Here is a 144,179-nt window from a genome sequence, read left to right on the forward strand (position 1 = left end):
TTTCATGAAAACTCTGTGAAAGACAAATTGCATTCAATGGCGAATGTTGTTTGGAGAGGTTAAACACCTTCGATAAGGTTCAAAGAAAATGTTCAAGATGGTCCTTGAATCCAAGTTATTATTTAGCTTACCTGGTATTCAGGATTCCTTGGTCTACTTGGTTGAAAAGGAATGTTTAAATTTTCACAGAGAAGGAACAATGCTTTGACCGATCTATGGAATGAATCAATTGTTTTGGCTCACGGGCTGTAAATTGTCTCCACCATTTTGTAACTATAGTCTATAGCTCACCATCCGAACCCCCCCCAATTTAAATTTAATGAAGTGTTTTTTTATCCAAAAATTGCTATTTATTAATTTGGGGAGGATGCTCATCACTTGCTGGGAAGGATTTTCATGACTTGTTTAACGGCAAGAATTATTGGGAAGCTCTGTGTCTGAAGTTTGGATGCACGGGGCTTAACGATCTCATTGTTAAAAAACATCTGTTGTCTACTTTGTGATCATGGTAGGAAGCAAGAGTTTTGTGGAGTGCATTATTAAGTCTGATTAGAAAGACCATTGTGGCTTTTCAAGAATAAGAAGTTTGTTGAAGGAAAGGTTTAATATGGCAAAAGTTCCATGCATTGTTGGAGTCCTTTCCTAGAGGGGGAGGTGTTTTTTATGGGCTGGATTTTTTGTTTGCCTGTGTATTCCTTCATTTTTTCGTAATTGAAAGCCGCTGTTTTTATCCAAAAAAAAAAAAAAAAAAAGAAAAGAAAAGAAAAGAAAAAAAGGGAAGGAAAAAAGAAAAGAAAAAGATAAGAGTTCCATGCTGTTTCTTGAGTTCTCATGCTAAAGACTTCTGCAATACTTGTGTCCTGAGGTTTATTTTTGTTGCCTTGCTTTCTATAAAAAATAATAAAGATCCTATGAGAAAATTATTGTTGTGCTTCGTCGTATTCATTTTTTAGACTGAGTTTAGTCTCTGATGCTATTTTCCTACCATAGGAAGTTTTTAGAAGTCCCCCTAAGTAGGGGTGTTCATGGGTTGGGTTCAGGCACTTTTTAGACCCAACCTAATTGTTTGGGTTGTATATTTCTTCAACCCAAATAACTTTTATTGAATAATGAACCCAACCAACCCAACCACAAAGCAATTGGGTTTGGTTGGTTGGGGTTAGTTGGATCACTTAATTAAACTTTTGTCCTAATATTAAATTAAATTATTTTCATATATTGAATTAAGATTGACAACTTAATCTCAATTTACTTTATATTATGAAAATTTTCTTTCCATGGTCTAAAAAATTGTTTTGAGGAGTTGTTAGAGTATAAATTACCTAAAAAAATCATTAAATTAAATTAAGATAAGTATATGTATATACAATAGTATCATAAGAAGAAAAAGTCATATTTTTTAAAATTAATAATAAGTTAGGTTGGGTTGGGTTGATCAGGTTTTTTGGGTCATCGGGTTTTTTGGACACACCTACTCCTAATAATGAGTTCTTAGTTTGTAATGTCCAAAATATCATTTTTTTTGGAAGAAAATGTATATTCAGTTATTTTTTTGGATAAGAAGCATTTCGATGATGAATGAAATTACAAAACAAAAAACAATGCCTAAAAAGAGAGAATGATGCATCCAAAGGTGATCAAATGAAGGAAATATGTATTTTAAAGAATTATGTATATATTTTTAAACATCTCTTCGTAGTTCTATACCAAATAAAAGAAATGTACCTGAGGTTTTCCATTCTGATAACTTCCAGATTGTTTTTGTTTAGTATGGAATTTTACCTATTTTAGTTGTTAAATATATTCACTTTGTCATCAATTTTCAAAGTTGTATTTTATATTCTTGCTTAATTTGTTGATGTCATTAGGTATAAAAATTGCTGTAGTAATGCTGAAGAATCTCTCTTTCTTTCTCTCTTTCATATTCTTCTTATGCTAAGGTCTTTTACGTGCCTTGAAAATGCTCTTAGACATGGACACTTGCTTGTCTTTGATTTTTTCATTTGCCAATTCTTTAGACATATTTGATGATTGCTTTGCAGGTAGCAAATTGGAGTAGCCATAATGCCAAGGTCAACTTGTTGCTATTGTTTGGAGATCATATCCTAAGTGTTGACATTAATGGAAATATGTTCATGTGGGCTTTCAAAGGGATTGAAGATAGTCAGTCTCCAGTTGGACAAGTCATCTTAGACAGAAAATTTAGTCCTAGCTGTATAATGCATCCGGACACATATCTAAACAAAGTAATTGCTTTCTTTTCCATATGATATTTCATGGCAATTATTCTTAAACACTTCATTGCTTAGCAGTTTCAAACTTGAGGAACTTGTTTGATAAAATTGTGAACCTTTTTCATGCAATAAAGTTTTATGAGATTCCCTCCCCATAAAATAGGAGAAGAATCTAGAACAATACGTCGTTTAACAATGAAATTTAGTGGGACTATTTTTCTCTGTTGTTTTCTGTCAGAGCAGTTATAGAAAGCCAAGTGCATGTGGCATAAACAGTGTTAACAGTCTTTTGGGGCTTAAGCACAAGGAGCAAAAAAATGTCTAGGCTTTTTTTTCATGCGCATTATATATGAAAGTACTTCATTAAGAAAGGAGAGAATATTCGAAGTGGAAATGTGAAGAAAAACCCCCTAAACACAGTATATTTTGCATTTAAGCTTAGTAAATTTTATTTTTTTAGTTAATAAAGAAGAAAAACCCCTAATTATTACTTTTTTTCTTTAAATAATGAAAAAGCCCCAAGGCGTGGTGCTTTGAACCTTGGGGCTTCACCAAAGGCGTGCCTTATTTTGTGAGCCTTGCCTTTTCAAAACGAGATGCTAAACCTAGGCCTTGAGTCTAGGCATGCGTCCAGGAGGGCTTTTTGGAACACTGGATATAAATAGTGCAGTACTCATTATTACATTGAAATCAAGGAACCTCAAGGATAACTGTTTGAACAGGTTATACTTGGAAGCTTGGAAGGTTCTTTGGAGCTTTGGAACATCAGCTCAAAGAAGAAACTCTTTGAGTTCAAGGGATGGAATTCATCTGTTTGCTGCTGTGTTTCATCACCTGCTCTAGATGTTGTTGCCATTGGCTGTGCTGATGGGAAGGTTCATGTTCATAACATTCGTTATGATCAAGAATTGTTTTCATTCACCCACTCTACGCGAGGATCTGTTACTGCCCTGTCTTTCAGCTCAGGTAATCACTTTATCAAATAAAAAGGATAAACTTTATCATTGTCATTGGTCAAGTATCCTATTTTGTACTGTCAATGAATATGAATATTTAGAAGAGTCCATTTGTTTTGTTTTTCTTTTTTGTATAACTCAATGACTTGTAATTCTCTTTTTACAAAATGATTCTTTGTGAATGAAGGTTTTCTGACTTTAATTAATATGTTCTATAAGATGGACAGCCTCTTCTTGCATCTGGAGGTTCATCAGGTGTTATAAGCATATGGAATCTTGAGAAGAGAAGACTTCAATCGGTCATTAGAGAAGCACATGATAGCTCAATAGTTTCACTTCACTTTTTTGCTAATGAACCAGTACTTATGAGTTCATCAGCAGATAATTCCATCAAAGTAAGAGAATACTATAGCCTTCCCTGGGTTTCTTTTTACAATTCTTACATAATTGCAGTGAGTGACTTGCAATTGCAGGACCTTGTATCTTATCGTGATATATGTAAGAAGGAAAATAATGCTAGATCCTATATAGTAGAAACTATTATGATAACCAACCTGGATGGACCTAGTAGTCAATAAGAGGCATGTTAACTATAAATGGCTTAGTGAAATGGGCATGGTGGCCTGACCACTTGCTTAGAATGTACTATTTTACAAGTTCCCTTAGCGACCAAATATAGAAGGGTTAAGAAGTTGTCCATTGAGAATAGTTGAGGTTGAGGGAGGGGCAAATTGGCTCAAACACTCACGGGAAAAAACATATCTGTCTAATGTTACTTTTTATTTATTACAAAAATTACTTTATTTAGAATTAAAATTATACGGTATAGAATAGGGACCTTAGGCATGGGGGTTTCTTTTCCTTCTTTTTCGTTATTCATCTCATTAGTGAAACATTTCTTTTGCATGCCCACACACACACATATATAAAGAAATGAAAAAACGACTTTTTTCTAAATATTCGTGTGCGTCTGAGTCAAGTTACTTGTACCTTAGTTATTCTCATTGGACCATTGCCTCAACACTATTGCATTTAGTTACAAAGGAAAGTAGTGGGACATTAAATATGAAATAGGTAAAAAGATGCGACATGCTTTTATCTATGCGAAAATATAACATTACAGAAAGGAACATGAGCTGCTTTTGAAGCCAACCAGGAAATGTTTTTTTACCATCTTTTGCCTGATAATCAAATTGCTTTCATCTGGTCTAAAAGATTTCATTTAGCTTTCTTTTGAGTTGAAAGCCCTATGTTTCATTCCAACTAAACCTGCCAGAAGAATTCCATCTATGGTCCTTCTCCCCTCCTGTTGTACTTCTTAGTAAACACTCTTGTTCTTCTTTTTCTAATGAAGTTTGATTTAAAAACTTTCTTTTCATCATTCTCATTTTTATGCCATACAACCCCCTCTACTCTTCTTTTTATAGAGATTTGTCTCTGTACTTTATCGTTTTTGGAAAATCATTCCTTGTTACATTTTTGGTAGATGTGGATATTTGATACAACAGATGGAGATCCCCGTTTATTACGCTTTCGCAGTGGGCACAGTGCCCCTCCTCTTTGCATTAGGTGAGATGCCTTTTGTACCACACTCATTTCCTTATGTAAAGTGGGTTTCCCTTGCTTTATATTGTTTGCATGTTGTTCTCACCTAAGATTCTATTTGTTATTCATTGAGAATGTATATTTATATTTTAAACACACCAGTAAATTTCTTAGGTTGAGAAAATAGCAGGCTACGTATTCAACTGATGAAAAATGAACATTTCTTGATATTTTATAATTAAAATAACAAGTTTGAATTACATAAACTAGATGTTAATTTGTTGAAAAATGCCATGGCACTTCAATTTTTTATTATTAATTTTCTACAATTCTTGCTTATTTTGTTTACGTGCTTTTAGATCTTACTTGGGCTTTCCTTTTAAGTTTTAAGTGCTACAATTTATGTGATATCTCCTCGACTCTCATTTTTCTTATTTATCATAGGTTTTATGCGAATGGGAGACACATCTTATCTGCCGGTCAGGATCGTGCCTTCAGGCTTTTCTCTGTAATCCAGGTTAGTTCTTTTAACAATGGAAAGAGGACAAATATGGTTGTTGTGATGGATTTAGCCTCTGTGCCAGTAAGAAATTTTGTTTAACAGTGGATATGTTTACTTTTGCATCCTTTATGTCATTATTTTTATCTGTCATTCAGGTAAGTTCTTAATTTGTGGTGAGTTGGACGTGATATCTTTCATTTGTAGTCTACAAGTCTCATTTATGATATAAGGACTGCAATTTGGGAGGAATTGAAGGATACTTTTCTACTGACGTTTTTGATTTCAAAACTTCAACTGAATTTCTTCTATCATCCTCCAAAAAGAGACTTTTGAATGTTTTTTTAATTGTCTTTGATGGAAAGTTCATCGATCTCTATATCAACTAAATTCTTCAGATATCTAGCTGTTCATACTAACATTAGATGCTTCATCAAGTTCGACATCAGGAATAAATGGACAGGATATAGGATCCTTAGTAGTGGTAGAGCTTATGATACTTTTGGTTAAAGTGGCATTTGACCTTAGAGTAGTGATCACTGAATGAGTCTATTAGTTGGTAGGTTGTGAAGGTGGCTATTGTAACTTTGGTGAGGCAGTGAGGAGCCGAGCACATGTTTCTTTCAAAATTTCTGAATCAATCATTGAATTTTCTTGGACACGAGTAGATTTTCTTTGGAGTACAATGGAGAAGGTAGCCTTCAATAAGTATTTCTCTTTCTAGAGACGGGAGTTGTAGATTTAGAAACCTGAATAGACAACCGAAAAGAGTGAGCATTACTAGAAGAATGTTGCATAGCTTGCAGGAAGGAAACCAATTAGTCTTCATGGACAAGGATAGGCCCTTTGATACTTTTTTTTGACTTTGTCATTTATTATGCTAAATCTTGGAATAAAAGTTCAAATCTTTTTGCTTCATACTCATAGACATCCCTTCTTTAGAACTGGGGTAACTTATTGTAATACCATTAATTGTAAATCTGTTTTGCAATTTCTTAGATCAATGAAATTGTTTCTTATGTAAAGAAAAAGTCATGGGGTTGTGAACGTGGATTTTATTTGCAGAGTAATTAACTATAATTTTTAAAAGTAGTTTTAAAGAGAAAAGGAAGTCTCATTTTTGAAATCTTACTTGAGCTACTTCAGATCTTGGGATTTATTTAATTTCAGCCTCTGAACTCTTCTTACCGATTTCTGCTTGCTCAATTTACACTCTATAGACTTCAATTTTCATCCTCTTGCTGTAAATTCTGATTAGGATCAGCAAAGCAGGGAACTTTCTCAACGGCACGTGTCTAAACGTGCGAAGAAGCTAAAACTGAAGGTATGATTCAAATGAAATTGTTGTAGTCTCTATGCAATTGTATTTGTTGGTAGGCTTAGCAAATAACATTAATTGATCTGCCTTTGTCAGTGTTTCTTCTTTTTTGTTTACTTGGTGGTCCTGGTATGCCTTTCATAAATAATTGGATTGAACCACTAGCCACTAGTAATTTATGCTTTACAAATTATCTTTTATGATTACCTCTTGGTTAAAATTGTTGTGGTTTGAAACGTTATTATATTCTGTATTCTAAAATTATTTACGAGAACTTTATTTATGATGTGGGAAAGATAGAGGAATAAGAAAGGCTATTCTTAAGAAGTGCCCTAGTGATTAAGGGGTTGTTAGGGTATGTTTTTGAGAACTATTTCATAATTGTTTATTAGATTGATCTTTGTAACCTATTTCTATAAATTGCTTTTAATTTTATATCTCTTTTTTTTTGTTTTCTTTTGAAACGGAAACAAGCTTCTTTATTAATAACAAACTCAAGGTACAAAAGAATTATACAATGAGGGTAATAGAGAAGCCTAGAGAGTGAGAGAAAAGAGAGGATCGGTAGGCGCATCCAGAAATCTCAACTAAGTTGACACCCCCTTAGCACTATCATCATATCCTAAAGAGAAAAACAATGGTCATATAACGACCAGTATCCTCTCTTAAGCTGAATGGTGGATGAAGGCAGTCCAGTTGAGACAAATATCTTGAATTGAATAATCTATGACTTCAGCTCTCATGGAACACCATGATGCTGCATTCCTTTTTGACATATCCAAGATGTCAAACCAACTCCTTTCTTTGTCGTAAAAATTGCACTAATTGCGCTCAAACCAAATCTCAGCCAGCAGCGCTTTAGCCATATTAACTCCAAATTAGGGACGGTTTCTTTGATAACAAGGGCCCTCTCAGCAGCTGAAGCACATTGGAGCTTAGGGATCCATCAAATACCCATACAATTTTGAACAAAGAAAAAATGCTATTCCAGCGTTCAGAGGAGTAGGGGCTAAAAATGAACATGTGTAATAAATCCTCATTGTCCTTTAAACAGAGAGGACAAACCGACGGCAGCAAGCATTCTATATCTTTTTTTTTGGGAAAATATCTTAAATTCGTTTCTGTCCGTTTGTGTTCTTGTTTTGATTTTTTTGAAAAAATTATTTATTGATTTGATGAAATAGAATATAAAAGAAATTTGTATATGTAGATAATTACAAAAAGTACTTTAGGTAGTCAAGTTGTAATTGCAAAATGAGAAGATAATTTACTACCACAACAAAGCTGATAAGGAAGTAGATTCGATAAACTTATAGATGATTTGGTGCTTATCAGAGAATGCTTCATATTACACCCATAAGGTCCAAAAATAAGAATCTGTTGCAAAGTTTCGCCAAAGAACCATATCTTCTTTAATGGATGACCAGGGAGGGAGAAGGAGAGAACTGTGATGATATCCCTTGGTCTTTAAAGGATTTTTTTCACTAAGTTTTTTGTGTTTACCTATTTATTTTCAATAAATAAATCAAAAGGGGTTACTAACCCTTGTTAGTTTTATTTATGCTATTTCAGGAAGAAGAAATAAAGTTGAAGCCCGTCATAGCTTTTGATTGTGGTAAGTTCCTTCTTCCAAGTGTTATTTTTCTTCCTAGTGGTCATTAATGTGTCATACTGATCCTCCACTTCGTAAACGTTCATTAAATTATCATGATACAGATGCTTCAAACAAAGTCTGGTTGTTTATTCACTTTTTCTCCAACCTTTAATTTTGCTTCTACGGATAATGATATTAGCCGACTCATGATGATTTTTATTTTCTCATTAAAATTTAGCTTCGACATTCATTTTTTTACTTTCATCATGTCATTTGATGCTCCTCTTATCCTGTCACAGGAAGCCGCATTCTAATGGATTATTTTTTGATAGAACATGCTTTGTTATAACTTCTAAATTTAGTCTAGTCTTTTCTTCTTCTTCTTTTTTTTTTTTATAAGAAACATGTATATTCATATAAGAAAAGAGTACAACCTAAGGGCAAGGGACAAGAGGGGCCCTCCCCAAAAGAAATTAAAAAATGATGGCCTTCCAATTGTTGGATATCATAGAAAGACTATAATTACAAAAGTGTTTGGTGTAATTCGTACTCCACTAAGAAGCTGTGTGTTGCAACACAGTCTTTCTTTTTTTAATAATAATCATTTAAATTGTTGCAATCCACGTACAATACACATGGGTACTTGCTTAGAAAAAAAAAAGGAGCTCTTTATTCACTATAATAATAGGCTAGGAAGCATAGATGCTGACACGGTGACACGACGACACTAAATGGCGATGCCATTTTTCAAAAAAGTAGGACATGACACGTCGGGGACACATCAACTTTTTTAGTAAAACAAGTTAAGTATATGTCATGCATATAAACATATTGTGAAATATTCCATTTAAAAACATTAAAATAACAAGTTTAGAGCCATAAAACATAACAAGTTTTAGTAGAGTAGTTTGTTCAACACAACAAAAGCCAAAAGGTGAAAAACTACAAAATAGAATCAATAACATGTCTTCATTCTTCTCCAATGGCCTCTTGAGAATCCTGAACTTGAGCCTCACCACCAGCATCGGTAAAAACTATAGCTTTTAATGCTCTTCGTCCAAATATAAACTAGCCATCTCAAGCATTATGGCATTTTCAAATGAATCAAATGGATCCCCTGCAATGTCCCACATTTTTGTCTCTCTTTTGAGATATTTAGGAGTTCTTCTTGATAAAAGATGTAGATTGCTATGGATGTACACCAAGTCTTCTCACATTGTGGTGTTATCTTGTTTCTTCTCATGGAGTGCACAAATGAATATGTAGTCCAATTTCACTCACAATACGAGGAGGATAAAGGTTGAATAAGTAACTTCATAGCTAGTGACTGCAAAGTTGGAGTAACGGCACCATGGATGGCCTGCCAACTCTTCGGAGGCATATCGTATCTATTACGAACGGATTTATGATCAACAAATTGTTCATACGTTGTAAAGAAATCGACAAATTTAATGTTCACTTTTATGTGCTCATCTTCTAAATTAAAATATTTCTTAATACACTTCATCCTCTCTCTTGCTACTTCTAAGTCTTAGACGTGGTGGGACTTGAGACTTGTCTTCTTGAAGCCATTGTGCGCTATAATACCTAAATAAAATTTTAAAGTAGATCAAACTTTAGAGTGTGTTTAGGAATTGAAAAAATAAAAATATCTAAGATCACTTCTAAACCTTGGATTTAAAGAATGTGCCAAACAATGGAGAGGGGTGTTATTTTAATTCCATCAATCAGTCAAAATTTGACGCACCACGTCATAAGAGGATGAAATAAGTTCAAATCTTTTAAGCATAACGATGGTAGGTGCGAATCGTGTTTTTGCTACTGCAAGTATTTTCAAAGACAAACTCATTGAACATAGCTAGTCTCATCGAATGATTCATGATGAAGTATTTGATAAACATATTACTATCAGAAATTTCAGAAATCCAGCTACACTTTGCAAACACATATTGATTACTGTCAATGTTTCTTGCCGCACATCTGTTCCTTAAGGCAAGATTGAGGATATGAACTAGACATGGTGTCCAAACTATGTTGGGAAACTGTGATTCAATAATTTGTCCTGCACCGTTACAATTTGCAGCATTGTTGGTGATTATTTGAATCGCATTCTCGTGTCCCACCTCATTGATGAATTCTTTCATCAAATTTGCTACGAAATATTTATTCTTTCTCACCTGAACAATCTACAGCTTTAAGAAACATTGGTCCTCCTTCTGTAACTGCCATAAAGTTAATCAATGTCCTCCCCTGCAAATCACTCCATTTGTCGCTGATAATACTTACTCCCTTTGTAGACCATGTAGTTTTAATAGGTTGCAACAATCTCTCGACATTTTCTTTTTCTCTTTGAGTCTTGTTCTTAATTTATTCTACCTAGAGGTAAATAACTTGACGAAGGATTATTCGCAAGCAAAGCAAAGACATTCCCATAATGTGGATTTCTAGCCAAATGGAAAGGCAAACCTGAAGGATAAAACATTCTAGCTATCTCCGAATCTACTTAATCATGAAGTGCCAAGTTAAATGACTTCTCAAGAGCACTAACATCTCCTTTTCTTTTCTTTTGTTCCATTGGTGAAAAGGAACATGAATAGCTACCCATGCTTCTCGTTCCAAAAAATTGAGATTTAGTTTGCATATGTCGTGAAGGTGGTAATGGAACTTGCTTAGGAGCATTGTTTACGACACGAACTTTAGACTCCTCTTATAACCTTTGCATGTCAGCAAGATCTTTAGGAGTGACCTTCTTACTTACCCCAATCCCAAATCCGACCATCTTTAGTAGGTGTGCCGTAACTCTTATGTAAGAACCTTTTCTCCTTGCCAAGAAAAATTCCCTCCTCCACCACTCAACCTTTCATGTTTCAACACATATTGCCACAACAGTTTTGTTTCATCTTCGGTAGACATTCTTAAATTAATTTTGTTATAATTTGAAGATGATTCTGCCAGACTAAATTTAAAATAAAAATAGAAAAAGAACCAAATAAGATCTGATGGAAAAAAGAATTATACGATAAACACAACTACACAACAATGTCTGGCCATACTAAATTGATAGATAGATATCAAATTGTCTATTGTTCGGACTCTGGCCATAAAGCAAGAAAAAAAAAAAAGAGGTAGAAAGAAAGCAGCAAGATTGGGGAAAATGGATAGAAATCGGCGAGTCGACGACTAGGTCGGCAAGTTGGCGGCTACTGGCGAGAGAGATGGGCGGTGACGGTGACCGGCAAGAAGGTTAGGGCAGAGATGGTTGGTGATCTGGTGGGGAGAATCAGAGAAGGAGCGTGAACGTGAAGAAACCTAAAAATTAAAAAGAAAAAAGAAACGTAATAATAAGAGAAGAGTGTGAACATGAAGAAACCCATTGGGTCGGATAATGGGCCATTTTATGGGTTTTTTTCTCCAGGCGTGTCCGGGTTATGTCTTGGCCGTGTTGGATGTCCGAAAAAAAAATTCGACACGCTAGTTGGCGTGTTGGAGATGTGTTGGCGACGTGTCGGTAACGTGTCCAATATCGACACTTCGCCATCTAAGGAGTGTCGGTGCTTGGTGCTTCTTAGCTCCTACCTTTCCCTCTATCATCTAAGAAGCATCGACACTCCTGAGATGGCCAAGTGTCAGTGTTAGACACGTTTCCCACATTAACATTCCCTAACATGTCAGCTGGCGCATTGACTTCTTTTTTCTTTTTGAACTTCGGATGCTGCTGAAAAAAAAACACAAAGAAAACCCTTAAAGAAGCCCATTAGTCCAACCCAATAATTATTAGGTTTTCTTTTATAAATTTTTTATTTTCAAATTGTTTTCACGCATTTCTCTCCAACTTCACCCTCTCTTGATTTTTCCAAACCTCCCCACCGACCCTCTTTGCCCTAACCCTCTCGCTGGTCCCCGCAAACCCTCTCACCGATTTGTGTCCAGTTTCCCCATAGTTTGGCTGCCGACCCTCTCACCAGTCGTCGGTTTCTTTTTGTCTCTCTTCTTTTATTCATTTATTTATTTTTAATTTTTCATTTTTTGTGGCCAGACAATGAACACTATGATATCAAACCAATTATCATAGAATTTCTTTTTTCATTAAATCTTATTTGGTTCTTTTTCTGTTTTTATTTTAAATTTAGCATGACAGAATCATCTTCAAGTCACACCGAAATTAATCAAGGATGACTACTGAAGATGAAACAAAACTGTTATGGCAATATGTGACGAACGATGAAAGGTTGAGTGGTGGAGGAGGAATTTTGCTTGGCAATGTAATTTTTGTGAAGAAAGGAGGAAATGTTCTGACACTAGAGTTACGACACACCTACTAAAGATAGTCGGTTTTGGAATTTGGGTATGTAAGAAGATCACTCCTAAAGATCTTGTTAGACATACAAAGGTTAGAAGAGGAATCTAAAGTTTGTGTGGCAAACAATGCTCCTAAGCAAGTTCCATTACCACCTTGATGACTGAATTTCAATTTTTTTGGAACGGGAAGCATGGGTAGCTATTCGTGTTCCTTTTCGCCAAAGGAACAAAAGAAAAGAAAAGGAGATGTTAGTGCTTGAGAAGTCATTTAACTTGGCACTTCGTGATTAAGTAGATTCAAAAATAGCTAGAGTGTTTTATTCTTCAGGTTTTCCTTTCCATTTGGCTAGAAATCCATATTATGTGAATGCCTTTGCTTTGCTTGCGAATAATTCTTTGTTAGGTTATTTACCTCCGGGTATAATAAATTAAGAATAAGTCTTTTTCAAAGAGAAAAAGCAAATGTCGAGAGATTGTTGCAACCTATTAAAACTACATGGTCTACAAAAGGAGTAAGTATTATCAGCGATGGATGGAGTGATTCGCAGAGAAGGCCATTGATTAACTTTATGGCAGTTACAGAAGGAGGACCAATGTTTCTTAAAGCTGTAGATTGCTCAGATGAGACAAAGAATAAATATTTCATAGCAAATTTGATGAAAGAATTCATTAATGAGGTGGGACACGAGAATGCGATTCAAATAATCACCGACAATGCTGCAAATTGTAAGGGTGCAGGACAAATTATTGAATCACAGTTTTCCAACATAGTTTGGACACCATGTCTAGTTCATACCCTCAATCTTGCCTTGAAGAACAAATGTGCTACAAGAAACGTTGATAGTAATCAACATGTATTTGTAAAGTGTAGTTGGATTTCTGATAGTGTTATGTTTATCAAACACTTCATCATGAATCATTCGATGAGACTAGCTATGTTCAATGAGTTTGTTTTTGAACTTGCAATAGCAGAAACATGATTCGCACCTATTATCGTTATGCTTAAAAGATTTAAACTTTTAAGGGTGGTTTGCAAACAATGGTTATCAGTGATAAGTGGGGATGCTACAGAGAAGATGATATGGTGAAAGCAAGACGTGTAAGGTGTTGGTGCTTGGTGGGATAAGGTTAATTATATCCTTTCTTTTAGTGGTCCTATTTATGATAGGATCAGAGATTGTGATATGGACAAACCTCGCCTCCATTTGGTATATGATATGTGGGACACCATGATAGAAAAAGTGAAATTGGCAATCAATTAAGCATAGTCGGACTGGTTAAGGTATGTACCATCGATTAATCAATTAAGAAATCAAAGGCGTGAATCCCCTTCTCCACACGTTAAATTAAATTAAAATGTTATCATAACTACAAAATGTTTGCGAGGTAGAATGAACATCAATGAAATTCCCAAGTGAAATATTCAAATATCCCTTCACCTACAATTTTGTAAAATATTTAATCCAATTTCAAGCTGTATCAATATTCTAAGCTTTATCTTCACTTGTAATTGTGTATTCAATTTTTATTTGGTGTCATTTAGATGATGTTAAATTTAATAATGCACTTCTCTTTAATTTGTTTCAGCTGAAATTAGAGAACGGGACTGGTGCAATGTGGTTACATGCCATGTTGATACTCCACAAGCATATGTATGGAAACTTCAAAACTTTGTTCTTGGTGAGCATATCTTGAAACCATGCCCAGAAAACCCGACTCCTGTTAAGGTATGTTTCAAAATGATGTTCCTTTCACCCTGTTTTTAGGCAGCTAGATGTTATTTCAAATATAGTTTAGGAGTTAAATAATGATATATCCTTCAGATTTTCTGATTTATTCATGTTTTATCTTTTCTATAATGGTTGAAAGTGTAACTAATAATTTTGTTAACCCAACTGTTCCGTGATATGAAAAATGATCCATGATAATTTAAAGATGAAAACTGGGAATGATGAGTTGAGGAAGGGCGTATTCTCATATTTGGTGGTAAATTGTTTATTGGGCTTATCTGATGTTTGGGTGGATCTGTAAGCTGCAAAGAGATGTGTGCTTGTTCCCTGATTCCAAATGCATGTACTTGCTTACTCTTTATTTTAAATTGTCAGATGAAATCCCTAAAACTTGATATATTCCTTGTGTATGATTACTTCATAATGAGAGGATATTTATTTCTGAACATTTTTAGTCCCTTTGATGTCATATGAATGTAGTATTCATTTCTGTTGACAAAAAAACCCTATATGATGTACTTCATCTTGTAACAGGCTTGTGCAATCAGTGCATGTGGAAATTTTGCCTTCTTAGGGACAGAAGGTGGTTGGATTGAGCGATTCAATCTGCAATCAGGTGCTAGTAGAGGTAGTTACCTGGACAAAATGGAAGGAGGAAGCTTTGCACATGTTGGAGAAGTTGTTGGTCTTGCTTGTGACTCTACAAACACCCACGTTATAAGTGCTGGAGTTCATGGAGATATAAAGGTTTCTATTGCATGCTGTTTAACTTAGCAACCAATTGAAACTTGGGGTATCTCAGAGGATAGTTTGGATTTATCAAAATATATGAAAGTCTCATCTTTTTAATGTCTTATGTTACAGGTTTGGAATTTCAAGGAGCGTGATCTAAAATCCAGATGGGAAATTGGTAGTTCTGTTGTCAAGATTGTCTATCATCGAGTAAATGGTAACTTCCATCTCTTTAAGATTCAAGTTTGATCTTGGTCCTTGATGATACAGTTTCCTTGTGGTTGTATCATGTTTTTAAGCAGTTTTTAAAATTAAATTTCAGGACTTTTGGCAGTTGTAACTGATGATTTGGTTATCCGTCTGTTTGACGTTGTGACTTTAAGGCTGGTTCGGAAATTTGAAGGTCATACCGATCGTATTACAGATTTGTCTTTCAGTGAGGATGGAAAATGGCTTTTATCATCTAGTATGGATGGAAGTCTTAGAATTTGGGACGTCATTTTAGCAAGGCAAATAGATGCGCTACATGTTGATGCTTCAATTACTGCGTTTTCCATTTCTCCAAATATGGATATTTTGGCAACTACGCATGTAGATCAAAATGGAGTGTACCTTTGGTAAGTTATCTTGATGGTTATAGACATACCAATTTAGTCGGTAGGTAAACAAGGAACAGTGTAAATGGGGAGAAATTTTTCTAGTATTATTGTTTGGTATGAAACGGACTTATTTTATTTTATGATTGATACTTTAATCACTGTTTTTTGTTTTGTTAATTTTGAAATTCATATGTTATCCTTTTGGAACTGTTTTTTTTCCCCTAATTTAACTAAAGTTGACTTCTTTCTTTATGATCGTCTTTTATCAGAAACCTGAGTTAATAAGTTGAAAGATGGTAAAGGGAAAAGTTTGTTGAAACAGACTTAAAGTGAGCCCTACATATGAAAATAAGCTCCAACACCATACCTTGAGCGAAATTGATTTGATGATACATGATAAATTAGAAGTTAGTCGCACATTCTAGTTAATATTTACTATTTAGTTACATAGATATAACGAAGACATGCTTAAAGATTAGAACTTCTCAATGTTTTGTTGAGGTGTACTCGATGGTTGGTTAGAAGAGCTCACCAGAGAGAAAAAAAGTGATAGAGAGCTAGAATGTATTTCCACTGGCTTCTCTTTCTGTAAGACTGCTCAAAATTTATGATTCTGTTTTTTGTTAACATTTTAGGGTGAATCAATTAATGTTCACTGGTTCATCAAACGTGGATACCCTTGCAAGTGGAATGGAGTCTGAAGATCGTGATGAAAATCCTTCAAATCTACCTGAATCTAAAGATTTATCATGCTTAAGCATCTCCACCCAGCAAATCCCAGATTTAATTACGCTTTCACTGTTGCCCAGAAGCCAGTGGCAGAGCTTGATCAATTTGGACATAATAAAGGTATCATTTTCACCACACAGGCCACAGCAGCAAAGAAAGAAAGAAAATTCATTTATGTGCTAATGCCTTTCTATGCTCTTGAATTTTCTACTTACAGGTCCGTAATAAACCAATTGAACCTCCAAAGAAACCTGAAAAGGCTCCTTTCTTCCTGCCATCTCTTCCTTCTCTCTCTGGAGAAATATTATTCAAGCCTTCGGAGTCAGCAAACAAAGAGGGAGAGGAAAAAAGAGTTGATAGTGAACAACAAAAGAAATCCGATATAACATCATCTCAATTCTTGCAGCTTCTTGAATCTTCTTCTGAAACAAAGAACTGTACGTCAATAGAATGTTTGCATTTCTTTTCCTATAATTCATTTGAGATTGTTTATGCTCTAGCTGTAAACTGGGAAGTGTTACTGATTTTGTTCCTATTTTTCTCAGTCTCAGCCTTTACTGATTACATAAAAGGTTTATCTCCATCGACATTGGATTTGGAACTTAGAATGCTTCAGATTATAGATGACGATGATCATCAAGAACCTGCAAACAGACCTGAACTTATTTCAATTGAACTGCTTCTTGATTATTTTATACACGAAATTACTTACCGCAACAACTTTGAGTTCGTACAAGCCTTGATCAGATTGTTCCTGAAGGTATAGACTTTATTAAGGAACTGATGGGAAGGTTTTTGTTAATGAAAATACATCTTACTTAATAATGGCTGCATATTCCTTTTGGCTAGATACATGGCGAAACAGTTCGATGCCAGTTGACATTGCAAGAGAAGGCTAAGAAACTCCTAGATGTTCAGACCTCAGTATGGCAAGGTTTGGACAAATTATTCCAATCCTCTAGATGTATGATTACTTTTCTTAGCAATTCACAGTTTTAGGCAGGGGTAGTGGGTTGGGTCCGATCTTCTAAAAAACAGACCTAACCCGGGTCGAAAACCCCTAGTTCTAGGTGCTGTGACCTTGGCTCACATAGAATCATGAAAGATCATTATTTATTGCTGTTGTAGATTAGTTTTTCTTTTCTTTTCTTGGGGGGGAATATATAGTGCCTTAAAAACTAGAGAGAGGGATTTTCGTTTTAGCTTAATTAATATCTCTAAATTAGATGAGTTAATGAGAGGATGAGTATAAGGTGTAAATTGTATAACATTATTCAATTTTGTCCAACTTTGGTAGGGTTCATCGAAATTCTTTTTCCATTAATTGTGTGCTTCTACATTTTTGGAGAAACTTCTTCCAACATTATTCATCTATCATTATTCTTTCTCTCTGCCTTCTGTGTCTAAAATACTTACTTTTAACCATAATATTTGGTACGATGACTGCTTTTCATAAAGCTTAAAGAAAAGAATCATGAACATATTACATCTGGGCTTTATTCTAACTTTATTTGAACAGTGAACAAGATCTTACTCTATTGGTTGTACAATTATGAACTCGAGTTTTCACTAAGGTCATGTTTGCACATAATAATGAAAATTTGATCAAATTGTTATGAAAATTATTCATAATTGAACAAATGGGAAAGGGAGTGAGATTCCTTTGATGATGTTTACTCTAAATTAAGTTCATCAGAGAATCTTCTTTCTTCTAATTAATAGTAAATGTCCGACTAAATAAGGAATAACTGTTATATTTTGTTTATCGAAGATAGCACAATTTCAAAGTAACGTTTCTTTCAAAATAGGATAATCCTACGTAATATTGCAAATTTGTAGATAATAGATATGACACCTGGTCCATGTTAAAGATATTAAAGAGCTCAAAATATCATATGGATATACACAAGTCAGATCGGAGGAAAATTATGGACCAATCTAAGGTATTTGGTTGACAAACAAATTATGAGTTCATTATGCAAAGGTTAACTCACCTAGCCTAATCAAAAGATTTAGGTTGGGTTGAGTTTGATTGTTGGGTTAGTTTTTTTTATTGAGTTGATGGGTTAGTTTTTTTTTTTTTTTTTTTTTTTTTTTTTTTTTTTTTGTTTCTCCATAATTTAGTTAAATTTTCATATTGTTTTTTTAACATGCAAGATTGACAAAATTACCATTTATGCAAGATGACATATATGTTGTACATTCAAATTCTAAGTGTACAATATACATAACCAGATTGGTTGTGTCAACCTGACACCTTATTGCACAATTTGGCTATATGGATTAATATTTTTTTTAGGAAACCGTGTAAATAGCAAAATCCTGGATATAAAAAAGAAAAATAACAAATCTCAAAATTATTTTGATTTATGGCAAAACCGTCGATCAAATTAATTTTTCCAATTTTTTTGGCTCAAGTTCACCCTTCACGAATGATAATTGCTCACGTATAAACGGTGTATTTGTTGAGATCAAAAAATCAAACAAAAAAAATATTCTATTGGTGCAGAAGGTTGAACCAACATCCTCGAGATATATTTTTAGTTTCAACAGCTCATAATTATTAGGATACAAAATTAAGTAATTAACGAATTTTTATATTTCATATTATTTATAAAAAAATATATCAAATAATATATATTGCAAAATTTTAATAACACTTTCAATCTACATCATCCTCTAATATCATCAATTTGAATTCAAATTTTACCTCGTTTTCCTAAAATAATTTCAAAAATAAATTCAACTATTTTGTATTTTTTATTCTTTAAATTATTTATGGAAAAATACACATAAATAACACATAATACATATTTGATATTTTAATATTATTTTTAACATTATATTCCACCTTATTTTAACCCTTAGTTTTAATTCAAAATTTTAACACTATTTTAAAATCCAAATTATACACATTAATTTTAATTTATTAGTTTGAATTCTTAAAATTATGCCAACAATAATGGAGAATCCCTTAATTTTAGATTTCTTAACGTCACTTTGATCCAAACTTGGAACACACTACTAAATGTCAAGTGATGATCTCGATTGTTGTATTCCCGGATTGCCCATTTTGCTATTTATTTCACAAGTGCTTCTCCAGGATTCTCCAATGGATGCCAATCACCATCAGTAGGAGGACCCTCCAACGAGCATATATATATTGTTATTCAACTCCAAAGATAAATTTAACTATTTAACATTTTTATTGTTCAAATTATTCATAAAAAAATAGACATACATAATACATATTTTATATTTTAACATTATTTTCCACTCTAAACAATTAGTTTAAATCAAAATTTTAACACTATTTTAAAATACAAATTTTACACATTAATTTTAGATTATTAGTTTAAATACCTAAAATTATGCCAAAATAATGTTTGATATATATTCCACCCTAATTTTGCACGTTAGGCCACGATTTTCTCTAGTTTTAATTAAAAAATCTATTATTTTTAACTTAAAATTTTACACCTTAATTTTAGATTGTTTGTTTGAATCCCTAAAATTATGTCAAAGATAGTATTTGTTATATATTTTAGCATATATCTCTTCACTTAATTATTTGGGAAACTTTCCTAAATATAACAAACTACTGAAATGTTTAGGGCCCGTGTAACAAAGCTCATAAGTTTAGCCATTTTTTAAATATTCCAGATTTGTCCTTTCATCATTTTCTCCTCTCTACGATTTTTTATCGTTTTTTTCCTCTATACTCATGCAATCATCTTTCTCTTTTTTATATTTGGGTAACCAAATCTATTTCTCTTTATTCTTGTTTCTTCTTTTTTTTTTCATTGTATATTTTTTCTTCTTTTCTTTTTTAAACAGACAATGTATAAAGAATCTTCAAAAAATTGGTTAGGCATTTAAATTAGAGTAACCAAAAACTAAAAAGATTGTGTATAAAGAATATTAAAAAAAATTGTCTTTCTTCTTTTCTTTTCTATGAGATGGTGTATAAAAAATCTTGAAAAAATTGGTTAGTGATTTAAATTATAGTAACCAAAATTAAAAGATAGTGTATAAAGAATATTGAAAAAAATCGTTTATACCAAATTTTGAAAAAAAAAATCGTTTAGATTTGGGTAGCGGAAAATCTAAACGATCGTGTAGCCAAATCTAAACGATCGTATACCAAATTTTGAAAAAAAATTTAGATTTGGAACCCCAAATCTAAACAATTGTGTAGCCAAATATAAACGATTGTATACCAAATTTTGATTTTTTTTTTAGATTTGAAACCTCAAATCTAAACGATTGTGTAGCCAAATCTAAACGATCGTATACCAAATTTTGAAAAAAAATGGTTCCAAATCTAAAGGATCGTGTAGATTTGTCTACACGATCGTGTACTCAATTAATTAAACGATCGTGTACCAAATCGCGTTCCAAATATATTATACGTATTGTTGACGAGACATTTTTGGTAATTTACACGGTGGGCCTATGGGCTTTTTCCATTTTCGGAATTGTTCTATACAATATAAATACTTTGCTGCTTTTTTATATTTTTGAAAAGACCCCTAATTATTTTCCCACATATTTTAAATGATGTTGCCAATTTAAAAATATATTGGACAATAATTTAAGATATATCCGTCATATGGTATGTTAAAGTTGAAAATCAAATCTTTACAATTTAATAATATTTTAGCATATATCTCTTTACTTAATTATTTTCACACATTTTAAATAATTTTGCCAATCTAAAAATATACTCGACTACTCAGTAAACGTATTCTTTCTGTAGACTGTAACAGACGATGTGCCGGACGAAGAAGATGTTATGATGCGAAGCCTAAAGATTGAAGATGCGAAGGGACAATTGAAGATGAAGATGTGGCGAACGAATTTGAAGATTGGAGATAAAAGTGGAACAGACGATTGAAGTTGCAAATAAGATTGAAGTTGAAGATTGAAGTGAAACGGACGAAGTTGAAGATTGGAGATGCAAAATGAACGATGGATTCTCTTCTGATGTGAAGGAGATGCAAAATGGATGATACGGAGGATGAGATGCGAATGAAGTTTGGATTTTTCAATTTGAAGCGGATGAAGTTAGGGTTTTCAAAGTAAGGGAAGGAAATGCCAAATAAAGAAAAAAATGCCTGAAGATTCCAAATTCCAAATAATGGAAGATCTGAAACGGTGGCCTACATAAATTGAATGAGATCTGATAACTTGGAGAATTTTGAGAATGTGATTTGATAGATTCTTTTCTGTTTTAGGAGAAAATAGAGAAAGTAAATTATTCAATTGTGGGTGCAAAATTTTATTTAATTATAGGGTATTTGGAGATTAGTAAATAAATGTATTTAGGAATCACATTTGTCACTTAGTTAGGGGTATTTAAGGCATTGTCCCCCCAATTTTTATTTAAAATTCTTATATTTTGTTATTTTGTCAATTTAAAAATAAATTTTCCATTTATACAAAGTAAACCTCTAATTTTATCATTCTTCTTATCAACCCATTTTTTTCTCCAATTTTCTCATTCAATCCAACCCAACAGAAAATTTAGTCGAACCCAACCTTTACGGTTTGAGTTGGATAATCCGAGTTGGTTGGGCTATTGGTTTTTTTGAACAACTCTACATGTTAACAAGTTAAAAAAAAAAAAAAAAAGACCATTGGAATAGTTGGCATTTACTAATAGTTTATCGGTCATAAGTCTATTATCTATCAATAATAGTCTACGGTGTCTACATTCTTAGACTAATTGTATTCTTATATTCAAGGGCAGATTTATCAAGGGGTCGGGGCATGTGTCCCCCCTCACATTATCGGTTTTTGTATTTTAATATTAATTTTGAAGTGTAATATAAAATATATATTAAATAAAGCTTTAATTAATTAAATTTTAATTATGCTGTATTAGCTGTGTTCTAAATTATAACTTCAAGGTTAAAAGTTCAATTCTTACTTTTTGCAACGAAAATAGTTTTAATCATGTGAAAATTTCCGATCTTTCTTTATTGGAGCATCAGTGAAACATCAAAATATTTTTTAAACATTTTTAGTGTGTTTATTATATAGTGTCCAGTACCCTTTATAAAATTTATGTATCCGCCACTGCTTAATTGTCACACTTTTTGCTTTATTTTTCTTTTCTTCAACAAACTTTACAAAGTTTATTAGTAATTAGATAAACTCATATTAGACTTTTATTATCGATAGAACTATGACTATCGAAGTTTATAAGTGACTAAATTTCTATACAAAAAGAGTCGATCAGAAAACTAATTAATAATTTTGAAACCCTCAGTGTTTTTCTCCTAGAACTTTGAAACCCTCATTTATGCAATTCAATTCTTTAAGAAAAAGTTCTTGGATAGGTAGTAAGAGTGAGGGAATTTGGGTTGTGTTCCAAATAATAAAAAATTGGGGAGTTCGAATGATGTTAAGTTTCCACCATTGGATAACCTATCTTAGCTCTTAGGATATACGAGCTGCCCAATTATCCATTAAACCCTAATAAGAAATCCAGGTCAATTTAAGAACCACTTAGGAGCAGGAAATCAACAAAATACAAACTAATTTTAACACTAAAATCAAATCTATCAGTTGACTTCAAAGCATCCTCCATCCATCCAAAATGACACGTAAACATGCAGTAATTTATTTCAACTACTATAACGTATAGGAGATAACTCTTTTAAAGAGGTGGGAATAAAAAACATAGGAAAATCGTTTCAATTATAATAAAATGTGAAAATCCATCGATGATAAACAATGATAGTTACTAATAGACAATTGTAGTTTATGAATGTCTATAAAAGAAGATAGTTTTTTTTTTTTAAGAATATGCTTTTGTTGTCTAAATTTTGTTAAGAATTTAACTCTTCTAACTAAAGAGAGATGAAATTCATTTGAAATTAAATTGGTTATTAAATTAAATGATCCTTACTTTTTCGTTTTTTAAAAAATAAATATATTTGTCGTAATGTCAGATTATGCCTATTACTAAAAAGAAAAAAAAGAAAGTAATAGAGGGATCAAATGCTTATTAAAAAAACACCAAATCCAAAAGATTTTTCTCTTTTAAATATGATCTTATTTATTTGGTTGAATAATTTATTTGTAGATGACAAAGTAAGTGAAGAATTATTCACCACAAAACTTTGTCTTTATTTTTATATTATTTTTCCAATTAAACTGCCTTTAATAATAATATTGGTTAGCTTTTGTCATTGATTTTGAAATGTTAAAATACTGAAAAGTTCCATAGATTTTTCTCTTTATTTTATATCTATATGATCTGTTTTTCTTTTTCTTTATTCAATAATTTATTGATGATAAGGAAATGTGTGAATTATTGACCACAAACTTTCATTATTTTATTCCCTACTCATTTTGGATTTTTGGGGATGTTGGGAATTAGTTGTTTGCCAAAACCTTATTCCCTACGTTACAAAATCTTGAATTTAAGAACAAAAACACATTGACTTTAAATCATTTTCAAACCCTTGTTGGATTTTGTATTCATAAGACAATACATGACTATGAGAGCATATAGTTGAAAGGGTTCAAAATATGCATTAATTTTCCATTTTATATGTCCTTTAAATTTTTTTATTATATTGACCAAGTTACACATACCCAACTAATTTCAATTTCACGAGATAATCTCTTGAGCCTACAATATTTGAATGCCAAAGAAGCTCGAAAGATATAAAAGAAGTCTGCTTATTTTTTAGTACAATGATCGCCAACACACGTATTATATGCTAGTTGAGCTTTAACTTTTGAGAAGAGTTTGAACATTCTCATATACCAAGTCAGCACGTGGTTTAGTCGTTCAAGTACTTCTACCGACTTTTACATTATCAACCGTTTTTTAGCCCTAAATTTAACTAGGATTGTTAGAGACATGAATTTTGGCTCCATAGAATCACTTTGACCTTTAATTTGCAAAGATGTCTTCAAGGATTAATAATCTCCATACCTTGAGAAAAAAATCCATAAAAATCATTAAGAAACTCTTCAAGAACGAAGTTCTTTGGGAGAACGAGTAGTTCTTTAGGTCATTCTTACCTGTGAGAGGAAATGTTTGTGAGAATTCACCTTGAAAAATGTTGAATAATTCATCCTAAAGAGTATACCCTTAGTAGTTGGGTTTGATTCCAGGACTTTTATATACTGATTTTTCCAACATTCTTTATTTCTTTATTTATTTTTTGTTTTCTTGTCCTCATTTTGATCTTAAGCATTCTTTCAATTGATACTTTGTAATTTATGGCATTTAAATTAATCAGGTTAATTTGTTCACTCTTATCCATTTATTTATGAACTAATTTCTTTTGCAGAATTCGATATCCATTTACTTATGAACTAATTTCTTCGGGCCGGAATTCGATTTTGTGGATATCTTAGAAATAATATGGCTTTAAGTCAATACAACAACATCACATTGCATCTACTTTTCTGTTTTTTTTTTTTTTTTTGGAAGAATGGTATCTTTTTAAGTTGAGTTGACCGTATATATTTAATTAAGTTAACATGTTAGTGGAATATAATCTTAATGGTATAAAAGTTAGAAAACATAAGCCTAGATATACCTAGGTTGTCATGTTTAAGGTAAGGTACACCATAAGACTTAGAGAATGCATCAACTAACCTAAGATCCGTTAGCTACGGAGATACAAGAGTAGTTGTTTAGCCTCCTAATTAAAAAAAATTTGTAAGGTCAAGATAAAATATAGAAGTTGTTGTCTATTCATAATTGTGTTTGATGTGATTGTGATGAAAATTGCATAACTTAAAGTAAATTGTCTATGGGTTGAAACTCGACCTCTAACTCTATTGTCCTATATTATTTGTTTATTTTTATTATCACCGATCAACCAAAACGTCACCTATTCTTACAAAGTTACCCTTAGGTTGTATTAAGAGTGTTGTTCCGAGAAGAATTGAATTGCTCACTAATCTTGTGGGTTATGATTGGAACCTTGTGAAAGTGTACATGTTTGAATTAGACTTTCCAAATTTATTACTTTAAAATTGGTCCTCACCATCAAGCATACTATTTTGAAATTTGAAAGACCAAACATAATTTTTTAAACTCAAATGATCACACACGCATTTGAAAGAACAAACATAATAAATTTTTAAATTCCAATTGGACCAAACTCATTCTCTAAACAAAATAAGTCATTTAATTAAGTATGGAAAAACGACCATACTATCAACTATAAGGGAAAAAGAAATCAACTCATAATATGAATCAAATAATGAATAAGGCACCATGAAGATCGATACATAGAGTCGTCAATGAAAGTGTAAAGAGTAAATAAAGTTATAAAGGTCAATCCATGTAATGGACAAGATATGCTTTATTAAGTGTTTAAACAAAACTTCATAGCTTTGGTGCGCTCATTCATAATAATTAAGTTAAATAAAAAAAAAAAAAATTAGCCAAGTGATCAATTGTTAAGAAGTCATTTTTCTATATAACGAGGAAGGTATTAGGTCATTTGAGGTACATATGTTTAAAACACTCCAAATTATCCCTTCTCTCAGCTCTCAGTAGTATTACCAACTTGATCGTCACTATACTACTATCACATGAATAAGGAAAAAATAATTGAAAAATAATAAAAGGAAAAAACAATTAGAAAACAAAAATATAAAGTAGAAAACTCCGATAAACCAAAGACAAACTATGACCCACTAGAAAAAAGAATGTACTACTTAAAAAATTATTACAATTACATAGAATTTTCTTTGATCTCAATTATAAAGCCCTATTTTAAAGTTTTTGTATCACCCAAACTCTCTAATTTCACAGTCTAAAATTAGAGAATACAAAAAAGAAATTTAACTAGAAATATTAATATACCAAAACTTAAAATGTTTTCTAGTTGGTATATTTTGAAACCAAAGTCATAAACTTTTTTAATAGAGGATTAGAACCCAACATTAGAAAGTTTGACATGAAATGACTACTCGTTCTAACAATTAACTATAATAAATTTTTAGAAGTAACATTTCAATGACGTATATGTTTAAATAGTAATGACATGGTAATATAAGCAATATATATGACTATAAGCCATAGAGGTTGGGGACTTGAAATGGTTATTTCAATCATAATTAGGTTATGGACTAAAATTAACATGTTCTTATACTTAAATTAAATGTTTAAAGATCAAAATAAAATAAAATAAAATAATTTGAGATAAAAACATTTTAAAATTTAAGAGATAAAAAAAAAATAGAATAATATTATTAAAATTAGATTTGAAGTTTGTACTTTTTTACAATATTGTCTCTTAATTAATTGTGAATGGGATGTCTCCATCTTGTGATTAGTGAGTGAAAGCTGCATATCATTACTTCTTTTTGGTATAAAATATCTTTAACTAAACCTAAGTTTATAACTAAGCATAACAAGTAATCGTATATAACTTTAATTAAGTAGTCATACGTTTAAATTTTCATCTTAAACTATTAGAATCTTTTAAACTTTTAAAATGTTTGTTTAAATTTAAAGAATAAAAAAAAAATGCTTCTAAAATTATGTCAAATTATTTGTTTGATATTCTCTAAATCAAATATATACTCATTATTGTTTAAGTCCTAATATTTCTAATTAAACAACTTAGTAATACGTATTAATCGTTAAATACTTAGATAAGACTAAATGAAATATAGTTGATTATACAAACAAATAACAAATAGTATGGTAGTATTAGATAAATTGTTTCATTAAAAAAGGAGTAAATAAATTAAATTCACAACAAAAATATATATTCAAATATGCCAAATTGTATTCAGATGGACATGAACAAGATTTTCGTTTTTCTAAAAGTGAAACTAAAGTAGAAAAAAATAAAATATGTAGGGATGAATATATAGGAAATTTGAAAGTTGAGTGAAAAAATGGGATAATTTTGAAGATTTAGTGGAAATATAATAAATATTAATAATTACATTCCCAAACAAACTGTATATTAGAAATCCTTCATTTTCAATACCAAAATGTAATGGCAAAGAAATTAATTAACAAAAAGAAAAAAAAGAAAAAAATAATTAACAAAAGAAATTGCTGAAAACCCATCTGGCCAAAAATATGCCATTAATAATAATGAGTGAAAATGTTTCTTTTAAGTGGCAATGATGCTATAAAAATAAATAAATAAATAATAATAATAAAAAAAAAAAAAAACAAAAAGAGGAGGACCCACTTGTAATTATGATGAAAAGAATATCAATTAACAACAACTTTATGAAGCACCAATAGAAAGAATTATACTTTTGAGTTTGGGTAGAACCTTAAATAACTACAAACCTTTGGACATGAAAGTAAATATCAAAAAGATGGGGTCATCTTTTGAAAAAGAAAAAGTTTAAGAGGAGCTCACCATGATCTCAGATTCAAACTTTTTAATGGATGGGTGTAACACTTAGACGCTTCGAATGATTAAGTACGAAAATCTCTTTGAATTTGTATTTGACATATTTATATTATTTATGATTTTGAATTTAGAGTTTAAAGAAGTGTGTTATATAACTTCTCTAAACTCTTTCTATGATTTTGAAAATTAGGAACCTAATGATTAAATCCTTAATATCAAATTCTAAAGCCCTCAATTCAAAGAGACGAGTTAGATTTGGATTACCTTTTGATCAAAGAACAAGAAATAAGGCTAAAGGTGTTTTGAACACTTCAAAAACAAAATAATCAAACTTACCTGAATGTTCAAACATGCAACCTAGATCAAGAATTGCAAAGGTTGGTGATTACCCTTCGTCATCAACAAAGGGAAAAGTTTCATTCCAAATACAATATGCCAAAAAAGATTCCTTGTACAACCTAAAGAATAGGTTTTATATAAAACCTCCGAATAAAAATCCTAATGCAACATAGTAAAAGATAAAATTACCCCTACGAATTGAAAGATACTAAAATTACATCACAATTATTGAATACAATTTAATTAATAGTTTTGGTGTTTGGTCGGTGCATACTTTCAAGAGGCATTGCTGCCTTGTAATTGTGTATTATTGTCTCCAATGGTAAATTTTTCTTGTCATCCTCGTAGATGTAGCTAACACACTATTAGTGTACTACGTAAATCTCTATGTCGATTATCTATTGTTTTATGTTTTCATTTTTCTTTATTGATTGATTCTTTAATATTAACATTATTATATATTAGCCCACTTCATGTTTGGGACCCGAATTATAGAAAACATAGGATTAGGTTTTCCATAATCCTTCATTCCTCTCTTCAATCCTTGCAGATATATCCACTAAACCCTTCCCCTCTACTACTCGACACTCCCACGTCTACTGTTCCTCACTCCTTCCCCTTACTCTTCCTCACTCCACGTAATCCTTCTCCCTTCTTTGTTCCCATCCCTCTCCAAATCACATCTCTCTTTTCCTGTCTACTGTAGATCTAGGCTTTGATTTTAACTATGATGAGATTTCGTAACTCTGTAACACTCTATCGGCTTTGGAGCTCTATTACTCCATGAGCCAGCATGGACGATCACCAGATGTCGCTGGAGAGTTCGCCGGCTTCGGCAATTCCCACGGACTCTCGCTCGTCTGTGTTGAGTCTGATTGCAAATTGGAAGATCTCTAGTTTTGGTGAGTGGCCGTTTTTCTCTAGGATCTTGATTTTGGAATTGTATTTGTTTGCACATTGTACATTTTTTTATTGGAAAATTGAATAGATGACAAAAAAAAAAAAAAAAAAAAAGACAGCTCCTAACACATCTTTTTTGCATATGCATATTGCAAATATAAGTAATTAGATATATCAAATGACTATTAAAGGATTATTTGCTTTTAAATTTGCTACTTTTACGATCTAGAAAATGTAGTGACATAAATCCTATTATCACAATTTTTTTTTTGATATTTTTGAAACACTCCTTTTTTTGTTTTATCTCAATTGTGTAGATCAGTTTTTTGCCCTCTTTCCTTCAAAAGGAGTTTGAATTGTGAGAATGAGCTGATTTTGTTTCTTAGTTGACTGCACTTTTTGTCTCTAAACTTGTATGGATAATTACTTGAAATCAGCTGGATGGTCTATATCTATATGTTTGTGTTGATTATTGAAACTTACGGACTAAAACAAATTTTCCTTTCAGAAAAGAAAGTTTGAAGGTTAAAACAGAATGGTCAATTTGAAATTTCAGAGATCTAAAGACTTAAAGCTTTCATGTTTCCCCTACTTCTCTTAAGAACATGTGTCTGGTTTTTTCCCCCTCAATGAGAATGTGGTTTTTTTCTACTTCAAGCTGATTGGATGTTTGTTCTGTAGCGGTGGGTGAAGCCCAAAAGTCTCGAATTTGTCTTCACTCTTTCTTGTGCTCATCGCTACGAACTCTTGCGGTCCCAATTTTACAAGCTGGTCATCTACCATGTTTTATGTGTAAGCTTATCTAGAATATATGTAGAAACAAATTGTTTTCCTTAAAAAAAGTATTGAAAATAAATATTGATAGATGAGGGATTTTGCAATCTAGTATTTTTTTCTGATTCTTTTAAACTATCTTGGGCTTGTGGCAGGACATTCTTCTCACCTTTTGAGACTGTTTTGCTCATACAGATGATCATCGAGAAGATGTTAAAGCAAGCTTCAAATTTTGGGCTAAGGCAGTGGCATGTACTCTATTAGACTATGCAACTAAGAAGACCATGGAATGGAAGAAGATTTAACAATATCAATTTCAATTAACTATAATATTAATTGGAAATATATTTTTGTCTTGTTTTCTTACCCAAGTAACTACATAGGCAAATTGTAGCATTGTATACGTAAACCAATTTCAAATACAATAACTTAAAAGGTATGAGTAAATTACTTCGTGGAGATTAACCATAAATTCTTCAAATCAACATCATAATTAAAAAGATTTAATAATATCAATTTAGAATTTATGTGTTTTTTGGGAGAAAAGAGCAGTGAAAACGTAGAGTAAAGCTAAGTTTATAAAGATGAAAGTTAACCATATTTAGTGAAATCAATTTAAGAAAAAATGTGTATTTTAGGTACCATATATATGTATGGCAAAAGAGAGTAGTGAAAAACTAAGATTCAAACTAAATTCATGAAATGAACATCCTAGTTAACAAGATTTAATAAAATCAATTGAAGAAAAATGTATATTTCATGTACCATATATATGTATGACAAAGAAGAGTAGCGAAAAACCAAGTTTGAAGCTAAATTTATTAAATGAACATCATAATTAATAAGATTTAATAAAATCAATTGAAAAAAAAAATGTGCATTTTATGTATAGTATATATGTAAAAGAAAAAAAAATAGCGAAAACCTTATATTATAATAGTCCCCACCCCAAACACAGCTTATAATAACACAAGTTATAATATTTTGCATCCCAAACACAGACTATAATAACAATACTATAATAGTTTACACTTCAAAAGCAAATTATTATAATCCTAAATTATTATAATATATAGATTATTATAATCCACAAATTATTATGAGTCATTCTTTGCCCTAAACGTTCGTTTAGAATTTCAAAATGTTAACTAGATTAATGTTTCTTAACGATAGAAAGAGAAAGAGTCGAACCTTTGATATCATCTAAATAGGAAGTAGATTGTATTTATTTTTTATCGATTGAGTTATAGTCGTCTTGTGTTAATAATGTTGATTTGAACCATCTAGCTAAACTACGTAGGCTACCTAAGTTGAATATTAGTCCGCGCTCATTTTTTTTTTTTTAAATTTTATTATTTTATAATTTTATATTTGTTAAGGAATAGTCATATCATATTTGTAATCTACCATTATAGTCTTTCACTTAAACTAAGTGTTAGATAGGAGCAAGTCTAAAGAGAAACACACAATTGGAGATTTTATGTCAAAACTAACTCCACAATCTAAGATTCTCAATTTGTTCACAATTCTTAGATTATATTCTATCTTTTTTTTTTTTTACCAAGTATATGTATGAATTTAATGGCTTTAATATCTTATTAAGTAAACATGAATTTGACAATGAAAAAAAAATAGAAAAAACGTGAGGTCTTATAGTCTCTTCAACGTGAGATTCGAAATAAGATTCTATTTGAATTGATTAGAGGGAAAAGTAGTTTTTAAAAAAAGATATTTTTTCGTTTAAATTCTTTTGATAAAAATAGTATTTCAAATAAACTTTAAAAGGTTATTCAAAAGTTATTAAGAATATTTAGGTTAAAACAAGATGATAAATAAGATGAAATCAGAAAGGAATAGTGTGAAAAATATGTAGAGTGAGAGTTAGAAAGGGTAAGATTATAATAGAATGCAAATGCATAATGCTTGAACCTAACTAGTAATGCTCAACAAGTTCAGTACATTTGCAATAATATTAATACTATTTATTGGTCTCACTCAATATATATATATATTTGTTTTCAAGTTTAACACCTATGTTAATGACACCCTCTCAAGATTGTTGACTTCAAAATATGTTACTCTAGATATCATTCTTTGCATCATCCTTCCTACCTAGGTTGTGTTTAGATTATATTTTTAAATATTTAATTTAAAAATAAGTTATTTTTTTAAGAAAAATAGAATATTTGTAAGTCACTTAAAAATATTTTTTTAGTGTATTTTAAACAAATTTTCACAGAAATGAGCTTAAACAAAAATGAGTTTCTTAAAAATCATTTTATTCTTAACGCAATTCAAACGAGCCTTTAGTTTCTTTTTTAAAGACTTATATTGTTCTTCTCTAAAAATATATATACACAAAATAATAAAAATGTAATCTCTATGGTTTCTAATAATAATTTAGTCACTATATTTTGATAAAAGCTCTCCTAAATAGTCCATACAATAGGAACAAATATTTTATCATACCATATGAATTAAAAGATCATCAAGCTATAAGAAAGGATTGAATTCTAACTTGCTCTAAATTATAAAGATCAAAATTTGTAACTAAATTCGAATTTAAACCATGCTTGAAATTCAAGTTCAAATGTAGTGGACTATCAAAAGATGAAAATACATCGTTTATTACCTAAACTAACAAGATAAACTTCTATTCTCAACCACTCGCTCATAAAAACTTCATAGTTAATCATACTTAATGTTTTTAAAGTCATCAAATGTCCAATCGGAATCCGGGATAGACTTGAACACATTAGTCCAACAACCCGTTACAAAGTTCACGACAACCCAAATGTTTTTCTTTTATATATATATATATATATATATATATATATATTTTGAAAGTAAAGAAGTAAAATAAAGTGAAAAAGAAAAACAGAAAATGGAGGAAAAAAGAAAAGGGAAAGAGCAGAAAGTGACAGTCCAGAAATTATTGAAGACTGTTGAAGAGAATAATTATTATTTTCTTCAAACTGTTTATATTCCTCTGCTCCTAAACCCATAGCCCTTCAGAAGAGAACAGAGAGGCCTTAAACTTCCTCTCTCTCTCTCTCTCTCTCTCTCTCTCTGAAGCTTTTTTTGGTTTCTCCAACCCTTCTTTCAAGTTTTAATTTAGTGGGTTTCAAGAAACTCTTTGTTTTGCTGCTTCTTTCGTACTCATCGGAGATCTTATTTCCAGAGGATTTTCCGGGGCTTTCTCTCTCTTACTCACAATCTGTGCGCTAATTCTTCCAATTTACTCCATTCTGAATGTCATTTACACTTCACAAGAGTTATTTCTTCTCTTCCATAGTTTGTTTTTTTGTTTGATGTTGTATCCTCTGCAATCCATCCGATTCTAGTGAGGATTGTGAAAAAACAAAAAAAAGGACAGGAATTCAATCAAAGTTTCGTCTAAAAAATGGAGAATTTCATCGGAAAAAGAAAACCCACCATCGGTATTTCACTCTTCACCGCTTTGTCTGGTTCGTTCTCTTCTGATAAAACGAAATCCCCTCGTGATTTCGAAAAGGGTGTTGTTGGATTGGGTATAGTAGCTGCCATGACTGATTCTGACAAAATTCATGAAGCTTTTGTATCTTCGAAGGCGGTTTCTCCCAGGTCTTGCTCGATTCCTATTGTTTCTTCTGCTAAACCAGCGGCTAATTTCAGAGGTGGGTTTAACCTAGAAAAGGAAACTCTACCTGAGGTCGTTGATGAACTTTCTGAAAGTTACACTTGCGTAACTTCACATTTTGGCAATCGTTTGTTTGAAAAGCGTGTTTACTTTAATGGTGAGCTCGATTTGGTCAATGGACGTTCTTCCAATGTAGTGAGATCTGGGGTTTTTTCCACTTCCCCAATGAGTTTTGGTGTAGCGGAGAGAGGGTTTTGTGCTGCTGAGTTTTTGAGCTCTTGCTATCTCTGCAGCAAGCATCTTCATGGACTTGACATCTTCATGTACAGGTAAATTTCAGTTCTATTCCCTTTTCTCCTTTGTCTTGGTTTTAGTTGGTTGTTTGTTTTGCAAAGCAATTTTGATTTGATCAGCTTTTATTAGTAAATCTCTGGACCATTGAAACATGAAATTTTCTATATATATGGGAAGAAAAATTCAAACCCACTTCTTTGATTCCTGTACATGGTTGAGTGATGGTAACTTGGAATGGAATCTTATATTGTTGAATGATTTCTTCCAAGTTTTCTGGTTGATTAATTGATGAACATAGTTAGAATTGATGATTTTTTTTCTCAGTGAAGTTTATTGGACGAGTGATTCTGATTTGATTATTCTATTTGTTTATGAGATGGCTCTTTAGGAGCTCCACGTTTCAGATTTTGGGTTTTTATCATCTGTTTCCATCTTTTTGAGGATTTGTTTTTCAAAGTGGAAACATTTGTTGAATTACACAATCTGTTTAAGATTCGATAAAGGCTTGGAGCGGGGCCCCGTTTCTGGTATTTGTCAGCATGATTGTATTTTTTGCCTTGATTGATATGGTTGAGTTTGGTTACTGTCTCCCTTAGAACTTATTACCTTGATGGACACTTGAGTGATTCTATTCATCTATTCCATCATCAAATATTGGCAAAACGTTACTTCAGCTTGGGTTGGCACGGCTTGATTTCCTTTGTTATCTGCACAAATAGGACCGTTCTTCTCTTATGTCTGGATTTCAGCTTATTATATGTTTCATTTTTTTTTCCTTTTTGGGTAATTAATTGATCTTTCGTGGGGAGAAATGAAAGAATATACTAGGCATACATAAAACATCCGTGGAACTAACTTCAGAAAAGGACTCCATCCCAATAAAAAGCTTAGATGTTTTATAAAAAGATGACATATCTTACATGATAAAGAAGAGTTCCCTTCTTCTTGTATTGTTAAGCTATTAGGTTAAAAGGGTTATTCTAAAACGTTGTTTTGTTCTCACAAGAAATATATAACTTGCAGTTTGATGGTTGCGATTGATGGAGTAATTTTCAGGTCAGTTTATAAATACTCTAAGATAATTGTGTTAATAGATCACTTTAAGCAGCAGCCATTAAATGGTTATGAGTAGGATGTAAATCAAAATGAATTTGCCTTCCTTTGGATCCTTTGTCAACAAATTACTAGCCCAAAGTTGAAATCTGTCAAACTAATAATATCCCAACTATTTCTTCTTCAAGAGAAGAGTTTTTTAGTTTTTATCTTCAGATATAACTTTTGGTCCAGAGGAGAGTTTAGTTTTCATTTTCAGATATTTTTTTAGTGTCTCTAAGCTTCAACTCTAAATAATTAAGCTGTTTCTTTCCTTCCTTAACGAGGACTTAAGTGTTCATTTTAAGTTAGCTCGGCAGACAGCTATTATTCCCTTGTCTGGACATTATATTAATCTCTGAATAGTATATGACTTAATCGTGGGACAATTATATTGGCTTGTTTCTTGGCTAATACTTTGAAGCCACCTCATTGATTATTGTCACTTGCACGGGTTTGTTTGATATTTTGACTTTTATGCTTTTCAACTATCATTTAATTGTAGGCTTGTTATAGAGAAAATCTTCCTCATTTTATGGTTGTGAAATTAGTTGGACTCTCTGAAATATGTCGAAATTGTTATTCTGATGATACCGGTAATCGGAGTAGAGAAGTCCGAATCCTGAATAACAGTTCTTTTTGTTATCTGATTCAAATCATCACCATGTAAATGAAAATCATTGTGACCGGTGATTGAATTGAGATATTATTGACCAGCTAGTTATTAAATGGTGTTCTTGTCCTGTACTTTCATGTGGTTGAAATGAGATGACATGTGATTGGATATGAAACTTTAGCAATTTGGTTGGCATTCATTCAAGATTCTCATGAACTTGGAATCTTTTTCTTTTCTTTTCTTTTCTTTTTTTTTTCCCTTTGAGAATGACTTTGCTGTTATTTCATTTATGCAGAGGGGAAAAGGCATTTTGCAGTGTTGAGTGTCGCGACAAACACATCAGAGGCGACGATTGCAGGGATTGCAGGGACAAGTGTGGATCGAAAGCCATGAAAGACTACTCGGCATCGCCTTGCTCTGTGGCTGGTCCCCCTGCTTTGGCTTCAGGTGTTGTTGCAGCTTAGTAGGTAATCACATGAGAAATAAATATATAAATATAGCTGATTGATATAAGTAAAGTGTATCAAATAAACTGGTGGTAGCAAAGACTTTGTAGGAATGAATATCTGTGGGAAAGAAGTATTACAAATAAGATGGTTTGTATGATAATTGTTTCATTAGTGATATTAAAATGTTTGAATTATGGGTAATATCAAATATGATATGATATAATAGCTTAGGCGGGCCATGCCTAACAATACCAAACTATAAAATGTAATGTTTTCTTCCCTCCAAAATTACATTTTATGAATAAGATGTAAAATCATATTCCATGTTTTAAAAATGATTCATCCTTGACTAATTGTGTTATGTGTAACCCATCTTATGAACTATGTCCACGTAGATTAGCCAAGAAGATGATCGTTTGTATATGAGTGAGAACAATTATCTCAATTAGAATGGAACTGTTTTAGATAAAATCTAAAATGAGATTACAAGGGTTTAATGTTCGGTGTACAACATTATATATCACTATAGAGATATTTAAAGAGTTTAACGTTTGTGTAATTTTTCATTTTTTATATAAAATTAAACGTTTCAAAGAATTTCTTGAAATCAAAGTTTAAGATGATCGTTTGTACATGAGTGAGAACAATTGTCCAACGATCTCATGTCGAACTTGACTCGACAAACTATTTAAGTCGAATATTGGGTCATGGTTTGGGCCGGATGTTGATGTGGATCCAGCCCATAAAGACATCTTGATCAACAGTTTTAGGCTGCCCACAGTTTTTTCGATACGTCGGCTCAACCACCCATTCAAATTTTAAACTAAACGTCCCTGTCGCTACAGTAATTTAATTATATAAATATCTCCCAATATATTTTTTAAATCCAACTTTTAAGTTTTGTACATCTTCAATAAATATCAATGCTCATGGACTTAGTTTAATGTTTCATATAAATATTCAAATTTCAATAAAAATTTCTAAATCACATTAATTTTCAATTTTATCTCTAACTTATTCCTTAAATTCTAAAAATATCTAATAAATTTCTATTTTTTTTTTAATTTCTGTCTCTTATGTGTTCTTTCATGTACAAGATTTTATTTTTTTTTAATAAAGAAATAGTTGATCTATTAGATATATAATTGCATGTATCTAATGAAATTTAAAATTTCAATTTCTGTCTGATATAGATCATGAATTATATATATAAATGTAATACCTAGGGGAGTTTGAGCTCCTAAATGTAATTAGGTAAATTCGTCCATAGTTTTTCATGCCACTTGATCTTAATTAAGATAATATTTTTTAATTATTTGTTTTGTTTTATAATAAAATAGATCAGACTTTTTTTTTTTTTTTTTTTTTTTATTGAAAACGAGATTAGTAAAATTAATATACGTTCTAAGTATACAATAAGGTTTTTATATATAAAAATGTTATATTGGTATAAAAAAATATATGTCACCACATTTATAAAATTGGAGCCAAACTCTACAAATATTTTGAGGAGTTGATTTTTGACCAAACCTTTTTTTTCTTTTTTTTGCTTTGAGAAAAGCAATGCATTTGAACACTTTGACCTCTCTCACACACAAGGGTCAAGGAAAGTGCTTCTCTCTCATTCACTTGAATATTATAATATCAAAACCATGTTGGAGATGATCAAAGTTGACAAAGAAATATACTTTTTGTTCTCTTTGTAAGTGCTTTTACCTAACACAAATACATTATATTTTTCTCTTTAAACTAAAATCTCCCACCAACCTCAAAAGTATTTCTTCTATATAAAGTCTCTTATCAAACTACATTCATCAATCAAGCCTCTCTATTTCTAAAAAATGGCTTTCTCTGCTACAAAATCTAGTTCTACCTTTTCTCTATTTTCAATGCTTCTTGCTTCTATTGTTACTAAGTTCATATTTCCAATGTCTCCACTTGCTTTTGGAGTAACTATCTTCCTTGTACCTCTCCTCACTTATATTATCTCTTCCATGGCCTTCCCCTCTAAGCTTCCTCCTGGCCCTCTCTCCATTCCCATTTTTGGCAATTGGCTCCAAGTTGGTAACGATCTCAACCATCGTTTACTTGCTTCCTTGTGCAAGAGATTTGGCTCCATATTCCTCTTGAAGCTTGGCTCCAAGAACCTTGTAGTTGTGTCTGATGCTGAGCTTGCTAGCCAAGTTCTCCATGCTCAGGGTGTCGAGTTTGGCTCTCGTCCTCGTAATGTTGTGTTTGATATCTTCACTGGGAATGGTCAGGATATGGTGTTTACGGTTTATGGAGACCATTGGCGTAAGATGCGTAGAATCATGACGTTACCGTTTTTTACAAATAAAGTGGTGCATAATTATAGTGGCATGTGGGAGGATGAGATGGACTTTGTGGTTCGTGACCTTAAGAGTAACAAGAAGTTTCAATCAGAAGGGATAGTGATCCGAAAGCGTTTGCAGTTAATGTTGTACAATATCATGTATAGAATGATGTTTGATGCAAAGTTTGAGTCTCAAGATGATCCTTTGTTCATCGAAGCAACTCGATTCAACTCAGAAAGGAGTCGATTGGCACAAAGCTTCGAGTACAACTATGGAGATTTTATTCCTCTTCTCAGACCCTTTTTGAGAGGCTACTTGAACAAGTGTAGGGATTTGCAAAGCAGACGGTTGGACTTTTTCAACAAAAACTATGTTGAAAAAAGAAGGTAATCAAAAAGTTATTATATTTTCTGTACCTTTTGTTTTCACTTCAAATTCAAGAGTATGTAGCTGATATGATTGGTTTAATCGAATTTTAACAGAAAGATAATGGCTGCTAATGGAGATAAACACAAGATAACTTGTGCCATGGATCATATCATAGATGCTCAATTGAAAGGTGAGATAAGTGAAGAGAATGTGATTTACATCGTAGAGAACATCAACGTGGCTGCGATAGAAACAACACTATGGTCAATGGAATGGGCAATAGCCGAGCTAGTGAATCATCCCGAAATCCAACACAAGATCCGAGAGGAGATTGCTAATGTCCTAAAAGGAAAGGAAGTGACTGAATCAAACCTTCATGAATTGCCATACTTACAAGCAACAGTGAAAGAAACACTTAGGTTGCACACTCCAATACCGTTGTTAGTGCCACATATGAACTTGGAAGAGGCGAAACTTGGAGGATACACCATTCCAAAGGAATCCAAGGTGGTGGTGAATGCATGGTGGCTAGCTAATAACCCCGAGTGGTGGAAAACTCCAGAGGAGTTTAGGCCAGAGAGGTTCTTCGAAGAAGAAAATGGAACTGAAGCTGTTGCTGCAGGAAAAGTGGATTATCGATTCTTACCCTTTGGAGTTGGAAGGAGAAGTTGTCCTGGAATTGTTTTGGCAATGCCAATCTTAGGACTCATTGTTGCCAAGTTGGTTTCAAAGTTTGAAATGAAGCCTCCCGGTGGGATGGATAAGATTGATGTCACAGAAAAAGGAGGACAATTCAGTCTGCATATCGCCAACCATTCAACTGTTGTTTTTAACCCCATTAATACTTAATTTTTCTTCAACATACTTCAAATATTATTTTTATAATCTTCTTGAATTGAACTGCATTATTTTTTTTTCCTATCTTGTATTGTAATGAAAATGAGATTCAATACAAATTTATTCTTACCAAAATATAGATGGTAATGTAGGATAACAAAAATAATAAAAATAATAATAAGTACAACTCATATAAGTAGAATGTCAATGCTTCAAAATGACAATGATCAAAATCTTGAAGGCAAAACGACTTTTTGAATTCTCCTATAAAAATCAATTTTTCAAATGGCCTCTAATTAAATATTAAAACCTTAGTTTTTAAAGAATGATCAATTTATTTGATACTCTAGTCATCGCCGTATAGAATTCACCACATCTTTCCATCCAAGAATTAACAAAGTCCTATGGTAGTGATCAAAATATACTTTTAAAAGTTCAAAAACTAAAACAGATGATTTTAAAAGTTTAGGGACCGAAATAAAACAAGATACAAAGTTTAGAAACCAAAATATATGATTTAAATCTTAAATTAAATAATTTAACATTTTGAAAATATCTGGAAAACAAAAAACATTCAACATTAATAAATCTGTTAAATAAAACCTAATATTGTATTAAAACTACATAAAATCAATTGAAAAGAATTTTAAATATAACAAAATGAACTAAAATATTCCGAAATAGATCAAACTTTCAAATATATCATTAATGGACTTTTATTAGTGATAGATATAGGGGAGGAATTTGAGGAAGAGACCATAGCGTTATGAGTGAACGAGTCACTGAAGGAAAGGACGTTAATAAAAGTCTATCATATAGGACATAAAATTTTAATATATTTTATAAATATTTTTGTACTAGTTTTAATATATTTATCGATTAAAATAAACTAAAATATTTACAATATATGACTAAAAATTTTGGATTTTATAGATATTAATAGACTTCTATTATTGCCTGTCGACATAACTAATAGAAGAATATCAATGTCTATTAATATCTATAATCGATAAAATCTAATATTTCAATGTATACAAATATTTTGTGAAGTTTGTTATTATTATTTTTTTTAATGATTATCCGTATTTGTCATTGTGGTTTTTAAGGGCTACATACCATCTTTCTCTACTTTTCTTTTCTTTCTTTTCTTTTCTTTTTTTTTTTTTTTTTTTGAATTTGATTATTTGGTAAAATTAGAATGTGTGTTATTGTATAATACAAATGACACATTTGTGGTCAAATGCTCTTATTTTCAATAATGGGTTGTTGTACGGTCGTACTTAAAAGAAAACTATTGACCTAATTTTTCCCCCTAATTAAAATTACATTTTATGGAAACATTCCTAAAAAGTCTCTGTCTTAAAGAATACATTAAATTTTAAAACACATTTTTCACAACAATAATAATGATAAATAAATAAATGTTTAAATATAAAGGTTCTTTTTCTTATGGTAGCAAAATGTACCAAAATATTTACGAATATATAACAAAATATCATTGTCTATCAATGATAGCTAGACATTAATAAATACCTTATAGACTACTATAACTTATCATTGATAAACACTGATACATTGATATGACATTTTGTTATTTTTTAAAAATATTTATAACCATTTTTCTCATTTAAAATAATTACCTTAAATATAAACTTCAAGACTTTAAAAATGTCCATGGAGTGCTTTTCACCTTTTGTTATGTATTGAATATATAAATTTATAATTTGAGTCAATTAAACTCATAATTTTCATAAGTTAATCAAAATAAGTCTATTATTAAGATTGCCTCTGAAAACCATTCATGCATCAATTCTTAGATGTGAATGTATACTTTTTAAAATATCAAGTTAATAAAATAGACTATTAAAATTGATACATAGACAATGAGAAAAATCCTAATAGAGTCTAGATTAGTTCACTTGAGAAGACTCAATGTTTATCTAAAGAAATTTGTGATGGAAGGGTATAAGTTAGGATACTTTTAAAGGTTTAAATTAACACAATTATCAGTTGAAAGACTTAATTGATTATACAATCACGAAGGTTTAGGGTGTGACTTGATACTTTTCCCTAAAAAAAAGTGTTTATACATTAATGTTTGAATCACCCCACCACCCTTAATAGTACTTAAGTATTTGTATGATGTACTTGAGTCACAATTATAGTACCACACTATCTAAAACCTAACTTTAATTTTTTTTCTTTTTTAATTTTAACAAAACAAAAGAAGCTTAGTTAAAATAAATGAAACATTCTAAATAGTGTAAAATATGTATTATTAATCTAAAAGTTAAAATTTTGAATTAAATATATCTTCAATTGAACCTACCAAAAGTGTGTTTAGTTCAACTAAAAATACTATAAAATATGATCTCACCATAATACCTTTTTTTTTTTTTTTGGATAAAAAGCACTTTGTTCCTATACAATCATGAAAACAGTCGTTTTAGCTCCAAATGTTACTTTGTAAACAAATTTAGTTTCTATAATTTCATTTTTTAACCTTTTATAATTATGTTTGTAATAATTTAATCCAAACATTAAAAATTTCCATAAAAATTGAGTGTTTAAGATATATTTAGAGTTTATTTCATGTGTAACACCCATTTGCTTTTTAATATGCAATCTTAACAATAGTTATAGTCTAAATTGTGAGAAAAATTCAGAAGGATGAAATAGTTATGAACTAAATTATTGTTCTTTCTCATAGGAGTAAAGGAACTAAACATGTGTTTTTCCCCCATTATTGTATAATAGCTTAAGGAAAGATGCCAAAAGACAAGGTATCGTAAAAGCAGCCATACAACTAAACCAATCATTATAAAAGAAAAGCAAACTCTCTTTCATTGAGATATAAAATATGCAAACAAAGCTGCGCTTTGAGTCAAGGGCCAAAGTTGAATATGGTCAAAATTGACACATTATTTATTGCTTGTAGTTGCCAAAGGCAGCTTCTTCACCAACCCATTACTAACCCCAAATTTTGACCTTTTCATTAAAATATTTCTCACCAAAAACCACTTCTGTTTTTCATTTATAATATATACCAAAGAGCACACAGATTTGCCTCTTACCCACAAAATCAATAGCTATATAAACCATTTCCCCATCTTTCATTCTCTCATTCGCCTGTCTTTGGATCTTTCTCTCTAAGACAATGGCTTCCAATGCCTTATTTTCTCTATTTTCACTGCTTCTTGTTTCTGTTGTTACTAAATTCATATTTCCCATATCTCCACTTGCTTTTGGAATAACTATTTTCCTTGTACCTCTCCTCACTTATATCATCTCTTCCATGGCCATCTCCTCCAAGCTTCCTCCTGGCCCACTCTCGATTCCCATTTTTGGCAATTGGCTCCAAGTTGGTAACGATCTCAACCATCGTTTACTTGCTTCCTTTTGCAAGAGATTTGGCTCCATATTCCTCTTGAAGCTTGGCTCCAAGAACCTTGTAGTTGTGTCTGATGCCGAGCTTGCTAGCCAAGTTCTCCATGCTCAGGGTGTCGAGTTTGGCTCTCGTCCTCGTAACGTTGTGTTTGATATCTTCACTGGGAATGGTCAGGATATGGTGTTTACGGTTTATGGAGACCATTGGCGTAAGATGCGTAGAATCATGACGTTACCGTTTTTTACAAATAAAGTGGTGCATAATTATAGTGGCATGTGGGAGGATGAGATGGATTTTGTGGTTCGTGACCTTAAGAGTAATAAGAAGTTTCAATCAGAAGGGATAGTGATCAGAAAGCGTTTGCAGTTGATGTTGTACAATATCATGTATAGAATGATGTTTGATACAAAGTTTGAGTCTCAGGATGATCCTTTGTTCATCGAAGCTACTCGATTCAACTCAGAAAGGAGTCGGTTGGCACAAAGCTTTGAGTACAACTATGGAGATTTTATTCCTCTTCTCAGACCATTTTTGAGAGGTTACTTGAACAAGTGTAGAGATTTGCAAAGTAGGCGGTTGGACTTTTTCAACAAAAACTATGTTGAGAAAAGAAGGTAATTAAAAAATTATTATATTTTCTCTATTTTTTGTTTTCACTTCAAATTCAAGAGTATGTAACTGATATGACTGATTTAATCAAATTTTAACAGAAAGATAATGGCTACTAATGGAGATAAACACAAGATAACTTGTGCCATGGATCATATCATAGACGCTCAATTGAAAGGTGAGATAAGTGAAGAGAATGTGATTTACATCGTAGAGAACATCAACGTGGCTGCGATAGAAACAACACTATGGTCAATGGAATGGGCAATAGCCGAGCTAGTGAATCATCCCGAAATCCAACACAAGATCCGAGAGGAGATTGCTAATGTCCTAAAAGGAAAGGAAGTGACTGAATCAAACCTTCATGAATTGCCATACTTACAAGCAACAGTGAAAGAAACACTTAGGTTGCACACTCCAATACCGTTGTTAGTGCCACATATGAACTTGGAAGAGGCGAAACTTGGAGGATACACCATTCCAAAGGAATCCAAGGTGGTGGTGAATGCATGGTGGCTAGCTAATAACCCCGAGTGGTGGAAAACTCCAGAGGAGTTTAGGCCAGAGAGGTTCTTCGAAGAAGAAAATGGAACTGAAGCTGTTGCTGCAGGAAAAGTGGATTATCGATTCTTACCCTTTGGAGTTGGAAGGAGAAGTTGTCCTGGAATTGTTTTGGCAATGCCAATCTTAGGACTCATTGTTGCCAAGTTGGTTTCAAAGTTTGAAATGAAGCCTCCTAGTGGGATGAATAAGATTGATGTCACAGAAAAAGGAGGACAATTCAGTCTGCATATCGCCAACCATTCAACCGTTGTTTTTAACCCCATTAGTACTTAATTTTTCTTCAACATACTTTACATAATATTTTTATAATCTTCTTGAATATAATTGCATTATTTTTTTTCCTATCTTGTATTCTAATGAAAATCAAATCCAATACAAATTTATTCTTACCTAAATATATAATTCATCCTTCATTCATTCATCTTTTTTCCATCTTACACTCTTGACCCAACTAGTATATCACATGTATTTTTAACTAAAAAAAAATTAAATGTTTAAATACGTCACTTCACATTATTGAACTCCTAATAAAAGAAACAACTCAATTGTTATATGTCAATTTTGGTCAAACAAAATAATACCAAAATTCAAGTTAAAATAAAATAAGATCTATCTTGTTAGCATTAGAAAAATCTCATATCCTAATCTCCTAATAAGATTAGATTAACCCGAGATCAAAATCCTCTATAAATACATCATTGAAGCTTGATACGAAGTAACTTAAATTTTTGACTCTTTTATTCTACCATTTTGATCTCTAACTTTGGCATTACAATCAATTTTCTTTGTTTTACGGGTCTCATTTTTCTCAAAGTAAAAATTTTCGGTTGTTGCCACATGAAAGTTAGTTAGGTGGATATTTCTCCATCCAAATCTAAAATTTGACATCAATTATTGGCGTACATGTGGGACGATCGAGGATGCTCTACCTAGGCAATTGAGATTTTCACAAAATTAAGAAAATCAAGCTACGATGTCTTAGATCACTTGATTTTCATAAAGGCATTGGGGGATTGGTTTAAGAGAGAAGAAATCGACAAGATGCTTGAAACCTGAAGGTCTTCCAACTTTTTCACTTCTGACTTTTCATAGCGTAGAGGACCTTCCTCTCCTCAAGTTTCCACATTATCGTTGAAAATCACTAATCAATCAATGTTCATCAACATCTATAAGCATTAGAATATGTATAAAGGTTATTTAGTGTACTTATGTCGATCAACGTTTATTGACGACATTAGAATATGATTAGTTTTTATCACTAATAGTATAAGTACAATCTTTTATCAACGTCTATCGGCTATAGAATATGCAGAAAAAAATGTATTTTTTTGTCAACTTCTTTAAATTAGTCTCCGATTCATAATAGTAGTCTTCTATTATTGTCTACAAATAATAGAAAATGGTAGCCATTTATCAATTGGAGTAGTCTTCTATCATTCTCTATCTATGATAAAAAAACACAAAAATTGTATTTTTTTTATCACTTTAAATTCATTTACTTCTTTAAATAATTCTACCATTAATAATTAGTAACAACCTTCTAACACTGCTAATTAGTGTAAAAAGTAATATACTCTTATCATTGACAGTTAGTGATATTCTTTTATTATTGTGTATTAATCTATCATAAAAGTAAGGTATACTTTTATCACGAAGGTATTTGAATCTTGACTAAAGTTATGATTGGTTTCTTTGGTTTCAAGAAATAGTTTTAAAAAATAAAATAACAAAGAAAAGGTTTAAGAACCATACCGTTGCTAACACGTGACCCCAATGAAATCTCTTCTAGAATCTTGCTGTCTCCTTTTTTAATTCTTCAATTCCACAAAGTCTTCTTTGCTATGACTTTCAGAAGAATAATTTTTTTGACACTTTTCTTGAGAAAATTAGAGTAATCTTAAAGGACATTTGGGGGTAAGAAGTAAGTTTTTATAGTCCTAGGTTATTATAGTTGAGTTATAATAGTTTGTATTTCAATGTATATTATTTTAGTTTGAGTTATTATAATATGTGTTTGCAATGTAAACTAATTTAGTTTGAGAAGAAATTAGTAACCAAGGTAGCAAAGAATAAAAAATTATGAATTTAAGATAGTAAAACTATAATAAAGAGTAAATAATGTAGTAAAATGAGAGTTTTGAAATAATATTTATCGTAGGTAATGGAGAACTTTATAGCAAAAAAGTGGTGATTATAATCTTATATACTCTTAGTACTACAAATAAGGTACTTTATTGGATTACTTCTAATCTTATTAGGGTAACCCTTTGCAAAGATTTTTAAATTAATTCTTTAATTGTTTCCTTGCAGAATCTTTTAATTTGAATCTTATCCCATTTAAATAATTAATTCTATGAGTCCAAATTAATTAAATAACCATCTCTCTAATTATCTAATTCAGATATTATTTAAATTAAATAAATAAATTATATAGATCTCATCCAAATAATTTATCTAAATCTTTACTCAAATAAATTAATCATTCATATTATAAAGTTTCTATTTGAATCTCATCCAAATAAACTTGATAATCGATCATATATTCAATTGTCTCCAATACAATGAATTAATATTTTCTTTCAAAATTTGAATATTTAGATTTCTCTTTCATCGATTGATTCTATAGTTGGTTTGCGGTAAGCTAACAAAGGAACCTTATGAATGTACAATTTATAAGCTCCAATGATCTAAGATTAATCAATTAAACTTTTTAATTAAATTAACTTTAATTCATTAACTAAAGAGCAAACCATTATAGACCAAAAGTTGAACTCTTATGCACCGTAGGACAAGTGGTGTCCATGGATATAATCAAAGTAAGCAAGTTCATCATTCACAAATTGTTCATATTATAGCTAGGTTAAAAAGCTCGTTTTCAATTGTATCTTTTCCTTAAGTTTCGTCCATTAATTATTTTTCTAAAGAATAGTTGGTCTATGGTCTAACCATAAACAAAGTCTCTCTCGAGCCAGTGAGATGACAAGATCCCTTTGAAAGATTTCGAATGTATTTTGTATTGCCTTACTTTTCATTGATGATAAAGGTACCTATTTATACAAATTACAAATGAGTGAATATGGTAAAATTACAATAGAATCAATTTACAATAAATGCCTAAATAATAGGAGAGGATTGTGGATTTTGAAATATCAAATCAATTTACAATAAATGTCTAAATAATGGGAGAGGATTGTGGATCTTGAAATATCTCCTAATATCCTCCCTCAAACGAATGACTCAGGTTGAGTCAGTAGTTTGTCTCGAAGGTGAGAATATCAGCAAGTTCATTGTTGGAAGAGATGTAACGGATGGAGATGTCTTTTCGAAGAACTTTTTTCCGAACAAAGTGATAATCAATTTCAATGTGTTTGGTGCGAGCATGAAAAACTGGATTATGAGTCAGAGATATAGCGAAAACATTATCACACCATAATGTTGGTGATGTCTTAAGGGGAACATGGAGATCACATAGAAGCTGTCAGATCCAGTAAGATCGGATGTAGTAGTGGCAAGGGAACGATATTCTGCTTCTGTGGAGGAATGAGAGACTGTAGATTGCTTTTTAGAAGACCAAGATATTGGATTAGAATCGAGGAAGGCGATGAAGCCGGCGATAGAACACCGATTAGATGTATCACCTGTCCAATCAGAATCACAAAAGGTTTGTGGAGAGAACGAACCTTTTCGAAATTTTATTCCAAGGGTTGGAGTACCACGAAGATATTTGAGGATGCGTTTGACGACTGAAAAGTGAATGGCAGTGGGTTTATGCATAAACTGACTGACACGATTTACGGAGAATATAATATCAGGACGAGTGAAGGTAAGATATTGTAAAGAACCAACTAGTCTACAATAGAGTGATGGATCATTAAATGGTGGTGCAATTGTATAAAGATCAAGAGAAGTAGACATTGGTGTGATACAAGATTTGGCAGAGGTCATTCCTGATGTGTGGAGAAGATCATTGAGATATTTAGCTTGGTTAACAAATATGCCATCAATGGAGGACTAGATTTCGAGACCAAGAAAGTACTTTAAAGGACTAAGGTCGGATATTTTGAATTCTAGGGCCAATTGATTTTTAAGAAGAGAAATGTATGAATAGACAGGTCCAGTGACAATGATGTCATCTACATACAAAAATAAGTAAGTGAGAGAAGATCCGACTGATCGAATGAATAATGAGGGATCAGTGGTAGACGCAATAAAACCCAAAGTGAATAAATAAGACGTAAAGCATTCAAACCAAGCGCGATGGGCCTGTTTGAGACCATAAAGACTCTTGTGTAGGAGACACACATGATTGAGACATGTTTTGTCTTGGAAGCCACTAGGTTGAGACATGTACACTGTTTCCTGAAGAATACTATGAAGAAAGACATTTTTGACATTTAACTGGGTTAAGGACCAATTGTATTGAGCAGTAAGAGCAAGAATGATGCCTATGGTAGGTTTCTTAACAACAGGACTAAATGTTTCATCAAAATCAAAACCTTGTACCTGATGATAACCTTTAGCAACCAGTTGCGCCTTGTAACGAGCAATAGTGCCATCAGAATTATATTTTATTCAAAAAACCCATTTACAACCAACAACATTCATAGATGGAAGTCCGGGTACTAGGAACCAGGTACCTTGTGCTTGAAGAGCATTGAATTCCTCATGCATTGCAGTTCGCCATTCTGGATACTTCTGTGTATGATGTGGGAGTTGGGAGAGCAGTTGTAATGTGAAAGGCCTTTGGCTTAAAAATACCTGATTTTTCTCGAGTTTGCATAACATGAGTATTTCAAGGAGGAGGTGGATCAGGTAAGTTAGTTACAGTAGCATTTATCTCATTTTCTATATCGACTGTCGATGAAACATGCAAAGACTGACAAGTGGCATTGGTATCCATAAAAGATGAGCAAGTAATGTCAAACAGTGGGAGGGTGAATAGGTGGGGATTGGATATTGGGAATGGGAACAGAATTTAAGGGTGTATGTTGTGGAATGTTTAGTAAGGTAAGTAGTATGCTTGGATCAGAGATGGATAGGGATTGAGATGGAGAAGAGGTGGTGGAATTTGCATAGGGAAAGATTGTTTAATGAAAGATAACATGTCGTGAAACTATAGTTTGTTTGGTTAATGGATTGTAACAAATATAGCCTTTGAAGTTATGAGGATAGCCTAAAAATACATGTTGGGTGGTTTTTGGTTCAAGTTAGTGTTGGGTGTAAAACTTGAGAAGGGGGTAACATGCACATCCAAAAACTTTTAAATGATGCAAATCAAGAGTATAACAAAAAAGCATTTCAAATGGTGATAACATTTTAAGTGAGGAAGAGGACATTCGATTAATAAGAAAGACCACAGTGGAGAAGGCGTAAGGCCAAAATTTAAGAGGAACAGAGGAATGGAAAATTAGAGACATTGCAGTTTCAACTATGTGACGATGTTTACGTTCGGCTATACTGTTTTGTTCAGGAGTGTAAGGACATGCTTTTTGGTGAAAAATACCTTTGGAGTCAAAAAAGGATTGTAAAGTGGTGTTGCAAAATTCACCACCACCATCTGATCGAAAATTTTTAAATGTTTGAGATATTTGATTTTTAATGAGAGGAACAAATTTTTGAACAATAGATGGAACATCAGATTTGTAAGCAATAGGAAAAAGCCAAGTAAATTTGCTAAAGTTGTCAATAAAGCTAACATAATATCGATTTCCATTAGAAGATATTATTGGAGAAGGTCCTCATACATCACTGTGAACAAGTTCAAGTGGTAAACATAGGAAAAGGTAATTTTGTCATTTTTGCTTTTAAACAACTTATGCAACTGTAAATAGAAATAGAAGAAAGACATAGACAGACCAATGCGAGATAAAATAGAACTAAGAATTTTAGGAGCAGGATGACCAAAACGAAAAATACCATAATGATGAATCCTCCTGTTTTGCATGAAAATTAAAAGATTTGGAATGCATGGTAGATGTGGATAGAGTAGAAGTACTAGAAATAGGATAGAAACCATTGATGCTTTCACCGGTATAGAGAGTTCAGCCAGAGACTTTATCCTGACATCCTGAATGAGGAACTAGTCAGTATAAAAAATAAAAATACAATTATTGTCAAGACATAATTTATGAAAAGATAATAGATTTGTAGCAAGTTGAGGAGCGTGGAGTATTTTGGAAAGATTAAAGGTATGAGAGGGAGTTGAGAGTTCACCACTGCCGATATTTTCAATATTTAAAGGTTGGTTGACCATTTCCCACTGTTACAGTTTCTTCACCATTATAATTATTGGATAGGTTGAGATTTTTCAACTCATTTGTCATGTGAACGTTGCATCCACTGTCAAATAACCAAAAATTGTTAGTATTTTCACCAAAGATTTGAGAATTCATAGAGTTTACCGTCATTGCCGCTAATTGGGAGGGTGGGTGTCGGCCTTGATATGAGAAATTCATGCGATTATAGCAATCGAGAGCCCCATGTCATTGTTTTTGACATATTTGACAAAAGATGTGGCCATTAGATCCAGAATTTGTTTCAGGCCCAAAGTTGCGCCTATGTGAAGGAGAAGACCCAATAATACCACACCGATTGGGATGAACTGGGTTGAAGTGGGATGGTGGGCGAATGGGTCATGGTTATTGTAATTGGGCCGAAAGTGATTGGGTCGTGTACCGAAATTATTATTGCTTCCTAAACCATGCGATCCTGAAGCAAAATTTGTCCCACGATTAGAAGAATTTGGGGAAGAATTAAAATTAAGGTTACCAGTGGAGTGAAGATGGCGTCCTCATCCGCGGCTGCTATGATGCTGAGGTGGGTGAAACGCCGCCATGGCTGTTGAAATGGCTTCAATAGCTGAAGTTTTGGCCATGGTTATTTCTTTCGAAATGAGAATGGTGTGAAGTTCTTCAAGGCAGATGTTGTCGCTACGAGTTCAAATAGAGGTACGAAATGCGTTAAAGGCAGCGAGAAGGCCATTGAGAGTGTGAACAAGGATTTCTTCATCTTCAAGAGAGACATAGGCGACAACAAGCTTATCGACAAGGGCTTTAATGCGGAGGTGTATTGATCAATGCTTTCGAAGGGGGTCTTTTTTAATGGTATAGAGAGCTGACCTTAAATCAAGAATATTGAATCGGGTATTGGACGAGTAACGTTTCTCTAGAGAAAGCCACAATGCCTTACAGGAGACTGAACCAACAACGTGGGCAAGGGCAGAGGATGATAGAGTGGCATTTATTAAGGTAATGAGAGCTTGGTCGCGAGATAGTCGTTGAAGATACTCGGGATTAATTTCAGAGTTGGTTCCAGGAGTTGAAGATGGTAAATGTTTTGGAGGACAAGGAAGAGTGTCATCAATATGGCCAAAGAGAGAATGGGCTTTGAGGATGGAGGAAACTTAATATTTCAAGAGAACGTAATTTGTAGAATCTAGTCGGATGGGAACGAGGTTGTAGATGTTGGATAACAAAAAGAGTGTAGAGATCGGAAGAGATGGGTTTGATGAGGATTAAGGAATGTGATTGGAGGTTTTGGTAAGGTCAGATTGGGAGCTAGGGGTGGCCATTGAAGAAATATGTGTGAGGTATGCAAATTACTTTGAGGAATGCTCTAATACCATGAAAGATTTTGAATGTATTTTGTATTGCCTTACTTTTCATTGATGATAAAGGTACCTATTTATACAAATTACAAATGAGTGAATATGGTAAAATTACAATAGAATCAATTTAAAATAAATGCTTAAATAATGGGAGAGGATTTGGATTTTAAAATATCAAATCAATTTACAATAAACGCCTAAATAATGGGAGAGGATTGTGGATCTTGAAATAGCTCATAATACCCTTTACTCAAGCATCGAAATCAACACTTAAAGATACTATTCATCTGTTTACCCTTATGGAGAATAAGTAAATTCCATTTTGTGTATTTATGTTCTCAGCCAATCTCCATTTAATCAAGTCCCAAAATGATAGGCATATTGAGTTTGAAACTAGATCAATCTTACACATGCAAATCAATGAACTCACATTGGATTTAGGAGTTCATAAATCACTTGAAATTAAGACTGAGTTGCAAATAATCATCCTATAAAATATTAATCTCATCAATTAACGGATTTACAAAAAGAGATTTAAATATATTATCGTACTTCGAACTCTTTGTACAAGATATCCTCACTCACATGTTTCATATGAACGGTTTGGATTAAACCATTTGTAATTACAACGTACATCGTATCTATAATGCCATCCAGATAAGACACCCAACATAGTTCTGTGTACTATCTCTAATAAAATGTTATTCATATACTATGAACCTTTAGTTTGGATTTTCTAGTTTATTAGATGATGTACATTATACAAAACAAGTTTAACTTATTTTATTGAACACACACATGGCCAACTACTAGCTGTACGCAAACCCATCAGCTTCAACGAATGTTTCAAAAGTTTATTTGAATTTTGTGTTTTACCAAAAGATTGTTTGGAGTTGATTCTTTAAAATTTTAGATGGAAATTGAAGTATAATATAATAGATTCCAGTATAAATAATCTCTTTTTCATTTTCCCTTTTATATATATATAGATAGATTGGATTGATCTCTTAACTTTTCATATGCTGAAATTGTGTTTGTATTTTTCAGAAAAAGAAGGGTGGTTTTTACTTTTCATAGGGATAAAATAGGATCTCTTTCTTTTTGCTCTTTTGTTGGAAAAAGATTATGATAGCTTTTGTTGTATAATCAAATGACCCATCTTTGCCCAATGCTTTTATTTTCTTGGATAATCATAAATATAACAATTAAATTCTAAATATTTAGATATACAACAACATTTTTAAAAATTAATCTATCGTTGATAAAAATCTATCGATAAGAGTCTATCAACAATATAAGTTTATCACAGATAAATTTTGTTATATTTAATTTTTTTAAAATGTTATTATACACTTAATTATTATTCATAAAATTGTTATCTACTAAAAAGATATGAAAAATCATTTCAAACAACAAAATTGCTGAAATTATTTATGAATATAATAAAATTTCAAAATTTATCAATTGTCTAGACACTATTGATACTAAAATTTTGCTACATATTGTGATTATTTTGCTTATTTTGATATAGCTGAAATCAACCCAAAAAATTATTGAATCAATTTTTCTTTTAAAATTAAATTTCATAGAAAGATGCCTAAAGTCGATATAAATATAGAACTCCAGACTGAAACATGGCCATGGAGTTTCCCAAGTAAAAATAGTTTATCATTGATAAAAGAAAAGCTTTGGTGTCTATATATATATATATAAAGTTACGTCAAATTAAACCTTCAACTAATAATTTTCCCGATTTAAACCTTGAATTTTTATAATATATCAATCCAGACCTTTCTCTTGTGAAATTTATAATTTAAGCTAATTCTACTCCTAAATTTTATTAGTAAATTGATATATATCTAACTTTTAAGAATACTTAGTAAATTCCATAATCTATATAAACATATTTATAGGCATGTGTAGACTTTTTCAAACATGAGTTTAACAAAATAGATTATTAGAATCAAAATAAATACTATTTATTTATTTAGAGTCTAAGTTAATTCACTTATAAACACTTCAAAGAATTTAGGGGATACAATTAAAGTCTCACACATAATGTTTATACAAACAAAAGGTGATGCAATGGACATAGAGAATACTTGTTGGTAAACTTAGTGGCCTGACGCAAAGGATGACCTAAATAAATGAAAGAGTTTAAATGATGTAGAATATATATTGGGATCGATTATTGTTGAACTAAAAAACAAAAATATCTTTAACTCGACTAAAAATACTTTCATATGTGCTCCTTTTCACCATGATATTTTTGTTATTTCTATTTGTTAAAAACACTTTGTTCCTAAACAATTATGAAAGCGATGATTTTAATTTTTAAACTTCACTTTATAACAATCTAGTTCGTGTAATTTCAATTTTGTAATAATTTGATTCACATAAATCTGTAACAATACAAACATGAAACTTAGCTATCAAAATTAAGTGTTAAGCATTTAGTATTTACTTCTTATTAGCACCCACTTACTTCCTTATAAATTCTATCAAACCCGAACAATAGTTTTTACAAGTGTACTAAATTGTTACAAAAATTCAGAACCATAAAAACCAAACCATTACATGAGCTATAAATTAGGAACTAATTAAGTTATTGTACTTTCTAATAAGAGAGTATGGACTAAACATAGTTTTCCCCAATTTTGTACTTTAGTTTAAGGAAAGACACTAAAAGTCAAGGTATGAGTAAAAGCAGCCATATAACTAAACCAATCATTATGCAAGTCATTGACAAAGAGGCATTTTGAGTCAATGAGCAAAAGCAGAAGAATATGGTCAAATTTGACACAAAAATTATTGCTCATAGTTGCCAAAAGGCAGCTTCACCAACCATTACCAACCCCAAGTTTGTCCTTTTAATTAAAATATTTCTTACCAAAAACCACTTCTATTTTTCACTTGTACAACAAAAAGCACATAGATTTGCTTCCTACCCCCAAAATCAATAGCTATATAAACCATTTTCCCCTCTTTCATTCTCTCAATAGCCTCTCTTTATATTACTTTCTCTCTCTTTAGATATGGCTTCCAATGCCTTATTTTCTCTCTCTTCAATGCTTCTTGTTTCTCTTGTTTCTAAGTTCATATTCCCCATGTCTCCACTTGCTTTTGGAGTAACTATCTTCCTTGTTCCTCTCCTTACCTATATCATCTCTTCCATGGCCTTCTCCTCCAAGCTTCCTCCCGGCCCTCTCTCCCTTCCCATCTTTGGCAATTGGCTCCAAGTTGGCAATGACCTCAACCATCGCGTACTTGCTTCCTTGTGCAAGAGATTTGGTTCCATATTCCTCTTGAAGCTTGGTTCCAAGAACCTCGTTGTCGTGTCCGATGCCGAGCTTGCTAGCCAAGTTCTCCATGCTCAAGGTGTTGAGTTTGGCTCTCGTCCTCGTAATGTTGTGTTTGACATCTTCACTGGAAATGGCCAAGATATGGTGTTTACAGTTTATGGAGATCACTGGCGTAAGATGCGTAGAATCATGACTTTGCCGTTTTTTACAAACAAAGTGGTGCATAATTATAGCGGCATGTGGGAGGATGAGATGGATTATGTGGTTCGTGACCTTAACAGTAACAAGAAGTTTCAATCAGAAGGAATAGTAATCAGAAAGCGTTTGCAATTAATGTTATACAACATTATGTATAGAATGATGTTTGATGCAAAGTTTGAGTCTCAAGATGATCCTTTGTTCATTGAAGCAACTAAATTCAACTCGGAAAGAAGTCGATTAGCACAAAGTTTTGAATACAACTATGGAGATTTCATTCCTCTTCTTAGACCTTTCTTAAGAGGTTACTTGAACAAGTGTAGAGATTTGCAGAGCAGGAGGTTGGACTTTTTCAACAAAAACTATGTGGAAAAAAGAAGGTAGTAAAATTGAAGCCATTATGTTATCTCCACTTGGATTATTTCAAATTCAAAATATCACTTATAACTAATGTTATTGATTTGATTAAATTTTAACAGGAAAATAATGGCTACCAATGGAGATAAGCACAAGATAACTTGTGCCATGGATCATATCATAGATGCTCAATTGAAAGGTGAGATAAGTGAAGAGAATGTGATTTACATCGTAGAGAACATCAACGTGGCTGCGATAGAAACAACACTATGGTCAATGGAATGGGCAATAGCCGAGCTAGTGAATCATCCTGAAATCCAACACAAGATTAGAGAGGAGATTGCTAATGTCCTAAAAGGAAAGGAAGTAACTGAATCTAACCTTCACGAATTGCCATACTTACAAGCAACAGTGAAAGAAACACTTAGGTTGCACACTCCAATACCATTGTTAGTACCACATATGAACTTGGAAGAGGCAAAACTTGGAGGGTTCACCATTCCAAAGGAATCCAAGGTGGTAGTAAATGCATGGTGGCTAGCTAATAACCCCGAGTGGTGGAAAAATCCAGAGGAGTTTAGGCCTGAAAGGTTCTTCGAAGAAGAAAGTGGAACAGAGGCAACTTTAGCAGGAAAAGTGGATTATCGATTCTTACCTTTTGGAGTTGGAAGGAGGAGTTGTCCTGGAATTGTTTTGGCAATGCCAATTTTAGGTCTTCTTGTTGCCAAGTTAGTTTCAAAGTTTGAAATGAAACCTCCAAGTGGAATGGAGAAGATTGATGTCACGGAGAAAGGAGGACAATTCAGCCTACATATAGCCAATCACTCCACGGTTGTTTTTAACCCCATGATTGCTTAATATTGTCCTCCCACTCCCTTTACTCTCTTTTTGTTATAGATTTAATTTCATTGCTTTTGGATGACATGTTCAAATAAAGATCCAAAATAATCGAGAGATGAAAAGAATATAAAATAATTTTTCACAGAGAAAGGAAGGCAATTATGTCTACCCATTGCGAACAACTCAATTATGTCTTAGCCTTGTTAAAATAGGTTCTAGAACTGCATATGGTTTTTGTCAAAATAGGAGTATTTAAGTTTGTCTAAAAGAACCCCCAACCAGAGAACTAGTTAAGAAATCAATTTGCCCAATTTTATTCATCACATCAAGTATGAAAAATATTAGATGGACTAACCAAATTGCCATATCATTTGAAATTCATTATTTGAATTCAAAATATTAATACATTACTCGTATTATATGAGTCTTAAGTTGATGGAGATTTGTTCTTAAATATACAATAAATTATCGATGGATTGACCAAATGCTACATATTTTGCATTTGAGGTAATAAGTAGAAAATTAATCCATACATCTTTAATTATTATAGATTATGAATTCACATAATCCATAAACTTTGAATCCAATTCGTATATTTTAGAGATACAAAAATAAGCATTACTGATCCTATTGTTGTTATATCACCAAAAGGAAAAAAAAAAACGGTTGGATTTAGATTGAATCTAAAAGTAACCAATATGTATGTATAGAAAATGTAACATATATGTGTATATATATATATATACACATATACACATACATATTTTTTCTACATTATTTACTGTTTTTACGTCTCTAAGATTAAACTTCATCTCACTTGCATGTGAGTAGAAGACACGAAATAACAGATTACAAAAAGCTCCGCAACTTGTTTACTATTAGTACTATAATATGAAAGTAGAGCTCTAATATACGAACGCAAATGATAAAAAATATAGTGAAAATGTATTACATATCCAAATGATGATGTTGATGACATTTTTCTTATCTAAGCGATAAGTTGGACAATTCAAAATGACTAGAACGACTTGGAAGTAGAATGATTTGATTAAGAATTGATGCTACAAGACATATTTTTAGTACTACGCGGTGTGTATTTTAGATTAAATAATTTATAATAATTTCATGATACACAAATATTGCATATCCTCCCCTAAGCATTGATCTAATGATAAATAGAACATAATGTTGATAAAGGCTTAAAAGGAGTCACCTACCTAACTCATACTCAAGAAATTAATCAAAATGCACGTCGGACTCTTAATGATATAAGAACCCATTTTAGTATAAATATACCACCACTAAAGTTGATATTCTTTTATTTTTCTATAAATCCCTTTGGCCATTTGTTCCACTTGCTACAAACTTGAAATTGAAATAATGCCACCACTTTTTTGGCAGCGCTTTGTTGTTATTTTCTCCTTTTTCAACTAGGGAGCGTTCGATTCGAGATAAGAAGGGGCAATAAATTAATAATTACAAAAAAGTTACTTAAACAATTAACACAAATAACGAGGTAAAAAATATGAACATTTTGGTAAGAAATGTGAGTTTATGCAAATAACGAGATAATAAACTTCTTTAATTATTGATAAATCAAAAAGATGGTTGGTTTTTTTTTAACCCACACCTAACTCAACTACCCAAATTATTCAAGTTGTCGAACACCTCTAGATGAGAAAAGAAAAGTCTTCACTTGAAAATTTTAGATCTTTTTTTAGTACTATTGAGTTTGAAAAATCGAAACTACTTGACAACTAACATATGAAAGGTCAATTGAGCTATGCTCAGTTTGACAATTTTATTTTTAATTAGTCTAAATTCTAAACCATGAAAGTTTTCGGGGAACAAGTTCGATTGTTTCAAAAGTTTACCTTAGGGAAGGCAAAGGAGTTGGTTCTTCCTTTATTTAAGGTTACCAATTTGTTTGCATATATATATATGCAAACAAAACACAAACCAAACCAAACCAAAAACAAGTTACTACTATTTCTATAAATATAAAATAATTCAAATTATAGTATTAATAACATCCTTCATAAGTTTGCAATATTAACTCTAAGCTTTCGTAACCGTTTCCAAAATACCTTTTGGAGTAAAAATTCTTTTGAATTTGGATATAAATGAAGAAATGAAGTGGTGTAGCAATCGGTGATATAAAATAAGATTTTGAATCACATCGCTTTTAAGTCTATCGTCACACAGTTCTAAACCCTGATTCTTGTTCAAAATTCTAAAAAGTTTATACTACAATGGTAGTTTTGAGACAGTTATGAACATTGAGGAAAAATATTGCAACTTCTGAAAATATATGGATGTTTTTAAATAGAAATTAAATTTGAAGGATATTTGTTAAACTTAGACACAAAACAAAACACACATACATAATAATAATCATAATTGGAGGGGGTTAATTTGGATACAGTCAAAGTTGAGACAAGTAGATCTTCCTTGCTTGCGTTTTCAAAGACTGCACCAACCACCTACGAATTTCTAATGTTTTGAAAATATTCTCTCATTCCTACCTTGATTTTGATTGAAGCCCATGGGTTTATCTCTCAAAACCATTTTTCACCAAATCCCTCCAACTCCCTTCACCAAATCTATATAAACCCATTTTCCCTTTTCTATCTCTCAGCTCAGCCCTCTCTATCTCTCTCCTCTCTCAGTATGGGCCATTCTGCAGCAAAGTTTGGTTTCATTTGCTCAGTCTCAGCACTAGCTTTGGGGTTGCTCACCAAGTTCACTTTCCCCAGTTTCTTCTTGTCCATCTCCCCAAACATCCTTCCAATCACTCTTTCCATTTCACTTGTTTTTGCTTTCATCTTCTTTGCCATATCCAATTCATCCAATAATCCTCCAGGTCCTCTCCCTGTACCCATCTTTGGGAATTGGCTCCAAGTTGGCAATGATCTCAACCATCGCTTACTTGCTTCATTGTCACAAAAATACGGCTGTCTTCCGACTCAAACTTGGTTACAAAAATCTAGTTGTGGTGTCAGATGCGGAGCTTGCTAACCAAGTCCTTCATGCTCAAGGTGTAGAGTTTGGATCCCGTCCCCGAAACGTAGTCTTCGACATTTTCACGGGTAATGGACAAGATATGGTGTTCACCATTTATGGCGACCATTGGCGTAAAATGCGTAGAATTATGACACTGCCATTTTTTACAAATAAAGTTGTGCATAACTACAGTGGGATGTGGGAGGAAGAAATGGATTTGGTTGTTTGCGATCTTATGAACAACCCAAAGGTGAAATCGGAAGGGTTGGTCATAAGAAAGCGTTTGCAATTAATGTTGTACAACATCATGTATAGAATGATGTTTGATACCAAGTTTGAATCTCAAGATGATCCTTTATTCATTGAGGCAACTCGATTCAACTCTGAAAGAAGTCGATTGGCACAAAGTTTTGAATACAATTACGGAGATTTCATTCCTTTGCTTAGACCCTTTTTGAGGGGTTACTTGAACAAATGCAAGGATTTGCAGAGCAGGAGGTTGGCATTTTTCAACAATAACTATGTTGAGAAAAGAAGGTATTTATCATTGACAACTGTTGAACTAATTTGATATAGTTATGTTATGTTCTACCACAAAATCAGAGACATAAAACATACATAAAAGGGTGTAAAAACTAACACTAGTCATATTAACTAAAATTTCCTACATTTTAACAGAAAAATTATGACTGCCAATGGAGAAAAGCACAAAATAAGCTGTGCCATGGATCATATTATAGATGCTCAGCTACAAGGAGAAATTAGTGAAGAAAATGTGATATACATTGTGGAAAATATTAATGTTGCAGCAATAGAGACGACACTTTGGTCAATGGAATGGGCAATAGCTGAGTTGGTAAACCATCCAACTGTGCAACAAAAAATCCGAGAGGAAATCTCGACTGTCCTAAAAGGAAAGGAAGTAACTGAGTCTAACTTACACAAGTTACCGTATCTGCAAGCCACAGTGAAAGAGACATTGAGACTGCACACACCAATACCTTTATTAGTACCACATATGAACTTGGAAGAAGCCAAGCTTGGAGGCTACACAATTCCAAAAGAGTCTAAGGTGGTAGTAAATGCATGGTGGTTGGCCAATAACCCAGCATGGTGGAAAAATCCAGAGGAATTCAGGCCAGAGAGGTTCCTACAAGAAGAAAATAGCACGGAAGCTGTAGCAGGAGGCAAAGTCGACTTCCGATTTTTACCGTTCGACGTTGGAAGAAGAAGTTGCCCTGGAATAGTTTTGGCACTGCCAATCTTAGGATTGATCATTTCAAAATTGGTCACCAATTTTGAAATGAAGCCTCCGATTGGGATGGAGAAGATTGATATGAGCGAAAAAGGAGGACAATTCAGTTTGCATATTGCCAACCACTCAACTGTGACATTCAAACCTATGACTGCTTAGTCGGTCAAAAAAGTAATCCTACTCTAGAAAAATGTCTTATAGGGTTGACATCCATATAATGTTTTGTTTCTCTTCCTCCAGTTGGGGGACTTGTATTGTTTAAAATCACAGAATGTTTTAATTATTGAAGAAGGAAATAAAAATATAATTTTCATTAAATCCAATGGTCCAGTCTATCAAAGATGAATGCTTCTCTAAATATCAAAGACAACCAATTCATCAGAACATAATTTTACACAACTATAAAATAAAATATGAAAAAAATTACTATCTCCACACCAAAAAATTGATTGTTTCTCACTGAAAGTTCCAAGTAAGCAATCTAATTAGTGAACGGCTTAGAGTAATGGACGCAAAGTAGTATTTACTTCAAACAGAAAGCTCAAGCATACTGAAAATGTCCAAAATAGTGAAAGTCTGATAATCATTTTGCTTTTAAAGTTTGCTTATTCATAACATTTTTTTGTTCAATAATCAACTTCAAAAAAAATGTTTGTTAGACCCTAGTGAAACTTAAGATTTTTTTCATTTTTCAAATTTAAGTTTAGTGATTTTGACATTTGATTAAGATTTCAATTGCATTCAAACTTTTTGTGAGCAGAGGTTTCAAAAAGCCTGTGGATCTTGGGGGTTTAGGTTTTGGTAAGAGGCCCCTCTGGTGTGGGGAACCCATTTTTGTCTCTGCTTTATTATCTCGGGGATTGGACAGTTTTTTATAGGAAGATAAGTGCTTGGGAATAGACCCTGTACTCTGCTTTTCCTTGTTTATACTATGTTTCATCGATGAAGAATCACTCTATTTATTGACATTCTTGTGCAACCTGCCTCTGCTTTGGAGTTCCGTTGCTGTTCGTTGTCTTTAGAGGGAAACGAGCGGTATTATTGCCGTCCTCTCTTTGTTGGGAGAGTTCCAGTGTTCTCTTGAGAGAAGGGAAAGGATTTCTACTATTGGCGTCCTACCCCTTAGGAAGGCTTTTCATGTAAATTCTTCTTCCTTTGCTTGGTTAAACCCTTCTGCCTTGGGAGATCCAGCCATTCCCTATTATGGAGAGTCAAAATCCCCAAAAATGTTAAGTTTTATGTTCCGCAACTCTTTCATGAAAGGTTAGTACCCTCAAGGAAGGTGTCTAATTTGATACGGTCATGCTGTTGCATTATTTGCAAGAGAGCAGAAGAGGATTTTGATCGTATGCTCTAGAGTTGTGATTTTGCTTATGTTATTCCGGCCTGTTTCTTTGAGAAGTTTGGCACCGACTTGGCTAGACATCGGGCCTGTAAAGGGATGATAGAAGAGATCCTTTTTCATCCTACCTTTTTGGTAAAGTGGCAAACGACTGTGTGTATTTTGTGAGGGCTTTGGGTTTGAGAGGAACAATAGGACCTTCCTTTAAGGGTTGGAGCATCATCCAAACCATGTTCCTAACGAAGTTTTTTGTAGTTTAGTTACTCGATTGAAATTATTTTGCTTAATTGGAGGTCACTCTTAAGGCTATCTACGTCTTTTCTGTGAGTTTTATTTATTTTTCTGTACGATCTTGTATTCTTTCGACATCTTCTCAATGAATGTTTGGCTTCAAATTAACCAAGCAAAACAGTGTTTGAACTGCAAAATACAATTCGATAGAAAAATTAAAACAAAATCATTACTAAACATAGTTTTCTGAATTTATGTTTGATTCGTCACAATATTTTTGTTATGACTTTCACTCTCATCAAAGAAACACAGGAATTCTTAGTCGAAATCTAAAAGTAAAAACAAAATTTACAAAAACTACTCATTTTAGTTTGTAAAACTTCCCTTGGTTTTTTGAAAAAACAAATAAAACGTGGACAAATATAACATAAAAATTTAGAGGTCAACGTAGAGTTTAGGTTTAATTTTCAAAAATCAGTACCAAACGATTATCAAACAGACCTAAAAATTACCAAACAAGGCCTAAAATAATAAATTCATTCTTTTCTTTTCTTTTCTTTTTTTTAGGGGAAAAAAAGCACAACCAATCTAAATTATTACCTCTCGAGATGACGAAGAAAGCTACTAAGGGTAAGGGGAAAGAAGGCAAGAAGCCCACTCTTCCAACGCTCTATTTGCCAAGGAATGGGCAAGGAAATAATAAATTCATTATAGTGCAATAGAATGAAGTTTAAGTCCACACAATACTGGTGAGGATCTGATGTCCATTAAGACAGAATTTGCGAGAATAAAAGTTCTAGTCTGCTAGATATTGCCAAAGAAAAGTTCTTGTCTGCAACATACTGCCAAAGTTGGAAGGCTAGAATGCAAATTGATCTCTCTATTTCCAACACATGTTGGAGAAAGATCAGGAATTATCGTTGATTGGGTCCTACAATAAGCTTTTATTTTTCTAGGTTCTTTTGTTTTTTCCTTGGGAGCTAAGCAGTAAAGGAGTACAAAATCTCACTTCTAGAGTTCACGATGAACCCCTACACTAAGAAATATAAATGACAGAAATGAATAAATTACAGATTTTGTTAACCATCTAAGTCAAGTATAAAATGTAAGACAAGCTTAACCTAAAAGCTAGCAAACATTGCAAATGAACTAAATAAAAATAGTAGTAAAAATATCTAATATGCATTAATTCGAAAAACAACAGTTAGTAATTACATACTCCGTTCAAGGCCTGCCGAGGGTATAGTCCATCCTTGTACTAAATTACCACCAACTCAATATCTTTGATAGGACCTTCTTAATGTAAAGAACCCCAACTCCTCCTAGTATTTTCTTACCATCAATGAAATACACAATAAAAAGAAAAAGTTTCCAGTAATTTGTTGGAAATATTTTTAAAAATAGTGTTTTCTGAAAAAAATGATAAAAATAGGGTAGTTCGTAAAAATATGACAAAAATAGGGTAGATGACCAAACTATTATCAAAAATAGGGTAGTTTGTGTAACGAGGGAAGTCGTGTATCCCGGTACACGACTTCCTTTATTGACTAAAAAATTTCTATTTTTAATCTGGATTACGTATTTAAACCATAATATTGATTAAAAAATTTCCATTTCTACTTTGGATTACGAATTTAATTACGTATTTGAACTATAATATTGCCTAAAAAATTTCTATTTCTAATTTAGATTACTTATTTAATTACGTATTTAAATCATAATCATAATTGAATATTACCATTTTGTTTGAAATGGAGGTATTTGCGTCTATAAGACCTCCCTTCCCTTTCCACCACAAAAACTCATCCCATCGCTCTCTTCCACCACTCTAAGCTCCCATCTTCCGCCTCAGCTTCAACGAGGAAGGATCACGCACAGTCAGTAGCTTGAATTTTAAGAAAAATGGAAATCACCTTTTATCCCTAAATCCGTCCATCTTCCAGTACGGAAAGGATACGATCACCGTCATTGTTGACAAGAAGCTATAAGATTTGGCCCATTGGATATCATTGTGGTTCCAATGAACACAGAATGGGTTGAATTTTGAGGAGTATTTTGATTTTTTAGAACGAAATCGTGTACCGGGTACACGACTTAATGCATCCGTTCTACACGTGAACGAAGTGGTGTACCGGATACACGATTCCAAAAGTCGTGGACCCATCAGATTTTGGCCCATAGACGTGTACCCGTTACACAACTTCACTACTCTTTTTTTGTCATTAGTTTTACGCCTACCCTAGTTTTGTCAATATTTTTTAAAAAAATATTATTTAAAAAAAAAATTGTTGATATGAATTTAGTCATTTATATTCTTCCTGCATGTAAATATGAAACTTAACATATAGAACAATTCACTTTTCTTAATGAACATGTGATGATTGATATATCTTTTCTGTAAGTTACAAAGATCTGGTATAAAAGAGGGAGTACATAAAAAAGGTCAAGAAGATGCATCTTCTGTCAAACAATTAAGTGTGCGAAATTACATGAGGACACAATCCAATATAAGGATACTCAAAGGAGCATCGCAGAAACCATGTAATTTCGCTCAAAAGAAACTGTTGTGCCAACTGCCGACTAATAAAGTCATACACTATTTATATTCAGAGTGCATAATTGCGAGTGGTAAAGGAGGTGCCCAGAAACACAAAAAGCAGATTCAAAGTTAGCCACGAGTTTCAGTCCTCAATTTTCTCCAATAAAAATCTCAACTCCCCCACAAAATTTAGTTTGAATATGTGCAACTCCACTCATTTCCAATCATTCAACCACGTGGCTAATTTTCCATAACTATTCGAAAATAAATAAACCAAGGATTTAAGAAATATATTTCCACTAGGACAGCTAAACTTTTAATTTTTCTCCAAATATGGAGAATTAATGCAGACATCGAAGTTCAAAATTTCACTAAACAAGCTGCTGCTATGTCTAAGGAAACAGACTAAAAATTGCGTAAAACATTTACACTCACAGTTTTGTTAGTGATTTATGGTTAGCCTCTCAGATTGTGATATCTGTTCTTTCTAGTTTATGCTAAAATATCCAAAAATTTGTATTCCAGTACATCTTAAACATGGAAAAGAAAGAAAATACCTCTATGAAAAATGGTTGGTGAAAACCACAATCTCAGAGCTTCGTGAACCCCTGAAGATGCAACCAAAGCAGAGGACAATCTACAAATAGAGTGAGTTTGCGAACATTATACCTCTGCGAAGGCTGTCACTGGCTGCAGAAAACTTGCTTTCTAAGTTGACCTCCCCCACAGCATTGGCAGCTGCGCGCAACTGAATTAAAAAACAAAATAAATACATAAACAAATAAAGAACCTAAACATGATAGAGGAATCCCATAGAAAAAGAAGCATAAACCCTTTTATTCAGGGAAACCAAAAGCCCAAGCTTCTTTATATCTGTGACAAATATATACAATCCAAACATGATCTTCCTAGGTCATTGAAAACTGAAACAGGTTCAGGGTTTCAACCAAGAGCAAGACAGAAAATATGTAAATCTATATGTTATTTGTCTGCACCTGATTCAAGAATTCATCAAGCCGTCTAGCACTTCGAATGATGCTACCCTCGAAAATATCTGTCATTTGAATCACCTCTGAGAAACTTGCTCCCTGCATCAAGAAAGTCATCCTTACATTGTAAAACCAATAACATAGAAGTTCTCAGCACACAGATCATGATACTGGCAAATTTGAGGAACTTTACTTTAAAATGTAATATGTATTTAGTCTTTCTTAGTGAAAGAACCCATTTAGAACATACTCTGCATAGAAAAGTCTGTTAGACCTCCAATCAAGTTAGTTTACCAAAGAAGAAATAAAAAATAATAATAAACAGTAAGTAATATGTAACAGAATTAGTTAAGGAAAGAGGTTAGCAGATTAGTTAGAAAACACATGTTAAATGTGCTAAGAAGAAGTCAGTAAACTTTGTGTATAAATAGATGTTCATAGATGGAAGAAAGATATGAAAATCTTAGAGAGAATCTGTACTTGAATCTTGAGAAGCAAGATCAAGAGATTGTAACAGAATTGATATCTCATCAATTCTGTGTGTTCCTTATTACTGAAATAAATAGAGAAGTACAATTTTGATATTCTTGAACGGAGTCCTGTCAAAGTCATGCTAGAGAAATACAATTGCGAGCAAAATGAGTTTTCCCACATTGAAGTGATTCACTGGTCACCACATTGTGCTCCTTTCTTCTCCAAAATAACGAATTTCAACAAGAAACAAAAATACAGGAGCATACTGTGTACACATCTATCTTTAGTAGATCAAAAATGTAAGATTATCAACTAGTCATAGAAAATTTAATTATATCAAATACTTTTAACACTTCCCTTCGTTTGTGGCTATGAAAATCTGACGAAGGTCCACTAAGTAGAAGCCAACATTAAATGGGGTGAAAATGACATGATAAGAATTTGAATATTGGATCTTCAGATCTTATAGGCTAAGAGAATACTATTGAAAGCAATTAACAACAACCCGAGACTTACGTGGAAACCCGAGAACCGGGAAAAAAATCACAATACTCTAGTTTTTATTATTTTTCTTATGAACAAAATACAATAGGTACAAAGGGAGAATAGAGTACAATAGGAATAAGAAAGGAAAAGATTTAGGAAATATTTAAGAAATAAAATCTTATATTTTATTCTTTCCAAAAGTACTAATTCTAACACTCCCCCTCAAGTTGGGAGGTAAATATCAATGAGTCCCAACTTGCTAACGCAAAGGTCGAAGTGTGGTCGGAGAAGCCCCTTGGTAAGAACATCAGCAATCTGGCTTGAAGGAATGTACGGAATGCATATGCTTCCACTGTCAAGTCTTTCTTTGATGAAATGTCGATCAATCTCAACATGTTTAGTTCTATCATGTTGAACTGGGTTGTTAGCAATACTAATAGCGGCTTTATTATCACAAAAAAGCTTCAATGGTGTCTCACATTCTTGATGAAGATCTGACAAGACTTTCTGGAGCCAGATTTCCTCACATATTCCCAGACTCATAGCTCTGTATTCAGCCTCAACACTGCTCCTGGCCACAACACTTTGCTTCTTACTCCTCCAAGTTACAAGATTGCCCCAAACAAAGGTACAATAACCGGAGGTAGACTTTCTATCAATAACAGATCCTGCCTAATCTAAGTCAGTATATGCCTCAATGGTCTTTCTATTTGTTTTTCTAAACATCAACCCTTTACCAGGTGTATTTTTCAAGTATCTCAGGATTCTGTTAACAGCTTCCATATGTTTCTCATAGGGAGCCTGCATAAACTGGCTGACAACACTCACAGCAAAGGAAATATCAGGACGAGTATGGGATAAGTAAATTAATTTACCTACAAGGCGCTGATATTGTTCTTTATCAACTGGAACTTGATCATCAGAGTTTCCTAGTTTACAGTTGAATTCAATAGGAGTATCAGCAGGACGACATCCCAACATACCTGTCTCGGTTAACAAATCAAGGGTGTATTTTCTCTGAGACACGACAATACCTTCTTTTGATCTAGCCACCTCCATTCCAAGGAAATATTTCAGATTTCCCAAGTCTTTGATTTCAAATTCATCACCCATTCTCTGCTTTAGTTGACTGATTTCTGTTTGATCATCTTCAGTCAAAACAATGTCATCCACATAAACTATTAGAATAGCAATCTTTCCTGTCTTGGAAGCCTTTGTAAATAAAGTATGGTCAAAGTGCCATTGACTGTACCCTTGGGACTTGACAAAGGTAGTGAATCTGTCAAACCATGCTCTCGGAGACTGTTTTAGACCATATAGAGATTTTTGGAGTTTACACACCTGCTGACCAAATTGGGCTTCAAATCCTGGTGGGGGGCTCATGTAGACTTCCTCCACAAGGTCTCCATTCAAAAAAGCATTCTTAACATCCAGCTGGTATAGAGGCCAATCTTTGTTCACAGCAACAGATAGCAGGACTAACAATATTCAATTTAGCAACTGGAGAAAAAGTTTCTGAATAGTCAATACCATAGGTTTGAGTGAACCCCTTTGCAACTAACCTTGCCTTGTGTCTATCAAACGTACCATCTGCTTTGTATTTGAGAGAGAATACCCATTTGAATCCTACAGTTTTATGTCCCTTGGGTAGAGCACAGATCTCCCAAGTTCTATTCTTTTCGAGAGCCTTCATCTCTTCCATAACAGCATTCTTCCATTCAGGACACTCTAGAGCAGTGTAGATATTTTTCAGTATTATGGTAGAGTCAAGGCTTGCTGTAAACGCTCTAAACTGTGGAGAGAGATTATCATAGGAAACATAGTTGCAAATGGGATGTTTAGTGCATGATCTGGTACCTTTTCTCAATGCAATTGGAATGTCAAGTGAGGGATCATACTCATCAAGTTTTCTTGTATGACCCTGTTCAGCTTCATCGTTACTGGTTTCTATTCTAACCCCAGTCTCATCATCACGGTTCTTTTCTTCCATATTTTCAAAAACAGCAACATCAGACTTGTCATTCTGACTCATTGTATTATTAGTACAAGGTTTTGTAGGGTTTTCCATACCTTGGTCTCAAGGAGGTTCGAAATTTTGGACTGAAGCCGGCGGTTGACTAGTGGGGGACCCAACTTCCTTTCTGAGATTCCTCCTGTAATATGTTTTCCAGGGAACTTGGTTTGTGGGTAAGATTATGGGATGAGGATCAATGTCAGACACGGTAATAGGAGTAGGTTCAACAAATTCAAAGGTGCTGTTAGACTCTTCACTCACATTCTCCTCCTGAAGATGGCTAACGGAAAAGTAGGGTCGGTTTTCACAGAAAGTAACGTCCATAGTGACAAAATATTTCCTAGACGGCGGGTGAAAACATTTATAACCGCGTTGGTGAAGGGGATACCCAACAAACACACAGGCCTGAGCCCGAGGGGTAAATTTGGTCTGATTAGGGCCGAAATTATGGACATAGGCGGTGCACCCAAACACACGAAGAGGAACCTCAGAAACAAGACGAGTAGAGGGGTAAGACTCCTTAAGACAATCTAAGGGAGTCTGAAGGTGGAGGATACGAGAAGGCATTCTATTGATTAAGTGGGCAGCTATAAGAATAGCATCTCCCCACAGGTATGATGGAAGGGAAGTGGAAAGCATAAGTGAACGGGCTACTTTCACAAGGTTTCGGTTTTTTCGTTCGGCCACTCCATTTTGTTGAGGAGTGTAGGCACATGAGGTTTGGTGAACAATCCCCTTGGAGGCTAGAAATTCACTAAGGTTATGGTTTTGGAATTCCCGACCATTATCACTTCGAAGAATTGCAATTTTTGTATGAAATTGTGTTTTGATAGTATGATAGAAGTTTTGGAAAATGGATGGAACCTCGGATTTATCTATGATAAGGTAGACCCAGGTAAGACGGGTATGGTCATCAATGAAAGTTACAAACCACCGCTTTCCCGAGGAGGTGATGACCTTGGAAGGACCCCAAACGTCACTATGAATGAGGTTAAACGGTTGTGTAGGTTTATATGGTTGTGAAGGAAAAGAGACTCGATGTTGTTTAGCCCGGATACACACATCACAAGATAGAGAAGAGACATCAAGTTTAGAAAAAAGGTGGGGAAATAAATATTGCATATATGTAAAGTTTGGGTAGCCCAGTCGAAAATGCCACAACATACAGTCTTGTTCAGAAGTGCTAAAGTAGGATGACAGTAAACTAACCCTAGACAAACTACTACATGAGGTATCATCATCAAGGATGTAAAGTCCCCTGCTATGCCGGGCAGTGCCAATCGTCCTCCCCGAGCTCATGTTTTGAAAATAAACCGATTCAGGTAAGAAGATAGCTTTACAATGCAACTCACGAGTGATCTTGCTTATAGATAACAAATTGTAAGACAGTTTAAGGACATGCAAAACATTCTGGAGAGCAAAACCGTCAAAGGGAACTATTTGTCCTTTGCCAGTGATCGGAGCTAGAGAGCCATCGGCTATTCGAATTTTTTCATTACCGGCACACGGGGCATATGAGATAAAGTGTTCCGAAGAACCTGTCAAGTGATCTGTAGCCCCCGAGTCTAAGATCCAGGGATTCTTCCCATCAACGCTAATAAGCCCAAGGGACTGAGGCATACCTGACTGAGCAATGGCACCCAGAGTCGGAGTCTTGGTCTGGCTCGCAGTAGGATCAGTTGATTGAGAAGTGCTAGCAGGTGTAGTCTCACTAATGTAGGCACGTCCTGATTTCTGTTTCTCGTTGGAGGACCGTTTCTTACCTCCTGGGGGACGACCGTGGAGTTTCCAACACTGATCCTTGGTGTGCCATTGTTTCTTGCAGTGCTCACACACAGGAATTGACTTCCCATTATTCTTGTCACTGTCATGATTTGAGGACCGAGCGCTAAAGGCAGCAGAGTCAATGGTAGGGGTAGTCAATACACCCATGGCATTAGTGCGATCCTCTTCCAGGCGGACTTCAAAACAAACTTCCATTAGGGAGGGAAGAGGTCTTTGTCCGAGTATACGACCACAAACATTATCAAATTTGGGATTAAGTCCTGCAAGGAAGTCATAAACACGGTCAGCCTCTTCAAGTTTAGCATATTGTGTACTGTCATTTGGTGTGTCCCAAACTGTCTCTCTGCACAAATCCATCTCTTGCCAGAGGAGAGAGAGCTTGTTAAAATAGGTAGTTACGTCCAGGGTCCCTTGTTTGCAATTATGGACCTGTTTTCGCAGTGTATATAACCGAGAGGCATTCTGTCGTTTCGAGTAAAGGGTCTGAGTTGTATCCCACAAATCTTTTGCTGTGGCTGCATATTGTAGAGGCTTACCGATCTGTGGTTCCATACTATTAATCAGCATGGATCGAATAAGTGAGTCCTCTCCTTTCCAGAGTCGTTCCAAGGCGTCTCCTGGTGGAGGACGTACAGTCTCTCCAGTTAAGAAGCCGAACTGGTATCGACCTTCGAGGAACATCTTTATTGATTGGGACCAAGAAAAATAATTTTGACCATTTAATTTTTCGTCTGAAAAATTCCCTGTAGACGAACCCAAAGAGCCAGTTATATAATTTGACTGTGAATTAGGGAACGAAGTTACCGGGTTCTTGGAATACATTGGCAACTCGGTTGGTTTGGAATGCGTTGAAGATTCGCCCGCTTCAATGTCCGATCTGTTTTGGGGTTGATCAATTCCGTTACCAGAAAACAGCGGTTGCTGTAAAGAGTCAACGTACAGCTGCTGCTTATTGTACTGATTTGACAGATTTACGGTTGAGGGTTGCTGTCCGGAGCTCATAGACGGCGCGTGAGGATGCGGATGGCCGGAAGGGTTTGACGGTTGGACATCCGACGGTGCGTAGAAGGGAATGGGATGGGCGGTGACGTGAAACGGCGGAGGCGCGTGGGCCCACGCGCCGGACACGAGCGGCGCGTGAATCATCTTCTGGTCAGACAGCGACGCGTACGGCTGCGGAACCACTCCCGTTGGGTAGATCGGCGGTTTCTGTAGGTTCTGGAGCAGTTTCTCCATGGCGGCGGCGACGGCGGCGGCGATTCCGGCGGCGGTGGCGGCGGTGACGGGTTCAGTTTCGATCTGGGTTTCTCCTAGGTTATTTTCTAGGGTTTCGTTATTGCTTTGCTCTGATACCATATTGAAAGCAATTAACAACAACCCGAGACTTACGTGGAAACCCAAGAACCGGGAGAAAAACCACGATACTTTAGTTTTTATTATTTTTCTTATGAACAAAATACAATAGGTACAAAGGGAGAATAAATACAATAGGAATAAGAAAGGAAAAGATTTAGGAAATATTTAGGAAATAAAATCTTATATTTTATTCTTTCCAAAAGTACTAATTCTAACAAATACTAACTTAAATCATCAATTAACTCAAAAGCTTAAGCTAATCGATTATGGTAACTATGTCCCTTCGATGACATCCGATAAAATTGGAATGATATAGGAAGTATTAGCATGGCCGCTACGCAAGGATGACACCCACAAATCGAATATGGTAAATATAATTATCAATACTTTAACTGTACACATTTCTAATGGTTTGTCAAGTCTTTCCCATAAAAAAGAAATCAGGAAGATGGACAAGAAAGCCGATGTAGGTCATGTCCTGTCAAATCTAGAGATCTTCTATTCTTCTTTGAATAGTTCTTGATATTTTTGTAATTCTTGTTTCAAAGTTCTAGTTCTAGTTTGTCCTTGTTATGAAATCCATTTCCAGATCTTTGTTAGTTGGCTGTATTTACTGTGTTGGCAGCTAAGTTTAAAAGATTGACAAGTCAATTAGTTTGTTTGGTCAGTTGAGCGTGGAAGCGTTAGCTTTAACTATTTTCATTTTCTCCAGCTTTCAGGCTATTTAAACACAGTGCTTTAATAAAATAACTCTTGAAGCATACTCAGTGAATTCTCTCCATTAGAATTAGTGGGTTTGGCCCAATCAAACATTTACCCTAATTTCCTTTCCTTTTTTTATCATTACTTGTTGTTTATATTTATTTTTGAAAGCCAGATAGTGGTTTTTCTCCTGGTACTCGGGTTTCCACATAACTCGGTGTCTACTTTCTTTTAACGCTTTTAATATGGTATCAGAGCGGGGTAAAGACAAAACCCTAGACACGATTATTGATGAAACCCAAACATAAACAAACAATGCCGCCGCTGTCGCGGCCGCCATGGAAAGTTGCTCCACTTGCTTCAAAAGCCGCCAATGATCACAATGGGCCCACCCTCGGAGCCAGTCGCATCACCTAATGGGGGAATGAGCCACACGCGCCACATCTATCCGCCTGCACGCTGCTACTGCCAAGCCATATCTCCACGCGCTGCCATCCATCATCTCCACAATTCAGCCGGCCTACTCCCAATTGTGGTCTTCTGTCCGGTCGCAGCACCCTCCTGGTCAGCTGCATGTTCATGTGCCCCCCCGCTGTCTTCGTTTCGTGTGCTGCCCTCTTTTCACGCACCATTGCATACTAATCCTAGCAGCCGCACTTCAGTGGTACCGAGATCGATCAATTCCATAATAAATAAGGGTTTGAAGTTGGTGAACCTTCGACACAATCCAAACCAACCGTTGATGTATTTCAAGAACCCGGTAACTAGTTGATGCAGAACACCCTCCTTTTTTGATGTTTCTTTAAAGTTCTTCAATATTTCTTTAGCTAATTCTTGAGTATCTTGAATTATCATTCTTGTATCTTGAGATTAATTATTCTTTAGTTAATTCTTGCATCTTGAGTTAGTTATTTAAATTTAGTTCTAAAATAACTAACTTCAACAAATTCTAGTAAATTTCCAACCTAAAAAAGGCTTCCCCTCTCATTAATAAAAAATATCAAAAGTATTATTCATAAAAATTCCTAAAGACTTTGCTACTGCATCACTAGTTCTCTGGCGCCTCTATAGGTGTCTTTCAATCAAGTGGAGAAGTTGAATGGCTAGAACTATTTCTCCTGGTCTCAATCAGTCAAGATGTTTCTTAAGAGGCGTTACCAATTCGGTTTTTCGATAAGGGACTCTTCATTCCCCACCCAATGATGTCCAAGAACGTTTCTGGAGAGGACATGACTCTCTTATTCGGTCCAGGCTGATAAATAGTATGAAACCACAAGATCAAGGTATGACCTACATGTTAAGAATTGAGTAAGGACTCTCTTATTTGATACATGCAGCTTTGGTCCAAGACTCTAAACCTCCATGAGATCAAGGTATGACTAATCCTATTGACTCCGGTTGACAGTAAAATGAGTGAGAATGACAGGTCTGATATTATTGTTCCTGAAGATATGAGAGAAAAGGGTAGTGTTGATGAGATTGAGGTCAGAGCAAAAATTGGTGGTAATGAGGCTGAACAGGATCATTCAAGGAATTTAGACGAGTATGATCCTTCTTTTGACTTGACATTCCTATTGTGCTGAAGAAAAGTACCCGGTCCTAGACAAAACAATCCATTGGTAACTATGTTTCCTATGAGAGTCTATCACCACAGTTCAGAGCTTTCACATCCAGCCTTGACTCTATCATGATATGCTAGGATCACACCTACAGAATATCAACTAGCAAACACAGACACAATAGCAAAATACCTGTCCAGTTACTCAAACACAACAATATCAAGGGAGAATAGATGAGTTACGATCTATATTCATCACTCACAAAACACCCAAAGGTTACAATGGTTGCAGCCAATAAGAGGACTGCCCTATCCCTGTGAACAGAGTTCATCCAAAATACAAATTCTCCCTATGAACAAAGTTCATCCAAAATACAAATTCTCCAGCCTGCCAACCCTAACACAAAAACACTACATCTATAATTCTCTCCTAAAGCAGCCTCGTGGAACAAGAACCACTGACATTCTTAACAACCATATTGTCTAGGTTGCAATTTCCTTCTTACCCCTCCTTCTATATGTTTTAGAAATTGGTGGCCTAGCAATACCCCCATGGAGGAGAGACACCTTGTCCTCAAGGTGGAAGTTTGGAAATTGGTGTTTGAGCATCGCATAGGATTCCTAAGTGGCCTCATGTGCTTGTTGATCTTTCTACTGAACCAAATACTCCCAATCACGTTCGATATCATTCCAATGAAGTTGTCACGTTTTCTGACTCTAACACCAATTCCATCTGATCATTAAGCAAAGAAATGTCGGGCTGGACGTGATGCTTGTCTCCTACTGCCCTCTTAAGTTGTGAGACATGGAAAACGGGATGGATTCAAGCGTTTTTAGGAAGGTCCAGCAAGTAGGCGACTTCCCCAACCCTTCCCAAGACCATGTACGGTCAAAAATACTTTGGCGACAATTTTTCACAGCATTTCTTGGCCAATGACTGTTGTCTATATGGCTCTACTTTTAAATACACCCAATCCCCAATGTCAAACACCACATCCTAACGGTATACATCCACAAATTTCTTCATTTGTTTATGGGCTTGTTGCAAATGATGCTTTAGAGCAGCCAGCATCTCATCTCTAGATTGCAACTGGGATTCTACTGAGTCATTTGGTATGGAGCCAGATTGTCCATATGAGATAATTGGAGGGGGGATCGTCCATACACAACCGCATAGGGTGTATTTTTTATAGAGACTTGATAGGTTGTATTGTACCAATATTCCGTCCATACCAAATTTTCACTCCAAGTTTTTGGTCTTTCATGGCAAAAACATCACAAAAGTACAACTTCACACATTTATTAACAACTTCCGACTGTCTGTCTGTTTGGGGGTGGTATGCGATGCTCCTCTTCAGTTGAGTTCCTTGCAAACGAAACATCTCTTGCCAAAAGTGACTCAAGAACACACGATCTCGATCAAATACAATGGATCGGGGATACCCATGGAGGCGTACTACTTCTTTGATGAACACAATATAGCCACTGTTTTTGCTGAAAATGGGTGTCCCAAGGTTATAAAATGAGCGTATTTGCTTAGACGGTCTACCACCACTAGGATCGTGTCAAACCCCTTTAATCACGGCAACCCCTCTATAAAGTCCATAGATATGTCTTCCCAAGTACGGTTGGGAATAAGTAAAGGCTGCAATAAACCAGCTAGAGATAAGGCTTGTATTCTGTTTTGTTGGCAAACTGGGCACTGATAAACATAGAGTTTGATGTCATTCTTCATTCCCTCCCAGAATAACCCGCAGCCACTCTTTTATACATCCGTAACTGTCCCGAATGACCCTCGATCATGGAATCATGGAAGGTATGGAGCATGGTCGGAATCAAGCTAGAAGTCCTTGGGAGGACCAATCAGCCTTTAAAAAACAATTTACCCTGTTGTATCGAGTAGCGAGGAACACATTCTAGATCTTGAACCAACCTATCGAATATATTTTTCAGCTTCTCATCTTCCTGAACTTCTTTTTCAACTATCTCAAGATCCAACAAGGAAGGCACACTAATCACATTCAACTGGGTTTCTACTGGATTGCGTGAGGGGACATCAGCTACCTTGTTTTCCAGTCCCACCCGATAAAATATTTCAATCAAATCCAATCAACTTCATCATCCATTTTTGAATTCCCGATAATATCTCCCATTGCTCTAGGATATGTCGCAGGGCCTTTTGATAAGTATACACAACAAAGCGGTGCCCTAATAAGTAATGCCGCCACTTCTCAACTACTAAAACAATCGCCATCAATTCTCTTTCGTAAATAGAATTTTCCCCAGCTACATCAGATAGTTTCTGACTGAAGTACACAATTGGTCTCTTATTCTGTGATAAAACTGCACCAAAACCAAATCTAGAAGCACCAGTTTCTATTTCGAATGGCAATTGGAAATCAGGTAGTGCTAGAACCGGCAATGTAAGCGACTCAAATGCCTTGGTTGCTTCATCTATCCAACAGAAACTGTTTTTCTTTGTCAAACGCGTTAGAGGGGCTGCAATTGCTCCATAATTGGCTACGAAACGTCTATAGTAACCTGTAAGCCCCAAAAAACCTCGTAGTTGCCTCACATTTTTTGGAATTGGCCACTCCAACATAGCTTTAATTTTCTCCTGATCCGCCTCCACCCCTTTTGCTGAAACCCAATGACCCAAGTATTCTATTCTATCTTTTGCAAACTGACACTTCTTTCGATTAGCGAAGAGATTATGCTACCGCAGTAATTGAAACACCTAGGTGAGGTGCTCCAAATGGGCTGCCACGTCTTTCTTGTACACCAGAATATCATCAAAAAATACTAGCAAAAATTTACATAAGTAGGGGCGAAAAACCTGATTTATTAGCGCTTGAAATGTCCCTCGCTAGAGCGCTCTGTGAGACCGAATGGCATAACCAGATACTCCTAATGGCACTCATGTGTTCTGAAGGCTGTCTTTCTTACATCTTCATCACGCACCTAGATTTGATGGTACCCAGATTTCAAGTCTATTTTAGAGAAAATACTCGCTCCATTTAACTCATCCAACAACTTATCAATCATGGGGATAGGAAACTTATCCGGTATAATAGCTCGGTCTAAAGCGCTATAGTTGATGAAAAACAGCCATCCCCCATCCTTCTTTTTCACTAAGATAAACGAACTGGAAAAGGGGCTGATGCTAGGACTTATAATGCCCGAAGCTAGCATGTCGTTCACCAATCTTTCAATTTCATTTTTCTGGGCATGTCGGTAACGGTGTGGCCTCACATGAATGGGATCCGTACCTTCTTTCAACTGGATCCTATGGTCGATTTGTCGCATCGAGGGCAGTCCGTCGGGAATATCAAATATATCACTGAATTCCTATTGGAGTTGATCAAATTCAGGTTGGAACTCTTCCACTGAATCTATCGCTACTAACTCCTGGTCAGCCTTCGGAATACCCATGGCTCTAAAATCAACTAAAAATCTTTGATCGTCCGATTGCCACATTTTAACTAATACCTTCAAGGATATTTCCGTTCTGGTCGGCAAAGGGTCCCCTTTCAGGATTACCTTAGTGTCCCCGACAACAAAAGTCATGGTTAGGGCCTTCCAATCCACTGTCATGGCGCCTTGCTTTCGAAGCCACTACATCCCAAGCACCATATCCAAGTTACCCAGTTCCAACGGCAAGAAATCCTCTACTATGGTTAATACTGGCAGACCCACAATGATGCCCTTACACATGCCTCAGCCTTGCACTGCCTTTCCGGATCCCATAACCCCATAATTTGTTGTTTCAGCCATGGGTAAATTAACTCTCTACCAGCTTCAAAGAGATAAAATTGTGGGTGGCTCCACAATCCACCATGATCACTAATTCTCTGTCTTCCACGGTTCCTTTTACCTTGAACGTATCCGGTGTTGTCAATCCCACAACCGAGTTCAACGATAATTCTACTACCGGACTAACTTCAACCATTTCTTCTTCGTGCGTGTTGTCTTCCCTCTCAGTATCTACTAAATCGTCTGCTACCACGTAAAGGCGGAGCTCTTTGTCTTTGCAGCAATGACCTTTGCTAATGATTCGTCGCATCGATAACACAGCCCCTTGTCACGTCGTGCTTGCAGCTCAAAATTCGTCCACCTTTGAAAATTATTTTCTCGTCGACCACCACTCCCCATTGCAACGTTCCGTGAGTTGCTCGAATAATTCGAATTCGTGGGAATCCTCACGGCCAACGTCACGATTTTAGTCGTAGGAATTTCCAAATTTTTTGGTGCTTGCTTTTGGGCTGATTTCCCATCCTTAGCGTATAGGCCTTGCGAAGCCCTAACTATATCCGGCTTCTCTTCAGCTAATCAGGCCGCGTTCATCATATCCTCCAAGCCCACGACCCGCATTGCAAATACTTCGGTTCTAATAACTGGATCCAACTTGTTCGTGAAGGTCCCTACCAAAACGTCCTCAGCAATTTCTGATAACGGCGCCGATAACTCTTCAAAGCGCTGCAGATATTCTCCCATCGAACTCTCTTGTTTTATCGCCCAGAATCGCGCGCAACTCATTCCATGTTCCCTATTATGAAAACGAATTGTACATTCTCTTCTTTAATTCCTTCCACGATCAGAAACGCTTCCGAATCTCTGCCCAACGAACCAACACAGCCCTTTCCCTTCAATATTGACTATCGCGATTTTCAACTTCTCTTGCTCATTCAAAAGTGTTCCGCTCTATAAATCCAACCATCTGGGTCTTCTCCGTTAAAAACCGCATCTCCAGTTTTTTAAATTTGATGCGATCTTGCGCTGCCCCTGTTTCTAAATTCAAAGAGGTTTCTCCTTCCTCGTCTCCTTCAACCAAGTTATCAGTTCAAATTTTCCGCTTTCCAGTGCTTACTCTGGTCAGTTTTGATCCTCTCGACTGCCTCTAGTGATCCTCATACATTTTGGTTAACATGGCGTGCATTCTTTCCATCGTCTTCTCTAGAACAGGTATTTGTTGAAGCTCTTTTTTAATTGCTTCGATCTTAGCTTCCAAAGCATCCAAGCATTCTTCGATTAGTTTTTGCATCACTTTCTTCCACCTCCTCAAGGTGTCGACTTCTCTGATACCAATGCTAGGATCACAATAAAACCTGCAGGATATCAACCAACAAACACAAACACAATAGGAAAATACCTATCCAGTTACTCAAACACAACAATATCAAAGGAGAATAGATGGGTTACAATCTATATTCATCACTCACAAAACACCCGAAAGTTAAAATGGTTGCAGCCAAATAAGAGGACTGCCCTCTCCCTATAAACAGAGTTCATCCAGAATACAAATTCTCCTAAAGCTGCCACGTGGAACAAGGGACCACTGACATTCCTAACAACCATATTGTCTAGGTTGCAATTTCCTTCTTACCCCTCCCATATGTTTTAGTAATTGGTGGCCTAGCATGATACCTAAAAATATTCACATTGCTTTAGAGTGCCCTGAGTGGAAAACAGCAATTGTGGAAGAGATGAAAGCTCTTGAAAAGAACAAGATTTGGGAGATCTGTACTCTCCCTAAGGGACATAAAATCGTGGGATATAAATGGGTGTTCACACTCAAATACAAAGCAGATGAAACCCTTGACAGACACAAGGCTAGTTTAGTTGGAAAAGGGTTTACTCAGACCTATGGTGTCGATTACTCTGAAACTTATTCCCCAATTGCAAAACTAAATACCTCTAGAGTCCTGTAATCTGTTGCGGTGAATAAAGACTGACCTCTATAACAACTAGATGTTAAGAATGCGTTTTTGAATGGAGATTTGGAAGAGGATGTCTATATAAGCCTCCTCCAGGGTTTGAAGTCTAGTTTGATCATCGGGCTTGCAAACATTAGAAATCCATGTATGGACTAAAACAGTCACTGAGAGCATGGTTTGATATATTTACTACCTTTGTCAAGTCTAAAGGGTACAGTTAAGAGCACTCTGATCACACTTTGTTTACAAAAGTCTCAAAGGCTTGAAAGTTCGTCGTGTTGATTGTTTATGTTGACGACATTGTTTTATCTAGGGATGACATTGCTAAGATCATCCAACTGGAAAAGAAAATGGGTGATGAATTTAAAATTAAAGACTTGAGGAATCTGAAGTATTTCCTTCGGATGAAGGTAGCTAGATTAAAAGAAGGTATCTTCTATCTCAGAGGAAGTATACCCTTGATTGGTTGACTGAGACAAGTATGTTGGGATGTTGTTTTGTTGATATTCCTATTGAACTCAACTGTAAACTTGGAAATTCAGGTGATATAGTTTCAATTAAAAAAGAAAAATATAAGCGTCTTGTGGGATAATTGATTTACTTGTCACATACTAGACCGGATATCTCCTATGCTGTGAGTGTCATTAGCCAGTTCATGAAGGCTACCTATGAGGAACACATGAAGGCAGTTAATAGAATCCTGAGGTACTTAAAAACAACTCCTAGTAAAGGGTTAATGTTTAGGAAGACCGACAGAAGAGCCATTGAGGCTTATACTGGTTCTGACTGCGCAAGGTCCGTTGTTGACAGGAAATCCACCTCCAAGTATTGTACCTTTGTATGGGACAATCTTTTAACCTAGAGGAGTAAGAAGTAAAGGGTTGTGGCCCAAAGCAATGTTAAAGTTGAGTACAGGGCTGAGTTTGGGAAAATGTGAGGAAATTTGGCTTTACAAAGTTTTATTTGACCTTCATTGGGACTATGAGGTGTCGATGAAATTATTCTATGATAATAAGGCAACTAATAGCATCACCAACAATCCAATTCAACATGAAAGTACTAAACATGTGGAGATTGATCGACAGTTCATTAAATAAAGACTGGACAATAGTAGCATATGCATTCCTTACATCACTTCAAGCCAACAAGTAGCCGGTGTTCTCACCAAGGGGCTTCTCAGACATAGCTTTGACTCATGTGTTAGTAAGTTGAGTCTCATTGATATCTACGTCCCAAGTCGAGAGGGAGTGTTAGAATTAGTGGACTTGTTCCGAGCAAAGATTTACCCTAATTTGCTTTACTTTTTTATGATAAGCTTATTGTCTATAATTATTTTCCCCTTCATATCTTTTGTTCCTATGAAAAAATAAAATAAAAGTCAGATCGTGGTTTTTCTCTTAGTACTCAAATTCCAAGTAATTCGATGTCTATTTTCTTTTATCGCTTTAAATACCCTCCCTTGTCTACAACAAAAGCACGGGATGGTCTGATGGACAAACATAACATGGACACAGTAAAATGTCAATTGTTTAAGAGTCTAGAACATATGGCGAAAACATATTTATTAAAATTTTCTTTTGTTAACAATCTCATTAACTAGACATAATGTGGACAGACAGTAAGGTATTGGGTAGAAGTTTAGAACATAAACATAACATAGACACATTTATGAAAGTATGAATTGCTCAACTATTTCTATATTTTTCATGTTGTTTCATTTAGCCTTTTGCACTCACCCTCGATTGCGGCAGCTGTAGGACATTTTGAGTCTCATAGGAACCTCTCCAAAACCCCTAGCCTCCGAAATCCTAAACCCATGCCTCCATTAGTCCTCCAACCACCACCAACCATCGTCATCTGTCCTCAGCCTTCAGCCATCAACCTCAGGCACCATTTTCCATCACCATCCTATCATTTTCTACATTCTTTCTATCGTAGCTTTAGACTACACCAAAAGCTACACCAAGGCCAACTGCCATCACTACCACCTCTGACTTGTTTTTTGTCGTCCCTGCCATCTCCGACTACCGCCTCCACCGTGAAGCTCAAATAAGGCCTGTTTTGTGGGTTTCATTCCTGTTTTGCCATTTTCTGTGAGTTTTTCGGGCTGATTTTCCGAGTTATGATGGAAGTTCAAAGTGGTTGCGTCCAAAATACCTATTTTCGTGTTTGGTTCAAGGAGAATGAGTTTTTTGTGGAAGATTGAGCTACAAACAAAAAGCCTTTTTCTTTCCCTTTTGGACCCAATTCCTGATGAACTGCTACCGATAGAACATATAGAGGTACCTTTTATTAATTGTATCATATGGCTGAGGAAACACAATGTGCTCAAGTTACAAGGTTGAGTGCTTGTCCTTTGTTTCCTTCCTAGATACCATCCAAATTTTCTTAAATAGTAGAAGTTTGTGATCTCCAATTGAGTAAAGTGGGTTGAATTTGAATGCTCCTTTGCACTTTGATTTGGTGGCCGTCTTATGAGTTGAAGCTACACTCTCCAAGATTATCTATTTCTAAAGATGGTCAAAAGTTGTTGATGCGTAGTTTGGGCTCTTCTTCCCTCAGTAAGCCCTCTTTGCTTGGTTGTTTGGTTGTTAGTATAGTCTTGCAGCCTTTCTCCATGTGCGTCTTTACTCAAGATTGGTTGGCACTCAAGTTTCAGTTAAAGTTTTGGTTTGAAAGAATTCAACAGTCTACAAGATAAACCTCTTCATCGGATTGCTCCCTTTGGTTTGGCATGGGTTCAAGCCTCTTCGCATTAAATCTGTATTGATTTTATTTCTCCTGCTTAGTCCTTTTCTTCTTTTCTTCTTTTCTTCTTTCTTCTTTTTGTATTTGAATATTCGCTTTAGTATTTTGGATATTTTTTTTTACTTCTCTGTACTTTGAGTATTAGCCTCTTTTCTAATGAAAAGTTGTTTCCAATAAATAAACTGGAGTTAGTTTCTTGTTTATTATTGTAATTTTACTTGATTAATTTAGAACTTCCATGAACGTCCACATTCTATCTTATTTTGTTTCCATAACAAAAACATTAGAAAATAAGAACAAAACGATCCAAAGTTGCTTGTAGCCTTGAATTATTCATGCATCATCTACAAAACCCATGACTGAAGGAATTAAAATTTTAGTTTCAGCAAATAAGATGACTGAAACTTAGTAAATGTCAATATATATGAATATGTTCGTGTTACATGCAGCATGCAATTGCATCAAAATAAACAAAAGCAGCTATCAGTTCTCATTATAAAACTGTATATGTGTGTGTAATTATTATTATTACTATTATTATTAAATTTAAAAAATAAAAAACAAATAAATAAATATGTTATAACTTACCTTTGACCAACAGTAAATGACATCCATCAAATACGGCCTAACTGTTGATTCCACATATTCTTCCACATTTATATCCAACTTGCATTCATGTTGTATCTATATGCAAATAAAACATGTTTGCATCCGGAAATAAATTAAAACGCCCATAGAAAATAATACAGTAGGTAGTTAGCAGTTCAAAACCTCAGCAATTCTTCTTGCACTATCTTGGAGTTGCTGTAATGGTCTAGCAAGCTCGGTTCTTAATTGAATCTGCTCATTTGACTTGTCTCCTGGTATAAAACAACTTGCAAGGGCTGCAATCTGGTGGTGATCTAGGTCATTGAATGTGCCTGTTAAGATTTTGACAAAATATAACTTTTTTTTAAAGGAAACATGACTTTTCATGATATAATGAAAAGAGACTTAACATTTAAAAATACAATGAAATGAAAGAGAAGAAGAAAAATAACAACAAACTAAAGACTTAAAAAATATACAAAAAGGATTTAGAAAGATAACACCAAGTATTGTTTCAAACCAAAATTCCGGCTGGAATTACTAAGACGGCATAAAACCACAATTAATGATACTTAGTCTCTCCAGAAAAAACTTCAAAGATGCTTGAAACCCAAAAATAAGCTGCTGGAAATCATGATAAAGCAGTCTCCTGAAAAAGACAGCCCATGCCAAAGAGACCCCAATCCAATGAAATGCAATCGAGCCAAATGAGCAACACCATACCACCGAGGAGATCTCAGACTTAGGGACAAATTAGCCAACTAAGAATCAAGCCAAAAAGAAATATAAGCGCCTAAACCAAATTTGTAAACGGCAAAGCCATCCACTTGGAGTCACACTCTTCAAAAACATGCCCATAGTCTTCTAAGACTTAGACCAACCTACCCAGACACGAGCCGAATCATTTCATAATCATTTTTCCTTTTCTCTGGAAGAAACCCTTGATGGGAAGGTGCAACAACCCCACTAAACTATCTTCAACCCATTGTAAGAAAAAGAAATAGATGAAAACTTTTTTCTCAAAAGTCATATCTTCCAAAACCATTTCCCTCTAACCAAATATATAATAAGAAATTCTAATACAGCAACTTTTGGCTTTCGTCTTCAAAATGGAGAAGAAATTCTAATAATTGGACTATAGTCCAAGGGTATTTGTGAGGATAGGTGAGAAGGATGGCTAGGCAAGGAGGAAAAATAACTGAAAAGGCTTTTACCTCTAAAGTTAGTTAGAATTGTGCAATTAGTTCATAATCTGCACACGTAGCTTTTATTTGCCTTTTTTCCTCTGCCTTATCCTGATGTACTTCTTTATTTTTATAATTTATATTCTACTAGTGTTGTATGGACGTGATGAGAACGCTAAGGGGTGTTAACTTAATTGAGATGTCCGGGTGCATCTCCTGATCCCTAGGTCACTTTCTTTGTAGTCATAGTAACTCTTTTATTTTGAGTTTTCTATTCATTAATAAAGAGACAGTCTCCTTTTCAAAAAAAAAAAAAGAAAAAAAACTGAAAAGGCTAATCGAATGAAGGTGGGAAGGAAGAGTAGGGGAGAGGAGATAGCATTCTTACCTTTCAACTGAAGACCAAAGGGATACAAAAATGGCACTTTTTAATATAACTTCTCTTAATATAAGAAGTTTGTCATTAATTTTAAAACAAAACAAAACAAAACAAATACAGATTTTGTGAAATAATCTAACAAATTAACGCTTTCCAGTTGACTTGAATTGAGAAAGAGAATTTTTGCAACAATTGTTGACATTGAAAATTAGAATCTCTAACCTTTTGGTCGAGGATACAATGTTAACCGAGTCATGATTGGGTTCACAGAAGATAAATAATTATAGAAGAATAATAGATTCTAAGGGGAACAAAAGACCAAGCAAAGATACAAGACAAATATTATCTACTATCTGGCTTCAAAACTACAAATATGAAGCAATTACTTTCAACCCAAATTTCCGGAAACATGCCCTTGGCCACAAGATCTTGAGATTATCCCACAGACCATAAACCAAATATGAGAACGCCTAAGCCTAAGCACACTTTTTGGAAACATGAAGCGCCTAAGCACACTTTCCAGAAACACAAGAACGTCTCACTTCAAGAAGTGAGGAATCCTCAATAAGGCACATGGAGGAACATCCTTCACTGCAGGTGCCTCTGCGCCTTAAATTTTTCTTTTTTCCTTTTATCTTTTAAAAATAAATCAAATAATACTTTTTCAGAAAAAGTTTATTTCTCTACTCAAAAAAATATCTTAATTTTCCCATTGTGCAGCTCACATAAAGATCCAATTTTTTCACTCCTCATTCTCAAGCTCCGGAAACTATTGTTTTTTAGTGTGCCTTGTTCTTTTAAAATTGATTGAAATATTTACAATATATAGTCATGATATCGTAAACCTGAATTGGAAGGTCAATTTACGAGGTTCACTTAACCATCAAATCTTTAAATAATCAAAAACGAATAATAAATAACGTGAATGAAAATCAGAAAATATGCACCTTAACTCACCATTAAACATTAATTCAGTAACAAGAAGCTCGTCTCCTGTGTCAATCAAGCAGGCTGCACGCCCCTTCAATTGAACAACACCATCTGCATCAATGTGACCAAGCTTTTTCAAGACCCTAGAACGATTCTTCAGTTCATCACGAAATTTTTGAAGCTGCATATTAAAAATTCAAAAAAAAAGAAAAAAAAAGGAGTAAAAATCAAAACATGAAAGAAGTATTGTTCAAAACCAGGTCTAAATTTGATAAGCATGGCCAATTCTTTCGTGTGTGCTTCCAACTTCTCCACAAAACTTTTGCAATTTGATCGTACAAAATTATGCAACGGTAAAACTTGTTCCTTTTTTTTCTTCTTGTGAGCGTGTGAATGAAATTACAACTAGAGCTCAACTCCAAAAATTTGACCACCCTAACAAAGAATACAATATTTTCCCGAACTAGAGCAATGAAGGGCTGAATTACAAGTACTTCTAATATACTTAGGAAACAAGACAAGAAATTCTTCAGTCATGAAATGTTAAACAAACATCAGTCATACCTGGGAATCACGCATTTTGGTCTTGAGTATTTGAATTTCATGATTAACTTCTGCTTTCCTCTGAAAACATTTCATCTGGTCCACTTCACGTGACTGTGGCAATTAATGGGGCAATAAATGAAACACTTAAAAGAAAATTTTATGCCAGTACTCAATGATATAAGAGAAGTTAAGATCATTTTACATACCTTATGCAGAGGGTGAGCGTATAATTTCCGCTCAAGTTCCTCGATCTGTTTCACCAACTCAACAATTTCTGGATCTTCTATATTCATGTCCTAAAAATGAGCCAAAAGAATATTTTAAAATAGAAAACCAGCCAAAAGAATTTGAATTGCCATTACAGTTTCTACCTCGATTACATGCTTAAGTAAACATAAAGCACCACATCTATAATGAAAAAAAAAAGAGTACAAGTTCTATTAAAATGCAAGATATACAACAAAAACTAAATTACTTATTTTTTAAACAATAATAAAAAACTAAAGTTTATCTATTTGTAACTCCTTTGGATTGGGGCACCTTTACCCCCTTGTAATTTCATAGATCAACGAAATCATTTCTGCTATATACATTGAAAGTTAAAAGTTAAAAAAATAATAAAAAGGAAAAGAGAATTATTGTAAATAACAAAATTGTTCAAAATATTTACTAAATATAGCAAAATTTCAGATTCTATCAACAATAGACACTTATAGAAGCCAATCAAGTATGATAAAAGTCTATTAAGTGTTATCATTAATAGAATCTAAATTTTTGCTATATTTTGTAAATATTTTAGTTCATTTTGCTACATTTGAAAATGCACCTAAAAAGGGAATGAAAATAGTGCTTATCAACATTTATATGGCACTGGTAGTTTCTACTGCATTTGGTTCGAAGATGGTAAGTTCTTCATAGAAGATGTGGACACTATGAAAAGACCTTGCCATTGGTCTGGTTCGTCGATCGAATTTCTGAACTTCTACAAGAGCATATCAATTCTTTCTTCATTCGGAGAGCCCAGGATGATGGTTGACGAAGCTTTGATGTTAAAAACGGTTGAGATGATTGATTTGCCGGCATTGCCTCCGAAAGCTGATCAGGATGAGAAAGCTAAAACTCAACAGGCCTCTGTTTTTGTTTCAGCAAAACAGAACACACCTCAAATTCAGAAATTCTCCTCCTTTTGGGTTCACAAGAACAAAGAGGTGTTTAGGGAAAACTTCAGCAGCCTGTGGGTCATTACTTAACTGTTTCTGTTTAATGAATGGGAGGATCCTGCAAAAACTACGGAGGATTATGTAAGACCTCCCATTATTAATGTGTATAAGAGGAAGGGCAAGAAAGGAAAGTTACAAGACAGCAAGGAGGAAAGAGAGAATGGAAATGAAATAGTGGGTTAGTGGAGCAGCAAGTGGGCCCTACAGGATAATCTTGTTTGTCCTATTTGGCCAAATGTCTTATAAATAGCAAGGGGAGGGTAGTATTCTAGGTATGAGAGATTTATGAAGAATGTTTTGGCAAAGGAGAGGGATTGGCGGCTGAGGAACCCTACCTTAGCCTAGGAGAATAGGTTGGTTTGTCCTTTAATGTTTCCTTTGTTTTATTTCCTGGTTATTTCTATCATATATCTTGTATCTACTGTTTTTGGCAATATAAATATATAAACACAGAGTGCTGCCTCTGTTTTTGCCATTGAGTTAGTAAAGGAGTATAAGAAAGGAGTGAGAATCCTCACAATTGGTATCAGAGCCTTCTCAAACTGGGAGTGATAACAAGACTGATGGCACAGCGACAAATGGAAGAAAGATTAGAAGGAACGGAAAAGGAGGTGTTGAGCCTCAAGGAAATGATGCTGGAGATGAAGAAAAGTATGGACAGATTGGCCGATGAGTTGAGAGACCAGTCTTATAAGAAAAAGGAAGAATCTAGCACATCCGACGGGTCCATTATGAAAATGAAAGGAAAGATGGAAGAGACAAATGTAACCGGAGAAATACATACTCACCAGATAGATCGAAGCAAGTATAAAAAGCTGGAAATGCCCATGTTTCTGGGAGAAAATCCAGAATCCTGGGTTTACCGGGCAGAGCATTTTTTTGAGATCAACAACTTACCAGAAGCAGAAAAGGTCAAGGTGGCTGTGGTGAGCTTTGGACAAGATGAAGTGGACTGGTACAGGTGGAGCCACAATAGGAGAAAGGTGGAATCGTGGGAAGATTTGAAGACCAGAATGTTTGAATTCTTCAGAGATACCGGACAGAAAAGCTTGGGGGCTAGGCTAATACGCATTCAACAAGAAGGCTCCTACAGTGATTATGTTAAGAAGTTCGTGAACTACTCGGCACCTCTCCCACACATGGCCGAAAGCGTGCTCCGTGATGCTTTCTTAACTGGCTTAGAACCTGCGCTTCAAGCTGAAGTGATGAGTCGACACCCTCAAACACTAGAAGAATGTATGATGGCAGCCCAGTTGGTGAATGACCGTAACTTAGCACTCAAATTGGCACAAGCAGAGATGGGTATTATTGAACCAAAAAGAAGCGAAACTGCTGGTAATAAGGTGCCATGGAACAACGATAAAGGGATTATGAGGAAAAATGAGTTCCAAATGAAGCAAATAACTATACCCCTCAAGGGAAGTTATCAAAAAGGAGAGCCCCCCGTTAAAAGACTATCTGACGCCGAATTTAGAGCACGTTTAGACAAGGGTCTCTGTTTTAGGTGTAATGAGAAATATTCTCATGGACATCGATGCAAAATCAAAGAAAAAAGGGAGCTCATGCTCTTTATCTTGAATGAAGAAGAAAGCACCGAGGAAGGGGAAAGTTCAGAGGCACCAAACACAGGACCAGTAGAGATCAATCAGTTGGAAGGGCCAGAAGAAACTATGATAGAATACCGAGCCATCACCAGTTTGACAACCAAGGGAACTATGAAGCTGAGAGGAATAGTCAAAGGAAAAGAGATTATTGTATTGATTGACAGTGGGGCAACTCACAATTTCATTCATCATGAGCTGGCCACGGAAAGGAAAATCCCCATCAATAGAAACACTCAATTTGGGATTACTATTGGCAATGGCACAAGTTGTAAGGGAGAGGGCATTTGCAACAAAGTGGAAATCCAGCTTGAAGGGCTAAGAGTAGTAACTGACCTGTTGGTAGTGGGACTGGGGACAATAGACGTGGTGCTGGGAATGCAATGGTTGGATACAACAGGCACCATGAAGATTCATTGGCCATCGTTGACAATGGTCTTTTGGAAGGAAGGAAATAAGGTGGTTTTAAAAGGAGACCCGGCTTTGATAAGAGCAGAATGTTCACTCAAGACTTTAGAGAAAACATGGGAAGCGGAAGATCAAGGTTTTTTGCTTGATTGGCAAGGGTATGAGATCGAAAATGAGGGAGCAGATAGCAAAAACACGAGCCAACCAGGCGAGGAAGAGGGATTACCAATGATTCAGTTCTTACTCCATCAATACTCCGATGTGTTTAACAGTCCTACCACTCTGCCACCAAAGAGAACCATCGATCATCGCATACTCACCATACCAGGGCAGAAGCCAATCAATGTCCGACCTTATAAATACGGCCATCAACAGAAAGAAGAGATAGAAAAGCTAGTCATCGAAATGCTGCAGACCGGAATCATTAGACCAAGTCACAGCCCTTTCTCAAGTCCAGTGCTGTTAGTCAAGAAAAAAGATGGGGGTTGGAGGTTTTGCGTAGACTACAGGAAGCTGAATAAGATTACAATAGCTGATAAGTTCCCCATTCCGGTTATTGAAGAACTCTTGGATGAGTTACATGGGGCCACGGTGTTTTCCAAACTAGATTTAAAATCAGGTTACCATCAAATCCGAATGAAAGAAGAAGATATCGAGAAGACTGCGTTTAGGACGCATGAAGGCCACTACGAATTCTTGGTGATGCCATTTGGTCTAACCAACGCACCTGCCACTTTTCAATCCCTCATGAATCAGGTATTTAAGCCTTTTCTCCGGCGTTGTGTTTTGGTTTTCTTTGATGATATACTAGTCTATAGTTCGGACATAACGGAGCATGAGAAACACTTAGGGATGGTGTTTGCAACACTAAGAGACAACCAGTTATATGCTAATCGCAAGAAATGTGTTTTCGCTCACTCACAAATACATTACTTGGGCCATATTATCTCAAAACATGGAGTAGAGGCAGATCAGGATAAAGTTAAATGTATGCTACAGTGGCCGAAACCCAAAGATGTGACAGGTTTAAGGGGATTTTTGGGGCTGACGGGCTACTATAGACGTTTTGTCAAAAGTTATGGTGAGATTGCAGCACCCTTGACTAAACTACTGCAGAAGAACGCTTTCAAATGGGATCAGAACGCCACCCTTGCATTTGAAAGTCTGAAATCTGCCATGTCTACCATACCCGTACTCGCATTGCCCGATTGGTCTTTGCCCTTTATGATAGAAACTGATGCCTCAGGTAGTGGATTGGGAGCAGTACTATCCCAGAACAGCCACCCCATAGCATTCTTCAGTCAGAAATTGTCTACAAGGGCTCAAGTCAAGTCCATCTACGAGAGAGAATTAATGGCTGTAGTACTATCCGTGCAAAAGTGGCGGCATTATCTTTTAGGAAGGAGATTCACCATTATGTCAGACCAAAAAGCTCTAAAGTTTTTATTGGAGCAGAGAGAGGTACAACCACAGTTCCAAAAGTGGTTAACCAAGTTATTGGGATATGACTTTGAAATTTTGTACCAACCGGGACTCCAAAATAAGGCAGCAGATGCACTTTCAAGAATGGATCATTCAATAGAATTAAAGGCGTTGTCAACAACAGGCATTGTAGACATGGAAGTAGTTACAAAGGAAGTCGAGAAAGATGAAGAACTCCAACTCCTAACCCAACAGTTGCAGACCAACCCAGCATTAGAGGGAAAATACTCCTTAACAAATGGCACGTTAATGTATAAAGGAAGAGTGGTGCTGTCCAAATCATCTTCAATTATACCCAGCCTCTTGCACACTTTTCATGATTCTATATTTGGTGGCCATTCAGGATTTTTGAGGACTTACAAGCGGATGAGTGGTGAGCTGTTTTGGAAAGGTATGAAGGAAGACATTAAGAAGTATGTTGAACAGTGTGAAATCTGCCAAAGAAATAAGAGTGAAGCAACCAAACCGGCAGGGGTTCTACAACCATTACCCATACCCGACCGCATATTGGAAGATTGGACTATGGACTTCATCGAAGGGTTGCCTAAAGCAGGAGGTACGAACGTGATTATGGTGGTCGTGGACCGGCTGAGTAAATATGCTTACTTTGTCACCATGAAGCATCCGTTCTCAGCAAAGCAAGTAGCCATTGAATTCATTGATAAGATAGTTCAAAGACACGGCATCCCTAAGTCAATTATATCAGATAGGGACAAAATCTTTGTAAGCAATTTTTGGAAGGAATTATTTTATGCCATGGATACCATCCTTAAACGAAGCACTGCCTTTCATCCTCAAACTGATGGCCAAACAGAACGGGTCAATCAGTGTTTAGAAACCTACTTAAGGTGTTTTTGTAATGAGCAACCAAACAAATGGCATCAGTTCATACCGTGGGCAGAGTTATGGTACAATACCACATTCCATTCTTCAACACGCACGACTCCCTTCCAAACCGTGTATGGTAGACCCCCACCACCCCTGATATCCTATGGAGATAAGAAGACACCTAATGATGAAGTTGAAACAATGCTGAAAGAGAGAGATTTGGCTATTAGTGCGCTCAAGGAAAACCTCACGATTGCTCAAAACAGAATGAAGAAATTTGCGGACTCAAAGAGGAGAGAACTTAAGTTTAACGTGGGAGATGAAGTCTATCTTAAGTTGAGACCCTACCGTCAGCGCTCCTTAGCAAGGAAAAGAGCAGAAAAGCTAGCTCCTAAGTATTATGGCCCATATCGCATCACTGAGACCATAGGAGAAGTGGCATACCGACTTGATCTGCCTCCCGAAGCATCAATTCATAATGTTTTCCACATTTCACAGCTCAAACTTAAACTAGGCAACCAGCACAACGTCCAAACCCAACAACCAAAGCTCACAGCAGAATTTGAATTGCAACTTTGGCCGGAGACAGTCTTAGGCATACGTTGGAGTCCTGAATTGGGAGCCAATGAATGGCTGGTGAAATGGAAAGGATTGCCCGACAGTGAAGCCACCTGGGAATCCGTTTACTCAATGAATCAACAGTTTCCTTCATTCCACCTTGAGGACAAGGTGATTTTGGAACCCCGGGGTATTGTAAGACCTCCCATTATTAATGTGTATAAGAGGAAGGGCAAGAAAGGAAAGTTACAAGACAGCAAGGAGGAAAGAGAGAATGGAAATGAAATAGTGGGTTAGTGGAGCAGCAAGTGGGCCCTACAGGATAATCTTGTTTGTCCTATTTGGCCAAATGTCTTATAAATAGCAAGGGGAGGGTAGTATTCTAGGTATGAGAGATTTATGAAGAATGTTTTGGTAAAGGAGAGGGATTGGCGGCTGAGGAACCCTACCTTAGCCTAGGAGAATAGGTTGGTTTGTCCTTTAATGTTTCCTTTGTTTTATTTCTTGGTTATTTCTATCATATATCTTGTATCTACTGTTTTTGGCAATATAAATATATAAACACAGAGTGCTGCCTCTGTTTTTGCCATTGAGTTAGTAAAGGAATATAAGAAAGGAGTGAGAATCCTCACAGATTATTTTCAAACAAAAATAATCATCAACCCATTGTCCGCAGTAAAGCTTTTATCAGATCATCCCTATGCAACATTGAAGAGTTGGCAGAGAGCCCAGGTAAGTGGCAGAGGTTTGGGTTATTTCATCTTCTTCTTGAAAAGTGGAATAGCTTCAAGCAGTAGACAGGAAGTAGTAAAAGGCGAGGTTGGATCTCTAAAAGAAACTTACCTTTGGATTACTGGAGCGTCAGTGTTTTTAAGGCTATTGGAGCATATTTTGGAGGCCTCGAAAGCATCTCTTTAGACACTTCCAATATGATTAATTGCTCGGAAGCTAAAACAACGCTAGTCAAAACCTCTGTGGGTTTTTCCCAGCAACGGCTTACTTAAATGATGAAAATTGTGGTAATATATTTCTCCATTTCGGGACATTGAGCTTCTGGAAGATCCTAAGGCTATTGAAGAAGCACTGTTTCTTAAAGGTTTCTCTAACTCGATTGCCTTAGCAAGTCATGGGATTGCAATGATGAAAAGTTAACGATGCTTCTCTCTTTTCAAAAAGGTTTGCAATTTTTCTCTCACTATATGGTTGTTACTTCCAGTAAGAACTTTTTGTAATCCTTTGGAAGATTTGTTTCATTATACTAGACAAAACTCATCTACCAATGAAATAGTTTCTTATCCAAACATACTGAACAAAACTCTCCTTCATCATCAAAAACATCCATGGAGAAACACAATTTTTATACTGTGATAGCTAATATAATAAGTCTTAATTAGATACGATTTCCATGAAAGATATGCCACATGACTATTCAAAGAATCAAATATGTGCAAGCATCTACCTACTTTTTACCTTGACTGGATTCAATTTTGGAAAACCTTGTGCAAAACGAGTTCCCAGTTCTTCCAATGCAAGCAATATGCTTTCCCTTGCTTCCACGGGCCTGAGATCAGAAGGAATAGATATTCTGAGTTTGCTCAAGGCTGAAATAAGAGGCAGCTGAACTGGGACCTGAAAAGGTTACAAAAACGATGACATCTCACATTACCCCATCACACCCAAATAATACAATCAGAAAATGGATTTAGAAAATCAAGATATAAGAATCCCGGTATAAACATCAAAAACTAACCACGTGCATTTCACCCTTTTCTCCAGGACGGGGTGGACAAGGTTTTGGTCGTGAACTATTCTCGCTTAGACAAGGAGAGCATTGGAGTAAGGTATCCACTATATAAGCACCACCACGTGAAGGCAAGATGCCTAACCCAGCTGAGGGCTTTTTAACAACATTGACTACAACTCCCCAACCCCAATCTGTTCCACCTTCTCTTACCTTTACCTACAATACAGAATAACCAATCTACGTAAGTTGTCAAGTAAAGGTAACAGAGAACTGTGGTCATCATATGAAATAGGCTTCAAAAGATTAAGTAAATATCAAAAGGTTTTGTTGTGCATAATTGATCCCTATTAAATTTTATACAAAAAGAGTTGTTAATTTTCACTAACAATCAAATACATACATTAAAAATATAATAAAATAGTTGTGTTCGTGTGGGTGAGACATTTTTTTCCTCAAAAAATATTGGGTGCATTCCTAGACCTGGAGCCATTGATGGTTTTTCATATTACGCTCGCTTGAAAATTCAAAGGCGCAATGTCTAGGTAGTGTTAGTGACCGCAGGCCTTAGTGTATATGGACACCCCAAGAAGTTATAATTCATACTTCAAAATCAAGTTTAGAACACAAAATATCTTTCTTTCCAATCTCTTGCTTCATCTTTACCAATTTGGATTGTGATGGCTGCCATCAGGTTTAGCAAAATAAATTATCAACATTTCTAATAAAGGATACCTACTCCTCTAGTACATACCAATCGACCAGGAAGAAGAAAATAGAGAACTCTTTCTGGCCTTGTTATTTCAGACATCATCTTCTTCTCAAGTTGTGCTATGTCAAGTTTTAACTTGTGGTATTCAGCAACTTCGGCCTAAATGAAGACAGTATAATAGTTAACTTCTGGTAAATGATCAAAATATCAATAACTACATAAAAATAAATAGGACAAAAAACTTGCCTCCCCTGAAGCCTCAAGTGTGGCGGCTTCCTCCTCTAACTTTGACACTCTTTTCCCAATATCAGGCAATGCCTAAAGATGAGAGTATTAGGAAGTACTTTTTCAATATCACATTATGCTAATTCAAATATGAAGGATTCAGCCTCAACCTTTTCATGCTGAAATTGATGAAATGAGTGTCTAATAACATGCTCAGCTGTAAACTGCCCTTCGGCCCGGCTCATTAAATTTAGAATTGAGTAGTAGCTCAGTCTGAAAGTACTAACAAGAGGAGCTGGTTTGCCCAAAATCATTTCTTTAATTGTTCCCATCTCCATCTGGAAAGATGTAATGCAGTCAACACTTAATGTACATAGCAAGGAAGCATCTTTCATTCAGAAGAACATATGAACTAATGACAAGGCTGCACTAAGAACAGCACTCGGCCCAACACAAAGGGCCAGTGGCACAGATTAACAAAGAAAATTAATTATAAGATCCAGGCTTTCCATCATCACACATTCGTGAGTTGTTGCCTCCTTCCTTATTCTTCCTCTATCATTCTCTTTAAGATGGAATTATGGTTATACATTTCTAAATGCCAGAGTGAACAAAAATTTCCAACATTTATTTTGTAATAGGTGCTGTCTCTGTAAGAAGGATGAGACCTATGGATGGGTAGTTTATTTCCCTTTCATTGGAAAAAAATATTAATTGGTCAATCAGTGATAAAACATAGAGATCTTATACTGGATCACTAATTCTTGGACTACACTTTTGCTCATATGGTCAAATCATTCTCTTAAAAGGAAAGTTTCATTGGATTAAGCATCTAGTACATTGTGTGGAAAGTGATTTAAGAAGAATAGTAGAATTTAAAAGGAAAGAAGAATGTACAGTTTTTTTCTTTGAAACCTCCACTGAGAGTAGTCTATGTATGTTTCGTGGCAACAGCACTTTGTATTTGAATTGAGAAAATTAAAGAACTTTCTTTTATCATGTTGGTATTGGTTTTTTTCCCTTCTTACAATAAAACTGAACATTCAATGAGGGAAAAACAATGAAAGAATACAATGAGCATACAAAAAAACAACACTCATACGCCACAAGAACCAGCTTAAAGTAAAGATCTTTCTTTTTTTTTTTTCCAATAGAGACAAGCCTCTTTATTAATGATAATAAAAGGGACTTAAGCTCAAAGTACAAGAGTATTATACTAAAAGCAAGAGAACTAGGAGAGAATACAGTCAAAGACTAAAACAGAAGCTAACTTAGGCAACAAAAAGGTGGCAACCTAAAAACAAATTCCAACTGAAAATAAATAAGCTAAACAAACCACTCAAAGTTAAAACAAATGTAGAAAGCCAACTACAAAGCAAAACTTAAAAACTCTCTCATAAGGAACCCATTTAAAGTAAAGTAAAGGTCTTCAAACAAGCAAGATGAGACCTAATAGATAATTACAAAAGTCCCTCCTTACAAACCAAAGCCCAAAGGGAGATATGGAACCTAAGGGCCCAAACTTCCTCCCTTGATTGCCACAAGCCTCTAAACACTCTCGTGTTCTTCTCTCTTGAAACCCAAAGCGAAGCACAAATGTTAGCTACCCACACAAAACAACCCTTTTTACATAGGGTTGATTGACCCAACGACTGGTTGCGCATAGAACTAAAAAACTCTTGGTTGAGACATGCTAATCTTGAAGATCCAAAATGAATGGTACCAAGCAGTCAAAGCATAAATGCAAGACCACAAAAGATTATCGAGGTTCTCTGCTACTCCTTTATAAAGGACACAACACTGCAGAGGCAACCAATCAATGAGGCCCCTCCAATGAAGAACCTGTCAAATAAAAAGCTTATCCTTTTAAAAAAATTTAACCTTCTATAGCAGGAAAAAACAAAAATGTTGGACAAGAAGGGGTTAACCAAACAATAAAACAAAGAATATGCAAGCGTACTCCTACAAAGGATTAGAAATCCAACAACGAAAATCCCTCCTCCTTGGACAAATAGAAAGATCCCACAATCCCCACCGTCTAAGCTCTAAGGAAAGAACAGCCGCCTATAACTTCTCATAGTCATTGAGTTGACTTATCATAAGATATCATTCAATCTTGTGTAGCCATCCATCTGGAATATTCTCAAACCAGCACCTCTAGTTTAGGTAATGCAAATCAAAGAAGGCTGTGGGGATCCCAAAATATTTGATCCTACCATCGATTTATTGCTTTCAACATTACCTAATGTTGCTACCAAAAGTTTACCCATCAGTTTCTTCCCCTTTGAGGTATCTATTCTTTGTTTCTTCCTCTTCAATTTCTTTTTGGTTTTCCCTTGAATCTAATCTGCATTATCACATCAACCCCTTCCAGAGTTTTTCCCTTTTTGCTGAGAATTTGTCTTCCATTCTTAGTTGTCTTCAGCTACTGAATCTTTGATCTCTTTTAGTTGTTCTACTTCCTCAATTCTGCTTCCCATTCAATTCAACAATCTTCAAAATCAGTGTTCTAATATCAAATTAAAATGAAATTTATTGATGAAAAAATAGAAAGAAAAACTTAAAGAGATTTAGAGAGCTCCCGTCTCTCCCAATTCCTAACCAAAAAAACCAAATCTACCATAAAGACCTATTAACACCTATTGACCATTATATACCTCATTCGAAGAGTGGACTCCTTCCCTACTAGGAATAGGCCCAGGACCAGAGTGAATCTAATTACTACTAGGAACGGGCTTAGTTACAAAAGTAAAATCATTTTAGGCATACAGAAACCAATGCCCAAAAAAGGGAGCACTCTAAAGAAAAGAGCTTCAATCAAGCAAAATAAGACGTAGCAAATAATTACCGAAAGAATTAATCATTGATGCCTAAAGAAAGACATTAAATCTCATAAGGGACTAAATACCCCACAACAATATGCACGCCCCAGCTTCCCATAAACTCTATTTAAGGCTATCTATGGGCCAAACGCTCCGAAAAAGTAATTCCAAACCAAAAGTATATATATAATGATAAACCCAATGAACTTATCAAATATTTAAATAACAAACTTCAACTTTAGAAAGAAATCAGTAGAAATTTACATCACATCAAGAATTCTGACAAGCAGAGAAGTATTACCTGCTCATCAATCATTATAATACATATACCCCTCTCATCTTTTCCACGGCGTCCAGCCCTTCCACTCATCTGAATTGCAAAATTTGCAAAAGTGAAGCTTTCTCCTTGAGGAAGATAAGACTGCGTACTAAAAAATAGTTTTACAAGCATTAATAAGGCCTTTACTCACCTGAATGTACTCACCAGATCCAATAAATCGGTGACTATCACCATCCCATTTTTTAAAGGCAGTGAAGACAACTGTTTTTGCTGGCATGTTCAAACCCATGGCAAACTGCCATAAAGAAAAGAAGAACCACCACTACTAACCAGCATTGAAGCTCAAAAAGCAAAATCTAAACAAGCAACAAAAAGAAATTTAAAACGAGCACAAAAAAATCAGGTGATTGGTAGGTATCTTACAGTTTCTGTGGCAAAAAGTGCCTTAACAAGACCTTCCTGGAAAAGAAGCTCCACTAACTCCTTAATTACAGGAAGAAGCCCAGAATGATGAACAGCAATACCTCTCTGGAGAAGAGGTAACATTAACTCAATTGCAGGCAGTTCTCTGTCTTCTTCATTCAAACAGAGAATTGCATTTTTGAAAATATGTTCCACTGTGTCCTTTTCTTCTTGGGTATTAAAGTCAAGTTTGGACATGGACATCGCATGCTGTTCACATTCTCTTCTACTGAAACTGAAGACAATGACTGGTTGGAAATTCCGTTCCATAATCATCTGATACAAGAAAGCACACCATTTCAGGCACAAAACATGATCTAGAACTTTTTTTTTCAATAAGAAACAATAGAAGTTAGAGATTATGTTTCAAGAAAAAGTATGAGATCATGAAAATTTTTTCAAGGATGCTAAGAAAGCGTTCATAATTCATAATAAAATCATTGCAAGAACAAACACTGACTGAATGAGAGCTACAACAAAGGGAGAACCCAAACTAGGGAAGTTAAAAGGCTCTTCCAGCTAATTAAAAGGAAGAAATAGATTAATTACTTGATGGGCTGTATCTCTTGCACCAATTGGCTGCAGCAAAAATAAGCTTCCTACTAAAAATGTAGAAGAAAATTCTGTTTACTTCAAATCATTGTACAGTTTCTTTTGTAAGGATAACCAAAGATTTGACATGGAAGCGAGCAGCAATATCTTGACTTTGTTTTTGGATGGTACCCGAGCAGCAATATCTTGACTTCGTTTTTGGATGGTACCCTTGCAAAATGAGAGAGTGTGCCATGCCATAGATGTTGCTTGGCAGAACGGACTACCTGAAAGTTCGCTCGACAAGGTAGAGTGTGTAGGAGCACATGAGGTTGCCATAGATGATGGGTAAGCCATGGGAGAGGGGAAGGGTGGGCTGACGAAAGAAAGAATGGAAAAACATCATGGAGATTTTACCCCAGCTATAGAGTATTCTTTCAAAACATGATTCCCAATTTTAAGATCAAAAGTCCGGTGACCATCTTTTCTCTTGTTTTAAACTGGTGTAAGCATGCCACTCCCTTTATCAATAATAGTTTTAACTCTCCTTTATCCAACTAGAGAAATTTTCATAACTTCATTTGGATAGGATTTCTCCCTTATGTAAATTGCATTTTTTTTTTTTTGAAAAGGAAACGAAATGTAAATTGTAGTTGCCAACCATCATGGATATGTTATCAATGAAATTGTTTCTTATCTAAATGAATAAAAAAAATTATATCTTAACTGTAATTACCAACCATCATGGATAGGTCTAGTGGTAAGTACGGAAAAATTCTCTTGATAAGGGCTAAGGGGTCATGCATTCAATCCATTGTAGTCACCTACCTAAGATTTAATATCCTTTGAGTTCTTTGACACCTGAATGTTGTAGGGTCAAGTAAGTTGTCCCATGAGATCAGTTGAAAGTCGGCTCAAACACTTACGGATAAAAATTAAAATGAAAAAAAAATGAACTCATGCCATTGATGGCTGAAATGAGTGAGCTGGTTTAGAAAGATAAGTATCCTAATAAAAAGGTAGAAACTTTTTTGTGGGAGGTTTTGTTGGGAAATATCAATACATATGATAAGATCAAAACAACTTTTAGAAAATAATATATAAAAAAGGGAAAATAACTACACTTCATAATGATATGTTTGCTTATCTAATATCTACATCTCCACTTACGAGTATTTCAGTCAATTAGAAATAAAGCTAACACCCTTTGACTTACCCTCGTTAAAAGCCATTAAACTTAAAGTCGGGATTGTAAAACTTAAATTGTAAAGTCGATCCTATTTGATATATAAACAATGAATGTATTTGTACCAAATTGTAGGATTGCGAACACCAAAGCTACAGAGATTCAAGCAAACTCAACCTTTTGCAACTCACTCAGGTTGGATACATTTTCACAAACAAAAATCCATAGACTAAACATTGGCTACATGAGCTCAATTTTTTGTAACTCATTGTTCTGAAAGAGCCAAAAAAAATTTACACAGACCCTAACTTCTCATTATCAAGTAAATGTTATCTTTTTTTTAATCAGCCTTTTAGTCTTAGGGCAACTTGAGAACCTACTTCTTATGCTATTATTTTATCATGGATACTTGTACCAGCTTTTCTATAACTTTCTTTAGCTCAGTAAGGCTTTCCTCTTTTCATTATTTAAACAAGAATTCTACTCGTTTCTAATCACAATAACATTAAAAAGAAAACGAAATAAAAGACATTAGAAATAACAAAATAAAACAAAGATGACGAACAAACCTTAACAATTTTATAAATGTCCGAACCTCCGGAAGCACTGCCACCTTTAGCAATTCTCCCGCTAGATTTCCCATTTGCAGTCCTACGGCCAACAATCTGTTTTTGTTTAGCAAATGTATCCTGCAACTTTAGAAAATTATCCTCCCTAAACTGTTCGTTTTCATCAACCACAAGATACAACCCATTGCCACCCGCAGGAAAAACATAATGTTGCAAGGGAGTTGGTCGGAAATCAGTGTACACCACATGACAAGGCTGCTTGTGTATATTACATATCCACTCAGCAAACTCTGTGGCATTGGACATTGTTGCAGAAAGGAAGACCATTTTGATAGCCGGTGGTAAAAATATTATACTTTCTTCCCAAACAACACCTCTTTCCCTATCTCTCATATAGTGAATTTCATCAAAAATTACCCATGCTACTTCCTTCAAAACTTCCGAACCCCTGTAAAGCATCCCCCTAAGTATCTCCGTCGTCATTACTAAACAACTAGCATTAGGCGAAAGAGTGACATCTCCAGTCATCAATCCCACGTCTTTGAACTCTTGGCTCAATTCCCTATACTTTTGATTACTCAAAGCCTTAAGTGGGGAAGTATATATAACCCTCTGTTTGTCTCTAAAAGCCATTGCAATGGCATATTCAGCAACCGCAGTTTTTCCAGCTGAAGTATGAGCAGAAACCAAAATAGATTCATTCCGTTCTAAGCAAGAAACCGATACCTGCTGAAATGGGTCGAGCGTAAACGGGTACGTTTTTGCCATTGTACCATTGTAAACTGGATCCGGTAGGGTTCCATGAACCGACTCATCTTTGGTAGAAGAGTACCCAACCGGAACCGCTACTTCATGAACACAAGTCCGCACAAAACTGCGTCGGTTGGAGACAGTTTCCTGAATTGGAGTGGCCTTCTCACCTTCTAGGTTTTTCGATTCTTTAGGCCGCTTATTGGAGCTCGTTTCTTGGTTGTTGCCAGTTTCTGCGACAGCTGATTCTTCTTCAGGGTCTTTCCGCTTCCCAAGTGTAGGAGATTCTTCCATTTGGAAGCGATGAACAGCAACTCTAATACTTCAACTTACTTCAATCGGAATGGAAATGGGAAGAGTAATGCTGTCAGCAGACAAAAAAGAGGGAGAAATGTGAAGAAGAATGAGAGTAGATTGCTTGGGAGTGGCGAGTGTGAGCAACAGGTGAGTTACACAACGACGGAGATGGAAAGCGAAATAATTCTGAGCAGCGGCGGCGGCGGCGGAAGAGAATTACCGGCGACGGTTGAGGTTTAGTGTAAACCGTAGACCGCAGGAGTCTTTGAGCATTTTCGAGATATTAGGCTAAAATGTTTAAAATAGGTTGAGGGTCGAAGAAATGGGGCGTGAGAGTCTATAACCATTCTGTCAACTCGACTATGGTTCAAACGGTGTATGGTGCTCCTTTCTTAAAATAAAGGGTTAAAATTGTGGAACATTCTATATTTTTTTAGTGAAGCAAGCTACATATTGAGAAAAAAAACAATCATGGTTTAAAAGGAACTTCACACCAATCTTTCAAGTCATAACATTGTAGATTACATAATGAATCCGTAAAATATTGAACCTCCTTGTCGTAAATCTCTACACTTAATTGTTGGCCATGGTCCCTAGACACTGAACACTAGTATCAAAGTAGTTACTAGACATCAATTCCTTGTGTTGTTGGCCACTAATTTTGTGTATCTGATTACTCTTCAAGAGTCTCTAATCTTTGGTCGTCAACTACCAAGAGTAGGAACTAGTGGTTAACAACCAAGACAAGAACGCCAGAGATTCTCAATCAAGACAAGTGATCATGTGACCATTAACCATTATTAGAGTGATCACATGTCACCATGAGATGACTCTATAAAAGAGAGTCATGCACTTTCATTTCAGAATTATAGTTGTCATTCTGAAGCAATTTTGTATGTTAGTTATTCTAGCTCCCTCTACGAATGATGTAATTCCATGCATCACTCTTTGGTCCTCTTTCAATATGCTATTATTGAAATTCTTGATATTTAATGTTGTTATACCTGATGCAATCTTGGTGGAGCACTTAGTCAACAAAAGCTTTTGCCTAAGCAAATTCTAACCACTTGAGATTAGTATATGCCAGAAATCTCATTTGATATAGTAGAAAAGTTAACTCACGTTTTTTTGTCATAATTTTCATTCAAACTAACCAATAAAAATTGATTCACCTTGTCTATTAAACCCTAATTTTCATTTTAAAAATGTAGATGAGATTAAAAAAAACTCACTTTATTCGATAGAAAAGTTATGTTCATTCTTTCTGAATGCATCCTGCCAATACCATGGTTTCCATGATTTGAAGCAATCTTGATAGCCTATGAGTTTTTTGTAAGGTTGAAGTTGCTAGAAAGGTAGAACGATTATTATCATATTACCTTTTGATTGTCATGTAATTGCCATGATTAAATATAATAACCGATATTGCTAGTTGATGTTTTAGATTTTAGTAGTATGTGATCGATCGTTGTTGTAGAAATAATTGAGATTATTATTTGATTATCACTTGATTGTGATTTAGAATTGAAAATATTGTTTTTCTTTTTAAATAAGTTTGTGATCTTCTTTTAGCTATGTGATTTCTATATGATTGGCTCTTGATTGCCCTGTCATATAATCACTTGTTTTGTTTTATTATTTAAAAAAAAAATAGAAAGACCAACGTAGAAGAGAAAAGACAAAAACGAGTGAAAAAGATTGAGATCGAGGTAGCTTCTACTAAAAGACAAAAGAAAAAAGAAAAACAAAGAAAAGGCAATAAGGTAAGTACTAAGTAGTATATTATAACATGATTATTGATTTTATTACAACTAATAAGCTACTAACATGCTTTAACAAGACGCTTTCGCCTCATGGTTTTAAAGTTCACTACTATTCAAAGATTGAAATCATAGAAAATTTACTAAAAACACTCACAGTAGAAGAACAGGACACATTTAGAAGTGAACCTTTGGAATATTTTCTAGATTTTGGGCTAAGTTTGTTTCAAGGGTAACTATTGTTCGTCAAATAGGTAGTTTAACTGAAAAAGCAGCAATGATGGACAATTAATGTTCTACTAGAAGAATGCAAAATACACTTTACTTTTAAGAGATTTTTGTCTTATAACTAGCCTTCAATGTCACTCGTTCACAAAATCCGTAAAACCAAAAAATCGACATGGTGTAAAACATTTGTTGAGAGAAAAAGTCTTCAACAACTTAAGACATATTTGGGAATAGGAGTGGAGTGGAGTGGGCTATAATAGTCCACCCCTTGTTTGGGTAATGTTCAATTTTAGTTGGGGATTTGTATTAGGATTAGGATTTAAAATAACCATATGTCCTTACAATTCTTCAACCCTAGGAGTATTTATTTCAAGGGTTGGAAAGTTTGTCGATCAACTTTTGGACACCAGCTTCGGTGATTGTTGTTGGCCAATATCCAACCACCACCTTCGATAACTCCACCAATAAACTTCAGACTACCAACTCCTGCGATCATTACTACAAATCAACCTTGAAAATTTTTAATAAAAACATTTTTAGGGTTTAAGCCAGTCTTTGGTGATCGTCGTTGTCCAATCTCCGACTATCACCTCAGGTGACTCCATCAACGAACTTCTAATAACCAACACATGGGACCGTCACCCTCGCTCAACCTTGGAACATTTTAATAAAAACATAATATATATAACAAACAAAAGAAACTTGTACAAAAGACATAAAATTATCTTTTAAACTTAAAGATCACACTGTTGAAAAAAACTCATCGGTCAAATAAAAATTAAAATTCTATATTTTATGATTTTTTTATTTTCAAATATTAGTTGATAAGAAATTTATAAATTTCTAATAATTTAATTCAAGATTAAAATATTAGTTTATTTTAATTTGAAGTTAGCATATTATGATTAAAAATACATGATCTTTTTCAAATTAGTTAAGTGACAAAAATCTATAAAATTTTATTTCAAACCTAATAAAATTTAATTATCATATATATAGATAATGTTAAATTTATTAAATGAAAAATATAATTAACAAGATTTAATAAAATCACATATCAATTTTTATAAAAGATGTTATATTATAAATTTTTATAACAAGTGCATGCCACATAGTAATAAACTAGTTTGTATAAACTGGTGGAATATATAGTTTGAACTTTGAACTATGTTTTTCAAAAATAGTATTTTATGTACCTAACTAAATGTATGACAAAAAATAATAGTAAAAAAACATGATCTAAGACGGCTATAATTTGGACTATAATAATCTGCACCCCAAACACAAACTATAATAACGTAGACTATAATACTCTGCACATTAAAACAAACCATAATGACTTGTACTATAATACTTTGCGTCCCAAACACAAACTATAATAACACAAGTTTATTATAACCCACGGATTATAATAACCACGTACTATAAAAACTCACTCTGCATCCCAAATGAAGGAATACGAGACGTACGCAACAAAAAAAAATAGGATCAAATTTACTCTAAATGCAACTAAACAATTTAGTAATTAACATACATCAACTACCCTAATTAAATGAAATTAGGATTAAAGGAAAAATAAACCTTCATAGCTTTCTGTTCCTCGTAATCTTCTTATAAACTCGAGCCGGGGATCACCACTAGTGTTGACCCGCTATTCTCCAGACTTAGAATTGGGTTGTGAGACCGGATAAGTGAAGAAAATTGAGAGATAGAAATTGGAGGTGGAGTTTAGAGTTTGAGATTAGGGAGAGAAATAATTTGTTGGGAGAATTTTGTAATGCAAAATTACAAATTTAGCAAAAAGTTTTTCAACTATTGAAAAATAGCCTTCAAATAAGTTAATTACATGCAAAATTGCAGGCAATTAGTTTATTAAATCTCAACACCTATTAATCCACTGACTATTAGTGAAACTTAGTGGGCTAGATGTTTACATCTTATGTAATCATTTATCCCGTTAAGTGTTAGTGAAATTATCCAATAAATGATCATTTGATCATTCAAGTCAAAGTCAAACTTTGATTTTTTCAAGTCTAAAGTCAACATTTGATTATTTACCATTTTGTTCGTCGACTAATTCTGACCTTGAGCATGAACCCACATTCATTTGTTTGAAATTCAAATCAAGTTTGAAAATAAAGCCAGTCAAAGTTTGACTTTTCAAAGTCAAGTCAGCATTTTAACTTTTTACAACTTTGACTATTTTCATCAATTCTGAGCTTCTGAATAAGAATCCATATTCATATTTTTAATATTTAAATTACATTTAAACATAAAGCTCTATATTAAATTAACAACTGACAACTATATCACATATAATTATCAATTTCTCTCTTTATCTAATTCGAACAATTTGAATTATTCAACATATTATTCTAAGTTAATTCCATATGACCTAGTAGGTGAACCTAATGGACCTATAGATCATGGGTTAAACCCTTTTAGACCGAGCTAATCAACATTCGTTAATTAACAGCCATTTCACTAAAGTCTCGTAGTTGCATTCCCCCCACTATAGATGTATTTGTGCCCATCTGATATAACCATGATCAGTAAGTTAATTCTTCACAAGTTGTTCGTAACCCCGACTGGGTCAAAATACCGTTTTAACCTCGAGACTACATCTTGCTAAGTCCCATTAATCCACTATTGAACAATTGGTTTAAGGTCAAACCTATGAATCGAATCTCTCTCAAGCTAATGAAAGGGTGGGGACCCTTATCCAAAACTTGGATTCAGTTCTTAAGGAAACAACCTATCTACTCACCCTAAATTGAGTAGGAGTGAATTTCATCTTGCACCCTATGTCCCTAGCCATCCATCCAATCTTACCCCTTAAATGGGAGGCTTATTGGGTCAACGCTGTTGAGCTTCTCTCACCTATGCATATCTAAGGATAATCTCATCAATAGAAGTTCATAGTTAGCTTAAGATTAAGGTTAAGTTACCTAGGTCATCAATAAACGAAATAGTTAATTTTGTTAAGTGAACAGTATTATAACGTAAAAGAGACTATTTCATGGTTTCAATCTTATGTAAACTCTGTACATTTACATAGGATGGATTTAGGATCACATCTTTTGTACTAACTATAAAGTGGGTCGCATCTATAGTATCTTCAGAATAAGGCACTCAACCAGCTTATCCATATACTATAGACCGTTTGGGCTATATACTCGAATTTGATCCACATTTATGTCTATACATAAAATTCAAGCCTACACTAGATAGTCTCGGGACCTTAGTTTATTAGATTCAAGTTTATAGTATTCAAATTTCACTAATAAGTCCATAATAACTACTTTATTGAGTATAATATAATTTTAAATTACAAACTACGAGTTTTATGACATAAATTCCAACATCAAATGCTCCCTTAGATGTTAATGATAAAAACAAAATTGCTGGCTCTTTCGCTTTATATAAAAATGACGATGAATTGATGTTCAAGTTTGCAATTTGTATATATTGGAATATTTTCTTAATTGTAAACAAAAACATAACACAGTAGATTGGGAAATTGTTGAGATGATCGAGAATGATGAGACTTTAAAAATGTCTTTCCTTGAGGCAGACTAGTGTTTAGTTTGATGGTAAATTTTTTTAGAAAAGATGTTCAATCTACAAAAGCCAAACTGTTCATTAGAAAGATTCTTTCAGGCTATTTTATGTTGGTCGTATGAAATAATACTCAAACTTTTTGAGCAAGGAGTTAAGATTGTCATTTAAGTGAGTGAGGAATGTCCAAGAATACTTAGATGAACTCCAAAAAAGAAGGTCGATAAGAATTACCTCCAGGATCTCAGCTCCAAAGCAAATGATGTAAGTTTAATTTCTAATTATTTCATGATTGTCATTTGATTATCTTAATATACTCTTTTGACTCGTTCCTTTCTTTTCTTTTTATACAATTTAAACTGGTCCCTCTAAGTTCATCTTAACATGAAAAAAACTATCCAACTACGTCCAAAATTATGCAAATGAGTCATTGGAAGTAATTGATGAAATATGGAAATACAAGAGGTTGATCTGCCTGGACGATGAACAAGAAGTTTGGACAAATCCATAGGCTGAAAGTTCCAATGTAAATGATTCTATTCGAGGTGACATAAGAAAAATAAAATAAAACCTGAAGTTTTTAAAGGAGGAGAATATTAAAATTTCAAACAATGTATCTGCATTGTTTGAATTTCTTAAAAGACTCATTTCATCTGAACAAAACTTTATCCCGAAAAAAATATAACGTAACTTGTTACTTAATTATCTTGAATAATTTATGATTAGTCATAGAAATTAGCTTATGTATTATTTTCCAATGTACTGGTATTTTTAGAATCCCAATTAAATTGAGTTAAGGTCTCTGTTAAATATTCCACTGCGTAAAGCTCTCATCCTTTTAGGTCCAACTCAAACACCCAACAAATATTCCACTGCGTAAAGCTCTCATTCTTATTTTTCTAAATTATTTATATAAAATTTGACTAAATTTTCATATTATATTCTTAGATTTTGTAGCTGTTTAGAAAAAAACAACTATGAAGAAAGTATATTTTCTTCTAACTAAATCCCTTTGAAATATATATAAAAGAAATTATGTATCATATTTTGATGTTATTCTATTTGTGTTGTTATGTTGTTTTGGATCGATAAAAAATCACTTTGAAGAAAATAGTAGAACTATTCTTCCATTTGTAAGCTTTTTTATTAACTTACTAAAAATTTTGTATAATTTTATTCTAAAAGTTATTTTTTTGTTGAAATTGTATTAGTATTATATTCTAAAAGCTATTTTTTTGTTATTTAAATTGGAGCATTATGTGTATGATAAGTATTATGCTTAGGATTTAATTTATAAAAAAGATCACACGATCTTAATCAAGATGTTAAAAGAACTTTTTAGATTATGAGTACACCCACCACATAAATCCAAATTTGTAAGATTGGATGATGAAGTTAATAAAATAAAATAGTAATTGATAATAGTTTTAAAAAATGAAATAAAAACTATAAAGTAAATAAATTATTTACTTTTGTTTTAACAAATGTGATCCAACAATAACAATAAATATTTTTATAATAATAATAATAATAAATAAATAAATAAATAAATAAAAACCATATATTTTGTAATATCCCACCTATAAAAATTAAAAAGAGTACATTAATCTATGATTTGTTGAACTTTTTGTTTAATTAAGTCTACGAACTTTGAAGATTGGTTTTCAAATAATTATTTTAAATCATTATCTTTCCCTTATGAGATATATAATATCGTTCCAAATATTAAATGAATATTTGAATATGGGTATAAATTATAAGTGAAAGAACAATAATTCAAATAATTAGATGATGGTTCAATCACTAACGGGAGAGTTGATCTTTAAATCTTAGTTAGAACAATTCTAGATCATGGTGGAAAATTTAGCTCATGAATTTTAACTTTTATATCTAGTATATAGAATTGTTCATGCTTTCCTAAATAATATAATTTTTATTTTCCTGATTTAGATGAATTTATATTTTATATGGTTAATTTTCATAAATGTAACAAAACACAAAAAATATTTACGGTCCGTGTAACAAAAACAAAAAGCCCATGATGCCACTAAAATATTTTCATAAATTTCAAAATTTTCCTTGATATTGCGGACCATTCATCACTTCTCTTTTTTTTTTTGCGATTTATTCATCGTCTCTTTTAGATTTTTTCAGCTTCTCTTCCAGATTTTCTTTTTTCTATTTTTAAATGATTTATTTTTCTGTTTAAATCTCCTATTTCATCTTCACCATTTTTTGAAAAAATTCTTTGAAGTTACTTTGTTTTCCTCATATTCAAGAATATCAAGATCATTTAAATATCACTTTGACATGATCTAAACGATCATTTATCATTGTCCACACAACCATTTAGCATGGTCAACACGATCGTTTAATTAATTTAAAGCCCTTTTTTCATCGTTTAAAATGATCTAAACGATTGTTTACCATAATAAACGCAATTGAATAGCATGATCAACACGATCGTTTAGATTTGAAGTCTTTTTTCCATCATCTAAAAAAACTACATGATCGTGACGATATGATCTAAACGATCAATTACCATAGTCAACACTATAGTTTACAGTGGTCAATACGATCGTTTAGATTTGAAACATTTTTCCTATCGTTAGGAAGCACTACATGAGTATGTTGATACTATCTACATGATCGTGTAATCATTACCTACACGATCGTGTATTATGATTGTTCAGAAGAAGAATTGCACATGCTCGTATAATCGATTAATCGCGTGTTGACTGGAACGTTTTTGGTATTTTCTATTGTGGGCCTGTGGGCTTTTTCCTTTTTTTAAATTGTTCTATACTGTGTAAATATTTTGCCGGTTTGTTATATTTTTTTAAAAAACTCTTTTTTTATTGGTTCATTTTAATTTAGTTTAATTTTTAGGGAAACTTACATATATGTAACAAAATACCAAATTATTTACGGCCCGTGTAACAAAGCCCATAAAGTTAGCCATTTTTTAAATATTCCAAGTTTGCCCTTCCATCTTTTTCCCTTCCTCGCGATGAAATCGTCTTCTTCCTCCTGCGGTTTCTTTCATCTTCTTCCTCCTGGGATTTCTTTCATTTGATTTCTTTCATCGTCTTTCTTTTTTTTTTCTCTTCTTTTTTTTCTGCGATTTCTTTTCATAATCTTTCTTATCTTTCAATTCTTTTTTTACATCGTTAAATATTTCGATTGTTTTTCTTCTTTTCTTTTTTTTTTTCCGCTATGATTTCTTTCCATCGTCTTTCTTCTTTTCTGATTTTGTGATTTCTTTCAATTGTCTTTTCTTCTTTTTTTTTATTCCTTTTTACGTCGTTTAATATTAGCATCATCTTTCTTCTTTTCTGATTCTTTTTTACGTCGGTTCATCTTTCCATCGTTTTTTTTCGTTGTGATTTCTTTCTATCGTCTTTCTTCTTATCTTCTTCTTTTTTTATGTCGTTTAAATTTAGATAACCAAATCTAAACGATCATGTACACAAATCTAAATGATCGTGTAGACAAATCTAAACGATCGTATAAAAAAAATAAACGATCGTGTATCAAAAGAATTTAAAAAAATCGTTTAGCCAAATCTAAATGATCATGTAGATAAATCTAAACGATCGTATAAAAAATAAACGATCGTGTAGCAAAAGAATTTAAAATAATCGATTAGCCAAATCTAAAAAATCGTGTACCAAATTTTGAAAAAAAACTGTTTAGATTTGGGTCCCTAAATCTAAACGATCGTGTAACTAAATTTAAACGTAACCATGTTAAACGATCGTGTAACCAAATTTAAACGTAACCATGTTAAACGATCGTGTAACAAAATTAAACGATAGAATTGAAAAAATAAATTGTAGTCATATCTAAAGTACCAAGCAATAGCCAATCCAAATCTAAACGATCAAATCTAAACGATCGTGTAACCAAATTTAAACATAACCAAATTAAACGATCGTGTAACAAAATTAAACGTTAGAATTGAAAAATAAATTGTAGTCATATCTAAATGATCGTGTACCAAACAATAGCCAACTTTAAAAGATCACAAATATATTACGTGCGCGTTATTGACGGCGTAGTTGACGGGACATTTTTGATATTTTACAAGGTGAGCCTCTAGGTTTTTTCCATTTTCGAAATTGTTCTATACAATGTAAATACTTTGTCGTTTTTTTTATATTTTTTAAAAGACCCCTATTTTTTATGATTTATGTGATTTTATCTATATGTTAGTTTTGTGATTTATGTGATGTTATGTTTTTTTAGGTTAATTTACATAAATGTAACAAAATCAAAAAATATTTACGGCCCATGTAACAAAAAACAAAAAACCATGAAGCTAGGAAAAATATTTTCATAATTTCAGGATTGTCCTTATGTCACTTCTCTTTCTTCTTATTCCTTATTTGCGATTTCTTCTCTTTCAAATTTCATCATCTCCTCTTGTAGATTTTCTTTCTTCTATTTTTAAACAATTTATTCTTTTGTTTAAATCTCTTATTTCATCTTCGCCACTTTTAGCAAGTTTCTTTGAAGCTACTTCATCTTTCTCATATTCAAGAATATCAAGATTGTTTAAATATCATTTTGACATTACCTAAACAATTGTTTGCCATTTTCAACACGATCGTTTACCATGGTCAACACGATCATTTAAATCTGAAGCACTTTTCCCATAGTTTAAAAAGAACTAAATGATCACTTACCATAGTTAACACGATCATTTAGATTTGAAGCCTTTTTTCTATCGTTTAAAAAGAACTACATGACTATGTGGACTAGATGATTGTTTATCATAGTTAACACGACCATTTAGATTTAAAATCCTTTTTCCATCGTTTAAAAAGATCTACACTATCGTGTGGATATGATCTAAAAGATCGCTTACCATAGTCAATACGATCGTTTAAAATTGAAGTCTTTTTTCCATCGTTAAAAAGAACTACACGATCGTGTATCATGACCTAAACAATCGTAGACCATTCGTTGCAACTGTAGTACATAATCATTTAGAAGAAGATTACTCACACACGCTATGGCCGATTAATCGCATGTTAACTGAGATATTTTTGTATTTTCCTTTATGGGTCTGTAGGCTTTTTCCATTTTCGAAATTGTTCTATAGAGTGTAAATATTTTACAAGTTTGTTATATTTTTTTTATAAAAACCTATTTTTTTATTGGTTTATTTTAATTTTTGTGATTTATGTGATTGTATATTTTTTTTTGAAAATTTTCATAAATATAACAAATAGCCAAAATATTTATGGCTCGTGTAACAAAATAAAAAAACTCATGAAAGTAGTCATTTTGTTTAAATATTCCAGGTTTGCCATTACTTTTTCTTCGTCTTTCTTCTCTTCCTCTTCCGCAATTTTTTTCTTTTCATTGTCTTTCTTCTCTTCTTTTTTTTTTTAAAATTGTTATTTGGTTATTCTAGATCATGTACTAAATATAAAAAATCTTGAAAAAGACGTCATTTAGATTTGACAAATCTAAACGAGTACCAAAAATAGCCAAAGAATCATAAAAAAATCATTTAGATTTGGGTAGCCAATTCTAAACGATCGTGTACCAAATCTAAACAATCTAGAGAAATTCGTTTAAGCCAAATCTAGACGATTTTTTTTCTTCAAGATTTTTTTTGTACACAATCGTTTAGATTTGGCTCGATCAATTCTAAACAATCGTATACCAAATCTAAACAATCGTGTAACCAAATTAAACGATTGTGTACAAAGAATCTTAAAAAAATGTTTAGATTTGGCTACCCAAAATTAAACGATTTGTACCAAACAATAGTTAAATCTAAACGATCGTATACTAAATAAATTACGTGCATTGTTGACAACGTTGTTGACGACGACATTTTTTGTATTTTCCATTGTGGGTCTATGGGCTTTTTTCATTTTTGAAATTGTTCTATATAGCGTAAATATTTTGCCCTTTGTTATATTTTTTAAAATACCCCATTTTTTAGTGTTTCAATCTAATTTAAATTTTGTTTTTGTGATTTATTCGGTCTTATATTTTCTTTATTGATTCAAATTTTATTCTAGTATTTTTTTATAATAATCAATTATGTATATTGTTTGTTCTTTATCTATATATATAAAATGACAAACAAATATGTGCCATTTATGTCGATTACAAATAGTCATATGTTTGATGGTGTCCATGAGGTTGATTATGACCAACCTCCATGTGGAAATTTTAGTATAAATGTGAACAGTGGAATTATTTTTGAACAATTCCTGTAAATGGTGGGACTATCACTTGGTTTAGATATGAGTTCAAACTAGATAGAGATAATATATTGTAACGACCCAACTTTCCGGACTAAGCTAAGGTCACTACTCAGTGCTAAGGCTCGACCACAAAACACAAAAATCATAACGGACCGGTTACGATTCATTAAAACGTTAGAAATATTACAAAAAACAGTTTCGGGCCCTATTTTAAATCACAGTCACAAAAGTTTCAAATCAAATACTCAGGTCATCAATTCAGAATCAAAAAACCAAATATTCTAACAAAATACATCAGCGGAAGCATAAAGAAAACCAGACGCGTCCATATGGCCTTCACGCATCCTTCCTGCCTCTCGTCGGTCTGCCCCTCGCTGTACCTTTACCTGAAAAATTAACGAAAAGAAAAGGGGTGAGTATAAATATACCCAGTAAGGGACCCACTACCGGGCCTGTTAGGGAACAACAGTTAACTTCCTATTCAGGGGTACCCTACATAACAGTCTAGTGGTTCCGTAGAACGCACATATCAGTCTCGTGATCCCGAAGGATACACCTAGCAGTCTAGTGATCCCGAGGGATGCACATATCAGTCTAGTGCTCCCGAAGGATGCACATATCAGTCTAGTGCTCCCGAAGGATGCACATATCCGTAAGGTACACTACCCCATAGATGAAGCTAACCGTTACCCCTCAGTCCATACTAAACTGTCCACAACAGTCATACCCCAACAACACTCATATTACAATTTCGCCATAGGCCTCGCCAGCCAGATAATATAGATTTAGACAACTACATCCTCGGTAGTTATATGCGTCTCCGCTTCACACACCATTGTGATATCCCTAGATACAGTCAATTAGTCAATCAACACCGGACTCACTGTCCTTCCATGACCAGACTCCATGACCAAAATCCAGACAAAAGACTACCACGTACCTAACCGTAAAATTTTAAGGCCCATCGACATACCATTCCAATCCACAACGTAGCCCATTGATATCACTACAATATACCGAACATCCGGCATCGGTGCCTATCCGCACACAATTCCTTACACCCGATGGCGCACAACTACAACTAACGGTCGCGTTACCTTTACATCAGACAAGAACATAGCAACGATACTTAAAGTCAAACACACATGCATTTATATAGTACAGTTATTAACGTGTAATCCCCTGTGGATTACTACGTTTCCAGCCTCGATCCGAGGTCCAGTAGTAGGAAAACCCTTACCTGATACTCGGTTATGCCCCTTGATCGAGTCCACGCTCAACGGATCCACCCAAGGAAAGGAAAGCTATCTCCAAACAAGCCTGCTGCGGAACCCGAGAACTTGAACGTCAACTCCTTAATACCTTCAAGGGATGAGAGGTAGGACCAAATCTTATTCCAATATTCAAACTCGAATCGGATGTAGCAACATTAGGGAATTCATCAAAAACAATCCTTACCGAAGACTCACCGTGACCCGAAGTGGAGGGAGAAAAATATGGCTTAGGTGGCGCGGCTCGGCTTGGCTCACCCTCGGCTCAACTCGGCTCGCGGCTCGGCTCGACTTTGCTTGCGGCTCGGCTCGCGGCTCGGCTCACCTCGGTTTGCGGCTCGGCTCACCTCGGCTTGCGGCTCGACTCGCGGGTCGTACTGGAAGCGGGTTCTCGGATCGGGTCGACTTGAAATCGGGCAACCACGAACGACAACCTTCGGGCGTTCGACGACGGAGACGCGTCGTGGCTTGGTGGAGTCCGAAGACCGGCTCTGCTTCAACGCGGCGGAGGGCGACCGATTGACGGCGAACACGGTCGGACGAAGGACGCACGACGGCGTCCGAGTGCGCGAAACCGAGAGGAGATCCGAAATGGTAGGGAGCCGCGGCGGACGAAATGTTGAAGCTGATAACCACGACGGCGGAGACGGAGATGCGACAGAGGAGAAGAGGCGAAGAAGTCCGGCAGCAGTCGTCGGGTGAAGGACGGAGAGGCACTGGAATAGGCAGTGGCGGCGCGAGGAAGAAGAAGACGAAAATGGATGATGGGGGGGGTGTTGCGCGCGCCTTTAGGGTGTTTTAAAAAAAATATTATATATATATATATATATATATATATATAAAACAAAATAGATAAATAAAATAACAATAACAATATAAATAATAAAAGAAGGTATTAAATAATAAAAATAAAATTAATAATACAATTTTAATATTAATTAATTATAACAATATTAATATCAAATAATTAATATAATAATCAATAAAAATAAAGGCATTAATATTAAATTATAATGATGAAAATAAATAATAATAATACGATAAATAATATTATATTATTATTTCATCATCTACAAAGTTTTAAAAATCCCGAAGAATTCACATAAATGCTAAAATTTTACCTCGAAATTCGGGGCGTTACATTCTTCCCTCCTTAGGGAACTTTCGTCCTCGAAAGTTTTATTCCTCGAACAGTTTGGGATAACGGGACCTCATGTCATCTTCTCGCTCCCATGTAGCCTCTTCCACCCGGTGATTCCGCCTAAGACTTTAACCAAAGGGATTTCTTTATTCCTCAACGTTTTCACCTCTCTAGCCAGCACCTCAACGGGTTGTTCAATATAGCTCAAGTTTTCATCAATCTCTAGTGGCTCGTAATCCACTACATGGGATGGATCTGGCACGTACTTCCTCAACATAGAAACATGAAACACGTCATGAACTGTCGAGAGTGATGGTGGCAACGCCAAGCGATAAGCTATAGGGCCAATCCGCTCCAGAATCTCAAACGGCCCAACAAAACGGTGACTCAGCTTTCCCCTCCTTTCAAATCGTAAGACACCTCTCATAGGTGCTACCTTTAAGAACACCTTGTCCCCTACCTCAAACTCAAGATCCTTCCGCCTCACATCTGCATAACTCTTCTGCCTACTCTGAGCAGTATGCATGCGTGATCTAATCTTCTGTATCGCTTCGTTAGTAGACTGAACTAATTCAGGACCTATCAATCTCTGCTCACCTACCTCACCCCAACAAACCGGGGATCTAAAACATTTGCCGTACAAGGCCTCAAATGGCGCCATGCCAATAGTAGCCTGATAACTGTTATTATAAGCAAATTCCATCAAATGCAAGTGGGAGTCCCAGCTACCTGGGAATTCCAATGCACACGCTCGCAACATATCCTCTAAAACTTGGTTCAGGCGCTCAGTCTGACCGTCAGTCTGTGGATGGAAAGTTGTACTAAAGTCTAACCTCGTGCCCATAGCAGTCTGCAAACCCTTCCAGAATTTGGAAGTGAAACGGGCATCTCTATCAGAAACAATCGACACTGGCACTCCATGTAATCTCACTATCTCAGACATGTACAGCTGTGCCCACTTACTAGCAGTATAGGTGGATTTACCCAGAACGAAGTGCGCTGATTTGGTAAGTCTGTCCACCACAACCCACATCACTGTAAAACCCCTCAGAGTTCTCGGCAGTCCTGTAATGAAATCCATGGACACGTTTTCCCACTTTCATTCCGGTATGTTCAAGGGTTGTAATAAACCCGCTGGTTTCTGCCTTGGTGCCTTAACCTGCTGACACACCAAGCATCTACTAACAAATTCTCCTATCTCCCTCCTCATGTTACGCCACCAATAAACCCGCTTCAGGTCCTGATACATCTTCGTACTCCCTGGGTGCATGGAAAATGGGGAACTGTGAGCCTCAGATAATAATTCTGTCTTAACCGCACTATCTGACGGCACACAGAGGCGTCTCTCAAACAAAAGTCCACCATCAGAGGATATGGAGAACTCAACCGCTTGCCCTGCCTCTGCTAGGCCACGTTTCTCAACCAAATAAGGATCGTTACTCTGAGCATCAATGATCCTTTGCCTCAAAGTCGACTGTACCGTCAACTGGGCTAACTGTATAGTGACTGCCCCCACTAACACTGCAATCTTCGCCCGCTCAAGATCTCGATGCAATGGGGCCTATCGGGTAATAAGTGCTGCTGAATGTGATACCTTTCTACTAAGAGCATCAGCTACCACATTTGCCTTGCCTGAATGATACAGTATCTCACAATCGTAATCCTTCACTAACTCAAGCCATCTTCGCTGTCTCATATTCAATTCCTTCTGAGTAAAGAAGTATTTCAAGCTCTTATGATCCGTGAAGATCTGTATCATTTCACCGTATAAGTAATGCCTCCATATTTTCAAAGCAAAAACCACTGCTGCCAACTCTAAATCATGTGTAGGGTAGTTCTGCTCATGACTCTTCAACTGGCGAGAAGCATAAGCGACCACCTTACCTTGTTGCATCAAAACACAACCCAAACCCTTCTTGGAAGCATCACTATAAATCACAAAACTGCCAGAACCATCAGGTACAGTAAGAACCGGTGCAGTAACTAGCTTCTGTTTAAGGTTCTGGAAACTGTCCTCACATGCCTTGCTCCAAACAAAAGAAGCTCCCTTCCTGGTCAACTGAGTAATAGGAGTAGCTATACGAGAAAAGTTCTCCATAAATCGTCGATAATAACCTGCTAAACCCAGAAAGCTACGAACCTCACTCACTGTGGAAGGTCGGGTCCAACCGGTGACTGCCTCTATCTTAGCTGGATCCACAGAGACTCCAGCCTTAGAAACCACGTGGCCCAGAAAGGACATCTGCTTCAGCCAAAACTCGCATTTCGAGAACTTTGCATACAACTTATTATCCCGAAGTGTTTGCAAAACTATACGTAAATGTTCCTCATGTTCGGCCTCCGTCTTGGAGTATATCAAGATATCCTCAATAAACACGATCACAAAAGTATTTAGGAACTCCCTAAACACTCTGTTCATCAAGTCCATAAACACTGCCGGAGCGTTCGTCAAACCAAAAGACATCACAATAAACTCGTAGTGTCCATATCTGGAACGAAATGCTGTCTTCGGTACATCACCATCCTTAATCCTCAGCTGATGATATCCCGACCGAAATCAATCTTAGAGAACACTGTGGCTCCCTGTAACTGGTCAAATAGATCGTCGATCCTGGGCAAGGGATATCTGTTCTTAACGGTTACCTTGTTCAACTCCCTATAGTCAATGCATAGACGCATCGATCCATCCTTCTTCTTAACAAATAAAACTGGCGCACCCCAAGGTGACACGCTCGGTCGAATGAATCCCTTATCAAGCAATTCTTGTAACTGCACCTTCAGTTCTTTTAGCTCTGCGGGGGCCATTCTGTAAGGGGCTCTGGATATAGGAACCGTGCCCGGCTCAACCTCTATGGCAAACTCAACCTCTCTGTGAGGAGGTAACCCTGAAAGTTCTTCAGGAAAGACATCCGGATAGTCCCTCACCACCGGTTCTGATGACAGGGATACATCGACCTCTCTAGTATCCACCACGCTCGCTAAGATACCCCAAGTACCCTGACTGAGCAGTTTACTGGCCCTGATGGCTGAGATTACCTGAGGTAACGACCTTGACCCTTCTCCCTTAAATTTAAACCTGGCCATCGAGGGAGGGTTAAATGCTACCTCCTTACGGGAACAATCTATGCTGGCGTGGTTAGCGGCCAACCAATCCATACCCAGGATTACATCAAAGTCGAGCATGTCCAGGACTAACAGCGTTACTTCAATCACATGGCCTGCTATCTCAATCTGGCATGCTTTCACCTTTTCCTTCGACAACATACACTCCCCGGAAGGAGTAGATACTGATAGAACATGGTGTAAGGGCTCTACCTCTAAGCGGGCATGCAACACAAATGCGGAAGAGATAAAAGAATGTGACGATCCTGAATCAAACAAAACTAAGGAGTAATGCCCCAATACTGGAAGCGTACCTGTCGCCACCGTGCCTGCCCTCTCAGCCTCAGTCTTGTTGGTAGCAAAGACTCTACCCTGATGTGGAGCACCTGCTCCCTGATTCTGCGCGTTTCCCGTAAGTCTCATCGGGCATCTGTCAGTTGTATGCCCCTCTTGCCTACACTTAAAGCAAGTCCTAGTTCCAAATAAGCAACGGCCCAGATGGTGCTTCCCACAAGTGGCACACAATGGCTTCCCCCTAGCAGCTTCCTCTTCCTCAAAAGGTTTCTGCTGGAAGCGGCGAAACTCACCACCTGGTCTGAAGTTCCGCTACGGCACTGGAATAGGCTGCTGCTCAGCCTTTCTTTTCTGTCCCGAGGTCGAACCTCTACCTGCGACCTTCGACGAGTTAGCCCTCTCCTGTAAACTGAGGTCCACTGCCAGGCGCAGTGCATCGGCATGTGTAGCGGGTCGGAAAGCTCGAACCAAACCCTGAATGTCCAGTCGGAGGCCTCTAACAAACTTATCAGCTCTGGCCGCCTCGGTCGCTATCATCTCGGGAGTGAAGCGGGATAACATGTCAAACTCCGCATCATACTGCTCCACTGTCATGTCACCCTGCTCTAAGTTCAGGAACTCCTGCCGCTTGGCATCTCTCAAACTAGCAGAGAAGAATTTCGCACAGAAACTCTCCTTGAACTGTTGCCACGTGATCTGACTCACATCACCACCTAGCATTCTCTCTGTAGTCTCCCACCATGCAGTACCTCTGTCTGTCAACATGAAAACAGCACACTGAACTTTCTGATCCTCAGGGCACTTCATGTATCGGAATATGGTCTCCAAAGACGATAACCACAGCTGAGCCCTGGTGGGGTCCTCCAAAGACCCATCGAATGTCGTGGGATTATACTTTCTGAAATCCCTCAGATGCTTGGCCTCTGCTGACAACTGATCCGGTACAACCTGGGGCGCAACTGGTACTGGAGCCGGAGCTGGAGAAGGAGCTGGCGCTGGAGCTGGCGGGGCAGGCTGCTGCTGCTCCCGCATCTGCATAATCAAATCCCTAAACCTCTGCTCCATGGCAGCTAGGTCCGCATGAGTAACTGGTGCAGCTGGGTCAGTGGCTTGGGCTACAGGTTGCACCTCAGGTTGAACACGTCCTGCTCCCCTTCCTCGGCCTCCTCGGCCACCCCTACGTGCACCCCTCCTTGGCGACATTTCCCCTAATCAACCACCAATGATCCCTTTAGTCATAAACGATAATTAACTTCGCAGTTTAATTTAGGTAAGGTAATGCATATAGAGTTATACATATAATTTCATGAGAGCGTACCTGACGAGTGGCAAGGATCGTTTTAGCCATAAGGACACAAAACACCGAATCACATCATAAGTCAGTCTACAGAACCTAAAACTTAGGCTCTGATACCAACTGTAACGACCCAACTTTTCGGACTAAGCTAAGGTCACTACTCAGTGCTAAGACTCGACCACAAAACACAAAAATCATAACGGACCGGTTACGATTCATTAAAACGTTAGAAATATTACAAAAAACAGTTTCGGGCCCTATTTTAAATCACAGTCACAAAAGTTTCAAATAAAATACTCAGGTCATCAATTCAGAATCACAAAACCAAATATTCTAACAAAATACATCAGCGGAAGCATAAAGAAAACCAGACGCGTCCATATGGCCTTCACGCATCCTTCCTGCCTCTTGTCGGTCTGCCCCTCGCTGTACCCTTACCTGAAAAATTAAAGAAAAGAAAAGGGGTGAGTATAAATATACCCAGTAAGGGACCCACTACCGGGCCCGTTAGGGAACAACAGTTAACTTCCTATTCAGGGGTACCCTACATAACAGTCTAGTGGTTCCGTAGAACGCACATATCAGTCTCGTGATCCCGAAGGATACACCTAGCAGTCTAGTGATTCCGAGGGATGCACATATCAGTCTAGTGCTCTCGAAGGATGCACATATCAGTCTAGTGCTCCCGAAGGATGCACATATCAGTCTAGTGCTCCCGAAGGATGCACATATCAGTCTAGTGCTCCCGAAGGATGCACATATCCGTAAGGTACACTACCCCATAGATGAAGCTAACCGTTACCCCTCAGTCCATACTAAACCGTCCACAACAGTCATACCCCAACAACACTCATATTACAATTTCGCCATAGGCCTCGCCAGTCAGATAATATAGATTTAGACAACTACATCCTCGGTAGTTATATGCGTCTCCGCTTCACACACCATTGTGATATCCCTAGATACAGTCAATTAGTCAATCAACACCGGACTCACCGTCCTTCCATGACCAGACTCCATGACCGTAATCCAGACAAAAGACTACCACGTACCTAACCGTAAAATTTTAAGGCCCATCGACATACCATTCCAATCCACAACGTAGCCCATTGATATCACTACAATATACCGAACATCCGGCATCAGTGCCTATCTGCACACAATTCCTTACACCCGATGGCGCACAACTACAACTAACGGTCGCGTTACCTTTACATCAGACAAGAACATAGCAACGATACTTAAAGTCAAACACACATGCATTTATACAGTACAGTTATTAACGTGTAATCCCCTGTGGATTACTACGTTTCCATCCTCGATCCGAGGTCTAGTAGTAGGAAAACCCTTACCTGATACTCGGTTATGCCTCTTGATCGAGTCTACGCTAAACGGATCCACCCAAGGAAAGGAAAGCTATCTCCAAACAAGCCTGCCGCGGAACCCGAGAACTTGAACGTCAACTCCTCAATACCTTCAAGGGATGAGAGGTAGGACCAAATCTTATTCCAATATTCAAACTCGAATCGGATGTAGCAACATTAGGGAATTCATAAAAAACAATCCTTACCGAAGACTCACCGTGACCCGAAGTGGAGGGAGAAAAATATGGCTTAGGTGGCTCGGCTCGGCTCAACTCGGCTCGCGGCTCAGCTCGCGGGTCGTACTGGAAGCGGGTTCTTGGGTCGGGTCGACTTGAAATCGGGCAACCACGAACGACAACCTTCGGGCGTTCGACGACGGAGACGCGTCGCGGCTTGGTGGAGTCCGACGACCGGCTCTGCTTCAACGCAGCGGAGGGCGACCGATTGACGGCGAACACGGTCGGATGAAGGACGCACGGCGACGTCCGAGTGCGCGAAACTGAGAGGAGATCCGTAATGGTAGGGAGCCGCGGCGGACGAAATGTTGAAGCTGACAACCACGACGGCGGAGACGGAGACGCGACGGAGGAGAAGAGGCGAAGAAGTCCGGCAGCAGTCGTCAGGTGAAGGACGGAGAGGCACTGGAATAGGCAGTGGCGGCGCGAGGAAGAAGAAGACGAAAATGGATGATGGGGGGTGTCGCGCGCGCCTTTAGGGTGTTTTAAAAAAAATATTATTATTATTATTATTATTATATATATATATATATATAACAAAATAGATAAATAAAATAACAATAATAATATAAATAATAAAAGAAGGTATTAAATAATAAAAATAAAATTAATAATACAATTTTAATATTAATTAATTATAACAATATTAATATCAAATAATTAATATAATAATCAATAAAAATAAAGGCATTAATATTAAATTATAATGATGAAAATAAATAATAATAATACGATAAATAATATTATATTATTATTTCATCATATACAAAGTTTTAAAAGTCTTGAAGAATTCACATAAATGCTAAAATTTTACCTCGAAATTCGGGGCGTTACATATATAGACATCCTAATTTAACTCATCCAAATCACTAATGTACACCTTGGATCTTAAGAAAATTTAAGTCTTTTGAAGAGCTTAGAAGGATAAGTGTTGATTGGAGTTAAAAAAAAAAAGATTCAAAAGTGCCATTAAAAGTATGTCGTAGTTATTGGAAAAAGAGGAAAATTTAGTTAAGTGTCAAGGATCTGTGTTTTGAGAGTTTATGTAGTTGTATGTGGGGTGGCCAAGAGAAGTAAAAATAACCTTTAAAGTGTTAGAAGATAAGGTCGATCAGATTTATTGATGTGCCGTGACGAACCACTGCCCTGAAAGCAATTTCGGCTGATCGTGGTACTAATCGTTATGTCGTTTGCTTCCCAAGGTTAACACAGCTTTCCAGTACGAACGTGCACTCGTAAGTACAGGGAATAGAAACAAAGGGCTTATGTAAATGCTCAGAACACAGGCGAAGACGAGAGGAGAGGAAGAGAGGAGGCGATTGAAGTGAATATGTTTTCTGTGTGTTTTGATGGAATGAGTTCTCTCCAATTTATAGAGGGGTAAGGGAGGCAGTGCGTGGAGGAGAGTGTTTATCGGGAAGAAGAGGACACGAGCGATCTTCGCAAAAGTTTAGTAGAGAGTGAACGTCGAAGGAACACGTTTCACGAACAAACGTTTGAATTGCGCGAACGTGCGCCACTTAAGTCGAATACCTTGACTCTCTAAATAGGTTACACGTGTCCTAGCTGCCAAAAATAAAAATAGAAATAAAATTATATTCCTATCTTTCGCGCAAGCGCGAGCCCGAGCCCGATCAGACGGACGGCGGTAGCGGCGCGCGTGTGGGATAGGGTTATACTATCACCAGTTACTTAGTTTGTAGTCTCCTTCAATGATAGAAGTTTATATTTCCTCATCCCATTTCAAGTTTTATCCATGTGGGACAAGGATTAATAGCTTTGCTATTTGGGCCAAGCCCAATAAGTCATTTCCAATAATCCCCCACAAATGACTGCTATAGCAAAGTTTTCGGGTAAGCGAAGAAGAACGAGATTTTTTCTGAGCATAGAGGAGATATTAAGCTTAGGCACCAATATCCGGAGATTTGAATTGATGCGTAGTGAAGTAAGGCAATAACCTTGTTTAGAGGGAGTGAATTATATCTTGAACTCCTTGTAACACTTGGTTGAGACCCTTACGACACGCTCTATCTCTAGAAAAAACCTTTGTTTCTGCAATATAAAATTGTGCCTTTTTGGCCATGCACATAGACCGAACCTCGGGTCGTCGTGAGAGCTCTAGAAAGAGACCTTTAAACTCTTTTATAGAAGGCGGCCCCACCTTCACTGTCACGTTATATTCTCCATCAAGTTCGTCAAGTCAAACCACTCAAAAAGAGCTATGGAAACTTTCATTGTCCATACCGATTATGGACTCCACCGGTTTTGGATCATCTATCTAGTCCATTTAAGGACTGTCCACACGATGGGCTATGGACCATCAAGTCTATCACAATAGACCACCCAATAAGAGGCTATGGACCATCAAGTCTACGCAATAGACCACCCATTTATCAAGTGCTATGGATCTCCGAAGGGCTTCAGGCCCATGTTCATAGAGGAATCTAATACCATTTTCCTTGTTAGTCCTTTGGTTAAAGGATCAGCCAAGTTCTTCTCAGATCGAAAAAATTCCAAGGAGATGGTTCCTTCCTTTAGCAGTTGTTTTACTACTGCATGCCTAAGACGTATGTGTCTACTCTTACCATTATAAACACTGTTCTTGGCAGTACATATCGCAGCTTGCGAATCACACTGTATGGACACAGGTACAGATGTCCCCCACAATGGTACATCTCCTAGTAGATTTTTAATCCACTCAACCTCCTGTCCTGCCAACTCTAGTGCTATAAACTCGGATTCCATCGTGGATCTGGCTATATAAGTCTGTTTTGCAGACTTCTAAAATATTGCTCCACCTTCGAGTAAAAATATATACCCACTAATAGAGTTAACCTCATCATTATCTGTGACCCAGTTTGCATCACAATATCCTTCTAATACGGCAGGAAATTTGTTGAAGTGTAGACAGTAATCTATCGTCCCTTTAAGATATCTCAACAGATGGCGTAAGGCATCCCAGTGGTATCTATCAGGATTGTGTGTATATCTACTTAATCTACTGACAGCATATGCAATATTTGGTCTAGTGTAATTCATTAAATACATCACACTACCTATGATCTTTGCATATTCAGGTTGAGACACACTATCTCCTTTATTCTGCTTAAGATGTTTACTAGCGTCAAAGGGAGTTCTCACAGGAGAAACATCAACGGAATCAAACTTCTTTAGTATTTTCTCCACGTAATGAGATTGACATAGAGACAAACTAGTTTTATTTTTCCTGATTTTAACACCTAGGATTACGTCTGCTTCTCCCAGGTCTTTCATTTCAAAGTGTGAGAAGAGGAAAAACTTAGTATCAGTTATTAACTCCATGTTTGTTCCAAAGATTAACATGTCGTCAACATATAGACATATTAATATGCAATCAGCTCCAACCATCTTTGAATAAACACACGTGTCAGGGGAATTTATTTTAAATCCATTGGTTATCAACGTATTGTTAAATTTTTCATACCACTGCTTGGGAGCTTGCTTGAGACCGTATAGGGACTTTCTCAGTTTACACTTTATTTTCTTGCCCAGAGATTTAAAAGCTTTCTGGTTGTGTCATATAAATTTCTTCTTCTAGGTCACCATTTAAAAAGGCTGTTTTTACGTCCATTTGGTGAATAAGAAGGTTATGTATTGTGGCTAATGCAATCAAGGCCCTAATTGTGGTTATCTTAGTTACAGGGGAATATGTGTCAAAATAGTTAATGCCTTGTTTCTGGGTATATCCTACTACCACTAATCTAGCCTTGTATCTTTCTATTGATCCATTTGGTTTTGTTTTTCTTTTGAAAATCCACTTACATCTAATTGGCTTGTTTCCCATAGGGAGGTCCACTAGGTCCCATGTATGATTCATGACCAGTGAGTCCAATTCACTTTTAATGGTCTCTTTCCACATACTTGAATCTACAGAGTTTAGCGCTTCTTGGTAAGTTTTAGGATCTTCATCTATTAAGTACAAGTTTGTGAAGTTACAGTCAATTTCATCACGCCTTTCCACTATGAAAGTACTTAGGAAATTTGGACCGAAACTTTTCTCAGTTCTCTGTCTTTTACTTCTCCTAAGTTCTAATTTACATCTTAGGTTTGAAGTATCAACAGTTTCAGAAACAGGTGTTTCACTAACGATTGAGGGGTTTTCAGGATCATGCATTCAATTAGATAAGCTAGGAGCATACAATGATTGCTTTAACGAAAATACATGCTTAAAGAATTCTGCATCTCTAGATTCGTTTATAGTTTTGTCATTTAAACACATAAACCTATATGCAGCACTATTTTAAGCATACCCGATAAAAATGCAGTCAAAGGTTTTAGATCCTACCGTAGATTTCTTCAATGCAGGAAATGGTACCTTAGCCAAGCATCCCCAGACCTTCAGGTAGGAAAGATTTGGTGCATGTCCTTTCCAGAGTTCGTAGGGAGTTTTGTCTAGCCTTTTGTGGGGAATCCTATTAAGAACAAAACACGCAGACAACACGGCTTCCCCCCACATATTATCAGATAGGCCGGAGCTTAATAACATGACATTCATCATTTCTTTAAGAGTTCTGTTTTTTCGTTCTGCTATGCCATTTTGTTGTGGTGAGTAAGGAGCAGTAAATTCATGGATGATACCATTTGACTCACAAAATTCTTTAAGAGTTTTATCAGAATACTCACAACCTCTATCTGATCTTAATCTTTTTTATCTTTTTTCCTAAATGATTCTCAGATTCTGCCTTAAATTTTAAAAACATACTACTAGCTTCATTTTTTGTTTTTATCAGGTATATCTTAGTGAATCTAGAGTAATCATCAACAAAGGATACATAGTAGTTTTTACCACCTCTACTAGTAGTGGTTCTAAAATCGGCTAGATCCGAGTAAATTAATTCTAACAGATCAGTAGTTCTATATTCAATTGGTTTGAAAGGCTTTTTATGGAATTTACTTTCTACACAAATGGGGCATTTGCCAGTTTCATGCGACTCGGAAGTATTAATAAGTCTCAAGTCTTTAAGTTCTCTAATTGATGCAAAGTTCACATGTCCTAGTCTACCATGCCATAAGTTAGCAGATTCAATCACGTAAACAGAACTAGAAGCATTTGCATTCATGGAAATTGTGTTTAGCACAAAGAGACCATTAGACAGATACCCCTTACCGACAAAATCTCCATTTTTGGTGAGGACAACTTTGTCACCTTCTAGTACAATTTTAAGCCCGACTCGATTCAACAGACTCCCAGACACCAGGTTCCTACGTAGGGAAGGGACATATAGTACATTACTTAAAGATAAAGTTTTTCCAGAAGTTAACTTTAAAATAACCTTCCCTTTCCTGATTACTCCTGCAGTGACTGAGTTTTCCATGAACACGATTCTTCATCGACAGTGTCTTCGTAGTCATGGAGAAGTTCACGATTGGTGCAGAAGTGTCTCGAGGCTCGAGTATCGAGAATCCAGTCCGTCTTATTTTCTATCAGATTGGCCTTACTATGGCTGCTATGATTTCACTGTCTTGTTTTGCTAGATTGGCTTGAGGTGTTGGTTTCTGACTTGGTCTCCCTTTCCTCTTGTTGCATTGGTATGATTTGTGTCATTCCTTTCTGCACACGTAACAGACCAACTTTTTCTTCTTAATTTGTCCCCCAAGAGTCTTGAACTGTCTTTTCTCTGAGTTTTTCCCTTTATGCCCTTTTTCCTGCTTGGTTATGTTTCTGTTTACAATAAACGATTCGACTAAGTTAGCATTAACTGAATTTAAGTTTTGGGAGGCTAACTTATCTTTCAGTTTGTTGGCTTCTTCCGTACGCATGTGACTGATGAGTTCCTGGAGCTTTAGATCCTTCTTCTTGTGCTTGAGATGATTACGATAGTCATTCCAGGATGGAGGAAACTTTTCCAGCAGGACATTTTCTTGAAGTATTTCGCACATCTTCATGCCTTTAGACAGGACGTTCGCCACCAGGTTCTCGTACTCATGTATTTGTTCCACGACTCGCTTGTCGTCAGTCATCTGGAATTGTAGCTATTTTCCAACCACATATTTCTTTCGTCCAGCATCATCTCCTCCATATCGTGATTCCAGGGTGCTCTAGATGTCCTTGGCAGATTTTTGGACTACGAACAGATCGAACATCGGGTCTGACATATGGTTTAACAGGTGTCCTCGAACGGTCTTGTTATCCTTTGCATATTTTTTAGGATCGATCACTTGGTCCTTCTTTACTTGATCAGCGACAGCGTCAGTAGTAGAAGGCCCCATAGATGATTCTGGATCAGAAGATATTGAAGTGGTAGTTGGAGGGTTAGAGGACGGTAGGTCTGTAGTAAGGACATAATCAACTTTTAGTTGCTCAAAGAAGATTAACAACTTTTGAGACCAACGGCGGTAGTTCGCTCCGTCAAGTAGCTCAAGTTTAGACAGGCCAGGTAGGATTTTGTTGGAGGTCTTGATTGACATAATTGCTTTCAGATTTTTAAAAGATAAGGTCGATCAAATATATTGCTGTACCGTGACGAACCACTGCCTTGAAAGCAATTTCCGCTGACCGTGGTGCTAATCGTTATGACGTTTTCTCTCCAAGGTTAACACAGCTTCCCAGTACGAACGTGCACTCGTAAGTACAGAGAATAGAAACAAAGGGCTTATGTAAATGCTCAGAACACAGGGCGAAGACGAGATGAGAGGAAATGAGGAGGCGATTGAAGTGAATACGTTTTCTGTGTATTTTGATGGAATGAGTTCTCTCCAATTTATAGAGGGGCGAGGGAGGCAGTGCGTGGAGGAAAGCATTTATCGGGAAGAAGAGGACGCGAGCGATCTTCGCAAAAGTTTGGCAGAGACTGAACGTCAGAGGAACACGTTTCACGAACGAACGTTTGAATTGCGCGAACGTGCGCCACGTACGTCGGATACCTTTACTCTCTAAATAGGTTACACGTGTTCTAACTGCCAAAAATAAAAATAGAAATAAAATTATATTCCTATTTTTCGTACAAGCGCGGTTGCTCAAGCCCGAGCCCATCCGATCGGACGGATGGTGGCAGCGATTGGAAATAGAAGTTTATATTTCCTCATCCCACTTCAAGTTTTATCCATGTGGGACAAGGATTAATAGCTTTGCTATTTGGGCCAAGCCTAATAAGTCATTTCCAATATAAAGAGGTTATTCGGCATTTTGACTTGACTAGGCGGCCAAGACTTGTTAGAGAGAAACTAGACGAGAAGAACCTCCAAAGGAGTGTCATGAGATGACCATAGTTCACCTAGGCGAGGAAACCTTGTCAATTAGAGGTTTAGTAAGCCTGTTTTGAGCTAGGCAAGATGGTTAGGTAGCATGGTGTTGGGCAAGGAGCCTTGGACACGAGGAAGAAGGTTGCTTGCAACCATGTTTGGAGGTTAGTTGGCCATTTGACACTAGGCGTTTTGGCTTGATGTTGGACACTTAGGCATTTTGGTTGGGTGAGATGTTGTGGAGGTGAAGTTGTTGAGTGCTTTAGAAGTCTCTCCAACATGCTTAAGTTAAATTTCGACAAGTAGGTGGTGTTAATAAAGGTTTCATGCAAGGTTCACTATGTATAGGTAACTTTAGATGAGGAATATTTCTCTTATTTGACTCATACATTTTGGATGAAACTACTCTCAGAAGATTTAAATTGAGTCTAGTTTATGAATTAGGGCTACTAGTCAATTTTGAGCCAAGGAGGATTAAGTTTATGTTGAAGAAAGGAAGAAAAGTCTTTTCTGGAGAGAATCTAAGCAAGGTGCACTTCCAAAAGGCTACATAGAACATCTCATGGAAGTTGGAGCTGGAATTTTAAGGTAAGCAAGTTAAGACAATTTAAAGTAACTTTGTAGAAGAAAGATTGTTAAAAAAGATTTATGGATTGTTAGTTATGATTTTCAAAGTGGGGTTAAGTTTCTAAGCGAAAAATCAGTTTCTCTGCAAGTTGGAGGCTGACCAAGTGTATGCTAGGTGACATGAGCGTGCGTGTTGATGAAGAATGAGGTAAGTGATGTGTTTAGGCTTGTGTTGGATGCATAACCTACGCACGCGGTAAGCCTATAAGCAAGGAGGGGCATGCGAGAAGCCAGGTGCGAGGCCAGGTGAGGTGTGCAGCGTGCCTATGCTTGAGCTTAGCACGCGGTCAAGCCAAACAAACCTTATGTGCGCAGCCAAGCCCCTGTCGCCCATGTCTGCAATCCCGCCTGTGTCAAGGGGTGCTTTTGGCCCATTTTAATGGTTTTTGAAAATTCTAAGTTAACTTTTGCTATTTTCATGATCAAACATAATTAAATGAATTATTTTACCATTATTTCAGGTCAAGAAGAAATCAGGAAAGTTTATAAACCAAGGATTTAAAGCTTGTATCAGTGAGTGAAAAATGAATTTACTAAGTGATTTCAAAGCATGTCCTTAAAGCCTATGTTTAAAGTATTGCTTGAGCTAAATGTTGAGTTATCTAATTTATGAATGACTTTCAAAGCATGATTTCTATCAATGTAGTTATTCAAGTATGATTGCTAAGAAATGTTATGACTAGTTAGAAACTAAGTTTAACAAGGCATGGTTATGTTTAAAGGTTTGCTTAATGCAAATGGGTTTCTTAAAAGGTTTGAAGCACTATTTTTCATAACATATGATTTTTTTTATGTTCTATCAGATCCAAGATATCTTAAATAGCCCTTTGGGGTAGGTTAAGGGACACCAAGAAATTTGAGGTAAGGACACTTATCTACAAGATCGGAGTTAAAGACGTCTATCTCTCAAGAACAAGGATTGGAGATGCACATCTCTAAGATTTTGGCTAGGGTAAAACATTGTTGAAAACCTTGAAACATACTTTTGATCACGTAGCTATAGCATCCAGTTGACATAACATAGTCTTTTGGAAATCAGCTTATAAAATATTTAAGCTTTTATAAATTCATTAGAAATCAATAAACGTAACATTCTTGAAATAAACATATAAATCATGCTTTAAGAAACTTCATAGAAATCATATTATCATTCACTACACTTAGTGTTAGCTCTTAATTTGGAAATTACTTCAAAAATCTCATTAACCTGAAAATTTACAACTGAGTCCTAGTTAATCCCTTATCAGGAAAATAACCAAGATTTGCTTAAAATTGCTAAAATTAACAAGAAAACCCAAAAATAGCCCAAAATTGCATGTTGGCGCCCAGTAGACGGTGGCAAGGCTTGGCAAGCGGGCATCGCTTGGGCAAGCCTTGCCGCATGTTAATCTCGCAATGAAGTGTCGGGCGACGTGATAACCTCGTAATGAGGTACCGCATGCATCCTGCTGTGCGTGCTTGTCACAATCGTAACCTTTCAAACATGATTGTGTAGCACTTGTTTTGCTCGATCAACAAGTCAGTCGTTCAATATTTGAAATCCGCAGGCAAACTCGCAGTATGATGTAGCCTCCCTCCACGTTCTCGAAACAATGAGAGAGAAAAAGTAAATTGTTGAAAACATCATAAAAGAAAGCATTGAAGACTGTCAATGGCAAGGCAAATAGCTTAGATTGCAAAGAATGCAACAAGGCTTGGGCAAGGGTTCAAGTAGTGTGCTACCCCCTATAGTACATATTGAGATTTTTGGCGCAAGCTTGCATATGAAAAAGCCGAAATGTCACACTATGGCTCGACGATAAAAAAATGAAAGAAATAACCTAAACTACTTATAAGACATAAAGACAAAGCGATTTAGGGGTATTCGGGCATACGGCCATAGGTAAACAACACCTTGGACAAGTATGCCCGTGACATTCTTCTTCACCTAAACGGTTGACGTCCTCGTCAACTGGCGAAGCTGAAGCTCTTCGATCTTCTACTTTCACACTTCAAGATCTTCAACATGTTCTCCGGTTGTTACCTCCGTGAGGGTTCTTTCACTTCACTAGGAATTTATGTACCTCCCCAGTGGGTCTTCTACATTTCCTTACTCTGTCAGCAAGTACTTCCTTGACTTATCTATCTTCTTCCTATTCCAAGTTGACAGATAACCGTACATAATTGTTGCATCGTTGATTGAAAACTTGGTAATCCACTCGAACTCAATGGGGCATCACTTTTGATCCACCCTCTCCTCTATCGGCCTTGAAGCTTCTTCTAGGTACGCTCGAGCGATGTCAGCCATCTGTTCCCATTCCTCTTCAACTCTGTGAACTTGAGGGTTGTTCCCTACGTAAGGGCCATCAGTGACTGGCGGCAATATAGAATGCATACTACCGTCAATCTCAAACTGACTTCTCCTGATTAGCGAATCTGTTTAAGCATCGTGATCGAACTGGGCTACATTCAACATCTGTACCCAATTTCTTTGTGTGCCATCAACAAAATGATGCAGATATTCTTCGAGCATATAGTTGAATTTCTCGGCCTCAACTTTGGGAGGCTTGGTTGCGTCGGCGACCCCGAGACTTGGTCTCTCAATCGTGGCTTGCTTCAGACCATCGAAGGCAGTCTGACACTCGAGGTTCCCACCCCACTGAATGTCTTCTTCTTTAAACAACTCAGTCAGTGAGCTTGTTCTTTTTTTTAAGAATCCCTCCACAAACTGCTCGTTACTATTAGCTAGTCCGGGGCATGAGGGTAACTCTGTGACTGATTTTTGTATTCTCCCATCACATGTTGTGGTAATCTTCCTCTTTTCCACCTTAATTTGGTGAAACTCCACCACATGACCCAGCATGTTTATATGTTTCTGCACAGAACACTTTCCTCCCTTGGCATTTGTAAGACTAAATTGCACCACGGGGAACTCGTATGCTCTAAATCTAGTGACACAAGTTGTCTCGGGTCTCTCTGCCTCCGTTGCTCTTACTCGACAGTACCTCGGTTGCATGTCTGACTTCGGAAAATACCCACGTGAGCGGTCAACCGGGTTGGAGAGTATGGGAAATGGATATTTGCAACTAGCTGTGAGCTTATTCAGGATACGGCACTTGATATACTGTTGTGCGTTTTTATCCTTCTTCTTCAGGGAAAGGATCGGGGCTTCATACGGAGCTTGTACAGGTCTACTAAATCATGTACTCAATAACTTCTTCAACGATTTTCGAAGTTCAGCTAAGTCCGGTGGCGCCATGCGATAAGCATCCTTCTCAGGCGTTTTTGCCTCTGACAGCAATTCTATCCAATGGTCAATCATTCTTTGCATCGACAATGATTTAGGCCAACTATTTGACATCACACCTTGGTACTTCTCTGGGACACACAGAGTGTTTTTTGAGACTGTCTCCCCCTGTTTTCCTAACGCCCCAAGCAGGATCGCCGTGGATGGTGGTTCCTCTTGGACGGGACTCTTGTCTAGTTACATGGTCGATATCATTTTAAACCCGTTAGGCTGACGAATATCTGCTTGCACGACGGTGGGAAAACATCCAGTAATCACTAGACATTTGGTTGAGGGCATTGGTATGACCTGATGTTCAAAGAGGAACTCCATTCTTAGTACTACATCGAAGTCGTCCATCTTTACAACCACAAAGTCTACAGGGCCTTTCCATCCTCCCAACTTTATCACTATTCGTTTCACTAGTCCGACGATAGGTAGGACAACGGAATTCACGGCCTTTATTCTTCCTGAATCCTTCTTCCAATGGAGTCTTAGACGTCTGACCTCTGCCTCAGTTATAAAGTTATGAGTTGCACCAGAATCAACCATAGTGCTCTAAGTCTGTTTTTGGTTGATCCAAGTGTTAACATACAATAAGCCTCTTTTTGTTGGTACGTTTCTCTTCTCTGACTTTTTCTGGAGAGACGACAGGTATTTTATGGCCCCTATTCGAGTCTTCTCGCCTTCTTCTATCTGGCTCAGTTCACCCTCAGCTTGATTCGACTTATCATCTGAATTCAGGATTAATAAGGCCTGAAACGCATGGAAGTCGACTTTATTCGGACATTCTCTTGCCAGATGTGGCCCCTTACATATGAAACAGCTGAGGGGACGCTTGGGTGAGCTTTGATTATTCGACCTTCGCCATATGTTCTCTGTGTTTGATTAGTAAGGCCTGTGGTCTTTACCAAAACGTTTGTCTCCCCCGACGCTTTGGGAGAACTCGGACGACTGTTCCTATTCCTTTCAGGTAAGAAACTTTGGTAACATCTCACATCTTGAGATTCACTGGTCAGATCAAACAACCGTTTGGCTGCTGCATAGCTGATGTGAGGTCTTGGACCCTTTGTTCATATAACTTGGTCTTGGCCCACGGTTTTAGCCCTTCGACAAAACAGAAAACTTTGTCTTTCTCTGACATATCGCGAATGTCTAACATTAAACCTGCAAACTGTTTCACGTACTCTCGAATGTTGCCAGTGTATTTCAGATCACATAAATTTTATCGAGCTAGGATTTCCACATTCTCGGGAAAGAATTGCGAGCAGAGTTCTTTCTTCAGGATGTCCCAAGTATCTATTGTGCAACGCCCTTCCTGTATGTCCATATATTGAGACCTTCATCACAACTTGGCATCCTTACATAAATGCATTGTCGCCAATGTCACTTTGGCTTCTTTGGTGACTGTGTTCTTGGCCTTGAAGGACTGTTCGAGATCAAATATGAAGTTCTCTAAGGCCTTTGCATCCCTCACCCCACAGAAGGGCTAGGGTTTTGAAACCTTCACCTTAGTAAAGAGAACTACCCCTTCAACCGGAACTTGGTTTACCATTGCTCCTATTGTGAGATTCAATATATTGTTCACGTTTGCGATTTCGTTTTTAATGACGTCGAGGGTAGCTCGAAAATCCTCTGACATGTCGTTTATCATCTCTAAGAGTGTCTTCTGAGAGCTATCTAACTCGTTTCGTTGACACGTTCCTCCATATGGGCAACAAAGCTCAACGAATTGTCCCCATATTCATAGTTACCAGTTCTTCCAACATTCGCTTCTACAGTATCGACTCTTATAAACAACTTTTGTATCGATAATCTTTCAACACGGCCAACTACCGCATCGATTGTATTAGTTTTCTCAGAAATTTTTTCGAGACGAGACAAAAAGTAGCGGATGGAGTTGGAAACTTCGACTAGGTAGAGCATCTGCTCCTCTACTAATCGGTCTCTCTGGGCCTTGCCCGATGGATTCGCTGACGACATACTCCGATCTTACTGTCAATTAGCCGATTTGACTCTGATACCACTTGTCACAATCGTAACCTTTTAAACACGATTGTGCGGCACTTGTTCTGCTCGGTCAACAAGTCAGTCGTTCAATATTCGAAATCTATAGACAAACTCGCGGTATGATGTAGCCTCCCTCCATGTTCTCGAGAAAATGTTTTTATAAAACGGGAGAGAGAAAGTAAATTGTTGAAAACATCATAAAAGAAAGCATTGAAGACTGTCAATTGCAAGGCAAATAGCTTAGATTGCAAAGAGTGCGACAAGACTTGGGCGGGGGTTCAAGTAGTGTGCTATCCTCTATAGTACATATTGAGATTTTTGGCCTTGGCAGACTTGCATATGTAAAAGCCGAAATGTCACACTGTGGCTCGGCGACATGAAAATGAAAGAAATAACCTAAACTTCTTATAAGACATAAAGACAAAGCGATTTAGGGGTGTTTGGGGAACACGTCTACAGGTAAACAACACCTTGGACAAGTATGCCCGTGACACTGCGCACATCATGTTCATGAGCCTTGCACATACCGTCCTATGCACGCTAACCTCTGCGTGATGGTCATGCGTACAACCTAAGCACATCCTTGTCACTCGGCTGTGCCATGGTCGTGCCACATGCCTTAACTTAAGAAAAATATCCTCCATAAACTCAAAACTCACACCCAACTCGCCCTGTGTTGCTTGACACTCGGCCACTGGCCAGAAATAGATTTTTGTCCAGAAACTTAACTTTATTTTTGAAAAATCATAACTAAAAATTTAAAACTTTTTTGGGAAAACTTTCTTCTATAAAGTTGCTTGAATTCTTTTTTTTTTTAGCTTTCTTACCTTAAAATTTCAAACTTAAAATCTATAGGATGCGTTTTGTGGCTTCCAAAATATGTACCTTGCTCAGATTCTCCTCGAAAATAACCTTTCCTCCTTTTCTTAGCTTGAAAGCAATCTTTCTCGCCTACAATCTGACTGGGAGCCCTTTCCTAGAAATTAAACTATATTTCTTATCTTTTGAAAGCAATTTGAGGTAAATGGCACGAGGTGGATTATGAGAAAATCTTGTCTGAAGTTGCCTATTTATAGTGAACCCTTACATGAAACAGAATTGATACTTCCAGCTTCCTTAATTTGCCTTTTAATTTCCTTAATGCACCTTCTTCCCAATCCACCTCCTACTTGACTGCAAAATACATGAAACATGCTTAAGACACCTGAATTTTCCTTAAACCGATTGCCCATAATCAACCACATTGCTTACTTACACACCTTACTAACCTCTATGGTTGCTAACCTCCCTCACATGCAGGTCTTCCTTACCTAGCTCTTGGTCGCCTACTTTCCACGCCCACTAACCTCTTTGTGTATCATCTCACCTAGCATATGGCCAATCTTCTATGCATTGTCAATATCAATCTCCTTGCGTAGCCACAACAACAAGCCTTGCTAACCTCTTGATCAATCATCACACCTATAAACCCTTGCTCGCCTAGCAACCCTTGCTCACTTAGCAAACTTAATGCCCTATGAGCTTTCTTTAGAGGTTATTACTTCTTACGTGGCAGCCCAAACTTGTCTTTCTCACCTATCCTTAGAGGTTCTCATTAACAGTTGGCCACCTAAAACATATCATTTAGAGGTTGTCTTAAGTCAATTGGTTGCCTATGATTAAAACACCTAACCTCTTGTGCCTTAGAGGTTATTTGATCTTCTTTTGGCCTCCCACCTAACCTCTAAATGCCTAACATTCTTTTCCTTTTAACTCTTAGCCATTTCCCCCTTCTTGACTGAATATCCAAACCTCAATATTTAACCTTTAATCTTTTCAAGAAATTATCCTTCTTTATATATTAATTTATTTTCTCTTCCTTCACCAAAGCTTCTCAATGATTCTTATAAATTTTGGGGTTTTACAACATACTTCCACTACTTTGTGCTTCAAGATTTATGGAATTGCCAAATTGGGGTTCATTCAGTTAGATTGGCATCTCATCACTGTACTTGTTGAGACATGGAGATCAGAGGTGCATACATTTCACAAGATATATGGAAGATGGAATTACCTGTTGATGGCGGTGTGTTACTGGTTAGAGCCATAATGATTGGTTGCATATTTTTCAAGTGTTACTCGGTGTGATCCCAACTGCTAAACAAATATGGGGTTTTAAGATTGAGTTTAACATGGCTGGAAGCAGAATTTTTGGATTCACTGACAATGACAACAAGGAAATTAAACTATCAAAAGATATGCACTAGTATATATTTTAAAGTTGATGGGTGGGAGTAAGTTTGCAGATAAATCAACTCATTATGTGCACCTAATGTTCGTGCCATTCTGAGCTAATTTTCATGAAACAAGGTAATATTCTTGGGGTGGAGTTTGTTTGGCATGACTGTATAGACAATTATCCAAGATATCAAAATAAGGTATTTGTGAAATTACTGGACCATTAATACTCTTACAAATATGGGCTAGGGAACGATTCCTCATAGTAGCGCTATAACTCCTACAAATCATCATCAATTACATAGACGAGCTTATGGTTCAAGGTATGTTATTTTAATTTTAATTTAGAATAACTATAATTTTTTATATGTAGTTCATTTAAAATCTAAAATATTAGTTGAACAATTTAGATGGAGAGACCAATTTTGTATGACTAGATCGGTTACACATGTAGTCTCTCGGTATAGATACATGTTTGATCTTCTTCAACATGATTAATATGTTGTGTTGAACCTGAATTTTAAGTTCCATATTATTTATTTCATATATTATATTGTGTTCAGATTATTTAAGAGCCATGGATGATTTGCTCAATTTCTGTATGAACGATCACGACATATAGCGAACGCTTAGTTCTCTCAGATGTTTCACATTGGTGAGTGGCAACATCCTGAAAGAACAATCAGACAATTTGTTCTTAAACAAGATGTTCCACTCGACTGTAATATTGAACCACTTTTGCACAACATTGATTTGGGAATTGCTAATTGGTTCGATAAAGTTGCCTATTTGGTGATGCGATGGCTAAATCACAGAAGATTTATTGTTATGAGACCTTCAGTCGAGCAATTTGATGTGGATGTAGCTTAAGAATACATCTATTGGTACAAAAATATTACGAGGTTATATATCACTTAACCGGAAACTATTGTGGGTCATCAGGTATTACATATTTAAATATTGCTAATTATTTTTAGTATAAATTTATTTTGAATATTTTCTAATTCATTTTAATATTTCACAGAGATCGAACAACAGTAGACTTCAGGATGTTACAGATGATCCACAACAAGTCCTAGATATATGCAACGATAATGAACCGTACATGGAGAACATACACTATATGTATATAGGTACCTACACCAGTTCAAAGGAGACGTGCTCGAGCACAAGAGCTTGATCAATTGGAATAAGTTAACTAGCACGTAGAAGAAATGTCTTCTATGACCCAAACACAAAGTGAGACTGGTCATGTTAGTCCAATAATGACGATGTCAGCATTTGGAATGAGATATTATGATTCAGAAGTCAACCAATCATCAGATTTTGGAACATGATATTACAATTTAGAGGCAGGTCCATCATCATCAAACTTTGAGCAAGGATATTATGACTTAGGGAGCGATTCATCATCTTCATACATGCATGAACACAAGCATGATAGTGGAGAACATAACGAATATTTGTACTACGAAGCGTCTTCAGCGATACCTGAGCAACTAGATAAGCAACAACGACAAGAGAATCAGAAGAGACTATAGCAATAAGGAGTGTAGAGTCAACGATGAAAACTAGCTAGAAATTGGCGACGGCTAGGTTGTGGAACACATTGATTTTTTTTTTCATCGAATGAAAATTATAAAATTATTGTATTAGACATTCTACTTTATATTTAATTATTTTCCAATCACAAGCAATTACTAAAAATTTAAACCCTTCAATTAGTATAAAACGAATGAATTACAAAGGTAAATATTCATAAAAAAAATGTCAATAATATAAAACGAACGAATTACTAACATAAAATTGCACACTCGAGTAATGAATTTTGGCCCGATGGTTGATCGTTACAAATCTATCATGTCAAGTAACAAACGTAAAATTAAATTAAAAAATTAACGTACAAGTAAATTGAAAAATAAAAAAATCGAAAGAAATTATGTCAATTTGAAAATACAAAAAAAAAAAAAAAAAAAAAAAAAAAAACAAACTTTTTAATGAGTTCTAATAACAATAAAATTAAACCAATTTTTCCATAAAAAATGTAAACGTGAATGATGGTAGGTTCTTTCGTAATAAGGAGAAAAATAAATTAGTATTAAATTAAAAAAATAAGAATTAGAATTTTACCTACATTTGAAATAAAAAAAGAAAAATACAATTCAAATGGAATAAAAAAAATAAACTAGACTCGACGAATTTGAGAGAAAAAAATGGTTGAATCTTCAATACTCGACCAAAGAGAGAGAAAAGCAATGGTCGTCAAGTCTTCAAAAATCGATCAAAGACAAGCCAAAACAACATTGTTTTGATCAATATTTTGATAAATAGTTTCTGAAGTTTCTATAGAACACATTGTTCATATGGAAACTCACAAAACCTAAGTCAAAAAGAGCATTTTTTCAATGCTCTTTAATTATCATCGAAGTAGATGTTGGTTGCGGCCAATCCCATTGAAGGTGATGTGTGGTGGTGGTGAAAGGCATCCGTCGCCAATGGCAGTCAACAATGGTGGGCTGTGGTCCTGTGGTCTTCGAACGTGGCCATGGTGGGAGTGAAGGTAGAGAGATTTAGAAGGAATAGTGTGGGAGATGTTGGTAACTTTTATCGAGTGTTCACTCAAAAGCACCGTTTCTTTCAAACTCATCTTCTTTTAAAGTCATCTTAAATGATTGTCAAATGTTACAAATCATATTAAAATGTATTTTGTTCTTCAAAACCAAAAACTTTAGATAATTTTTTTTCCTCTAAAATTTTATAGTTAGATATCATTTATGCATACCATTTCTATTGGGTGTATGCATATGTTTTTGAAAGTCCTATGCTCTCACAAATAAAGATAATAAAGTTCTTCCCACTTGAAAATCAGCTATTGCAATTTTTAAAAAAAAAAAGTTGTAAATTTAGAATTGTTAAAAAAATTATAATCAGCTTGTTAATATTTGTACTATTAGTCTCAAAGTTAAAAATCAAATTTTCCCATCTAATATTCTATATTTTAAATGGATAGAATTTCCTACCATATGAATTTTTTAACTTTCAAGTCTTTAACAACAAATGAAAAGAGATGTTCAGATTTTAATGGTAAAAAGAATCAAGTTATTGAAAGTTTCTAGACATGATCATTATCAAAAAAATGCATATAAGCCACATTTCTCATTAGACTGGGAAAGAAAATCTGCACATCTTTTCTATTTTACATTCAAAAACTAAGGATACAACGTTTCATATTTTTGCTAGCTAAACTGCATCACAATAATATAACACTACTGCGTGGCAATTGATCAAATCAGCCTTGGTGATGACAATGGCAACGATATCGTAACTATATAATCACATCGGTGTATAATATACCACCTTCCATGACTTGACAACTCAGAAACCCGGATGAAGCTTCACTTTTCTCTCCACTTCAACGTCTTCTCTCAACTATGCTTTTGAAGTTGTCTAGGCTAAGAAGTCCAGAAAATTTAACCAGACAATGGCCAAAAAGCCAATGCTGAGTGTTGGCTGGCTATATCTCCTCCATTGCTACAATATTCTTGCAACGGGAAATCGTAGCCATACTGATATTCGACACTATGAACTTTGAGCTAAAAATTATAAGAATCAGTTACCATAAGGGAATGTTAGCATTTAGGCTGTGTGTTTAGGCATTTCCACCATCAGAACTACTGCAGGCTTGGTTCGGTAGGACCCCATTACCGATATCTCCGTCCAAGCTCATTTGTTGGACTTCCTGTGGGGAGAGGATCTTGATGCTCCGTACACAGTTCACAAAGTCACTGAAATTTCAAACAAATTCGAGTAAGGATAATGACTATGAGCTTGTAAGAATAAGTACAACAAATGGCAGATGTTTGCATTCAAGAAGTAGATGAAAGACTTACTCCCAAGGGTCGTCCCCTACGAGCAAAACGTCATTTTCATGATCCACATAAACAAGTTTCCAGCCTATCTTTTGCCTGTCCTCTAATTGTCCCTCAATACCAAACCTACGGGCAAGGTCTTGTTTAAGCTCATCATAACCCGAGTAACGGGTGATATCAATAGATCTCCCGACAGCTCCACGTTTGTAAACCTTCAATATTGAAAACCAAGCAAGTTAAACAACATGGGGAATTTATAAGGAAATAGAAATGTTCGCATGCTTGGTCGGCATTTTATATCTAACCATACCTTGGTGTAGGTTCGCATACGCTGGAATGGAGGCGGAGGGGCCCATTGGTTTCTATTCAAGAAGGCGTTATCGCTTATCGTCGAATCCATGGAGTTAAATGTCATGTCTGGAATACCAAATGATTGGGAAACTATAGAGGAAGAAATTTCCTGTTGAGGATCTTTCTGTGTATCATAGGTGGTGAGCATGGCCCCAGAAGAGAAATTATTGGAGAAATCTTTCCCCAAACCTCCAATGCCTTTGTCTAACAAAGGATCGGAACTTAACTGCGCTACCATTTGTCCATCGACGTGATTCCCGTACGGAATGTTATGGAGATCAGTTGGTACTTCCAAATCTTGAGAACTATCTTTAAATAACATTGGCTGTGAGTTGAAAGACATCATGTTATTCTGCTGCAACTGAGCATCATTCTGAGAAAGGCAAGCCGAGGTTGTAGAGGAGGACGTATCCAAGAAATCCGTTTGAGCAACAACACCACTTAAGAAAGTTTGTTGAGCAAAAATTCCATGGCTTTGATTCTTGGAAATGTTCAGTGAAGGTTTAACAGCAGTCTTCTGTGGCAAATCTTTATGAACTAAGTTGGCATTTGGTGACATGTTATCCAATGTATTTGAACTGAATATCGTTGCAGCTGATTGAGCAACATCCTCAACCAATCCTGTGGTTCGATGAACCCTTCCATTGGCTACCGGTTGAACCAAACTTGGACAATTGTTCGTGGAAGGTGACGTGGAGCACGACGGAATGTCGTCCGTGATTCCAGATTGGCCAGCTCCTGCTGCTCCTGTTACTAAACTACTTGTAGCTGCAGAGAGCTGATTGTTTATTTGGGCAGGAGGAAGTCCCATTGGCCTAGAAATATCAGAAAGTACAGTAGATGAAGGTGGTTGCTGTAGTTGTGGAAGTTTCGGCTGCAAATGCTGATTCGAGAACCGATTATTCGTCTGGCCATTGCAATTTGCTGCCTGCTGTGATAATGCATTTGGTGGAGGGCCTGCAGCTGGGGTGGATTGAGGAATGTCGAGCATTTGGTTAGATGACATGGACCTCGAAAAGCTTTGGGACGCATCTACCGACTGTCTCTGCTGATCCGGTAGTTGGGTGAGTTGAGTAGGCTGAAGAGCAGACTGCTGAGCCAAAATCGATTGCTGCTGTTGAAACTTCTGCAACATCTGTATTTGAACTTGATTGTCTGACATTTGCAACTGATGATTTAACTGTTCCGGGTGTGGTGACGGATTCATATTCTGTTGTTGATTCTGACCCAAAATTTGCTGATGCTGCTGCATTTGCAAATTCTGAGGGGCATTTCTCTGAAGCTGCTGATTTTGCAAAGCAGTTTGCTGTTGTAGGATCCCATTAGTGTGAGGCTGCTGCATTATTTGAGCCTGAATCTGACTCGAGACTGCGTTTTGGTTAATCAAATTCTGTCGTGTCTGCTGAGACATATCATCCAACTGCTGTGGTGGCTGCACAACAGACCCCAACGAGTTCATACTTGTCGGTAGCTTAGGTAGCTGATCTAACTGTTGAGCCTGAGAAAGTAGCCTTTGTGCATTGAACTGTATGTTGTTTGATTGTGGAAGTTGTGCATTTGACAAACCAAGTTGTCGAGAAATATCAACACCACCAAGGTTTGGAAGCATAGACCCGGAAAACGAATGCATATAATTTGGCTGCATTGAATTAGAAAGTGAAGGGTTTTGCATATTCATCCATTGAACTAAGTTTAGGCCAGGATATCCCTGTGGATCTTTCATGCAAAAGTCGTCCCCAAACATTGATCTTTTAAATATACCATCCAAATCGGAGGAGTCGTCATCTGCAAGAAAAAATACAAGGACATTAGATTTCCTCTCTAACGTTAACTAGTTCATATCCAGACAAATATTTATCACCCCAAAAATAACGTCAGTTTCCAGACAATTGACTGTCTTCTAAAATTGATTCAAAAAAGAGGTTAGATATGGATTGCATACTATTGTGAGTGGTACTACACAAAGATCACTATCCCTTTTAGGTTACTAACAGATTTGTAATGACATATAGACACAACTCGAAGACTTAACTCACAAATTGAAAACAACTCTTAAGTAAGTATTGTACCTGGCATTCCCGGTTGCCTCGGTCGTTTCGATCTCAAAAAAGGAGGGGGGCAAATGAAAAATGGAGCAATAACAGGCTCGATCTCCCATATGGAGACTCGATTACGCCTTTCTCCTCCAGTCGACTCATCCCACCCAACCTAATCATAGATACACTATACTTTAGCAGCATACAAAACCATAGATAGGAACAATTATTCTCATGTATAAAGCCATTTTCAACTACTCAAGTATGGGGGGAACAATGCTGGTACCAAACCTGTAGATTACGCCACTGTGAGCCCTTCCATCGAACAGGATCAAGATCACTTATACCAGTAATAGTGCCCATATACCTGAAAAAAGATAAGATTTTTTCCATAATAATTAAAACATGTTTTGAGAAAGAAAAGACAGACAAACAGTAAAGAAAATTCACTAGATTTACCTTCTGGTTCCAGACTCTTCAGTTTCAAACATCATTCTGAAGCGCATTCCGAGTGATATTTGGTTTGCAGACACTGCCT

General features: G+C 35.6%; 7 protein-coding genes, 1 non-coding gene and 1 pseudogene across 12 annotated transcripts in view; 7 read left to right on the forward strand and 2 right to left on the reverse strand.

Annotated features, from left to right (window-relative positions):
- The window catches only part of LOC103492195 (uncharacterized), an 18,835-nt gene extending 1,249 nt beyond the window's left edge, over positions 1 to 17,586 (forward strand). The window contains exons 4-18 of the mRNA XM_008452464.3: positions 2,043 to 2,246; positions 2,957 to 3,200; positions 3,410 to 3,585; positions 4,677 to 4,759; positions 5,180 to 5,252; positions 6,493 to 6,558; positions 8,125 to 8,167; positions 14,033 to 14,172; positions 14,710 to 14,922; positions 15,040 to 15,124; positions 15,230 to 15,524; positions 16,142 to 16,355; positions 16,453 to 16,672; positions 16,781 to 16,995; positions 17,085 to 17,586. Coding sequence (XP_008450686.2) covers positions 2,043 to 2,246; positions 2,957 to 3,200; positions 3,410 to 3,585; positions 4,677 to 4,759; positions 5,180 to 5,252; positions 6,493 to 6,558; positions 8,125 to 8,167; positions 14,033 to 14,172; positions 14,710 to 14,922; positions 15,040 to 15,124; positions 15,230 to 15,524; positions 16,142 to 16,355; positions 16,453 to 16,672; positions 16,781 to 16,995; positions 17,085 to 17,234 — 2,421 coding nt within the window. The 3' untranslated portion in view covers positions 17,235 to 17,586. The remainder of the gene's footprint in view (positions 1 to 2,042; positions 2,247 to 2,956; positions 3,201 to 3,409; positions 3,586 to 4,676; positions 4,760 to 5,179; positions 5,253 to 6,492; positions 6,559 to 8,124; positions 8,168 to 14,032; positions 14,173 to 14,709; positions 14,923 to 15,039; positions 15,125 to 15,229; positions 15,525 to 16,141; positions 16,356 to 16,452; positions 16,673 to 16,780; positions 16,996 to 17,084) is intronic.
- Positions 17,587 to 32,475: 14,889 nt separating this feature from the next.
- LOC103492205 (FCS-Like Zinc finger 14-like) lies at positions 32,476 to 35,878 on the forward strand. The gene is made up of 2 exons (XM_008452486.2): positions 32,476 to 33,562; positions 35,531 to 35,878. Exons 1-2 carry the CDS (start codon positions 33,018 to 33,020, stop codon positions 35,697 to 35,699), a joined length of 714 nt encoding a protein of 237 aa, XP_008450708.2. The 5' UTR covers positions 32,476 to 33,017; the 3' UTR covers positions 35,700 to 35,878.
- Positions 35,879 to 37,151: 1,273 nt separating this feature from the next.
- Positions 37,152 to 39,334, forward strand: LOC103492214 (cytochrome P450 CYP73A100-like). Its single transcript, XM_008452498.3, has 2 exons — positions 37,152 to 38,385; positions 38,482 to 39,334. The coding sequence occupies exons 1-2, from the start codon at positions 37,526 to 37,528 to the stop codon at positions 39,215 to 39,217; spliced, it is 1,596 nt and encodes a 531-aa protein (XP_008450720.2). The 5' UTR covers positions 37,152 to 37,525; the 3' UTR covers positions 39,218 to 39,334.
- Positions 39,335 to 42,332: 2,998 nt separating this feature from the next.
- Positions 42,333 to 44,183, forward strand: LOC103492222 (cytochrome P450 CYP73A100-like). The gene is made up of 2 exons (XM_008452511.3): positions 42,333 to 43,207; positions 43,304 to 44,183. The coding sequence occupies exons 1-2, from the start codon at positions 42,363 to 42,365 to the stop codon at positions 44,037 to 44,039; spliced, it is 1,581 nt and encodes a 526-aa protein (XP_008450733.2). The 5' UTR covers positions 42,333 to 42,362; the 3' UTR covers positions 44,040 to 44,183.
- Positions 44,184 to 53,311: 9,128 nt separating this feature from the next.
- LOC103492231 (DExH-box ATP-dependent RNA helicase DExH10) lies at positions 53,312 to 101,909 on the reverse strand. 5 transcript variants are annotated; one of them, XR_007820725.1, is made up of 18 exons: positions 100,518 to 101,895; positions 98,193 to 98,507; positions 97,960 to 98,064; positions 97,791 to 97,859; positions 94,838 to 95,005; positions 94,689 to 94,760; positions 94,485 to 94,601; positions 93,740 to 93,949; positions 93,460 to 93,618; positions 86,099 to 86,188; positions 85,911 to 86,003; positions 85,374 to 85,527; positions 83,037 to 83,185; positions 82,854 to 82,949; positions 65,435 to 65,527; positions 64,997 to 65,187; positions 63,639 to 63,752; positions 62,588 to 63,222 (listed from the first exon to the last, which is right to left on the reverse strand). XR_007820725.1 is itself a non-coding variant. In XM_008452523.3 (16 exons), the coding sequence occupies exons 1-16, from the start codon at positions 101,559 to 101,561 to the stop codon at positions 65,077 to 65,079; spliced, it is 3,045 nt and encodes a 1,014-aa protein (XP_008450745.2). In that variant the 5' UTR covers positions 101,562 to 101,909; the 3' UTR covers positions 64,709 to 65,076. The 5 variants fall into 5 exon arrangements, 1 of the variants encoding a protein (XP_008450745.2); XR_538229.3 differs by lacking the exons at positions 62,588 to 63,222; positions 63,639 to 63,752 and adding an exon at positions 53,312 to 53,511; XR_007820726.1 differs by lacking the exons at positions 62,588 to 63,222; positions 63,639 to 63,752 and adding an exon at positions 54,158 to 54,798.
- LOC103492250 (cytochrome P450 CYP73A100-like) lies at positions 54,405 to 56,237 on the forward strand. Its single transcript, XM_008452550.3, has 2 exons — positions 54,405 to 55,252; positions 55,352 to 56,237. The coding sequence occupies exons 1-2, from the start codon at positions 54,408 to 54,410 to the stop codon at positions 56,085 to 56,087; spliced, it is 1,581 nt and encodes a 526-aa protein (XP_008450772.2). The 5' UTR covers positions 54,405 to 54,407; the 3' UTR covers positions 56,088 to 56,237.
- On the forward strand, positions 58,394 to 60,645 carry LOC103492244 (cytochrome P450 CYP73A100-like; annotated as a pseudogene).
- LOC127149636 (U6 spliceosomal RNA) lies at positions 71,821 to 71,922 on the forward strand. The gene has a single exon (XR_007821339.1). It is a non-coding gene; the product is annotated as a U6 spliceosomal RNA (small nuclear RNA).
- Positions 101,910 to 140,510: 38,601 nt separating the features above from the next.
- The window catches only part of LOC103492260 (auxin response factor 19-like), an 8,428-nt gene continuing 4,759 nt past the window's right edge, over positions 140,511 to 144,179 (reverse strand). Inside the window, exons 9-14 of the mRNA XM_008452561.3 lie at positions 144,101 to 144,179; positions 143,933 to 144,008; positions 143,675 to 143,813; positions 141,565 to 143,390; positions 141,276 to 141,466; positions 140,511 to 141,170 (exon numbers count right to left, since the gene is read on the reverse strand). The exon at positions 144,101 to 144,179 is cut by the window's right edge and continues 44 nt beyond it. Coding sequence (XP_008450783.1) covers positions 141,035 to 141,170; positions 141,276 to 141,466; positions 141,565 to 143,390; positions 143,675 to 143,813; positions 143,933 to 144,008; positions 144,101 to 144,179 — 2,447 coding nt within the window. The 3' untranslated portion in view covers positions 140,511 to 141,034. The remainder of the gene's footprint in view (positions 141,171 to 141,275; positions 141,467 to 141,564; positions 143,391 to 143,674; positions 143,814 to 143,932; positions 144,009 to 144,100) is intronic.

The sequence above is a fragment of the Cucumis melo genome, chromosome 5 (genome assembly GCF_025177605.1).
Source record: "Cucumis melo cultivar AY chromosome 5, USDA_Cmelo_AY_1.0, whole genome shotgun sequence".
NCBI lineage: Eukaryota > Viridiplantae > Streptophyta > Magnoliopsida > Cucurbitales > Cucurbitaceae > Cucumis > Cucumis melo.

Coding starts and splice junctions, on each gene's coding strand:
- LOC103492205 (XM_008452486.2), top strand. CDS start 33,018: ATGGAGAATTTCATCGGAAAAAGAAAACCCACCATCGGTATTTCACTC. Junction 33,563..35,530: donor CTTGACATCTTCATGTACAG/GTAAATTTCAGT, acceptor TCATTTATGCAG/AGGGGAAAAGGCATTTTGCA.
- LOC103492214 (XM_008452498.3), top strand. CDS start 37,526: ATGGCTTTCTCTGCTACAAAATCTAGTTCTACCTTTTCTCTATTTTCA. Junction 38,386..38,481: donor AACTATGTTGAAAAAAGAAG/GTAATCAAAAAG, acceptor GAATTTTAACAG/AAAGATAATGGCTGCTAATG.
- LOC103492222 (XM_008452511.3), top strand. CDS start 42,363: ATGGCTTCCAATGCCTTATTTTCTCTATTTTCACTGCTTCTTGTTTCT. Junction 43,208..43,303: donor AACTATGTTGAGAAAAGAAG/GTAATTAAAAAA, acceptor AAATTTTAACAG/AAAGATAATGGCTACTAATG.
- LOC103492250 (XM_008452550.3), top strand. CDS start 54,408: ATGGCTTCCAATGCCTTATTTTCTCTCTCTTCAATGCTTCTTGTTTCT. Junction 55,253..55,351: donor AACTATGTGGAAAAAAGAAG/GTAGTAAAATTG, acceptor AAATTTTAACAG/GAAAATAATGGCTACCAATG.
- LOC103492231 (XM_008452523.3), bottom strand. CDS start 101,561: ATGGAAGAATCTCCTACACTTGGGAAGCGGAAAGACCCTGAAGAAGAA. Junction 86,004..86,098: donor ACGCTCACCCTCTGCATAAG/GTATGTAAAATG, acceptor TAATTGCCACAG/TCACGTGAAGTGGACCAGAT. Junction 83,186..85,373: donor TACTGAATTAATGTTTAATG/GTGAGTTAAGGT, acceptor AAATCTTAACAG/GCACATTCAATGACCTAGAT.